Raw genomic sequence first — 121,896 nt, 5'->3', positions numbered from 1 at the left:
AACGAGCAGCAGCTACGTTTGGCTACATACAGTGGCAAGAAAAAGTATGTGAACCTTTTGCAATTACCTGGATTTCTGCATAAATTGGTCATAACATTTCATCTGATCTTCATCTAAGTCACAACAATAGATAAACACAGTGTGCTTAAACTAATAAACGCACCAACAATTAACACGTTTTCATGTCTTTAATGAACTCACTGTGTAAACATTCACAGTGCAGGCTGGGAAAAGTATGTGAACCCTTGGATTTATAACTGGTTGACCCTCCTTTTGGCAGCAATAACCTCAACCAAACATTTTCTGTAGTTGCGGATCAGAGCTGCACAACGGTCAGGTGGAATTTTGGACAATTCCTCTCTACAAAACTGTTTCAGTTCAGCACTATTCTTGGGATGTCTGATGTGAACCGCTCTCAAGGTCATGCCACAGCATCTCAAATCAGGTTTAGGTCAGGACACTACCTGGGTCACTCCAGAAGGCGTATTTTCTTCTGTTGAAACCATTATTTTGTTGATTTACTTCTGTGATTTGGGTCGTTGTCCTGTTGCATCACCCAACTTCTGTTGAGCTTAAATTGGCGGACAGAGAGCCTTACATTCTCCTGCAAAATGCCTTGATAAACTTGGGAATTCATTTTTAGCAAGCTGTTCATAGCAAGCTGTCCAGGCCCTGAGTTAGCAAAGCAGCCCCAAACCATGATGCTCCCTCCACCATACTTTACAGCTGGGATGAGGTTTTGATGTTGGTGTGATGTGCCTTTCTTTCTCCACATATAGTGTTGTGTGTTCCTTCCAAACAACTCAACTTTAGTTTAATCTGCCGACAGAATATTTTGCCTGTAGCGCTGTGAAACATCCAGGTGCTCTTTTGCGAATCTCAGACTGGCAGCAATGTTTTTTTTTGGACAGCAGTGGCTTCTTCCGTGGTGTCCTCCCATGAACACCATTCTTGTTTAGTGTTTTACCTATCATAGACTCACCAACAGAGATGTTAGCATGTTCCAGAGATTTCTGGAAGTCTTTAGTTGACAATCTAGGATTCTTCTTAACCTCATTGAGCATTCTGCGCTGTGCTCTTGCAGTCATCTTTGCAGGACGGCCACTTCTAGGGAGAGTAGCAACCGTGCTGAAATTTCTTCATTTACAGACAATTTGTCTTACCATGGACTGATGAACATCAAGGCTTTTAGAGATACTTTTGTAACCCTTTCCAGCTTTGCACAAGTCAACAATTCTTCTGAGATCTCTTTTTGTTCGATGCATGGTTCACATCAGGCAATGATTTTTGTGAATAGCAAACTCACTTTTTGTGAGTGTTTTTTATAGGGCAGGGCAGCTCTAATGAACATCTCAAATCTCGTCTCATTGATTGGACTCCAGGTTAGCAATCTCCTGACTCCAATTAGCTTTTGGAGAAATCATTAGCCTAGGGGTTCACATACTTTTCCCAACCTACACTGTGAATGTTTAAATGATGTATTCAATATAGACAAGAAAAATACAATAACTTGTGTGTTATTAGGCAGTTTGGAACTCGGTACACAGTAAATTTACAGTGGGGCAAAAAAATATATACTTATTTTCCACCATAATTTGCAAATAAATTCATTAAAAATCCTACAATGTGATTTTCTGGATTTTTTTCCCTCATTTTGTCTGTCATAGTTGAAGTGTACCTATGATGAAAATTACAGGCCTCTTATCTTTTTAAGTGGGAGAACTTGCACAATTGGTGGCTGACTAAATACTTTTTTTGCCCCACTGTATGTAATGAGGATATGACATAATCCCATGTTCACTTGTCATTTGTGCAACCAATATCTTGACCATATCGCATCTTCTGCTATCTGTTAGGCTTTTTGGCCAAGCATACTCATTCATGATCCTCTCTCCTCAAGGTTTGTTCTTCAGAATGTCTTCAATCATCTAAGTCGGAGTAATTTAAAAAAGGAACACACTAACACTTTTAAAACAGCAATGAAATAGCAAGTGTAATGTTTGTTTAAGCTGGAAATGTTCAGTACTTACATGAGATGGACGATTATCCCCAGCTGTCTTTCTTGTAGCAGGAATCTGCTGCAATTTAATGGTGTCCTCGGAGTCCCCCTCATTGTCTCCACTGTATTTTGATAAGGAGCTGCTTGCAGAGGAACTCAACGAATCTAGCAATCATGTTTATATTTAACTGGTGTGAATAACATTGTAATTATAACACAATTTAGGTGGAAACATCCATTATTATGATTAGAGGACTTTTGCTAATGACAGGCGGAATGCAAAAATGTACCATTTGGAATTGATTAGACCCACTACTGTTCTAAAAGGGGGGTGAGAGGTCAGCACAGAAACAAAGACCATTTTAAAAATGTCAAAATGAGAAAAGAAATCAGCAGATATATCTGCTTGTCTTACATTTCAGAACATGTGTTAGGCTAGCCAGGACTGTATGGATGAATGTGAAGCTCTAAGCTAATAAGCAACTCACCATCAGGATTTGGGTCTTGGGGTAAACAAATCTCCAGCACACCAAGGTCTTGTTGGAATGTCAAATGTATTGGCAAATGTGAAGACAAAATAAGATTGCACATCCTTATTGATTAAATATGCTGTGTATATTTTTTGTTGAGAAAAAACAGAATAGAAGACACTAATCGAAGAGGTCATCTTTACGTGAACATCGTATCCCCAAAACTGACTTAGTGCTTCTTTCCACATCAATTCCAATTATGTGCAGTCTACAGCCTGTCTACTACAGCCACGCACTGAATTATTATAACAGCAGTCTGAGTATTATAGCAATACACCATAGATAGCTATCAACACTGAGATTGTATCGGCATACAAATGTTAGTATCACTTATTCTTTAAAACCATTAATGACTGGCAAAGACAATGAGCACAGCTACAGATGAGCATAATCAGACAACTCCCAAAACATAAACCAATCTTTGACTGATCTGTGATCTGGGGAGGCACAAGTTCGCTTTGTACTCATTACCAGCAAGGAAATTTGACAGTTTGATCAATTTGACAGTAAATATAAAGTAAGTATATTTAAAGTGTGTCAGTATAAGTGTGTTGTTCCATAGGATATTGTGTGAAATGTGAAACTTTTCACTCACCACAATCCAAAAAGGATTTGAAGGTCAGTTGCGTACGGCCTGCATCCTTGATGACAAGAAAAAGTTCATTTAAATTGCATTAACACAAATAACGTTATGCACAAATGACAAGAGAGCAGCGCTCTATTTAGAGTAAAACACATGTGTTGCATCGACCTGCCTGCCGCTAAGTCCTGTCTACCAACAGTTCTCTTTTCACAGTAAAACGCACCTGTCTTACCGACCAAACAGCAGCTAAAAACGGTCTAATAGCTCTAAACTTGAGTGAAACACACATGTAGCACAGACCAACTGCCGCTAATGGTCTGCTAACAGCTCGCTTTTCAGAGTAAAACACATGTTGCACTGACTAACCTGCTGGCAGTAGTCAGTAAAGTCTGCTAGCTACTGATAATAGCTAATAACGCTCTGTTGAAAATGTACAACAGGTGATGCACCGATCCACCGGGCAAACTATTGTTTGTTTTGGCAAGTCGGTTACTTTGTGCATGACACAAGGAATTTTTCCAACAATTGTTTACAGACCGATTATTTCACTTATAATTCACTGTATCACAATTCCAGTGGGTCAGAAGTTTACATAAACTAAGTTGACTGTGCCTTTATACAGCTTGGAAAATTCTGAAAATCATGTCATTGTTTTAGAAGCTTCTGATAGGCTAAATGACACCATTTGAGTCAATTGGAGGTGTACCTGTGGATGTATTTCAAGGCCTAACTTCAGTGCCTCTTTGCTTGACATCATGTGAAAACCAAAAGAAATCAGCCAAGACCTCAAAAAAACAATTGTAGACCTCCCCAAATCTGGTTCATCCTTGGGAGGAATTTCCAAACGCCTGAAGTTACCACGTTCATCTGTACAAACAATAGTACGCAAGTATAAACACCATGGGACCACGCAGCCGTCATACCGCTCAGGAAGGAGACACGTTCTGTTTCCTAGAGATTAATGTACTTTGGTGCGAAAAGTGTAAATCAATCCCAGAACAACAGCAAAATACCTTGTGAAGATGCTGGAGGAAACAGGTACAAAAGTACCACAGTAAAACAAATCCTATATCAACGTAACCTGAATGGCCGCTCAGCAAGGAAGAAGCCACTGCTCCAAAACCACCATATAAAAGCCAGACTACGGTTTGCAACTGCACATGGGGACAAAGATTGTGCTTTTTGGAGAAATGTCCTCTGGTCTGATGAAACAAAAATAGAACTGTTTGACCATAATGAGCATTGTTATGTTTGGAGGGAAAAGGAGGAGGCTTGCAAACCAAAGAACACCATCCCAACCGTGAAGCACGGGGGTGGCAGCATCATGTTGTGGGGGTGCTTTGCTGCAGGAGGGACTGGTGCACTTCACAAAATTGATGGCATCATGAGGCTGGAAAAACCTGACACCAGCTTTGTCAGGAGGAATGGGCCAAAATTCACCCAACTTCTTTGTGGGAAGCTTGTGGAAGGCTACCTGAAGCGTTTGACCCAAGTTAAACAATTTGGAGGCAATGCTACCAAAAACTAATTGAGTGTATTTAAACTTCTGATCCACTGGGAATGTGATGAAGGAAATAAAAGCTGAAATAAATCATTCTCTCTACTATTATTCTGACATTTCATTCTTAAAATAAAGTGGTGATCCTAACTGGTTTTTACTCTGATTAAATGTTAAGAATTGTGAAACTGAGTTTAAATGTATTTGGCTAAGGTATATGTAAACTTCTGAATTCAACTGTATATACTGTATGTTTATATATATACTTTTTTCAAACAAAGCATAAGGGAAGTATATTCCAGTTTAGTAGGTAATGCAACATTTATTGGATTCCAACCACAGTTAAACCTCATTGAAGAAGAAGCCACAGGACAGAGTTTTGAAAAAGGATGGTTTGCACAGGAGCTCGGTGTAACTCAATGACTATGTCAAATTATATTTGCCCTGTACACCTGTGTGGCTAACCAAGTCGTCATTACATTTAGGCTGATGGTCTTTCACATCCACTTAATTATGCAAAGTGTCGGTCACTTTAGCCACACTTTCATTTTGGGACTTAAAAAAAAATGTGCATAAGGCATTCATAGAATGAAGATACACCAAACACAACATGAGAATACTCAAAAGTATTTTATTATTAATTCACAATTATATCCCTTCTCTGAGGATAGATACACATCAAGCACCACTCTCAATGGTTCTAGACAGTGCTACTTCACATGCATTCAAACTGAAAAAATTAACAAAACAAACAAAATAATATTATAAAATCCTACAGAATTAAACATTATCTGATGATAGCTCAAACCAGCCTGTTCATTAAGAGTATGATGATATGTTTTCTCAAAATGGAAGAAAAGGATCACTAGTAAGGTTAAAACTGCTGTCTGAACACTATTTCTCTCACCATGATAGTTTGCAGCCGCTTGCAAGTCATGACCAAAACTCAATGTTGATATGGTACTATTACAATACACATCCAACCGAATGCCATCATTTAACAACGGCCTCTGAAAAGAATATCTGATATTATGGCAGAGCAAGGCTCTCCTAAGGGCTTTATTGGTTTAAAACAAGCTACATATATCGCACAACCAGTGGCACATTAGGACAACCCTAAAATGAATAAAAAATACTACAAAATAAGACACAACAATCTGTAAACGTACAAGGTATTTACAGAAGTCAACATACAGTATAGTTTAAATGCGCATCAGTTACCGTATGTGGACAAATTACATTTGTAACATGTCTTAGTCGTTGAAATGATGGCTCAAAACATAAAATCCTGTGTCAGACACCGTGCGAGACCTTTTGAATGGAGAAGAGCAAGCAACACAGAGGGGTATCTGCGAAGAATCAGTGTTGGGCATTGTGTAGGGTCACTATCCCAGGCCCTACCATACAATCAGGGTTGAGTTTGAGCTTCACAAGGTTTAGGTCTCAACTGTATGTGGAAACATATAACTAATATTATGGCATATGTTGTCTGTTGCCTTGGAGGGAAAAGGAGGACCCTCCGACAGTCGAAATTACAGTATTCAGTTCTAAGAATGTGAAAATGTCATTTCTGATGTCCTTGTGCTTGGCCAATTTCAGATATCAACAGAATGGTATGGTTCCATCTTTTGATTTGAATAATTAATATATTGTGGCTGGTTCCTCCAGATAGTTCAGCAGTCCACATCAAGTCTTTGAAGAGGTCAGGTAGAGAATGTCTTTTAGCAAGAGAGGAATAGTCACAAGCAGTCATAGACTTACAGTATATATACTGTAATTACAGAAAATCTGTTTTGGAGAATAGGGAGTGGTTAAAGGCCCAAAAACATGCTTCAATTCTTAAAATATGTTTTATAAGACGTTTCACTTCAAAATAGATGTATACAAATCATTCGTTCCTGAACAATTTAGATCATTATTAAAGTAATTTATTGTAAAAGTTGCTTTTGTCTCATCGGAGTGAATGAATCAAGCTAGTGTTTTTAAAATATATCATTGTTACAAATAGAATGAATAGAATCATATAATAGAATAAGGGCTGGAGTCACGGTGACTGAGACATACACATTATGCTCTGGGGTTTGGGATGGGACAACTGTGTGTGTGACACCTTTCCTCATATCAGGCCTTGGTCCATTCCAGTGAGTTGGACGAGGATAGGGTCCGTGCAGCAGCCACAGAGTCACACACTGCTGGAGTAGTTGTTTTTGTGTGTGTGCGCGTGTTCGCCTGTTTGATGACCCCTCTCGGAGATGGCAGAAGTGAAAGAGAAGAAAGATCGAGGGAGGAGCAGCTCTATGCCTGGAAATCATTCCCAAAGTGTCTGATCTGGTCCTCAGTCATGGACAGGTAAGTAGCCCTCATGCTGGGGGAGTACTGTAGGGGAAAACATAATATCACAGGACACACAATTAGAGACAACACCAGGTGACTTATAGTGAATGAAATGCACAACAGTATAGAATAACATAGTACTCTTTCAGAACAGTATCTAACCAGCGAGACAGGAAGGAAGGGTAGGTAGCTAGGGGAGACAATACTGTGTCTATGCCAAACATTAATTGGACTATCAGTCAGACAACACTGTAGGTCCCTTCTTATGGATCAAGCCTTCTCAGGCAGTAGGTGAGACAAGGGGCATACCAATACTCTAGAATTCTATAGCACCAGACCAAGCATAACGACAAGCCTGACGCTCGGCACCTTATGGCGGTAACAGCTATAGAATTACACAGAGGGAAGGTTTGCGGCATGCACACATAGGGCTGCCGATGTGTCTCTGAAAACATGTCCCAACCCAGGGAGGAGATGTGAGGATAGGGTACACCACCACACTCCCAACAGCACGGGGAAACAGACCTGACTGGGTCAAACATACAACTGGAATGATGACGATGATGATGTCATGAACAGTAAGGTTTGCAGTTCAAAGCCATGCCAGAGGTGAAATAGAAAATGCAGTTCCAAAATGAAAATGGAGGTAAATAAGAAAGAGATGATTTTAAACGAAGGCAGGGGGAAAAGCAATTGGGAGTCTATCTTGTCCTTCAGACAGTAGAGAGGTCCAAAGAGGAGCAGAAAACAACTTACTCTGTTTCTAAATTGCTGAGTGTATACCTCCAAAAGTTGATAAAAAAAATAAGGAAGTAAGAAACGAAATACAAACAAACATATAAACAACAAACAAACAAAAAATATCAAAGAAGCTGTTAGCTGAAAAGGTAGAGTGCACGCTTTGCAGAAAGGTAGATATGGGTCCAGAAAGACACCACATGACATAATCCTCACAGCCAAATGGTAGTAGAGTGAGAGGGTAGGGGAAAGCACAGAGGTTGATACGGTTTAACACTTTAGAGTTCGTCCCAGATGGCACCCTATTCCCTATACAATCCACTGCTTTTAAAATAAAATAAATAAGATGTTGTGTAGGTGCCATTTGGGACTCAGCATTAGTCTCAGGTAATAAACCTTATTTTCAGTCAAATATAAAAACGTCATCCCGTGGGAAGGATGGCAGGCAGCTACAGTAGATACCCATAATATATGAGATGCATGATATCTGTCTCTTTATCAAATGTAATTAGGCACAGCAAGCATTTTGAATGGTTAAGCTTGATGTATTCATCCTAAAAATGTGGCCTGTCTCCTCGACAGGAAATGAGAATAGATCTAAAGAGCTGCCACTACGAGGCCAAAGAGGGAGGTGAAAGAGAGAAGGGGAGAGAGACACTTTAAGAGAGAAGGAAAGTGACCAAATAAGGACTAACACCTGTGACATCCTCCCCTGGGCATTGGTCTAAGTAGCATGCTATGTCCATGTTAAACTTCTCTTTCACTGTCCTACTACTTGGGTAATGAGTCAGCAATCTACAGTTATGGTAGATAGACAGGTTAAAGGCACAAAGTCAGCAGTGTGCTCTCTGATATGTCATCAAAATTATGACCATGATCAAAAGACTTACTGATGGATTTCAGTATTGGAAATGTATTATCATATGGATGTCATGTCATGAGAAAAACACTCTCGTCACAACTCGTGAGAAACAAACTACAAGACCAACTTCAAGTCTAAGTAACACTGACTTGAGCAATTTAAAGAATGCATCAAGCAGAGAGAGCATCATTAGGGGAAAAGCCTCAAGCTAGAGTTAAAGAGCAGTCTGAGCCCCAGCTGTCAGGTCTTTACCAGAGTTGACATTGCAAACAGAAAGTAAACACAGGAACAAGTCCTACCAGGTCACTGAATAAATGAAATAACAGAACAGAAATCCTGGTGATGAGAGAGAGATCAGTATTACAATGCTGATTGACTTGAGAGTATGTGGGACAGTGGCATCATGGTTGGGATCAATTTCAATTCAGTCAATTCAGAAAGCAAACTGAAATTTCAAATTGAAATTCCAATTTTCCTCATTGGAATTGACCCCAACCCTGAGTGACATCGCAAGAAAGACATGGCCTCTGGGACCCAACGCACCGAGGGGGGCGGTGAGCCTCTCCCGATCAGAGGAACGTTCTCGTACCGCTGGTTCCCCCCGAACAGCGCCGACTGGTTCCTGAGAAGGGAGAGCGAAGGAGTGAGTTAAACAAACATTCCCTATCACCAAAAAAGTGTCATCTTAGCAATCATGATGACTACATGTCACAGTTAGCTTTACTTTAGCTTCAGTACGTATAGCACACTAGACTGCATTACCATACACTCCACACCAGGCCAGGGCTGGACTCTGACTCACATGTACTCTGAAACGGGTGCATTGGACCCAGCCTGTGCGGCAGGCGGGTGGAGGCTGCTCTGGCTACCCATACTGCTGCTGTAGCTGCAGAAGCTGTGCACGTTGGTGGCATGGTTGGGGTTGTGGGTCGTCATGCGTCTGGCCTGAGGGTTAAATGGGTCCTCCTCGTCTATATCGTCATAATCACGCTCCCTGAGAGAAGAGGAAGGCTGGAGGTCAGGGGCATAGATTTTCAGGATGATTTAATGACTTGGTAAGGTGTATGTACAGTATAAACACAATGGATGTTTATACTCTTGTTCTATAAAAGGGCGATAGAGAGAGAGAGAAAGATAGTGACTGTGATTCTTACTAGCTCTGGTTTTGCTATTCTCGTGATCATGATATGTGGTTGTCTTATCTACTTTAGTTGAATGCATTGATTGCAAAATGCTCTGGATAAGAGTGTCTGCTAAAAGACTAAAATGTAATGTAAATGTAATGAAAGAGACTCAGTGGGAGGGCACCTCCTGACCTGCTGGCGATATGTGTCCATGCCCGGGGGATGGCACACAGCATGGCACAGAAGGCACAAATTGCCAGGATAGAGAAGAGGCATAGGTATAGCAGGCCCTCCACCCCGTCATAACACACACCGATCAGCGCATCCAGGTAGTCCTACAGTGTGGAGGGAGGAAACAAACAAACACATTTGCAGATAGCAGAAAATATCTCTCTGAGACATGTTGTGAAGTGAATAGATGTACACAGCAGAGCCACTGTCACAAGGAACTAGATCCATGCCGTGGGATTCAGTGGTGGTGTCCTGTACCTTGTTGAGTCCTCTACAGTCCAGCAGGGCAGTCAACTGGTGGAGGCTAGCCTCTGAGGAGTTGAGCAGGTGCTGGATGCCTAATAGGTCTCTCTGTGGAGAAGACAAGTGTAGGATTCAGTACTCAAAAAATGCAATGCTTACACAGACGGGACGCATTATGCCACAGGTAAATTCATCACTGACCTCAGCGGTGGGGAAGAGAGGCACAGCGAACTGCAGCAGGCCCTGTATTTGGATCTGCATGGTGGTCAGAGATCTTTGGAAGATGGTCAGAGACTGCAAACACACACACACACACACACACACACACGCACACACGCACACACGCACACAAAACAACATTCCAAATTCTGGGTAGTGTACATTTAAAGGGATAATCCACCCACAGAAAAAACAATCATGAAACTCCTGTCAGGTTGGTAAAAGCCAATGTTTTGTCAATGGGTAAAAATGATTTAACTTCTCAGTGGCCCATCTGTGAAATCGGGAAATCGTGTAGAACGCGTCATAGCTACATGGTTCTCCTCACTAGAGATAGGGGATGACACACTATCACATTTCATAACGCTTTTAAGACAATTACCTGCACTCCAAGTCACCAAATCAGCCAATAGATGGTATGGGCATAATTGTATAGAGCACATCCATCTGTTTATATCGTCATGACAAAGTTTATATTTCGCTTGGGGATATTAACTTAATGTGTGTATTTACGTTGGCTAGCTAGCTACGTAGCCATTTGCAACAGATTTCCACAACTATTTTTCACATGTTGCCACCAACCTTACTATAAAAACAAAATTAAAAATGTGTTAACAAAAAATATTGTTTTCACATATTAGTGTTATTTAACACTGTTAATCATAGGAATTCGTGGTTTGGGATGGATTATAACTTTAATACACTAGTGGGCTTGTCAGTTCAGCTTTTGTCCAGCATAGGGAGACAAAAGCCAATCATTAACAGCAAGTTAGTCTCATCCAACAGAATCTGCATGCTCTGACCTGTGCACTCCACCAAAGAACAGCAAGTAGACTGTAATTTACCCCTTAGAAACTGATCTGGGAGCGTAGTATGAACCCTATGACTCCAACCCTACACAGCAAATTCTCCAGTGTTCAAAAACAAACAAAAAAATGAACACAGAGCGTTAAATCAACACCGAAAGTCATGAGTCTGTGGTCTCATATAGACACCAGAACAGTGTTAAATTAACACACTGTGAGTGCCTTGTCTACCGAGTAAATTGTAGAGTTACCACCCATGACTTTATTGGTTAGTGACAGAGACATGGTTGTTGCATTCATCCATTTTCGTCCTATTGACTATCCCCAAGCGAGATCCTAAGCGAATATGTCATAAAAACACTCAATTCTTTAACACAATACCATATGTATTTCATAAAGCCTTATTTAGAGGGCCTAGTTTTACCTGGAAACAGGGGCCTGAAACTCATACACAATCACATTGAACCAAAACCACAACCATCATTATCATATTTCCCAGCATGCTCTAATGCAGGTTGATTTTGAGAATTGCTTGTTTAAATATATAGGTTTTCACATTTCCACAAACTTCAAAGTGTTTCCTTTCAAATGGTATCAAGAATATGCATAATCTCGCTTCACATCCTGAGCTACAGGCAGTTAGATTTGGGTATGTCACTTTAGGCGAAAAAAGAAAAGGAAAAAAGGGGCGGATCCTTATTAACAATGGAGGATCATATGATTTCCAGTTTTTAAGTCAACTTTTTTTCTCAAAATGATTGACAAGAAAAGTATAGTCTAACCCATTGGGTATCTAACCATACCCTCATATGCAGCGTCTTGAAATGTACAGATGGACGGATTAATCATAAAACTTCTGACATCCAATTTACTAACTCTGCCCATAACTTTTGGACTTTATAGCACTCCCAGAAGGCATGAATTATTTAGTCATTGTTAGTTTTACACTTAAGACATGTCTCTGCTGTTGTGCTGTTGTGCTGTAGAATTTGTGAATTTTGTCTCTTGTATTAAACATGACTTTATACTGGATTAAGCGTACATTTTCATTAACTGTAATTTTGTTAGTTATGTTTCAACACTCCATCTTGTGCCAATGTCAGTTAGTTTATATATATTTTCTGCGAGATTGTCAGCTCTCTGCATGGTTTTGTACATCTTACCGTTCATATGACTATCCTTTTCTGACTCAAATAGAACTCCCTCAACATTGCTCTGATGTCAAAAAGATTTCAGAATGAAATTTCATGATATAAAACTTTTAAGTTGCATTTATAAAATAAATTAAACATTGGTCAGCCCACAATTGCTTTTTAATTCCGTCAAGGAAATAATTGTATTTCCTATTAACAAGTCATTTACAGTTTCTATGCCTTTAGTTTTCCATGTGGGCCAATTTATTGGTGGATTCTGAAAAGGATTGTTTCATAGGGGTGTGTTTTTAGGGAGTGATATTGGTTGTTGTAGAATCCATTTAATTTGATTCTATATTGTTTATGTTCTTAATTATGAAGTTGTTAATGTTCTTAGCTTAATCCTTTCAAAATAGACACGTGAAAATATATTTTTATATATTTGTTGTTTGTTGTCACTTATTAAGCATAATAATTATTTCATATTTTTTGTGGTCCACTTAAAGGATTGCTGTAGATCATGAGTTATTATTTTTTATTTTTTTCTATTGGCATTTTTTTTCTTCATGTTAGCTTTATATCCTGAGATTTTAGAATATTCAGAAAATATTTTTAACAAAGAGAGAATTTAGTTTTCAATATTACTCAGGTATATCAGGAGATTGTTAGCAAATAAGTTTTGTTTATATTCAAGTTTACCAATACTGATACCGTATACGTTTGGGTCCTGTCTAATTCTTTCTGCAAGCGGTTCAATTGCCAGTGCAAACAGGAGCAGGGAGAGAGGACATCCCTGTCTTGTGCCCCCTTCTAAAGAAAATGTAGCAGAAAATATATGATTTGAGTATATTTTTGCTTCAGGATATTTATAAAATATTTTCATAAAATGAATTATTTAATTTGAAAAGGGCATTCAAGATGGTCAAATGCCTTTTTGGAATCAACAGCTATAATTGATAAATCAACATCTTTATTTGCCATTAAAGAGTATGCTTTATTTGAGTTTAAACTGTAGTTGTTGGTTGTTGTCTCTCTTCAAAAGTAAAAGATCATATTCCTGCTTAAGTTAAGAAATTGTATTTTCTTCTTTACCTTGTAAAGATTTCTTATGGGCTTTTCCTAAAATAGTGATTTATTTTTCTTTCATTTTAATTTCTAATTCAGATTTAACTTTTGCTGAGTATGAGAAAAGCATACAGAATTGTGTAGTGTTGACTTTTCTCTGTCCTCTATGTTTACATTTGTAATGGTATTTTTTACATTTGTAAAGGTTAAAAACGTTTTTTTCCGGGTCTTGAAGAAGTGCTCTGTTCGTTCTCCATATTCTTCCGCTAAATGTATTTTCTGTTGTTGTAATTAAGCATGATACAGGAAATTATCCAATATCACTGTCATGGATTTTTGAACCTACTATATTTTTGAGTGCATTTTTGGAAAGAAAAAAGAAAAAAAGGAGTACTCTTTTGTCATTGGGAATAGTAATCTCCAGCTGTCCTGTAAATTATTTGTAGAGATGAAAATGTGCAGCCTCTTTGGAGGCTCCTTGAATTTGCCTTTTTTATTGCTGTGTCGGTCTAACTTGCTGAATGTGTGATTTTGGTCACTTGCTAAAATAATAGTTCCCATCTGGATTTGATCTAATATTGCTTGAACTATATCTGAAAACATCAGATTTGCCCCTGGGAGGATATACAACAAAATCAATGTGTATTTTCACCATGTAAGGTATAATTCAAAATTAGAAAACAGCCTTTTTGGCCTGTGTGCTGGGATATAAGGGAAATGGGTGTATTCTTGTTTACCAGTATGCCTACACCTCTGCTGTTACTACAGTGGGTGGCAGCATAAGCCTCTCCAACCCATCACCTCTTTAAAGATCCCGAACAGTCATTCTGATTCCAATGCAAAATAGTCTTTTGAGAGACTAAGATTTTACCCAGAATATTTTTTGGGATGGAAATGCTAAAAATTTTAGAAAACATACCTTTTCTCTCATGGCTAACTACCAGGAACTTGGATGCAGTGTTGCAGTACAATCATCTCAAGCTAATTTGGTGATATACAAAGAAACTCAAACAATATTGAAATTGCATCAATTTCAACAAAACATTTTTTTATGCATCTCCCAATTTGGCATGTCTCTTGTGATGCAGTTCACAGCAGCACTGATGGATGTGTTGACATGACAACAATGTCAAAGTTTTGAACGACCCTTCTCCTCTTTTGTTCCATGCTGGCTGCTAGCTAACACCAGACACAGATGAAAGGGGAAACATATAAGTATCTTTGCCATAGATGAATAGTGTAAACCTTTCATTATAATTGCTAACATCCTACAGGGTACACCCTTGTGTACGGGTTCGAGGCCCCTGTGTTAGAGTAAAACTAGGCCCTCAAAATAAGGCCTCATGAAATACTGTATGTAAGGTAGTTTGTCAAATAATAACAAAAAAGGATGATAACATATAGGATCTCACTTGGTAATGTCCATAGGACCGAAATGGATGAATGCAACCATGTCTCTGTCACTAACAAATAGTCATGAGTGGTAACTCTACAATTTTCTCGAAAGACAAGGCACTCTGTAAATATTTTAATAAGGCCTTACACCAACCAGTGTGCTAATTTAACACTGTTCTGGTGTCTATATGTGTCCACAGACCAGTGTTCCCTCTGCGTTCATTTGGTAGAATCATTGCTGCCACACCAAAATAAACATTAGATTTCTACCAAACATATGTTCAATAAAGTTCTGTAAAGCATATTCGCATTTCTTGGTAAATAAATATCTGTCTGGGTTCAATACAGTTCTGAAGGCTATTTAGTTCTGTGAGCTGTGACAGGCAGCAAGCAACTCAAGAAACACGGCGCACCAGTTACCAGTGTGCAATACAGACGCTCTGCGCAAGAAACACAATTCACTTGAATCACTTCAGAATGCACCTGCGCGCAATACAGAAGCTCTGTGGCGCGAAACACAATTAACTTGAATCACCTCAGAGTGCACCTGTGTGAGAAACTGAAAGAAAGGTACATTAGCTAGCCAACTAGTTAACTACATAAGCTAGCTATAGCCTAAACACTCTACTAAACTTAATTTAGATCTATAATATTGCTGCCACAAATGTAACGGCAATTAGCTATCCAATATTCACAAGGATGTTGATGATAGAAACATGGTTAACTAACGTTACTAGTTTAGCAAGTTAGCTAGCTAGCTAGATTCATCGGCTGGACAGTCCAGCCTGGACTATATTAACCGGCAACCAGGGACAGAGCATTGAATGGAAAGTGTCAGGGCTCATGCAATGATGGCAAAAGGTAAAGATTGTTATATTGGATAGTTCCATTTCTCAAAATGCCTTTTAATGTAAAATATCTCAGATTGTGCACTAACCATGGCTCAATAATAACGCATTATGTCTGCTGCTGTTCACAGGCTCCTCAGTCATGGTTGCATTCGAGCCAACCACAGTGCTTGAGCATGAGGCCATCATTGGGGGTTTTAAATATCTGTACCATCTAACAAAGCGGGAGCAGGCCCATCACACAAACTTCCCAGAACTGCTGGACCTTGCTGAATTGCTGGGTTTGGTACTATTTCACAAAGCTCAAGGTGAATGAGTGCTCCACAATTCTGTGTTTTTGTTCATATTTTTTTCACTTGATATTTAAATGTCACCAGACTTACTTCACATTGTTCTCATTTACATGAAGATTGGCAAGAACACAAACTACAGGTCACACATAATAGTGAAAGAAATGTTGAAGATTCTGGCTCAAGTTGTGGAGGAGCCTATCCTACATGCCATTCAGACATCTGTAGCCATTGGCCTGGAGGCTGATGAAACTACAGATGTGGCAACTAATAAGCATCTGGATTTACATGTCAGGTTTATATTTCAATAAGAGTTACAACATTATTTTGAATAGTGATATTCTACAGTCGCACTGCATCCATGAGTAATAATGAAATGGTTTATGGATTTGTGTATGTTTTCTAGATACATGGACAAAGAGGGATACCTTTAAAACTAGTTCCTGGACCTGGTGTCAGTCCCTGATGGCCAGGCAGACACCATCGTTGCCACCATCAAGGAGGTGCTGCACATCAAAAAGATACCAACAGAGAGATTGTACGACCTGGGCACTGATGGGGCTGTGGTGATGACTGGTATGGACACAACACTAAGTCTTATGTAATACCCGTGGTAGAACCAAGTATTGAGTTGATTTGTTATAATTAATTGGTCATTTACAAGTGAATAGGTTTGTTTAGTTTTAAGTTTTGACCAATAAGGTTGCTTGTTAGGCTGTGGCCAATGGGAGAGTTGCCCTGGTTAACGGAAGGCCTGGGAAAAAAGAGAAAGACGTTGAGAAAAAGGATGGACATTACATTATGACCGTTGGCGAAGAAAAATGACAAAAGATGACAATAAAAATAGAACAAAACCCATACCTACCCAGTTTAGAAGGGAAATACCGATTTTATTTTATAAGAGAGTTATCGTTTTGTTAAGAAAGACTTAGTAAAGACTGAAGCTACCATTTACACTATGTCTTGTGATACAAATCATTTTTCTCATCTTCAAACAGGACAACATAGTGGTGTGTCAAAACAGCTAAAGGATGCCTTCCCGTGGATGGTGTCTGTGGCTTGTCCTGCCCACCATCTTGCTCTGGCCTGATTTGCTGATGTCCCCTACATGAGATTATGTATCACACTCCTTCGCTTGGCTACTCTGGTCTCATCTTGTTTACCTACTGCATCTACACTCAAAATAACTCTATTTTGCAGGAAGTAAAGGATGTTCGCTGGCTGTCCCAGAACCTGGCCGTGGCTGATCTCAGCGAAACGAAGAGGTAGGTGACAAGCCTGGAGACGGAGATGAGAAGGTGATGAAGCATACTTCATGAGCTGTAACCGAAAAATAACTGGCATTTGGAAAGTTTGAGGTGAGGAAGCAAGTGTGGTGGAACAAGAATTGTTAGAATTGTTAAGTATCTTTCTACAGTAGCTGGATCGAATTCTCCGTTAGCTAGCCAGAGAAATGTTGAGCAACATTAGCTGATCAAATAATTGAGTTTACGGTGTGAAAATTTGCTGAATTAACATTTTAACATTAGATGAGGTAACGTTAGCAGAGCTCGAGGAACCAATTAGCTATAGTATTAACTGGTATACGTCTCCTTGCCGTTCCTCAAGCTATAACATTAGTTTCTCACTGGACCCTGGCAATCTGTGTGAAATGTTAAATAGTTAGCTAGCTAATGAACTAACTACTATCTATGAAGAAATGTATTCCCTCTATGTGGTTAATTTTCAGAATGAGAGAATTAGGTGAACATTAGGCATTGCTAAGGGGATTCAGGGATCAAGTGTAGCTGGAGCTGGGCCTAGCTTAAGCTGGATGCCAATGGAGGTGAAAAGGAACACCACACACTTTCCTTCTTTTTCAATAAGGTGGATAAAAAGGGGTATGCCAGATGCACTCTCTGCCTGAAAGATCAATTATGCCAACAAAGAGTCTCATGCTCTGCTGCTAGCACATTGTAGTACAGGCAGAAAGTGTACAATGTAATAACACGCAGTGTAGCCCAAAGATATTGCTTTTATGTTGAACTTGACATCATACTGTAACACTTTTGTGTGAGTGAGGGGGGATTACTTTATCTTTTACTCAGTGAACGTTATTTTTGCACACATGGAGCCTTGTGCCCTTAAATCAATGTCTACTATAGTGGCCACAATAATAGAGCAAAAATAGAATGCCTTTTTATTTACTTCTATTTCTACTTTAAGATGTTTTTTCCCCAAGTGCTATATTAACATGTATGTGGTCACAAGCGTTCTATTATAAAGGCTGTCATGGCTAACTGCAATATTAGTGTATTGTTTTTTCTCTGGACTTGCGTGTCTTTCACAGTAAAGTCTAGGCAAGAAATAACATTGGATTGCTTTCCTTATTTTTTTGCTATGAGTTTGGTTCACATTATCCACTTTTTATTTTATATACAGACACTGATCATGTAGATCATATTCTTTGTTGTTTAATTAGTACAGTTAAAACCTGAATTTCAAGATGGGATCCAGCCTAAAAGTCACTAGAAATTAGCGTTTTAAAGCATATTGTCACGCTCTGACCTTAGAGATAATTTATTCTCTATTTTGGGGTTAGGTCGGGGTGTGACTAGGGTGGGCATTCTAGTTTTGTTATATCTACGTTGGCCTGGTATGGTTCCCAATCAGAGGCAGCTGTCTATCGTTGTCTCTGATTGGGGATCCTATTTAGGCAGCCTTTTCCCACCTGTTTGTTGTGGGACCTTGTTTTTGTGTAGTGCCTTTGAACACTGCATTGACGGCACTTTTCGTTTGTTCTGTATTGTTTTGCTCAGTTTCACTTATTAAACATGTGGAACTCTACGTTAGCTGCGCCTTGGTCTGTTAATTCTACAGACGATCGTGACACACACATATATATATATTTAACTCTTTGCGTGTTTCAGTGTCCCAAAAATGTGTCACCTTTAGGGCCCTCACCAGTTTGCATCCCTGCTCTACGCTTTCTGTGCCACGTACAGGTAGGCCTAGATGTATTGTAGATTATAGTGGACTCCAAATTAAATAATGTACTATGTTGCTATTACTGCCTTCCGTGTCTCAAAACTCTATTTGAGTGGTCCACGATATGGCTTTTAAAACCTGTTTTGTATTGTCAATTGATGTATCATTGTTGAGTGACAAACTTTTCTAACTCTACAGATTTGTGGCAGCACTTTACCTGCTGGCGGATGTGCTGCCTCACCTGACGTGGCTTTCAAATTATATTCCAATTAGAGGATGTAAACTTCCTGCCCATAAAAGAGCAGGTACATTCTTTTCTATCTTCATGTTCAAACAAGGGCAAATGTCTCAGTTTAACAGAGTCAAAGGACAGCACTACTCACTGAAATATTTAAGAACTTCTGACACTTCATTATAATTACTTCAAGCAAAACAACTCTTTTGCTGTAGGTCCCTGTGACAATGGCATCACTCCTCGTCATAAAACATTCTGGTGATTCCCAGGGGTCATTTCTGAGCTAACTCCACCAGGACATCCATGTCCCAATGGGTCTGGGCGCATTCAACATCAAGGAGGAGGCGAGGGAGAGGCCAGGTGGAGACCAAGACCAGGAAGCAGTTCTGAGCTGGGTTTAGAGAGGAGGTAAAAACATTTATTTTCAAATGTTGTGATGAAACCAATGTTACATTGTGTTTGATAAACTAAAACAAACAGCTCTTAATCACTTATTTTCTGCTTTGTGCTGTAATTAGGTCATGGATCCATATATTGTTGGCCTCCAGGACAGCCTAGACCAGTGGTTCCAACACCGGGAGATTCTGGGGGCCTCCAGGACAGCCGAATCCAGAGGTTCCAACACCTGGAGATTCTGGGGGCCTCCAGGACAGCCGAGACCAGAGGTTCCAACACCTGGAGATTCTGGGGGCCTCCAGGACAGCCTAGACCAGAGGTTCCAACACCTGGAGATTCTGGGGGCCTCCAGGACAGCCTAGACCAGAGGTTCCAACACCGGGAGATTCAGGGGGCCTCCAGGACAGCCTAGAACAGAGGTTCCAACACCGGGAGATTCTGGGGGCCTCCAGGACAGCCTAGAACAGAGGTTCCAACACCTGGAGATTCTGGGGGCCTCCAGTGTGTTGGGAACTCAGTCTGCGTTCTCCAGTGAGAGGATAAACACCGTTAACCTGATCCTCCTCACCAGGCAGTTTGTGCAAGCGCCAGAGGATGCTGTGCTCCAAGAGTGGCCCTCTTACAAGCAACATGTGCTAGTTGGAGCATTCACAGTATCGAATGAGTGTGACAATCTTTTGAAGAGAACATTTTAGGCCAGTTTTGACCAACCCTTTTTCCTGTTGAACTACCACTCTGTTTGCTCTTCTTTAATGCTGTACATCTTTTAGTTTTTCATGTATTTCAGGGGTTGAATCAGCTGACGGCAATGACAAAGCTGGCCTCGCAATTTGAGTGGGGGCAGCTCTACCCCTGCCTTAGCCAGTTGGCAGAAATTCCACTGACTATAACAGTGTCTTCCGTTAATTGTAAGAGGGACTTCTCTGCAATGAAACGAGTAAGAACATTTAAATGTGAAAGTAGATCCTCTTTGTCCCTCTCCCTTCTCTTATTGTTCTTTCTGTTATTGCAGGTCAAAACAGACTTGAGGAACAGACTGCAGGGAGAGCATCTAGCCGCCTGCATGCGTGCAGGCGGCTAGATGCATGCTCCATCAACGAAACACAACCCAACCAAGCCGCACGGCTTCTTAACACAGCGCGCATCCAACCCGGAAGCCAGCGGCACCAATGTGTCGGAGGAAACACCATGCACCTGGCGACCTGGTTAGCGTGCACTGCACCCGGCCCGCCACAGGAGTCGCAAACACTCCCTAACCCGGACTACGCTAGGCCAATTGTGCGTCGCCCCATGGACCTCCCGGTCGCGGCCGGCTGCGACAGAGACCGGGCTCGAACCCAGAGTCTCTGGTGGCACAGCTGCGATGCAGTGCCCTAGACCACTGCGCCATGCTAACACATTTTCCAGAAGAGACCCTGCCACAGTCGCAACACTTTCAGTGTCGTTTTAACACTGTGTTCATTTTGCTATGATTTTTAACACTGGAGAATTTGTGGTGTAGATTTAAACCATCAAACAACATCTAACATCATTAATGGGTTAACCTGTCATATCACAGTAAATCAAAACAACAGTTTGAGTGTCCCCAACCATTACAAAATAGACTGGGACAATGAGTGCCCAATGGCACAGACAGTCCTTAATGGAAGCGAGACAGTCAATTACCCCAAACTAGCAACCATAGCAGCAGCCATAATTGATCTCCTTTGATCTAAACATTTTCAGAATTTGTCTCAGTGGCATGTCTACGATCCAATAACTGTGAGTGTATGTGTGTCTCAGTGAGCGATCTCTGCTTCCATACTCAGGTGAATGTGTGCTGACTGAGCAGGCTGGGTAACGCTTCCCTGCACTCTGTTGCTGCATTCTCTTGAACCTTCGGGGCATGTCTACAAGCCCAGCATAATAGGATCTGAACTCTACTGGGTTATGGAGCTAGTTGAGGCTGGAGAGAGAATGACTACTTCTCACTGCCCTGACCTAAAAACCACCTTGCCTTCTTGGAGACCTTACTGAACACCATAAGGGAGGGATGGAGGGATGGAGGAGGAGGAGGGGGGAGCGACAGAGAGAGTGTGAGTACAAGACAGAAGGGGATAAAGGTAGAGAGAAAGAGACAGAAAGAGGTCAGATAGAAACAGGGAGACAGAAAGGTCAAAGCAGGTATCATTGACCTGGTGCTGCTGGTGATGAGTATTACCTGCTGGAATGGGTTGGGGAGGGTCTGGCTGCAGTACAGGTAGTAATGCACTATATCTGTAGAGAACAGGGAGACACCAACAAGTCAGAAAGACTTAGCAATTACATTGATCTCTTTAAGTATAATGTGATTACAGCCCGGGGTGGGTATAAACACCTTGTAAGGTTCATTAAAGTGACATCAAAAGCATAGCTTGTCTGTAACTCACCAGAACTGATCAGGTCCTTGGTCTGGTTCATGATGAACTTGTCTGGGATCACACAGAAGTCACTGGTGCCCTGAACACAAGAAGAAAGGACATTTTTAAAAACCACAAAACTAATAGGAATACGTACAGGTCTCTCAGGGTTCAACTAATGAGCCTCTATATACCACAGATGAAAAGCTGCCTATTTTGCCTCTTCTCCAAATCCAACTGTTTGTGAGTATATTGTTCCATAAAGCCTATAGAGAGAGAGTGTGTGTGTGTGTGTGCTTCATACCGGCCGCTCTGCTCCGTCTATAATTATTCTTGTGAAGGAATTCATTATGCATTAATGTATTATGTGCCCCGGTGTTCTTTTACTCCAGATGACAGGAGTTTCCCTCCCTTCATTAGTGTCACAACATCACAACAACTGCAGCATCAGCAACAACACATACACACACAGTCGTGTACAGCTAACCTTGTGGGGACACACAATTCAGTCCCATTCAAAATCCTATTTTCTCTAACCCCTAACCTGTACTCCTACCCTAACCTAAACCAAAAACCTAACCCTAACCCTAGCTCCTAACCCTTAAACTAACCCTAGCTCCTAACAGTGACCCTTAACGTCATTCTAACCCTAACACTAATTCTAACCTTAATCCTAAACCACCTAGAAATAGCATTTGACCTTGTGGTGACTTTTTGTTTGTTTACTATTCTTGTGGGGACTTCTGGTCCCCACAAGAATAGTTAAACACATCCACACACACACACACACACATCCACACACACACACACACACACACACACACACACACACACACACACACACACACACACACACACACACACACACACACACACACACACACACACACACACACACACACACACACACACACACACACACACACACACACACACACACACACACACACACACACACACACACTTTTTTTGGGCCTATAAACACAAGCCTGGGTTGCTTAGAGGCAAACTGAGGTCAGGATGCTTATGTTTGGAACAAATCACAGGGGTGCTCTATGGTGTGCCACTTCCTGATTCTACACCATTCTCTTCACATTGTTTGTTCCAAGATGATCAGATAGATTCATTCCATTCTTCCATTCCAAGGGAGGGGGTATCAATGATTACATGGTCAAGGGGGGCCTGATCCTAGATTTGTGAATGATATAGTATCTACTATATAATCCTTCTCTGTGCCTGGGAGCGTGTGCGCATGCGTGTGTATCACAACCGGCCGTAATCAAATCAAACTTTATTTGTCACATGTGCCGAATACAACAAGTGTAGACTTTACCGTGAAATACTTACTTACAAGCCCTTAACCTCTCTGCACCGAACCCGGGATGAAATTCGACAACATACGGTGATCGCTACATAAATAGTCATATTAAACATTCATGAAAATACAAGTGTCACATGTTTCGAAAGCCTAGAATTTTGCTAATCCAACTGCGTTGTCAGATTGAAAAAAGGATTTACTGCGAAAGAATACGATGCGATTATCTGAGGATAGAGACCCATAAAAAACAACTATTTCAACCAGCACAGGTTCAACAAAATCACAAACTACAATAAAATAAATAGTTTACCTTTGACGATCTTCCTCTGTTTGCAATCCCAATGCTCATTGTTACACAATGAATGGTCTTTTGTTTGATAAAATCAATTTTTATAGCCAAACACGAAACATTTTGTGAACCGCTTGTGTCGTGAATTCCGTCTCATTCCATTTTCGACGACGCATTCAATGTAAATACACACACTAAACGTGACTTTTCCAGTCATGTTTGGTTTCATTGCAATCAACTGGTTTGTTTGTAACACAACCAAACCTGATGGGTCATTTGACTGAAAGAAACCAATTTGAAGACAACAAGTAATGACATCATTGTGCACCAATGATATGACCGCTGTTTCGTTGATTGACTATTTTAACCCAATGACCACTGATCATCTAGAAATCTAGCTGGGTAGATAGCCAATGAGCTGAGGTAAACGGCAATATGTAATGTGTATGTGTTGGAAGACCAACCCATGTAGTAAACTCCGGTGTAAAGAGGGTCATTTGCCATTGAAGTTTCATACCGGAAGGAGCAACGCATGTTACATATATATATATATATATATATATATATATACAGTGCCTTGCGAAAGTATTCGGCCCCCTTGAACTTTGCGACCTTTTGCCACATTTCAGGCTTCAAACATAAAGATATAAAACTGTATTTTTTTGTGAAGAATCAACAACAAGTGGGACACAATCATGAAGTGGAACGACATTTATTGGATATTTCAAACTTTTTTAACAAATCAAAAACTGAAAAATTGGGCGTGCAAAATTATTCAGCCCCCTTAAGTTAATACTTTGTAGCGCCACCTTTTGCTGCGATTACAGCTGTAAGTCGCTTGGGGTATGTCTCTATCAGTTTTGCACATCGAGAGACTGACATTTTTTCCCATTCCTCCTTGCAAAACAGCTCGAGCTCAGTGAGGTTGGATGGAGAGCATTTGTGAACAGCAGTTTTCAGTTTTTTCCACAGATTCTCGATTGGATTCAGGTCTGGACTTTGACTTGGCCATTCTAACACCTGGATATGTTTATTTTTGAACCATTCCATTGTAGATTTTGCTTTATGTTTTGGATCATTGTCTTGTTGGAAGACAAATCTCCATCCCAGTCTCAGGTCTTTTGCAGACTCCATCAGGTTTTCTTCCAGAATGGTCCTGTATTTGGCTCCATCCATCTTCCCATCAATTTTAACCATCTTCCCTGTCCCTGCTGAAGAAAAGCAGGCCCAAACCATGATGCTGCCACCACCATGTTTGACAGTGGGGATGGTGTGTTCAGCTGTGTTGCTTTTACGCCAAACATAACGTCTTGCATTGTTGCCAAAAAGTTCAATTTTGGTTTCATCTGACCAGAGCACCTTCTTCCACATGTGTGGTGTGTCTGGGAGACACACCAAACATGTGGCAAACTTTAAACAACACTTTTTATGGATATCTTTAATAAATGGCTTTCTTCTTGCCACTCTTCCATAAAGGCCAGATTTGTGCAATATACGACTGATTGTTGTCCTATGGACAGAGTCTTCCACCTCAGCTGTAGATCTCTGCAGTTCATCCAGAGTGATCATGGGCCTCTTGGCTGCATCTCTGATCAGTCTTCTCCTTGTATGAGCTGAAAGTTTAGAGGGACGGCCAGGTCTTGGTAGATTTGCAGTGGTCTGATACTCCTTCCATTTCAATATTATCGCTTGCACAGTGCTCCTTGGGATGTTTAAAGCTTGGGAAATCTTTTTGTATCCAAATCCGGCTTTAAACTTCTTCACAACAGTATCTCGGACCTGCCTGGTGTGATCCTTGTTCTTCATGATGCTCTCTGCACTTTTAACGGACCTCTGAGACTATCATAGTGCAGGTGCATTTATACGGAGACTTGATTACACACAGGTGGATTGTATTTATCATCATTAGTCATTTAGGTCAACATTGGATCATTCAGAGATCCTCACTGAACTTCTGGAGAGAGTTTTCTGCACTGAAAGTAAAGGGGCTGAATAATTTTGCACGCCCAATTTTTCAGTTTTTGATTTGTTAAAAAAGTTTGAAATATCCAATAAATGTCGTTCCACTTCATGATTGTGTCCCACTTGTTGTTGATTCTTCACAAAAAAATACAGTTTTATATCTTTATGTTTGAAGCCTGAAATGTGGCAAAAGGTCGCAAAGTTCAAGGGGGCCGAATACTTTCGCAAGGCACTGTATATCAATCATTATGGCGACTAAGTCAGGGAAAGCTAAATCTAAGTCTAGATATACAGATGTACACACAATTTTAGAAGAAATTGATCAGGAAAGTGAGACAGAGATTGTTGGAGGACGATTCATTTAGCGATTCCCAAATGGAGGAATATTTTTTGAACGGAGAGGACATCGTTTTGGACAGGTAAGTTCTTCTCATGCTAATGCCGTTGTTTGAAATTAATAATATAAAATATTATTTGTGATTTTTAAAAATGTATTATATTAACACCTCATTGAGAGGAAGCAGAGTAGGCACTGTAGATCTCATAGAAAGCTATGAGCTGCTGTATCCAGGCCTGGCTGCATGGTGTGGCCCAGTTAAATGAGATGTGTGTGTGCGTGTGCGTATGTGTGCGTACGTGCATGTATGATCAAACCCAGCCTTGAAGTCTCAACCTAAACTACAGCCTAAAATAAAACATGCAATATTGACTTGGAATCTTTCAGTTCGATTGTAGCCTGCGTTCAGCAACTAGCCCTTTGCCTTATGCACTATGCATTTTCCATGATCCACAGCCCCAAGTCAAATGTGGGGGGGAACAACAACAAACAAACTAAAGAGAAAGGGAACACGACGAGCCTTAGGCATGTGGTGACTCAAACACAGCAGCATCTATTCATCTTCCTGTATTCAAACCAGAAATTCACATGCATTCAGATTCTCCAGGATATAAACAGAGATACAGTCATATGAGTAATCGCTCTCATTTGAAATGTGATGGAATTTCAAGACTTGAATAGGACCATCATTCATCACATAATCCCTGACATAACATCATTGACCAGTTGGTTTTATAAATGATGACTCATGATCTGGTTTACTGGTTACTGTAACAGCTGTTTAGTAGTAGTTATGGGGTTGAGTTATATTAAGTTAATTCACAGCTGATAGGTAGTGATGATCAAAACCTTCAGGAGAGAGAGGGACTAGTTCCCAGGAGAATGAAGGATGAAACAAGGGTAGGCACCAATAACCTTCAGATTTCAAACCTCTGGTAACTAAATGTAACCTGGTTTCTCCTCCTTTTCCTGCTGCCCTTTTCTCTCTCTAACTCTTTCTCCTCAATATCTTTTCATACCTGGTTTAATCTGATCCAAGACACAGGATTCCAATGACACTTTTTTAGACAGCAGTAGTACTTGTCTATGTAAATGCATTATGGCTTCATGTGAACACGTTGTGGTTATGTATTCAGAGCATATATGAAGGCATATCCCTAAGGATTTCTGACGGAAAGCTATTTAATGTGATTTCTCTCAGACTCGCACAGGCACACAAAGACAGACACACTTTCAAAGTGAGTGTGAACAATCATGGCCCCAAAGCAATTCGTCTTAGCTGTCAGCCATGGTAAGAATTGATTAGCACAGTAGCAGTAACAGTTGGATATGGACATAGACATGGTCCTGAGTTGTTTCAGAAATTGCACGCTATTCCCTACATAGTGCACAACTTTTGATCAGGGCCCATAGGGGCAAAAAATGGTCCTCTATACATAGATGTTTTTCAATGACTGTTAACAAGCTGGACAGAGTGAAGACTATTGTATATGTAGGCCCATTATCATATCATAACTGCCAAAATAATGAAACCACTTGAGTAAATGAGGGAGACAAAGTATATTGAAAGCAGGTGCTTCCATACAGGTGTGGTTCCTGCTTAGAGTCATGTTTAAAAATGCTGTGCAGGCCATTATTTTGGCTACCATGGCTATGCCCCCATAGGATGAAAATGACCTCATCCACAAGGCATGAATGCTCTCTGAATGGTTTGATGAGCATGAAAACGATGTGAACCATATGCCATGCTTCTCCCAACCATCCAGGAACAGTTTGGTGATGAACAATGCCTTTTCCAGCATGATGGAGCACCTTGTCATAAGGCAAAAGTGATAACTAAGTGGCTCGGGGAACAAAACATTGATATTTTGAGTCCATGGCCAGGAAACTCCCCAGACCTTAATCCCATTGAGAACAGTGGGCAATCCTCAAGAGGTGGGTGGACAAACAAAAACCCACAGATTCTGACAAACTCCAAGCATTGATTATGCAAGAACGGGCTGCCATCATTCAGAATGTGGCCCAGAAGTTAATTGACAGCATGACAGGGCAGATAGCAGAGGTCTTGAAAAAAAAACATTGCAAATATGCTTTGTTGTCTGAACGCTGTACTCAGATTATTGCATGGTTTGCTTTTTTTTTAAAGTGTTTTTGAAATCTGACACAGCGGTTGCATTAAGGAGAAGTATATCTCTAATTCCATGTATAACACTTGTTTTTTCATCAACATTTATGAGTATTTCTGTAAATTGATGTGGCTCTCTGCAAAATCACTGCATGTTTTAGAACTACTGAACGTAACGCGCCAATGTAAAATTAGATTTTTAATATAAATATTTACTTTATCGAACAAAACATACATGTATTGTGTAACATGAAGTTCTATGAGTGTCATCTGATGAAGATCATCAAAGGTTAGTGATTAATTTTATCTCCATTTGTGCTTTTTGTGACTCCTCTCTTTGGCTGGAAAAATGGCTGTGTTTTTCTGTGACTTGGTGGTGATCTAACATAATCTTTTGTGGTGTAAAGCCTTTTTGAAATCAGACACTGTGGCTGGATTAACAAGAGTTTTATCTTTAAAATGGTGTAAATACTTGAATGCTTGAGGAATTTTAATTATGAGATTTTTGATGTTTTGAATTTGGCCCCCTGCACTTTCACTGGCTGTTGGCGAGGTGGGACACTACCATCCCACATATCCCAGAGAGGTTAAAAGTTCCTTCAAGTGCAGTCACAAAAAACAAAAACCACCCCAGGAAAGGAAGAACCAGAGTTACCTTTGCTGCAGAGGATAAGTTCATTAGAGTTAACTGCCCCTCAGATTGTAGCCCAAATACATACTTCACAGAGTTCAAGTAACAGACACATCTCAACATCAACTGTTCAGAGGAGACTGAGTGAATCAGGCCTTCATGGTCAAATTCCTGCAAAGAAACCACTACTAAAGGACACCAATAATAAGAAGAGACTTGCTAGGGCCAAGAAACACAAGCAATAGACATTAGACCGGTGGAAATCTGTCCGTGTAAGGGCAATTTGACCAAGCAGTGTAATGGAGTGCTGCATCAGATGACCTGGCCTGCACAATCACCTGACCTCAACCCAACTGAGATGGTTTGGGATGAGTTGGACCACAGAGTGAAGGAAAAGTAGCCAACAAGTGCTCAGCATATATGGGAACTCCTTCAAGACAGTTGTAAAAGCAATTCCTCATGAAGCTGGTTGAGAGAATGCCTAGAGTGTGCAAAGCTGTCATCAAGGCAAAGGGTGGCTACTTTGAAGAATCTAAAATCTAAAATATATTTTGATTTGTTTAACACTATTTTGGTTACTACATGATTCCATATGTGTTACAGTAAAAATAAAGAAACTCTTGAATGAGTAGTTGTATCCAAACTTTTGACTGGTACTGTATATACATATATATATATATATATATATATATATATATATATATATATACACACACACAGTAAAACAAAGTAAAGTATTTAGTCCCCTTGACCTTATCCACTTTTTGTTTCGTTACAGCCTTATTCTAAAATGGATTAAATAGAAAAATGTCCTAATCAATCTACACACAATACCCCATAATGACAAAGCAACAATAGGTTTTTAGACATTTTTGAAAACAGAAATACCTTATTTACATAAGTATTCAGACCCTTTGCTATGAGACTCGAAATTGAGCTCAAGTGCATCCTGTTTCCATTGATCTTCCTTGAGATGTTTCTACAACTTGATTGGAGTCCACCTGTGTTAAATTCAATTAATTGGAAACCTGTCCCATATTTGACAGTGTACATGTATGTCAGAGGAAAAACCATGTCATGAGGTTGAAGGAACTGTCCGTAGAGTTCCGAGACAGGATTGTGTCGAGGCACAGATCTGGGGGAAGGGTACCAAAAAATGTCTGCAGCATTGAAGGTCCCCAAGAACACAGCGGCCTCCATCATTCTTAAATGGAAGAAGTTTGGAACCACCAAGTTTATTCCTAGAGCAGGCCACTCAACCATGGGGTAGATCTTCTTGGGCTATACTCAGCCTTGTCTCAGGGTAGTACGTTGGTGGTTGAAGATATCCCTCTTGTGGTGTGGGGCTGTGCTTTGGCAAAGTTATGTTCTTCCTGGTTGGCCCTGTCCGGGGGTACCGTCGGACAGGGCCACAGTGTCTCCCGACCCCTCCTGTCTCAGCCTCCAGTATTTATGCTGCAATAGTTTGTGTTGAGGGGCTAGGGTACAGTCTATTATATCTGGAGTATTTCTCCTGTCTTATCCGGTGTCCTGTGTGAATTTAAGTATGCTCCCTCTAATTCTCTCTCTCTCTCTCCCTCCCCTCCCGGAGGACCTGAGCCCTGGGACCATGCCTCAGTACTACCTGGCCTGATGACTACTTGCTGTCCCCAGTCCACCTGGTCGTGCTGCTGCTCCAGTTTCAACTGTTCTGCCTCCGGCTATGAAATCCTGACCTTGTCCCGGACCTGCTGTTTTCCACTCTCTCTCTCTCTCTACAGCACCTGCTGTTTCTAACTCTGAATGCTCGGCTATGAAAAGCCAACCAACATTTACTCATGAGGTGCTGACCTGTTGCACAGTCTACAACCACTGTGATTATTATTATTATTTGACCCTGCTGGTCATCTATGAACGTTTGAACATTTTGGCCATGTACTGTTATTATCTCAACCCGGCACAGCCAGAAGAGGACTGGCCACCCCTCAGAGCCTGGTTCCTCTCTAGGTTTCTTCCTTGGTTCCTGCATTTCTAGGGAGGTGTTCCTAGTCAACTTTCTTCTACATCTGCATTGTTTGGGGTTTTAGGCTGGGTTTCTGTACAGCACTTTGTGACATCAGCTAATGTAAAAAGGGCTTCATAAATACATTTGATGACAAAATGTGGAAAAAGTGAAGGGGTCTGAATACTTTCCGAATGCACTGTATACGGTTCCATTTGGTACACAGGCCTTGGAGTCACAGTCACTCACCACAGCTGTGGCAAGGTCAACTCCCAGAGACGCCCAGCTCAGGATCAACGTCAGCACCCCAAACACCATCATCCTGCAGGGACACACAGAGAGACAGAATTGTGGGTATTATAACACTGTTAATAACACACTAGAATAACTATAACACTGGCCACAAAACATTAGAAATCTGTGGTCATCAAGGATGTGATAATAAAAGATGATGTCATTATCTGATTGGGCTGTCACTCTGCCTAGTCAGTCATACAACAAAAAGGTCAAAGGTCAAAGGCCTCTCTCTGGAGACTGAGAATGCTCTGTAGTGAACAGTGTATGAACAGGAGGAGAGATGTCAGCGTGCGTCATCTCTGTTGTCCTCCAGTCGATAACAGCCTCTTTACGAGTACACGATGCAGGCAATGGAACATTCATCCTCCCTGCTCTCTTCTAACCATCCCCCCCATGGACAGACATGCATTGCTTTCGAGCGAGTAACATCACCAATTGAACACTGCTAGCATGCACCGCTAGCTAGCTAGCTAGCTATTTCACATCATCTACATATGCATGCAAGGGGATCAATACTCATTGGGTCCAATCATAAATTACCACAATATTTCCAAGAAAATGAAATGGACTAGTGTTGAGTTGTCCAGCCACCTCTCTCATCACATGCAATATGAATGTGTGCAGTAAGTGGTTAGGAATACAATGAGCCTATTTGTCTCTCTGAGCCGTGTGTGTGAGTGTGTGTCTGTGTATGTGTGTATGTATGTGTCTGTGTACGTGTGTGTCTGTGTGTGTCTGTGTGTGTCTGTGTGTGTGTGTGTGTGTGTGTGTGTGGTGTGCATCATTCAGGTCATAACACATCACAGCTCTCCTACTAATCCAATCCACAACTGGCAGCATTATTGGCATTGTGAGTTCCCACAGCTGTACGACCCTTCTCTCTCTCACACACCCGTCCTCTCGCTTCCTGTGTTTGCATTGACGTGTGAGAAGAGAAGCCAGGGTCGTTGTCTATCAGGACAGTTTGTGAGCACAGTCAGAATGATAAAGAAGTTCATTATTAACAGTAGTAGTCTTATTTGTGAGTTGAGAATATGCAGCTTTGACAGCCATTTACTGTATAGCCCATGAGAAAAGTTGAACATATGTGCAATAAAATCCATAATCAAGGGTCTTCCTCAAGAGCATAACAGCGGTGTGTGTTCTCTGATTTGTGTGTGTGTGTGTGTTTGCACACGTGTGGGCTCTGGGGGGCTACACAGGCTGTGTGTGCGTATGACCTCTGGGAACTACGGTGGGTGGTTGAAGTCAGTGGTGTGGAAGGATAGGTGCCCGCTCTGCCCTACTGTACTGTAAGTGCTTAATGAGTGGTTATGTGGGTCCACTGGGCCATGGAGGCCTCAATTAAAGTGAGCAAGAGACAGAGTGTGTGTGTGTGTGCTCTGGGTGACCCAGTCGGCAGGAATAATAACCCAGCGTGCCTTTATTGAACACACAACACTACACCACGTAAGGCCAGGCCACACAACCCCGGGCCGCCAAAGTCAGCTTCAAATCAAGCAAGCTACCATTGGCTTTTGTGCTCAGGCAGGCAGATCACTGATCTATGAGAAGGAGCAGGGACTGGGGCAGTGGCAGATGAAGCCTGGGTGGTTCATTACATGCATAGACAGATACATAAACAACAAGACATAAACATAAAGCCTGATGCACACACACACCAACACAGAGAGAGGGCAGCTCTGGGTTGTGTCCTAATGGTACCCTATTCTCTATATAGTGCATAGGGATGGGCAGGCACGGTTATTTGAATATTCAAATATCTGAACGGACGTCAGTATTAGAATACTTGCAAGAGTACACATTTTTTTTAAAGGAAATCATAGGCCCATTTTAACAATCAAATGGATTTGTCTCAATTAAATCAAATTACATATGTGACATTGCTACACACAAGGATATACCATGACATTTGAAATTCTTAATGTACTACAACAACAAACTTTTGAATCTAGTTTTTATGACGTGTGCCCCACTTAATCCCCAAAATTCTTAATCTCCTTAATCCCCCAAGTTATTTTGCTGCTTTGACACAGTCATTTCTGAAGATTATTATTTATGTCATGTGATTAATTTACATCTGTCCCTCATTTTAAGGTAAACCCCGTTACGTGAACTGAACTCTCATTTTAACATGGTTAAACTATTTTAAAAACATCTAATAGTCAAATCATTGAGAAAAGCAGGTGAGCTGGTTCTACACAGCAAATTCCCCCGTGTTAAATTAACACTGAAAGTGTGGACCTGTATAGATACTGAATATTGTTAAATTAACACACTGCTAAGTGTAAAGCTTTAGTTGCAATTTGAATATTTCCCAGAATGCCTTTTCTTTCGAGTGATTTGTAGAGTTACCATGAATGAATTTGTTAGTGACTGAGACATGCTCGTTGCATACATCCAGTTTCAGTCCAAAGACTTCAAGTGAATATGTTATCATTAAAATTTGAATATTTAAAGGGCTTGAACAGTCATTCTGATTCCCATGTAAAATTGCCAGAAACATCACAATAATATTTCTGGGGATTGATATGATCAAAAACTATGAAAAGGTACAAACAGGCTGAGTGGGAGGGGAGCCTATATTCATGAGCTCGCCTTGACAGACAACTCTTTGAAACTCCTATGTTAAGAAACTTGGATGTAATGAGCAGTGTTGCAGTAAAATCATCTCAAGAAAATGTGTCGTGATACGGTTTATACCGGAGCATGCATCAAAACCGCTAAGCAGTTTACTTTCGAAGCAATGTGCAGATGCTTGTATCACTTTATCAGACGCAAGTGATCAATAACATCCAAAGTTTTGCTTTGTTGAACAACCACCTGATTGGTTTGCTATTGGTTTCAGTAGAAGACAAAAAGGCACGCGCTACGGTGTGTGCGACGTTATCTATAATAACCCTAACCCTAAATTATTTTGACCAGCAGGTGCCACTGGTGTACAATGTGTTGATCAAAGCCTCATGTAAATAACCTATTATTGACAAATTTGTCTGGGAATGCTCAATGCTTCAGGAAGCTTAATTTTCCCATCACTACAAAATTGGTGATACACAAAGCAACTCAAACATTGAAATTGCATTAATGATATATATATTTTTATACATCTCCTGTTTGGCATGTCTCTTGTGATGCGGTTCAAAGCCCGGGTATCCTGGAAGGATATTGACCTCATCCCGTCAGTAGAGGATGCCTGGTTGTTCTTTAAAAGTGCTTTCCTCACCATCTTAAATAAGCATGCCCCATTCAAAAAATGTTGAACTAAGAACAGATATAGCCCTTGGTTCACTCCAGACTTGACTGCCCTTGACCAGCACAAAAACATCCTGTGGTGTACTGCACTAGCATCGAATAGTCCCTGCGATATGCAACTTTTCAGGGAAGTTAGGAACCAATATACACAGTCAGATTCAAACTGAAATTTGCATCCTGCAGCACTCATTCCACGGTCATCCCCTCTTCAAAGGGGAGGCACTCTAGACCCAAACTGTTACAGACCTAAATCCTTCCTGTTATGCCTTTCTAAAGTCTTCGAAAGCCAAGTGAACAAACAGATCATCGACAATTTAGAGTCCCACCGTACCTTCTCCACTATGCAATCCGGTTTCCGAGCTGGTCTCAAGGTCCTAAACGATATCATAACTGCCATCGATAAAAGACAGTACTGTGCAGCCGTCTTCATCAACCTGGCCAAGGCTTTCGACTCTGTCAATCACTATATTCTTATCGGCAGACTCAACAGCCTTGGTTTCTCTAATGACTGCCTCGCCTGGTTCACTAACTACTTCTCAGTGAGAGTTCAGTGTGTCAAATTGGAGGGCCTGTTGTCCGGACCTGACAGTCTCTATGGGGGTGCCAAAGGGTTCACTTCTCGGGCCGACTCTTTTTTCTGTTTATATCAATGATGTCGCGCTTGCTGCGGGTGATTCCTTGATCCACCTCTACGCAGCCGACCACTCTGTATACATCTGGCCCTTCTTTGGACACTGTGTTAACAAACCTCCAAACAAGCTTCAATGCCATACAACACTCCTTCATTGGCCTCCAACTGCTCATAAATGCTAATAAAACAAAATGCATGCTCTTAAACCAATCGCTGCCTGCACCCGCCCGCCCGACTGGCATCACTACTCTGGACGGTTCTGACTTAGAATATGTCGACAACTATAAATACCTAGGTATCTGGCTAGACTGTAAACTCTCCTTTCAGACTCATATTAAGCATCTCCAATAGCCTCCAACACTCTACTCAGCAAATTAGATGCAGTCTATCACAGTGCCATCCGTTTTGTCACCAAAGCCCCATATACTCCCCACCACTGCGATCTGTATGCTCTCGTTGTCTGGTCCTCGCTACATATTTGTCGCCAAACCCACTGGCTCCAGGTCATCTACAAGACTTTACTAGGTAAAGCTCCGCCTTATCTCAGCTCACTGGTCACCATAGCAAAACCCACCCGTAGCACGAGCTCCAGCAGGTATATTTCACTGGTCATCCCCAAAGCCAACACCCACTTCGGCCGCCTTTCCTTCCAGTTCTCTGCTGCCAATGACTGGAACGAATTGCAAAAATCACTGAAGTTGGAGACTTATATCTCCCTCACTAACTTTAAGCATCAGCTGTCAGAGCAGCTTACCGACTGCTGCAGCTGTACACAGCCCATCTGTAAATAGCCCATCCAACCAACTACCTCACCCTATAATTGTTTTTGTTTTTCTACCCTTTTGCACACCAGTATTTCTACTTGCACATCCTCATCTGCACATATATCACTCCAGTGTTAATTGCTAAATTGTAATTACTTTGCCACTATGGCCTATTTATTGCCTTACCTCCTTACTTATTAATTTGCACACGCTGTATACAGATTTTTCTATTGTGTTATTGACTGTACGTTTGTTTATCCCATGTGTAACTCTGTGTTGTTGTTTTTGTCACACTGCTTTGCTTTATCTTGGCCAGGTAGCAGTTGTAAATGACAACTTGTTCTCAACTGGCCTACCTGGTTAAATAAAGGTGAAATGTAAAAATGAAAAACCACCAGCCCTGCAGCATTGTGTACCGTCTGTTCTGTTTGTGTATCGTCTGTTCCCATTATTGCACTACGTATATAGGAAATAGGGTGCCATTTGGGATATTCTGCACAGCTAGGCCCCACAAACGTAGGTGCTGTGTGCTACCTAAAGTTCTCCTCTCTCTATCCCCGGGTACCAAGAATGGGGTTGACGCCCACAAGAACCTCCGTTCACACATCATAAACCCCACAAGCAGGCCTTCACAACTGTAATTAATCTCAAATGTGTAAAATGCCTAGTGGAATGGAATGGATCGAAACTCCCCTGGGAGGCCTGACTCACTGACTCATTGAAGTGTGTGTGTTAAGGGGGTGTTGGTTGAGGATATAATACAAGCCTGGTTCTCAGCCCAAATGACTGATGGAAAGAGACAGGAAGCTATGCGCCTGGGTGAGCACGGAGCACAGAGGGACTGGATGAGTACATGCTTACTATATGCTGTGTGTGTGTGTGTGTGTGTGTGTGTGTGTGTGTGTGTGTGTGTGTGTGTTTGTTTGTGTGTGCACAGAGTGATGCATTACATGCCCTGTGGAATCCCTCTCACAGTACAGCAGGAGCTGGAGTACTTATAGTGGAAATCATTATTGATGACTATAGATACTGAGATGAGATGGGAGGTTGTATGTGTGTGAAGATGTACATTTAGTAATTATTTTATATTTCATAGAAATTCTCTCGCTTCAACATATCCCTTCAAAAAGTTGGTTGCTCTCCTGCTTCCCTAACCCTGCTTGAAACAGCTTCACACAACAAACGAAGAACTAAATAATTCAAGCTATTCCAGACCGGGCTGTGAGGAAGAAAAAAGGCTTCCCTTTTCCATTTTAGTCAAGTGCATTTGTAATTCATGTAAGTTATGTAAGACACATAAAACAGGTCAAGTAACACTCTTGAAATTCTGTGGGGGGGTTCTTGAAATGGCAGTTATGGCACGTCTCCAAGTCAATTCAATCAACCACAAACGTATATTTCTTGGAAATGGGCATGGCAAATCTCCAAGCAGCCAATTCAATCAAGTGCATCGACAGACCAAACAATATAGTAAAGAATTGAACCGAACAGAAATAGCAGCAGTAGGCTACTCACGTGGTCAGCAGCCAGCGAGACTGCTTGGCCAGGCCCAGGCAAGCTGCCAGACAGATGACCAGATCTAGGATCAGTAGCAGCAGGTAGGTGAGCCACCTAGAGGACAGAGGGAGAATGACAGAGAGTCAGAGAAACAGCGTAACAGATCTAGGATCAGTAGCAGCAGGTACAGTGCCTTGCGAAAGTATTCGGCTCCCTTGAACTTTGCGACCTTTTGCCACATTTCAGGCTTCAAACATAAAGATATAAAACTGTATTTTTTTGTGAAGAATCAACAACAAGTGGGACACAATCATGAAGTGGAACGACATTTATTGGATATTTCAAACTTTTTTAACAAATCAAAAACTGAAAAATTGGGCGTGCAAAATTATTCAGCCACCTTTACTTTCAGTGCAGCAAACTCTGAATGATCCAATGTTGACCTAAATGACTAATGATGATAAATACAATCCACCTTTGTGTAATCAAGTCTCCGTATAAATGCACCTGCACTGTGATAGTCTCAGAGGTCCGTTAAAAGCACAGAGAGCATCATGAAGAACAAGGAACACACCAGGCAGGTCCGAGATACTGTTGTGAAGAAGTTTAAAGCCGGATTTGGATACAAAAATATTTCCCAAGATTTAAACATCCCAATGTGCACTGTGCAAGCGATAATATTGAAATGGAAGGAGTATCAGACCACTGCAAATCTACCAAGACCTGGCCGTCCCTCTAAACTTTCAGCTCATACAAGGAGAAGACTGATCAGGGATGCAGCCAAGAGGCCCATGATCACTCTGGATGAACTGCAGAGATCTACAGCTGAGGTGGGAGACTCTGTCCATAGGACAACAATCAGTCGTATATTGCACAAATCTGGCCTTTATGGAAGAGTGGCAAGAAGAAAGCCATTTCTTAAAGATATCCATAAAAAGTGTCGTTTAAAGTTTGCCACAAGCCACCTGGGAGACACACCAAACATGTGGAAGAAGGTGCTCTGGTCAGATGAAACCAAAATTGAACTTTTTGGCAACAATGCAAAACGTTATGTTTGGCGTAAAAGCAACACAGCTCATCACCCAGAACACACCATCCCCACTGTCAAACATGGTGGTGGCAGCATCATGGTTTGGGCCTGCTTTTCTTCAGCAGGGACAGGGAAGATGGTTAAAATTGATGGGAAGATGGATGGAGCCAAATACAGGACCATTCTGGAAGAAAACCTGATGGAGTCTGCAAAAGACCTGAGACTGGGACGGAGATTTGTCTTCCAACAAGACAATGATCCAAAACATAAAGCAAAATCTGCAATGGAATGGTTCAAAAATAAACATAGCCAGGTGTTAGAATGGCCAAGTCAAAGTCCAGACCTGAATCCAATCGAGAATCTGTGGAAAGAACTGAAAACTGCTGTTCACAAATGCTCTCCATCCAACCTCACTGAGCCCGAACTGTTTTGCAAGGAGGAATGGGAAAAAATTTCAGTCTCTCGATGTGCAAAACTGATAGAGACATACCCAAGCGACTTACAGCTGTAATCGCAGCAAAAGGTGGCACTACAAAGTATTAACTTAAGGGGGCTGAATAATTTTGCACACACAATGTTTCAGTTTTTGATTTGTTAAAAAAGTTTGAAATATCCAATAAATGTTGTTCCACTTCATGATTGTGTCCCACTTGTTGTTGATTCGTTCACAAAAAAATACAGTTTTATATCTTTATGTTTGAAGCCTGAAATGTGGCAAAAGGTCGCAAAGTTCAAGGGGGGCGAATACTTTCGCAAGGCACTGTAGGTGAGGCACCTAGGTCCTAGACGACAGAGAGAATGTCAGTCACAGTCACAGAAATATAACTTCCTTATCTTATCTTCATTGCCTATTCCTATGGGTACATTCAATATGGCCGCCGTTCCACCCACCAGATAACATTGACTTGAATGAAAATACTGTTATAGTAATTCTATTTCTATGGTTACAGCAATGTGCAGAGCTAGTACTTCTATTTCTATGGTTACAGTAATGTGCAGATTCAGCTGAGGAAGCAGCCAACCAAGTTGCAACCCAAATGAGAGTCAGCTGGCTGGCTCATGTCCCTAGCTTACACACGACTGGCTGACACTTAGGACCCTTTGGTTAACCCAATAGGACGCATACCGTCAGACATCACACTGGATGTCTCTGTGTATGTCAGTGGAGGATTGGTTGGACATGTGGACATATTTGTGTGAGTGTATGTCAGTGTCAGACCTCGGATATAAATATGCTTCATAGAAAGTCACTATTTTTGGTGGAACAAACAGTTCCGTTGGAGATAACTATTTGACTACAGATCTGAGAAAGCAACTACTTTTTAAAATATTTGAATACAGATCTGAGAAAGCGACTACTTTTCAGAAACTATTGGATTTGCTACCTTCAACTAATGGTGGGGATGCATCTGGAACTGCATGTTGCAGATAGGAATATAATGAATAGCGCACACACAACGTCATATAATATTTCAATCTGTCTGACAGTAGATCATATTTGATCTACACAATACATTTCTATTCTCCTGAACAGGCGCCCAGTTTTCCAGTGTTAAAACACAAACAAATGAACACTGACAGTGTGAAATCAACACCGAAAGTGTTGAGTCTGTGGACCCATATAGACACCAGAATAGTGTTAAATTAACACTGCTTAGTGTAAAGCATTATTCATTATTTGAGTAAATTGTAGAGGTACCACCCATGACTGTATTTGTTAAGGACAGAGACATGGTTGTTGCATTCATCCCTTTTTGTGTCCTATAGACTTCACCAAGTGAGATCCTAAGTGAATAATAAAAATATATATATTTAACACAATACCATATGTATTTCATAAGACTTCATTTTGAGGGCCTCGTATTATTACCCTAATACACAGGCCTGAAACTCATACACATCAATTTGAACCAAAACCACATCCATCATTATCATATTTCCCAGCATGCTCTATGGCAGGTTGATTTTTTTAGAATCGTTTGTTTCTATAGCTATGTTTGTGCATGTATATTGATAGATTTATGAATTAATTAATCTTATGCAACACAAAGATAAATAACATACAATAAAATACATTTTCTAAACTAATCCAATCAGTTAGTTAGATTTTTTGTTTTCAAATAACTTACGTTCGGTGGTAAATAAAATTGATTGGACATGGTTTGGAAAAGCACACATCTGTCTATATAAGGTCCCACAGTTGACAGTGCATGTTAGAGCAAACACCAAGCCATGAGATCAAAGGACTTGTCTGTAGAATGCAGAGACATAATTGTGTCAAGGTACAGATCTGGGAAAGGGTACCAAAACATCTCTGCAGCATTGAAGGTCCCCAAGAACACAGTAGCCTCCATCATTCTTAAACGGAAGAAGTTTGGAACGACCAAGACTCGTCCTAGAGCTGACTGCCTGAGCAATCGGGGCCTTGGTCGATGGTCATTCTGACAGAGCTCCAGAGTTCCTCTGTGGAGATGGGAAAACCTTCCAGAAGGACAACCATCTCTGCAGCACTCCACCAATCACCCCTTTATGGTAGTGGCCAGATGGAAGCCGCTCCTCCGGAAAAGGCACATGACAGCCTGCTTTGAGTTTGCCAAAAGACACCTAAAGACTCTCAGACCATGAGAAACAAGATTATCTGGTCAGATTAAACCAAAATTGAGCTATTTGGCCTGAATGCCAAGCGTCAAGTCTGGAGGAAACCTGGCACCATCCCTACGGTGAAGAATGGTGGTGGCAGCATCATGCTGTGGGGATGTTTTTCAGCAGTAGGAACTGGGAGACTAGTCAGGATCGAAGGAAAGATTAATGGAGCAAAGTACAGAGAGATCCTTGATTGAAACCTGCTCCAGAACGCTCAAGACCTCCGACTGGGGCGAAGGTTCACCTTCCAACAGAACAACAACCCTAAGCACACAGCCAAGATAACGAAGGAGTGGCTTTGGGACAAGTCTCTGAATGCCCTTGAGTGGCCCAGCCAGAGACGGGACATGAACCCGATTTCTGGAGAGACATGAAAATAGATGTGCAGCGACACTCCCCATCCAACCTGACAGAGCTTGAGAGGATCTGCAGAGAAGAATGGGAGAAATTCCCCAAATACAGGTGTGTCAAGCTTGTTGCGTCATAGCCAAGAAGACTCGATGCTGTAATTGTTGCCAAAGGTGCTTCAACAAAGTACTGAGTAAAGGGTCTGAATACTTATTTACATAAGGTATTTCTGTTTTCTGTTTTTAATAAATGTCTAAAAAGTTATATGAACCCGTTTTTGGCTTTTCATTATAGGGTCTTGTGTGTAAATTGATGAGAGAAAAAAACAATTGAATCCATTTCAGAATAAGGCTGTAACGTAACAAAATGTAGAAAAAGTCAAGGGGTCTGAATACTTTCCAATGCACGGTATATTCAAATACCTTCAAATATTATAGTTTTTCTGAGACCTGTATTTGAATATCAAAGGAAATAGTTGCCTTTAGTTTATTCTCTTTATTCTACTACCTTGAGCAGTCGAAAAGTTGGTATTTTCAAATAAACTACAAAATACAACTATTTTCTGCTGAGGTCTGGTCAGTTTAGGAATGGACATGGTGTAGGCTGTATGTGTGTGACTGTGTGTGTGTGTGTGTGTGTCAGTGTATGAATAGACATGGAGTAGGCTATTTGTGTGCTTGATGTCTTTACTTTTTTCTGACGATGTGTGTTCTGTGCCCTCATCTGAAGGCATCTGCTCCAGTCAGAACAGAATAGAAGCAGTGCTGTAACTGTGGTCAGTGGTCTCTGGCTTTAGCCCATGTAGGAACAGATCCAGTCCAGATGATTTAATAATGGATGAGCTCAAATCTATTCGCATTAATATTTCATCCTCTGAAAGCTATGGCTATGTCCCCCCAAACCCTACCCCATCTTATGTCCATTACTCACTCTCTCTCTCTCTCTCTCTCTCTCTCTCTCTCTCTCTCTCTCTCTCTCTCTCTCTCTCTCTCTCTCTCTCTCTCTCTCTCTCTCTCTCTCTCTCTCTCTCTCTCTCTCTCTCTCTCTCTCTCTCTCTCTCTCTCTCTCTCTCTCTCTCTCTCCCTCCCTCCCTCCCTCCCTCCCTCCCTCCCTCCCTCCCCATCACTCCTCTTTCGCTCTCTGTCTGTCTCTCATATCAGTCTCCCTCTCTCCTCAATCTCTTCCCCCCTCTCTTCTCTTGGCATTCAAGAGGGTACAGTATAAGCAGGATGTAGGACCATGTGCCTGGTGCCTGTTGTCTCCTCAGTGATCACTCTTACTGTGTGCATCTCAGCCAAATTTAGAGTCAAGCTGAACACCATCACAGGGAATTGGATACATGAGTAATAACTCACTGAATGTGAAGGCTCTCAGCTGGTCTATGTTTTCATCTGAACTCAATACTCAATAAGGTCGTATTATTGTTGTGCAAACGTTGTAAAAACTATCTGAACATGCAGAGCACAGGGTGAGATGGGTTACCGATAAGAGGTAGCCATTCATTAACTCACACACACGGACACAAACACTTACACACGCCCACAAGCACGAACGCACGCACACAAACATGCACGCACACACACACGGTCTATATGTGGTTTTGTCTGGTCTATACCTGTAGTACTCTACGTATGCAGTTTGGTCTGCGATAGCGGCCAGGTCTACTTTAGCCATGTCCCAGTCAGGCAGGCCCAACAGCTGTTTGATGACGTTGTCAGCCATCTGCTGCATGAAGCGTAGGGTCTGTACGTAGTCTCCCCGCGTAGCGAAGATCTCATCCAGCCTCGCCAGGTGCTGCTTCAGACCACTCTCCATGCTACCCATGGTGTTAGTCACCTAGAGGAGATGAGGAGAGAGGGAGAGGAGGAGAGGCAAGGAGGAGAGGAGAAGGAGAAGAGGAGGAGAAGGAGAAGAAGAAGAAGGAGGTTAAGTGTGAGTACACACAGAATACTCCATTAAGTTCCATATGAATAACAATAGTTAGATTGCATTCTAAATGACACTGTATTCTCTATTTGGTGCACTACTTTTGCACGCGGCCCATAGCGGATTTAGCTGAGTATTACAGGGCAGGCTTGACAATGGGCCTTAGTGGTCTTCAGTGCAAGAACTTCGTAAAAGATATCTAGCAGATCCACGAACACTAATATAATTTCAGATATATCTTAAATGACCACGTTTTCACAAATTTGATGATATAATTGCCAAGCCCATTCAAAAGATTAGGGGACAGGACCCGAAACTATGGCGTGGGAGAATGTCACTTGCACAGGGTATTCAGTAGACGTTGGTTCTCCAGGGATGACTTTGTTCTGTTATTCTGGGGTCACCATGGTGGTATATGTTCTCATTTAATTCTAGGCTAATGTAGAAATAAACTCTACACGGTTTTCTACATAATTAAACAGCATAATCATACTGCTGCAAATTAGGCTTAGCAACCAGGACAACAGCCTCCTTGAAACAAACAACTAAACAAACAAGCAAGAGAATTATAAACTTCCTCCTACTCACATTTTTCTGTGACACTCTTTGCCAAATACACATAACATGAAAGGAGTACCAATACTGCATCCAAAATGGCACCCTATTCCCTATATAGACCACTATTACTGACCAGGGCACATAGGTTCTGGTCAAAAGTAATGCACATACAGTGCCATTTAATTGGGACACAACCCCAATGTGGAGCAGGATTACACTATCACTTCGCTTCCCACTTAATTACAACATAGTTCCAGGGAGAGGGTTGTTGACTGGGAAATGTTTTTCAGAGTCAGTGACATCTTGGTATTTGATAATTAAAAGGGGCAATAAATGCTTCCATTTAGCCCTAGGTACTTGGCATTCAGCAGGCGTACAGACCGCTCATATTGTTTATGTGTTTGTAGAGGTGGGGACAGCGATGTGCTTTGGTTCTGGGAGGCTGCTGGGTGGAAGTTATGAGGTAGTTTGGTATTCAATATACGTGGACTCCTCACTCACTAGATTGCCTTTGGCTATAGGGAGAGCGGGAGGGGGGGGGGGGTGTGGTAGAGAGAAAGAGTGAGAGTAATTAAGAAATAAAGGGAATTAAGATTGAGAGAGAGAGACAGAAAGGGAGAGTCAGAAAGAATGAGAGTATCTGAGAGGGCGAAAGAAAGAAAGTGAGGGGGAGAGTAAGAAAGAAAGTGAAAGAGAGAAAGAAAGAAAGTGAAAGAGAGAGAAAGAAAGAAAGAAAGTGAAAGGAAGAGAAAGGGAAAGAGAAAGAAAGAAAGAAAGTGAAAGAGATGAGGAACCAAGGGAAGAAGATAAAGCTAGTCAGAGGGTTGGTTTAGGGAGTTGAGGTGACATGCAAAGGTTTTTGGATGGAATTGGCAAATACGGAACAAACACATTACGCTACAATGATTGTGACAGGGCCACCAAGGCCTAATGTACCACAGTCACTTGTACTAGCCAGCCTGGCTGGCTGTCTTCGTGCCCTACAGAAACAGAATATGCAAACCAAATGGCACCCTATTCCCTATTTAGTGCACTACTTTTGACCAGGACCCATATGGCTAGGGTATAGGGTGTCATTTGGGAGGCAGACCGAAAGACAGAGTTTATCAACAACATACGTCTGGTGTGCTACTGTTATCTGATCCACTACCTAATTTCCACGGCTTTATTTCAACTCCTCAAACCCGGGAGATGAAATCATTGCTGGGAAAGCATGTATCTGAGCTCTGTGGGACTGCATGGGAATGTTATCTGTAGAGCCTAGGGAGTCACTAGATCCAGTTGGTTGCCTGTATCGATTCGTCTGATCCTCATCATCACATTGCTTCAAATGATCATGTAGATACGTATGGCTGTGGCTCTGCTGTTATCATCCATCCACTACGGGTATGTCACAAAAGTAGTGCACTATGTACGGAATAGGGTGGTATTTGGAATGTACCCTATGTTTTCATTGCCTGTTGGACAGTGTATAGTGAATCCATCCAATCACACACGCATTTGAGTTTCTCTCAATAGACAATTTCTCACAAAATATTGGGTGTTATGGCAAAACTTGTAGACCTGCAATGCAACTCCATATGATTCAAAGTTGCTGCATTCACATCAGGGGAACATAGCAGGGGTGAAACTTAGGTGCAACTCGATACCATATATGCGGCTCTGTTCACGCCAGGAGAACTGAGCAGGAGTTAACGACTTCGGGAAAAATCCACATGATTATTACATTTCCGTTTTCATGTGTAGCACTTGCATTCCGCAGCATATATTAATCACATGATCATGCATAGTACTGATGTCAAACGGAATAAACCAAGGACACAGATGGTTCCTGATGTTGTGAGATTCTCTCTGGTGTTTACAGAACAACTGGTGCTGTGAGATTGGGATATCAGGACTCAAGGATGCTGTGTGAATAGAATACCGTGTTCCTGCTCAAACGAACTCTCTGCTCGATGGAGAAAAGGAGGAAAGGAAGGGAGGAGAAGAGGAGGAAAGGGAGGGAGGAGGAGAGGAGAAGAGGAGGGTTCCTTCAATTAAATTTGAATGGATGAGCTCAGGCGTAAAATGGATCATGGCTCTAAAGTGCTGCAGCCGTCTTGCCACCCAAAGATGGATTTCTCCTCCATTGGTTAAATTGGGTTCATAAAATCTTGAAAAAACCCAGCGATGTGATGGTGACCACAGCTGACGTTTTATATCTCAAAATAGATAGTCTGTCCTGATGGAGGGGTTAAGAGCCATTTTGGTTTGTAGGTTCTAAAGAAGAAAGAATATGAAAGTGACAAAATCTTTCATCAGAAGAAAAGATGATTGACATTGAATGATTCACACACATAGAGGGGAGGTTATGAGAATATCCACAGAATGGTTGTCTATGGTGGATATTGTGGGGAACGATTTGAAAGCTATTGTAGGTCTAAATTCCACAAAGAGACCAGAATTGACTTTTTATGGCATAAGACATTGAGAGTATAAGTGGAGGAGAGGAAGGAAAGAGAAAGTGGCTTCGCAAAAAGAAACAACCTTTTGCATGATGCTAGAAGTTTCACTTCACTTAAAACATACGTCAAGGCACATGTCTGAATAGGGACGTCAGTGTTGCTGACTTTATTTAACCAGGTAGGCTAGTTGTAAACAAGTTCTCATTTACAATTGCGACCTGGCCAAGATAAAGCACACCAGTTTGACACATACAACAACACAGAGTTGCACATGGAATAAACAAACATACAGTAAACATACAGTCAATGATACAGTAGAAAAAAATAAAAATATACAGTGAGTGCAAATGAGGTAAGATAAGGGAGGTAAGGCAATAAATAGGCCATGGTGACAAAGTAATTACAATATAGCAATTAGACACTAGAATGGTAGATGTGCAGAAAATTAATGTGCAAGTAGAGATACTGGGGTGCAAAGGAGCAAGATAAATAAATAAATACAGTATGGGGATGAGGTAGTTGGATGGGCTGTTTACAGATGGGCTATGTACCGGTGCAGTAATCTGTGAGCTGCTCTGACAGCTGGTGCTTAAAGCTAGTGAGGGAGATATGGGTCTCCAGCTTCAATGATTTTTTCAGTTCATTCCAGTCATTGGCAGCAGAGAACTGGAAGGAAAGGCGGCCAAAGGAGGAATTGGCTTTGGGGGTGACCAGTGAGATATACCTGCTGGAGTGCGTGCTATGAGGGGGTGCTGCTATGGTGACCAGTGAGCTGAGATAAGGTGGATTTGGCGACGAGTATGAAGCGATGGCCAGCCAACGAGAGCGTACAGGTCGCAGTGGTGGGTAATATATGGGGCTTTGGTGACAAAACGGATGGGACTGTGATAGACTGCATCCAATTTGTTGAGTAGAGGGTTGGAGGCTATTTTATAGATGACATCGCCAAAGTTGAGGATCGGTAGGATGGTCAGTTTACGAGGGTATGTTTGGCAGCATGAGTGAAGGATGTTTTGTTGCGAAATAGGAAGCCAATTCTAGTTGTAATTTTGGATTGGAGATGCTTAATGTGAGTCTGGAAGGAGAGTTTACAGTCTAGCCAGACACCTAGGTATTTGTAGTTGTTCACATAATCTAAGTCAGAGTAGTGATGCTGATTAGACATATTACAGCTGTATTTCTACAAGACTAACAGTACACAACAACTATGCTCTTACATAACCAGACCTTTACCCTAGACTTAACCAATTCCTATCTCTTTACCCGAAGATAACCCTTAACCTTACTGTAAAATGTGCTGAGGGGAATAGAATATATACTTCTTAAATGATCTGATGCTCTCTAGTATCATCCAAATCAATTTTAATCAAATAACATTTTATTGGTCTCGTATACATATTTTGCCAATGTTATTACAGGTGCAGTGAAATGCTTATGTTTCTAGCTACAACAGTGCAGTAATACCTAACAATACAAAACAAATCCCAAAATTAAAAAAATGAGAGCAAGCAATGTCAGAGAACAGAATATATATATATATATATATATACACACGTATTGGTGTATAGACAGTATGGACAGTACATTAAAAGAAAAGATGTGTACAGCAGCAGTTATATAGGATGAGCCTTGACTAGAGTACAGTATATACATACGAAGTCGGTAAAACGGTCTGTAAACATTATTAAAGTGACCAGTGTTCAATGACTATATGTACAGTGAAATCGGAAAGTATTCAGATCCACCATAGGGATGGTGCCAAGTTTCCTCCAGGGGTGATGCTTGGCATTCAGGCCAAAGAGCTAAATCATCGTTTCATCAGACCAGAGATTCTTGTTTTTCATGGTCTGAGTCCTTTAGGTGCCTTTTGGCAAACTCCAAGCGGGCTGTCATGTGCTTTTTACTGAGAAGTGGCTTCCGTCTGGCCACAACCAAAAAGGCCTGATTGGTGGGGTGCTGCAGAGATGGTTGTCCTTCTGGAAGGTTCTCCCATCTCCACAGAGGAAGTTTGGAGCTCTGTCAGAGCGACCATCGGGTTCTTGGTTACCTCCCTGACCAAGGCCCTTCTCCCCCGATTGCTCAGTTTGGCAGGGCGGCCAGCTCTAGGAAGAGTCTTGGTCGATCCAAACTTCTTCCATTTAAACTTCTTAAGAATCGGCGTTCCGTCAACCGGACAGTTGTAAATTATGCAGCACATTATATCAAGATCGCAGATTTTAGAGAAACAACAAATGTCGGTACATATATAAGTGTCTTATATCGGCTGAAATATTAAATTATTGTTAATATAAATGCACTATCCAATTTACACTAGCTATTACTGCGAAAAAAATGCCATGCTATTGTTTGAGGAGAGCTCCTAACAACAAAACACTTTTTTCATTTCGATAGGTTTGAGAAATTCATCTCTGAAGGTGAAATGTGTACTTACATTCTGAAATCTTGCTCTGATTTATCATCCAAAGGGTCCCAGAGATAACATGAAGTGTTGTTTTGTTAGATAAAATCCTTTTTCATATCCTAAAAAGGTCCATATAGCATGCACGATCAATTTTGTATTTCCACTCGTTCTATTTGCAAAGAAAGGAATCTGTGGAAATCTCACCCTAAACGTTGTTTCAATGAGTCAAATCGCATTCGTATGTATTACGCAGAGATCCTAGAAGGTAACAAGCTTTTACTTTATCATTAAGGGTGTAGAATATCCTATTGGACATCATATTTGGTCAGAGAGCGACGCCTTCATGGCACACCGATGACACGGGCGGCCATCACTTGAACGACTATCTTTGTCAAATAAGCACCAATCGGGGTCAAACAAAGTTAGCTAGATAGCCAATGAACCATGTATATGTTGTAAAATGTAGCTAGTAACCTTGTACGACAGCATGCCTTTTCATTTTGGAAAAAATATATACTGATATTCAGAGTTATGAAGTTATGAAAACTGTTTGTTTTGCAAATGTTGAATTTATAATATGGCTAGTAATACTTGGAAAGCTAAATCAAAGTCCAAGTATCCAGATTTGATGATATTCTTGCAGAAAAATGTAAAATGAATGTGAATGTCTCCTTCACGATTTGCCCAACTGTACCTGGGGACTTCACAGTAAAAGTCTTGTAGTTCACTCATACATCAAGTTATCCATCTGAAACGTTGCACATACACTGCTGACATATTGTGGACACTATCGGAATTGCAAACAGAGTGATGGCTCTGTGACATTTCTCTTGCATTTCGAAGATGGTGGTAGAAAAATACTGGTTGTTTTTTTCATTGTATTTTCTTCTACCAGATCTATTAAGTTAAATTCTCCTACATTCAATTCACATTTCCACAAACTTCAAAGTGTTTTCTTTCAAATGGTACCATGACTATTAAAGGCTGCAGAATTGTTTTGGTACCCTTCCCCAGAGCTGTGCCTCAACACAATCCTGTCTCGGAGCTCTACGGACAATTCCTTTGACCTCATGGCTTGATTTTTGCTCTGACATGCACTGTCATATGTGGGACCTTATATAGACAGGTGTGTGCCTTTCCAAATCATGTACAATCGATTTAATTTACCACAGTTGGACTCCAATCAAGTTGAAGACACATCTCAAGTGTCACGTTCTGACCTTAGTTCTTTTATTATGTCTTTGTTTTAGTATGGTCAGGGCGTGAGTTGGGTGGGTTGTCTATGTTCGTTTTTCTATGTTGTTTTTTGAGTTTGGCCTAGTATGGTTCTCAATCAGAGGCAGGTGTCGTTAGTTGTCTCTGATTGAGAATCATACTTAGGTAGCCTTTTTCTACCTGTGTTTGGAGGGTGTTTATTTTCTGTTCTGTGTTTTTTGTATTTACAGGACTGTTTCGGTTTCATTTCGTTCTCTTTGTTGTTTTATTATTTAGTGTTCTGAGTTATAAATAAATATAATGAACACTTACCACGCTACGCATTGGTCCTCTGATCCTTCTTACAACTCCTCCTCAGAAGAGGAGGACGAGAATCGTTACATCAAGGATGATCAATGGAAACAGGATTAACCTGAGCTCAATTTCGAGTCTCATAGCAAAGCGTCTGAATACTTACGGTATTTCAGTTTATATATATATATATATATATATATATATATATAAATTAGCAAACATTTCTAAAAAAAACTGTTTTTGCTTTGTCATTATGTAGTATTGTGTGTAGATTGATGAAGACAACTTTTTATTTAATACATTTTAGAACAAGGCTGTAACATAACAAAATGTGGAAAACGTCAAGGGGTCTGAATACTTTCCGAATGCACTGTACATAGAGTAGCAGTCTCTAACTTGCAGTGTAGAGTCCATCGTGGTAGCCGGCTAGTAACAGTGACTAAGTTCAAGGCAGGGTACTGGGAGGAGGCTGGCTAATGGTGACTATTTAACAGTCTGATGGGCTGGTGCAACTGTACTGTCTCAGCCTTCTAGATGGTAGCATGGTGAACAGGCCGTGGCTCAGGTGGCTGAGGTCCTTGATCTTCTTGGCCTTCCTGTGACACTGGGTGCTGTAGATGTCCTGGAGGGCAAGCTGTGTGCCCCCTGTGATGCTTTGGACTGACCACAATTGCAGACAGTGCAATTGTCATAACAGGCAACACAGCCCAACTGGATGCTCTTAATGGTCAACTGTAGACATTTGTGAGGGTCTTAGGGACAAAGCAAATTTCTTCAGCCTCCTGAGGTTGAAGAGGCGCTGATGCCGAGGAACTCGAAGCTTATCACCTTCTTCACTGTGGCCCTGTCGATGTGGATGTGCTCTCTCTGCTGTCTCCTGAAGTCCACGATCAGCTCCTTTGTTTTGTTGAAGTTGAGGGATAGGTTATTTTCTTGGCACCACTCCGCCAGGGCCCTCCTCCCTGTAGACTGTCTGGTGATTGCGTCATCCGTAGATCTGTTGGGGTGGTATGCAAATTGTAGTGGGTCTAGGGTAACAGGTAAGGTGGAGGTGATAATGATCCTTACCTAGCCTCTCAAAGCACTTCAAGATGACAGCAGTGAGTGCTATGGGGAGATTAGATTAGATTTAGATTAGAGTGCTATGGGGAGATTAGATCATTTAGTTCAGTTACCTTTGCTTTCTTCGGTACAGGAAAAATGGTTGAGATCTTGAAGCAAGTGGGGATCACACACTGGGATAGGGCGAGATTGAATATCTCCATAAACATTGCAGCCAGCTGGTCTACACTTGCTCTGAGGACGCGGCTAGGAATGCAGTATGGGCCGGCAGCCCTGTGAGGGTTAACACGCTTAAATGTCTTACTTATCTCGGCCCTTGAGAACAAGAGCTCACAACCCTAGCGAGTGGCGGTGGCCTGCATCGGCAGCACGTGGCTGGTTAAATACCGCAAAGTTGGCCTGGAGCTAGAAATAGGGTGACTGTGTACACTACCGGTCAAAAGTTTTAGAACACCTTCAAGGGTCATTCAAGGGTTTTTCTTTATTTTTACTATTTATACATTGTAGAAAAATAGTGAAGACACCAAAACGCATTTGGAATCATGTAATAACCAAAAAAGTGTTAAACAAATGAATTCTCAAAGTTGCCACCCTTTGCCTTGATGACAACTTTTCACAATTTTGGCATTCTCTCAACCAGCTTCATGAGGTAGTCACCTGGAACGCATTTCAATTAACAGGTGTGCCTTCTTAAAAGTTAATATGTGGAATTTCTTTCCTTCTTAATGCGTTTGATTAACCATGGTCGAATTTCTGCAAAGAAACCACTACTAAAGTACACCATAAGAAGAAGAGACTTGCTTATGCCAAGAAATATGAGCAATGGACATTAGACCAGTGAAAATGTGTCCTTTGGTCTGGAGTCCAAATTGGAGATTTTTGGTTCCAACTGCCTGTCTTTGTGAGATGCGTTGTGGGTGAACGGATGATCTCCGTATGTGAATTTCCCACCGTAAAGCATGGAGGAGGAGGTGTTATGGTGTGGGAGTGCTTTGCTGGTGACACTATCTGTCATTTATTTAGAATTCTAGCCACACTTAACCGGCATGGCTACCACAGCATTCTGCAGCGATACGCCATCCCACCTGGTTTGGGATTAGTGGGACTATCATTTGTTTTTCAACAGAACAATGACCCAACACACCTCCAGGCTGTGTAATCGGTATTTTACCAAGAAGGAGAGTGATGGAGTGCTGCATCAGATGTCCTGGCATCCACAATCCCCTGACCTCAACCCAATTGAGATGGTTTGAGATGATTCAGACCGCAGAGTGAAGGAAAAGTATCCAACAAGTGCTTAGCATATGTGGGAACTCCTTCAAGACTGTTGGAAAAGCATTCCAGGTGAAGCTGGTTGAGAGAATGCCAAGAGTGTGCAAAGCTGTCATCAAGGCAAAGGGTGGCTATTTGAAGAATCTCAAATATAAAATATATTTTGATTTGTTTTAACACTTTTTTGGTTACTGCATGAATCCATAAGCACTTTTTAATGTCTTCACTATTATTCTACAATGTAGACAATAATAAAAATAAAGAAAAACCCTTGAATGAGTAGGTGTTCTAAAACCTTTGTCTGTATGTTGACACCATCCTGTGACAAAGGCATGCTGACCTTCATGTTCCTGTTCTAGCTGCAGCACAGTATGTGTAAGGATGCCAAGGCTGCAACAGCCAGCAGGTTAATGACCTGAGGGATGCCCTTCTGAAATCCCTGATCTGGGACAGGAATAAAACCTAGGAGTCTATAGGCTCAGATCCAGACCCAGGCCCAGGTCCAACTCTCAGTCAGTCACCAGCCATTACACACAGAGTCTGCATGCATCCAAAATGGCACCCTATTCCCTACAGAGTGCACTACTTTTGACCAGAGTGCTATGGTGCAGTATTATGTTTGCACTATTTTACCAGGAAAGTTGACTGAGAACACATTCTAATTTACAGCAACAACCTGGGGAATAGTTACAGGGGAGAAGAGGGGGGATGAATGAGCCAATTGTAAACTGGGGATGATTAGATGACCATGATGGTATGAGGGCCAGATTAGGAATTTAGCCAGGACAACCACCCCTACTTCTACAATAAGTGCCATGGTATCTTTAGTGACCACAGAGAGTCAGGACACTCATTTAACATCCCATCTGAAAGACAGCACCCTACACAGGGCAATGTCCCCAATCACTGCCATGGGGCATTGGGATATTACTATTTATTTTTTTGACCTGAGGAAAGAGTACCTCCTACTGGCCCTCCAACACCACTTCCAGCAGCATCTGGTCTCCCATCTAGGAACCAACCAGGACCAACCCTGTTTAGCTTCAGAAGCAAGCCAGCAGTGGGATGCATGGTAGCATGTTTCTACTATGCAGGGGTTAGGGTGCCATTTGGGACTCAGAGACCTCCAACCAGGCAGGCTTGTCAACTCAATGCCATACATAACCCTGCTTCCTTCCCCTCAACAATTTTCAAACATTCTCTCTCCAAGATTCTTTGAACTTGGTTGCTTACGTAAATACTTCTTTAGTCACATACAGTGTAAAATAACTAATCTTTAATGTCTATTGTTTCCAGACAAAGCCTATTACGATGAGAGCATGTTTGGTTGAGGGAAATATATTTACAGTTATGTCAATGGCCAGGTCCCAACCACAGCGAGATGTAACCTTGCTCTCTGACTGACTAATACAAGCAACACTGATAGCCTGGTCTGACATCTGTTTGTGCTGTCTTGCCAACTTTTATGGTCATTGGCAGGAGTTGGCAAGACAACACAAACAGATCTGGGACCAGGCTAGAGTTCTGACAGTTGGCTGTCAAAACTTCTCTCTTCATTCACCATCTCTTTCCTCCAAGCCTCAGCAAAGAATATAACAATTTATTTATAGAATGTCTGCAGAGTTCCTAGTTCATATGGGATATCACTTAAAGATTACACAATAGACCAAGCATTCCAAATTCCCGTTTTTCTGGCTTCTTCTTCAGAAAAGAATGTCTTCTAACTGTGTGTCTGATTGTTCATTCAGATTCCCAGTCGGGGTTTTCTGTGTGGGGGGCTGATAGAAATCTACACAACCATATGGTCCAGAACTAATTAACTAACTCAACCAAAGCTGGGAAAATTGATGGCGACTGTGAAGTTAAAAAGCAGCCAACTTCCATTGACGGTGACTGTTAAGTGTTTCATTTCCATCCCCTCCTAGTCAGAGATCTGCTCTTTGGATGTGAACCGACTTCTGAAGAGTGTGTGGAGAGGGGGAGGAGGAGGCATCTGAGTGGCGGGGGCAAAAGCCAAAGCAGCCATTGTTGTCAGAAAGGAGACTTGAACACTGAAGCAGCCTATCAGGACGCCCGGCCATTGGTCCTCTTCAAAGGTCTTTGCTTCCTGGGTTCACGGCTGATTATGTGAAGGGAGACTGTGGAGTGTGTGTGTTTGTGTGTGAGTGTGTGTGTTTGGAGTCTGATTGTGAAGGGAGACTGTGGAGTCTGTCTATAAGACACAGTAAAGCCTTTGTACCACTGGAAGACCAGGACTAACAGCTCAGATAGGAATCAGGCTAATTGGTTCTATACGCTGTGGGCCAGTTTCCCGGCCAAGCTCAGTTGAGAATCTCCATTAAAAGGGCATCTTAGTCTTGGACAAGCTTAATCTGTGCCCGGTAAACCGGCTATGTGTGTTTTCGGGCTCAGCAGTGTGAGTCACAGCCATGAGAGAGACAGCCAGCTACGGAAACATTAATTTACTCCTTTAACACAGATGGGGAGTTAATCCATGCTCTGACAGCGTTCATAGAAGTCATCTGGAGTCCTTCTCTCTCTCGCTCTCACGATGATCCACTTCCTACTATATTGCTGAGGGAGGTGATAAGGAAGGAGGATAGTGGGTGACGTAATGGTGATGTCATAATTAACCAGAGAGGCTGTATAATCATCCCAGTCACCAGGGGAGTGTGACATATTGATCAGAGACTTGGTGATTCCCATGGCTCAATCTATTCTTGGTTGAAGCAGGGTTTGATTCCTGCATAGGCCATTTAGGCTACACTGAATATACAGTATATAGCGCTATAAGTGTTAAATACAAGTGTCTTTGGATAATGGCATCTGCTGATGGCATTTTAAATTGGACCATATTTAATCAAATTCAGAATTAAAGAAATCTGATTCCTATGTTCAACCATTAAGGTCTATACATCACAACATTTCTGTGCATTTCTGCCTATAAATGGCTGGGATCAAACAGAGCTTGCTCCTTTTTAGCACTGAGAGAAAATAGAACTGAAATCCCACTGACAAAACTTCCTGTAGAGTTCTGAGCCTTATTATCTGAGTGATAAAACGCCCCAGAACGTGTGAAATTTACGTATAAAGCTGGATTTGGGTGCCTCTTTACGTGTCATCATCAGCGCTTCTTAGCACAAATTGAAAAAATGAGACAGATATAAATAACCAGGAAGGGCCTCACAGTGTAAAGTAGGGGTCACACCAAGGAGGACAGAGGAGGAGGATGGTTCTTTGTTCATGGGGAGTCTGTCCCCGCGGCATAGGGAGTAGGATTGGGGTGGGTGGGTAGAGAATAGTGAGCAATTGTCAGCAGTATAATTGGGGGGGTTCGGAGGAGTAGTCATTCTACTGTACCCACCAGGCTGTCGACGGCTCCCAGCTTGTGATTGGTGTTGTACAGAGAGTCGTCAGCTGTGTGGTTATGTAGCGTATGGTAATGTAGTGGTAATGTAGCGAAGTGATAATGTACAGCAAACTTAGAGGTTATGTATTGAGTCTGCAGTGCTACCCACCAGATTGTCGACCCCTCCCAGGGTGTGATTGGCATTGTACAAGGAGTATGTCAGCTGGTAAACCCCGTCGTTGGTCTCGCTGTTGCCATAGAAACCCACTCCCACCGCAGCACTGCACAGAGCGAGAGAGACAGGAAGGAAGATGCAGGTTAGCGTTTCTGATAAATTAATCAGTATAAGACAACATATACAACATACAGTACTTAGTACCAACGACTGATCCAATAAATAATTGATCTTCGTTTAAAGGAGGTTGTTTTGCCACAATTATAAACTGTTATATACTATTCCGTCATTGCCTTTTGCAGCTCCCAGGGTGAGAGTTGTCAAAAGTTATGGTGCGCTGTCATGACTACAACCCCTAAAATGGCAACATGAAAGCTTGAGCTTCGTTGCACATCCCCACCTTGAGGGTATCGTGCAAGCTAGAAGAATACTGTATGTTAGTTTGGTTGATGATTGTGAAAAGGTTTGTGTGCGAACCACCATTCTTCGGTTTATTCAGTCTAAAATGTTTAGTAGATCAAATAGATAAGTGCACATTAACTAAAATGTGACAAAGACATAAAACCTCACAGCAAATTAAGAAACACAAAGCACAGTTAAGAGATTCACGTGAGTCATATTGGTTGTGTCCCAAATGACACCCTATTCCCTATGTAGTGAGATACTTTTCACCAGGGCCCATAGGATTCTGGTCAAATGTAGTGCACTATGCAAGGGATTGGGTGCCATTTGGGATCGCAGACACTGTTATGGAGGCTGAGGTTAATGTTGCTTCCCTGGATTTATTCCTCTATTTCTTAAAAAAAATAAAATGACCCCCTTTTCTCCCCAATTTCGTGGTATCCAATTGTTAGTAGTTACTATCTTGTCTCATCGCTAAAACTCCCGCACGGGCTCGAGAAAGACGAAGGTCGAAAGCCATGCGTCCTCCGAAACACAACCCAACCAAGCCGCACTGCTTCTTTAACACAGCGCGCATCCAACCCGGAAGCCAGCCGCACCAATGTGTCAGAGGAAACACTGTGCACCTGGCGACCTGGTTAGCGTGCACTGCGCCCGGCCCGCCACAGGAGTCGCTGGTGCGCGATGAGACAAGGATATCCCTACCGGCCAAACCCTCCCTAACCCGGATGACGCTAGGCCAATTGTGCATCGCCCCACAGACCTCCCGGTCGCGGCCGGCTGCGACAGAGCCTGGGCGCAAACCCAGAGTCTCTGGTGGCACAGCTAGCACTGCAATGCAGTGCACTAGACCACTGCGCCACCCGGGAGGCCCTTATTCCTCTATTTCAACAGTGTGCGGGTCTCCATCTCTTCCCTGGTCAGTAATAATAGGAACGTGCTGAACATAGACAGAAAAACAACTGGACAGTCACACAACATTCATCCAGTCACTGATAATTTTCCTGTAGTCCACTGTCATACAGAAAAACAGAACTATGCACTATCATAATAAATGGTTCTGTATTACTCCAGGCAACCTTAGATTACTAAGCATTACTAACATGCACACAGGCAAGCATATACACATATTTTAGCAGTAGGCTGAAATTCAGTTCTCTCCGAAAAATGTCCTTTTTCTCATCCCCTCTTTGAGTTTGTGTGTTATGGACATCAGAATCAAATCAAATTGTATTTTTATTTATTTTGTGACAGTACTCTGACAGTACTCAGTACTCTCAGTAACACAAGCAGTGGTCCCCCTATCATAGTATCTCTACTAATACTTTATCTTCACACTACTGTGCCTATCCCTCCCCTTCCCACTCTACCACATTAGCACAACTACTGTGGAGATAATCCTCTCTCAGTATCTCTTGAGTATTGGAACCTCACACTTTATACAGCCTACCCTTGCAGTATATTAAAACACCCACTTCCTCCTGTTATGTCTGGTCCAGTAAAGTGATGCCAGATGAGGACCACAGGTCAGTCCCAGTGGGCATAACTTAGTATAGGCTCTGAGGGAAACCTCCACATTCATAACAGTGTCTATCACTGGACGTGTCCCAAATGGGGCCCTATATACACTGAGCGTACAAACATTAGGAATACCTGCTCATTCCATGACATAGACTGACCAGGTGAATCCAGGTGAAAGCTATGATCCCTTATTGATGTCACTTGTTAAGTCCACTTCAATCAGTGTAGATGAAGGGGAGGAGACAGGTTAAAGAAGGATTTTTAAGACTTGAGACAATCGAGACATGGATTGTGTCGGTATTGCCATTCAGAGGGTGAATGGGCAAGACCAAATATTTAAGTGCCTTTGAACGGGGTATGGTAGTAGGTGCCAGGCTCACTGGTTTGAGTGTGTCAAGAACTGCAACGCTGCTGGGTATTTCAAACTCAACAGTTTCCTGTGTGTATCAAGAATGGTCAACCACCCAAAGGACATCTAGTCAACAGGAGGCCAGTGGGCGAAAACGGGTAACTGATGAAAAAGGACAAAGGAAGCTGACACGAATTATGGAGAGCAACAGACGGGCTACAGTTAGTCAACTGACAGTCCAGTACAACATTGGTACCCAAAGACCCATAAAAGAATACACAACTCGACGTACCTTGATACGAATGGGGTGTGGCAGCCAACAAACTTACAGAGTTCCACTTCTTTCAGCAAAATACTAGAAACTGCGGTTGCAGTGGGCTAAGGAACGAAAACACTGGACACTAGAGAATTGGAAAAACATTGCCTGGTCTGATGAATCCCAGTTCCTGCCGTTTCACACTGATGGCAGGACTAGGGTATGGAGAACGCCACATGAGTACATGGATCCATCATGCCACATGGCAACATTGTAGGCTGGTGATGGTGGGGTGATGGTGTGGGTGTATTTTCATTGCACACATTGGGCCCCTTGATAAAATGGAGCAACTTTGAATGCCACAGGATATCTGAACATCATTGCCAATCAGGTGCATCCCTTCGTGGCAGCAGTGTATCCATCTGCAAATGTATGGAACGAGCAATTCGGAGTAGAGATCCACTACCAGTCAACTTGACACAACTGTGGGAAGCATTGGAGTCAATATCGGCCAATATCTCGAAAAAAAATCCCAGACATTCCCCGACGAATTGAGGCTGTTTTAAGGGCAAAAGGGGGTGCAACTCAATATTAGGAATGTGTTCCTAATGTTTTGTACACTCAGTGTACGTAGTGCACGACATAGCGAATAGGTTGCCATTTGGGACACATTCTGTGACTCTAAGGAGAAGCTTCCTCTGTCTCCCATTGCGTTGAGAAATGGTTTATGAACTGATATGCAAAACGACGCCGGATTCAAACTTATTATACAAAATTCTTGCAACCAATAGAATGTTATTTTTTTGGGGGGATACAACCTTCCCAGCTCTGCAGATTTAGCTGCGAAGAGATAGAATCATTAGATAATTTGTTTTGGTACTGTCCATATGTAGCTTGTTTTTGGTCACAGGTCCAGGAATGGCTGAAAAATTGCAATATTTACCTGGAGCTAAACCTGCAGATAGCACTACTGGGTAATCTGAAAAGTCATAGTCAATCAATCAATAACATAATAATACTTTTGGCCCCAAAAATATTTTCAAAAACAATGAAACAAGTTAAGAACTCCAGTCAAACATCACAGCACAGTTGAAGATGATATGGCAAATAGAAATCCAATTAGGATGGTGTTAAGAGATAGATGGGAGGGGTTGAATGGAGCTGAAGTTGGGACTAATAACAACAAGATAACTAATGTAAAACATACTGTGTCCGTAAAACGTATATAGGTTCAGAACATTTGTGAAAGAGCACAGTTTGAAGGATATGGCTAATAGCAATCAAACCGGATGCACATCAGAAATAGATGGGAGAGGTTGAGGTGGGACAGGAGTAAAAACAAACAAAATATAACTATTGTAAAATAAAATGTGTCCATAAAATGTACATAGTATGTATAAGCTGGAAGTAGAAGTTGTGTGTTGTTCACTAGCTAGTTTACTCCAAGTAGGGTTAGAAAGTAACAAAGGAAAATGTATAAATAAAAAAGGTATGTATATATATGTATTTATATGTGTAGATGTATGTCTTTATATGTGTATGTATGTATGTGTATGTATGTATGTGTATGTACTGTATATACACTGCTCAAAAAAATTAAGGGAACACTTAAACAACACAATGTAACTCCAAGTCAATCACACTTCTGTGAAATCAAACTGTCCACTTAGGAAGCAACACTGATTGACAATACACTTCACATGCTGTTGTGCAAATGGAATAGACAACAGGTGGAAATTATAGGCAATTAGCAAGACACCCCCAATAAAGGAGTGGTTCTGCAGGTGGTGACCACAGACCACTTCTCAGTTCCTATGCTTCCTGGCTGATGTTTTGGTCACTTTTGAATGCTGGCGGTGCTTTCACTCTAGTGGTAGCATGAGATGGAGTCTACAACCCACACAAGTGGCTCAGGTAGTGCAGCTCATCCAGGATGGCACATCAATGCGAGCTGTGGCAAGAAGGTTTGCTGTGTCTGTCAGCGTAGTGTCCAGAGTATGGAGGCGCTACCGGGAGACAGGCCAGTACATCAGGAGACGTGGAGGAGGCCGTAGGAGGGCAACAACCTAGCAGCAGGACTGCTACCTCTGCCTTTGTGCAAGGAGGAGCAGGAGGAGCACTGCCTCGCCCTGCCCTGGGCTCGAACCAGGGCAGGGCACACACCGACAACTGACACCCACGAAGCATCGTTACCCATCGCGCCACAAAAGCCACGGCCCTTGCAGAGCAAGGGGAACAACTACTTCAAGGCCTCAGAGTGAGTGACGTCACCGATTGAAATGCTATTAGCGCGCACCACCGCTAACTAGCTAGCCATTTCACATCGGTTACACACTTCACAAAATAGATGGCATTTTGTGGATATATTGAAGAAACATCTCAAGACATCAGTCAGGAAGTTAAAGCCTGGTTGCAAATGGATCTTCCAAATGAAAATTTGTGGGCAGAACTGAAAAAGCGTCTGCGAGCAAGCAGGCCTACAAACCTGACTCAGTTACACCAGCTCTGTCAGAAAGAATGGGCCAAAATTCACCCAACTTATTGTGGGAAGCTTGTGGAAGGCTACCTGAAACATTTGACCCAAGTTAAACAATTAATGCTATGCTACCAATACTAATTGAGTGTATGTAAACGTCTGACCCACTGGGAATGTGATGAAAGAAAAAAAAGCTGAAATAAATTATTCTCTCAACTATTATTCTTACATTTCTTATTATTAAAATAAAGAGGTGATCCTAACTGACCTAAGACAGGGAATTTTTACTAGGATTAAATGTCAGGAATTGTGAAAAACTGAATTTAACATATTTGGCCAAGGTGTTTGTAAACTTCCGACTTCAACTGTATATGCAAAATATAAATAATTACATTGGTGGTAGCTACAATTTATCTGTAATATTAAAGCTGATCCCCCCCCCCCCCCCAAAAAAAAGAAAAAAAAAGGAGATAGAGAGAATATGCATTTCTCACTATGAATAAAGTACTGATGTTAACGCATTACATCATGTCTGTGCGATGTCTTTACTTTTTCCACACCAAAACATTAGCCCGGTGTCAAAAACATACTGTCGGGAATCTGCCTCTTTCATGTTCCTGTGTTTGAACAAGCTGTATGATACTAGAGACACACAGATATGAGTACCAAATGACGCCCTATTCCCTTTATAGTGCACTACTTTGTTTACTGTAAAGTTGTAAAGATGTTCACTATATAAAGAATAGGGTGCCATTTGGGACACACCCACAGAGAAACCTCAAAACATCCAGGAAAGAAAAAAGCAAAGCCTAGCAAATAATAGCAGCCTGGGGAAAAATGTTTCTCTGAAATACCTGAATCATTCTCATTAAGGGGATTAGAGATAAAGAAGAGAGATGGAGGGAGAGAGTTAGAATAACTCCTTAACGTAGATAAATATCTGGTGACCATCAGACAGACTGAGTAGTAGATGGCTCAGGGACCATAGGTGCTGACCTATGATCAAGTCCCTTCTGTCCTTATTCATTGTGATCTAAAAGGCAAAACTGATTCTAAATCAGCACGCCTTCTCTGAGACTCTTGATATGGCCCCTGGTATACGCATAGCAAACATCTGTGGTACTGTCATGTCCATGACACACAAACTGGAACAGATGATGAGAGAAAGCAAATTCGCAGAGAGAGAACTGAAATGTAGCCTCTGGCTAAAGAACTCCAACTCCAACTTCTGCACACACATTCATCTTTGCGATGATGCATTTACAGTGCATTCGGAAAGTATTCAGACCCCTTGAATTTTCCACATTTTGTTACATTACAGACTTATCCTAAAATGGATAAAAAAAATATATCCTCATCAATCTACACACAATACCCCATAATGACAAAGCAAAATCAGTTTTTTTTTAATGTTTGCTAATTTATTGAAAATAAACCCTTTGCTATGACACTTGAAAAAAAAGTGATTTATTTAACCCTTATTTTACCAGGTAAGTTGACTGAGAACACATTCTCATTTACAACAACGACCTGGGGAATAGTTACAGGTGAAGAAGGGGGGATGAATGAGCAAATTGTAAGCTGGGGCTGATTAGGTGACCATGATGGTATGAGGGCCAGATTGGGAAATTGAGCTCAGCTGAATCCTGTTTCCATTGATCATCCTTGAGATATTTCTACAAATTGATTGGAGTCCACCTGTGGTAAATTCAATTGATTGGACATGATTTGGAAAGACACACACCTGTCTATATAAGGTCCCACAGTTGACAGTTCATGTCAGAGCAAAAACCAAGCTATGAGGTTGAAGGAATTGTCTGTAGAGCTCAGATATAGGATTGTGTCGAGGCACAAATCTGGGGAAGGGTACCAAAAAAATGTATGCAGCGTTGAATGTCCCCAAGAACACAGTGGCCTCCATTCTTAAATGGAAGAAGTTTGGAAACAACAATATTCTCCCTAGAGCTGGTCGCCCGCCCAAACTGAGGAATTGGGGTAGAAGGGCCTTGATCAGGGAGGTGACCAAGAACCCGATGGTCACTCTGACAGAGCTCCAGAGTTCCTCTGTGGAGATAGGAGGACCTTCCAGAAAGACAACCATCTCTGCAGCAATCCACCAATCAGTCATTTATGGTAGAGTGGCCAGACGGAAGCCACTCATCAGAAAAAGGCACATGACAGCCCGCTTGGAGTTTTCCCAAAGGCACCTAAAGGACACAGACCAGAGAAACAAGATTTCCTGGTCTTATGAAACCAAGACTTTGGCCTGAATGCGAAGCGTCATGTCTGAAGGAAATCTGGCACCATCTCGACGGAGAAGCGTAGTGGCAGCAACATGCTCTGGTGATGATTTTCACCGGCAGGTACTGGGAGAATAGAGAGATCCTTGATGAAAACCTGCTCCAGAGCGCTACAGGACAACGTAGGAGTGGCTTCGGGACAAGTCTCTGAATGTCCTTGAGTGGCCCAGCCAGAGCCTGGACTTGAACCGGATCAAACATCTCTTGAGAGACCTGAAAATAGCTGTGCAGCGATGCTCCCCATCCAATCTGACAGAGTTTATAGAGGATCTGCAGAGAAAAATGGGAGAAGCTCCCCAAATACAGGTGCCAAGCTTGTAGCGTCATACCCAAGAAGACTTGAGGCTGTAATCTCTTCAACAAAGTACTGAACAAAGGTGCCTCAGCAAAGATCTGAATACTTACGTAAATGTGATATTTCCGGTTTTGATTTTTAATACATTCGCAAAAAATTTAAAAATCGTTTTTTCCTTTGTCATTATGGGGTATAGTGTGTAGATTGATGAGGGGAAGAAACAATTTAATCCATTCTAAAATAAGGCTGTAACGTCACACAATGTGGAAAAGGTCAAGGGGACTGAATACTTTCTGAATGCACTGTATTAGAAGTCGACCGATTCACCGGAATGGCCGATTAATTAGGGGCGATTTCAAGTTTTCATAACAATCGGAAATCTGTATTTTTGGGCGGCGATTTGCCGATTTTTAAAAATGATATATATATTTTTTTACACCTTTATTTAATCTTTATTTAACTAGGCAAGTCAGTTAAGAACACATTCTTATTTTCAATGACGGCCTAGGAACGGTGGGTTAACTGCCTCGTTCAGTGGCAGAAAGACAGATTTTCACCTTGTCAGCTCGGGGGACCCAATCTTGCAACATTAAAGTTAACTAGTCCAACACATTAACGACCTGCCTCTCTCTCGTTGCACTCCACAAGGAGACTGCCTGTTACGCAAATGCAGTAAGCCAAGGTAAGTTGCTATCTAGCATTAAACTTATCTTATAAAAAACAATAAATCATAATCACTAGTTAACTACACATGGTTGATGATATTACTAGATATTATCTAGGGTGTCCTGTGTTGCATATAATCTGACTGAGCATACAAGCATACAAGTATCTGACTGAGCGGTGGTAGACAGAAGCAGGCGCGTAAACATTCATTCAAACAGCACTTTCGTGCCTTTTGCTTTCACTCGCTCTGAGCCTTGGGGTGGTTGTTTCCCTTGCTCTGCATGGGTAACGCTGCTTCGATGTGGTGGCTGTTGTCGTTGTGTTGCTGGTTCGAGCCCAGGGAGGAGCGAGGAGAGGGACGGAAGCTATACTGATACACTGGTAATACTAAAGTGCCTATAAGAACATCCAATAGTCAAAGGTTAATGAAATAGACATTGGGATTCTGTTCAGGCACCACAAATACTACCCCTGGGGTCCTAACACAACTCACTCCAACCAAATGAAATAAAGCTATTTTGTGCATCTAATAACCTCAATTATGGGCACTATACTACAAAACTCAGTTGAAGTACAACATCCAATGTCTGCCCATGTACAAGCTTATCCAAAAATAATAACTGCCCATTCATTTTCAATACATTTGCTAAAATGTCTAAAAAACATGTTTTCACTTTGTCATTATGGAGTATTGTGTGTAGATGGGTGAATTCAGGCTGTAACACAACAAAATGTGGAATAAGTCAAGGGGTATGAATACTTTCTGAAGGCACTGTAGATCCCCTAAAATTGACTGAACACCACATAAAGGCTATTGATTTTACTATTTTATCTCTGACAGAGGGACATAAAGAGGGAAAGAATTGGCTAGTTTTGAATCAGCATCCTTCCATGGTGGTAAAGCTGAACTGTAATAGAACTCTCTCTAAGAGCTCATAAAAGAGCACTATCCTTTGTCTCTCTCTTAAATGCCCCATTATGTCACTGTAAATGTATGGGAGAATCAAAGTGAGTATTTATTTATTGTAATTGTTAGATAAATGGCGTTGTTTGTAACTTATTTTGTACATAATGTTTCCGTCACAGTCTCTTAGGACCGAAAAGATATCAGAACAGCGATTACTCACCTCAAACAGGATGAAGATGTTTCCTTCAATGAGTTGGACGCAAAGGATTTACTGCTGATACAGGACCAGGGTCAAATCCCCATCATTTGCATGAAGAAGCGACAACAATACAGGGGATGCTGGTCCGGTGTGCCTTGTGAGAATTCGTCGACGAGTGGGTAACCCCCCTCTACCATCCGTCCTATTGGCCAACGTGCAATCACTGGAGAATAAACTGGATGACATGTGTTCGAGACTATCCTACCAATTACAAACTGTAATATCTTATGTTTCACCACATGGTCCGTGTCTGTTTGCCAATAACAGCTGGTGCGCGAAATCTAATATTAAGGAAGTCTCAAGGTTTTGCTTGTCTGAGGTAGAGTATCTCACGATAAGCTGTAGACCACACTATTTACCGAGAGTTTTCATCTATATTTTTCAAAGCTGTCTATTTACCTCTACAAACAGATGCTGACACTAAAACCACACTCAACGAGCTGTATAAGGCCATAAGCAAACAAGAACATGCTCATCCATAGGCGGCGCTCCTAGTGGCCGGGGACTTTAATGCAGGGAAATTTAAATCAGTTACCTCTTTCTACCAGCTTGTTACATGTGTAACATGAGGAAAGAAAACTAGACCACCTTTACTCCACACACAGAAACGCGTACAAATCTCTCCCTCGCCCTCCATTTGGTAAATCTGATCATAATTCTATCCTCCTGAGTCCTGCTTACAAGCAACAGCAGGAAGTACCACTGACTCCCTCGATACAGAAGTGGGCAGATGATGCAGATGCTAAGCTACAGGACTGTTTTGCTAGCACAGACTGGAATATGTTCCGGGATTCATCCGATGACATTGAGGAGTATACCACATCAGTCACCAGCTTCATCAATAAGTGCATTGATGACATCGTCCCCACAGTGACCGTACATATGTACATACCCGAACCAGAAGTCACGGATTACAGGCAACATCCGCACTGAGCTAAAGGGTAGAGCTGCCGCTTTCAAGGAACGGGACTCTAACCCGGACGCTTAAAATAAATCCCGCTATGCCCTCCAACCAACCATCAAAAAGGCAAAGCGTCAATACAGGACTAATATAGAATCCTACTACACCGCCTCTGACGCTCGTCGGATGTGACAGGGCTTGCAAACTATTATGGACTACAAAGGGAAGCGTTGATCTAATTGACTTCTATGCGCGCTTCGAGGCAAGCAACAATGAAGCATGCATGAGAGCACCAGCTGTTCTTGTGTGATCACGCTCTCCGTAGCCGCTGTGAGTAAGATCTTTAAACAGGTCAATATTCACAAGGCTGATGGGCTAGACTGATTACCAGGACGTGTACTCAGAGTATGCGCTGACCAACTGGCAAGTGTCTTCACTGACATTTTCAACCTGTCCCTGACCGAGTCTGTAATACCAACATGTTTCAAGCAGACCACCATAGTCCTTGTGCCTAAGAACACCAAGGTGACCTGCCTAAATGACTACCGACCCGTAGCACTCACGTCTGTAGCCACGAAGTGCTTTGAAAGGCTGGTCATGGCTCACATCATCCCAGAAACCCTAGACCCACTCCAATTTGCATACCGCCCCAACTGATCCACTGATGACGCTGATGACTCTATTACACTCCATACTGCCCTTTCCCACCTGGACAAAAGGAACACCTATGTGAGAATACTGTTCATTGATGACAGCTCAGCGTTCATCAACATAGTGCTCTCAAAGCTCATCACTAAGGTAAGAACCCTGGGACTAAACACCTCCCTCTGCAACTAGATCCTGCATGACTCCAACACCATCATTAGGTTTGCCGACAACACAATGGTTGTAGTGTAGGCCTGATCCCCGACAACGATGAGACCTGGCTGTGTGGTGCCAGGACAACAACCTCCCCCTCAACGTGATCAAGACAAATTAGATGATCATGGACTACAGGAAAAGAGGGCCGAGCACACCCCCAGTCACATCGACGGGCTGTAGTGGAACAGGTTGAGAGCTTCAAGTTCCTTGGCATCCACATCACCAACAAACTATCATGGTCCAAAGACAGTTGTAAAGAAGGCATGACAACACCTATTCCCACTCAGGAGTCTGAAAATATTTGGCATGGGTCCTCAGATCCTCAAAAAGTTCTACAGCGTCACCATCAAGAGCATCCTTACTGGTTGCATCACCGCCAAGTATGGCAACTGCTCAGCCTCCAACCACATGGTGTTACAGAGGGTAGTGCATACAGCCCAGTACATCACTGAGGCCAAGCTTCCTGCCATCCAGGACCTCTATAACAGGCAGTGTCAGAGGAAGGCCCTAAAAATTGTCAAAGACTCCAGCCACCCTAGTCATAGACTGTTTTCTCTGCTACCGCACAGCAAGCGGTACCGGAGCGCCAAGTCTAGGTCCAAAAGGCTTCTTAACCTGTCTAGGACTGGGGAACGGAAACCCGTTCCGCTAGCGGAACCCCTCGCCAACAGCCAATAAAATTGCAGGGCACCAAATACAAATCAACAGAAATCTCATAAATCAAATTTCTCAAACAGAGAAGTATTAGGCACCATTTTAAAGATAAAATTCTCGTTAATCCAGCCACAGTGTCTGATTTAAAAAATGCTTTACAGGGAAACGATTATGTTAGGTCACCACCAAGCCACAGAAAAACCCAGCAATTTTTCCAGCCAAAGAGAGGAGTCACAAAAAGCACAGAGATCAAATGAATCACTAACCTTTGATGATCTTCATCAGATGACAGTCATAGGACTTCATGTTACACAATACATGTATGTTTTGTATGATAAAGTGCATATTTATATATATAAAAAAAAAATGTACATTGGCGCATTACGTCCAGTAGTTCTAAAACATGCGGTGATTGTACAGAGAGCCACATGAATTCACAGAAATACTAATTATAAATGTTGATGAAAATTCAAGTGTTATGCATGGAACTTTAGATACACTTCTCCTTGATGCAACCGCTGTGTCAGATTTCAAAAAAACTTTACGGAAAAAGCATAATCTGAGTACGGCGCTCAGAGCCCAAACCAGCCAAAATAAATATCCGCCATGTTGCGCAGTCAACATTAGTGAAAAATAGCATTATAAATATTAACTTACCTTTGATGATCTTCATCAGAATGCACTCCCAGGAATCGCAGTTCCACAATAAATGTATGTTTTGCTCGATAATGTCCATAATTTATGTCCAAATAGCTTCTTTTGTTAGGGCGTTTGGTAAACAAATCCAAATGCGCACTTAGGAAGTGCAAAATAACCCATATCCCACTGTGTATTCGATAGGGGCTGAGTTCAAAAACTACAAACCTCAGATTTCCCACTTCCTGTTTGGATTGTTTCTCAGGTTTTTGCCTGCCCCCCCCCCCCCCCCCCGCTACTTGGTGAATATTATCTATGAATAGTCACTTTACCCCTACCAACATGTCAGTGGAGGCTGCTGGGGGGTGGACGGCTCATACTAATGGCTGGAATGGAGTAAATGGAATGGCATCGAACACATGGAAAACATGCGTTTGATGTATTTGATACCGTTCAACTCATTCCGCTCCAGCCATTACCATGAGTCCGTTCTTACCAATTAAGGTGCCACCAAGCTCCTGTGCTACATGTACATATTATCTAATTGACCTTGACTAAGTTGTACCCCCCCCCAAATTGACTCGGTACTGTTACTCCCTGTTTATAGCCCCACTACTGTATTTTTTACAGTAAGTAAGAATTTCACGGTAAGGTTGCCTGTTGTATCCGGCGCATGTGACAAAAAACATTTGATTTGATTTGTTGTAACGGCTCTGGTGTTATTGGTCTAAGACCAGATCAGACATAGGTTCAAGTAGTATTTGTTTGGCAGTCCATCTGACACTCCAGCCAGGCTCAATGTAACACTCCGTAATTCAAAGAAAACAAACACTATTTGAACCCAGGTCTGGTCCAGATGTCCACAGCGTCACCCACAGCCTCCACATAGGGCCAGCTATGTGGGGCTAATTGGGCAGCGTTTGTGTGCTAATGATGGGAGGCAGAGCCAGGCAGGACAGGACAGGACCCAGTACTACACAGAGCCAGCATTATACACATACCCACAACTCCCAGCCAGCTGCTACATGTGGCGTCACAGACAACAATTGCAGTACGTCACAACAGATCAGCTGCTAGCATGTGCCAAACATAATCAGATACTGTAGTAAGGAGAGGAGGGATGGAGGAAGGAAAGGAGAGGGGGAGGGAGAGTGGAAGAGAGAGAGAGGGAGAGAGAGACATCAGTGCCACAGGTAACTTCCACAAAGCTGTGAATGATCTGAGAGACAAGGCAAGATGGGCGTTCTATGCCATTAAAAGGAACATAAAATTCGACATACCAATTAGGATCTGGCAAAAATACTTGAATCTTTTATAGAACCCATTGCATGCAGAATTATTCTAAAATATCCCCAGTGTACAACATAAAATACCAAATAATGCATGCAGAGCAGAATTAGGCCGATACCCGCTGATGATCAAAATCCAGAAAAGAGACGTTAAATTCTACAACCATCTAAAACTAAGCGATTCCCAAATCTTCCATAACAACCTACAGAGAGATGAAGAACCTGGAGAAGAGACCCCTAAGCAAGCTGGTCCGGGGGCTCTGTTCACAAACAGACCCCACAAAGCCCCAGGACAGCAACACAATTAGACCCAACCAAATCATGAGAAAACAAAAATATAACTACTTGACACATTGGAAATAATTAACAAAAAAACAGAGCAAACTAGAATGCTATTTGCCCCTAACCAGAGAGTACACGGTGGAAGAATACCTGACCATAGTGACCGACCCAAAATGTAAGGAAAGCTTTGACTATGTACAGACTCAGTGAGCATAGCCTTGCTATTGAGAAAGGTCGCCGTAGGCAGACCTGGCACTCGAGAGAAGACAGGCTATGTGCACACTGCCCACAAAATGAGCTGGAAACTGAGCTGCACTTCCTAACCTCCTGCCAAATGTATGACCCTATTAGAGACACATACTTCCCTCAGATTACACAGACCCACAAAGAATTCAAAAACAAATCCAATTTTGATAAACTCCCATATCTATTGGGTGAAATTCCACAGTATGCCATCACAGCAGCAAGATTTGTGACCTGTTACCACAAGAAAAGGGCAACCAGTGAAGAACAAACATCATTGTAAATATAATCCATATTTATGTTTATTTATTTTTCCTTTGGTACTTTAACTATTTTCACGTCGTTACAACACTGTACATAGTCATAATATGACATATGAAATGTCTTTATTTCCTTTGGAACTTTTGAGTGTAATGTTTACTGTTTATTTCACTTGCTTTGACTATGGAAACATATGTTTCCCATGCTAATAAAGCCCCTTAAATTGAAATTGAAATTGAGAGAGTGAGTGGGGGACACCTTGACTAATGCTCTGCTGCTCTTCAACTACAACACCAGTCTTACACTAGTGTATACACACTTATGTTATTGTGGGGGAATTGTTTTTCCGTAGCTAGGGTTGACAGTGAAGAGCAGAACCAACAAACTCTGCATAATCAAAACAGTTGGTTTGTGAGAAGGTGTTAACCATCGAAGGTGTAAAACCGTGTTCACAGTTAGCCATTGTTATGTAAATGCTGCCTGAAAAGCCCCAGCGGCCTTGCCTTGGCCTCTGGTCAAGGCCCAGTGAGTCCCAGGAGCCGGACCGTGGAGCTGGAAACAGAAAAGTCTGAGGCTATCTGGGTAAAACACCAGGGTAAATCTTCATTGGAAATGCACCATGATACTCTTTCTCTGTTGTCTAGTTAGCAGTGACAGTAAATCAAATCAAATGTTATTTGTCACATGTGCCGAATACAACAAGTAGACCTTACAGTGACATGCTTACTTACAAGCCCTTAACCAACAATGCAGTTAAGAAAATACCTAAAAAAAAGTAAAAGATAAAAATAACAAATAATTATAGGGCAGCAGTAAAATGACAATAAGTGGGGCTATATACAGGGGGTAACGGTACAGAGTCAATGTCTCTGTGGCACCGGTGTCGAGGTAATTGAGGTAATATGTACATGTAGGTAGAGTTATTAAAGTGACAATGCATAGATAATAACAGGGAGTAGCAGCAGCGTAGAAGGGGGGGGGGGATGCAAATAGTCTGGGTAGACATTTGATTAGATGTTCAGGAGTCTTATTTCTTGGGGGTATAAGCTTTTTAGTAGCCTCTTGGACCTAGACTTGGTGCTCCAGTACCACTTGCCGTGCGGTAGCAGAGAGAACAGTTTATGACTAGGGTGGCTGGAGTCTTTGACAATTTTTAGGGCCTTCTCTGACACCGCCTGGTATAGAGGTCATGGATGGCAGGAAGCTTGGATGGCCCCGGTGATGTACTGGGCCCTACGCACTACCCTCTGTAGTGCCTTGCGGTCAGAGGCCGAACAGTTGCCATACCAGGCAGTGATGCAACCGATTAGGGTGGGGGGCATCAGGAAGTTCAGGATCCAGTTGCAGAGGGAAGTGTTTAGTCCCAGGGTTCTTAGCTTATTGATGAGCTTTGAGGGCACTATGGTGTTGAACGCTGAGCTGTAGTCAATGAATAGCATTCTCACACAGGTGTTCCTTTTGTCCAGGTGGGGCGGTATGCAAATTGGAGTGGGTCTATGGTAGAGGTCGACCGATTATGATTTTTCAACGCCGATACCGATACCGATTATTGGAGGACCAAAAAAGCCGATACCGATACCGATTATTGGAGGACCAAAAAAAGCCGATACGGATACCGATTATTGGAGGACCAAAAAAGCCGCTACCGATACCGATTATTGGAGGACCAAAAAAGCCGCTACCGATTATTGGAGGACCAAAAAAGCCGCTACCGATACCGATTATTGGAGGACCAAAAAAGCCGCTACCGATTATTGGAGGACCAAAAAAGCCGCTACCGATACCGATTATTGGAGGACCAAAAAAGCCGATACCGATACCGATTATTGGAGGACCAAAAAAGCCGATACCGATTATTGGAGGACCAAAAAAGCCGCTACCGATACCGATTATTGGAGGACCAAAAAAGCTGATACCGATTATTGGAGGACCAAAAAAGCCGCTACCGATACCGATTATTGGAGGACCAAAAAAGCCGCTACCGATACCGATTATTGGAGGACCAAAAAAGCCGATACCGATTATTGGAGGACCAAAAAAGCCGATACCGATTATTGGAGGACCAAAAAAGCCGATACCGATACCGATTATTGGAGGACCAAAAAAGCCGATACCGATACCGATTATTGGGGGACAAAAAAAAGCCGATACCGATTATTGGAGGACCAAAAAAGCCGATACCGATTATTGGAGGACCAAAAAAGCCGATACCGATACCGATTATTGGAGGACCAAAAAAGCCGATACCGATTATTGGGGGACCAAAAAAAGCCGATACCGATACCGATTATTGGAGGACCAAAAAAGCCGATACCGATACCGATTATTGGAGGACCAAAAAAGCCGATACCGATTATTGGAGGACCAAAAAAGCCGATACCGATTATTGGAGGACCAAAAAAGCCGATACCGATACCGATTATTGGAGGACCAAAAAAGCCGATACCGATTATTGGAGGACCAAAAAAGCCGATACCGATACCGATTATTGGAGGACCAAAAAAGCCGATACCGATTAAATGGCTGAATTTTTTATTTCTAATAATGACAATTACAACAATACTGAATTAACACTTATTTTAACTTAATATAAAACATCAATAAAATCAATTTAGCCTCAAATAAAAAATGAAACATATTCAATTTGGTTTAAATAATGCAAAAGAAAGTACTATGTGCCATGTAAAAATGTGTGCCATGTAAAAAAGCTCATGTTTAAGTTCCTTGCTCAGAACATGAGAACATATGAAAGTTGGTGGTTCCTTTTAACATGAGACTTCAATATTCCAAGGTAAGAGGTTTTAGGTTGTAGTTAATTTAGTATTTATAGGACTATTTCTCTCTATACCATTTGTATTTCATATACCTTTGACTATTGGATGTTCTTATAGGCACTATAGTATTGCCAGTGTAACAGTATAGCTTCCGTCCCCCTCCTTGCCCCTACCTGGGCTCGAACACATCGACAACAGCCACACTCGAAGCATCGTTACCCATCGCTCCACAAAAGCCGCGGCCCTTGCAGCGCAAGGGGAATAACTACTCCAAATCTAAAAGCGAGTGACGTTTGAAACAGTATTAGCGCACACCCAGCTAACTAGCTAGCCATTTCACATTGGTTACACCAGCCATTAGGCTGATAGGCTTGAAGTCATAAACAGTGCTGTGCTTGCGAAGAGCTGCTGGCAAAACGCACTAAAGTGCTTTTTGAATGAATGATTACGGGCCTGCTGCAGCTCAGTCAGACTGCTCTATCAAATCAGACTTAATTATAACATAATAACACACAGAAATACGAGCCTTTGGTCATTAATATGATCGAATCCGGAAACAAAACGTTTATTATTTCAGTGAAATACGGAACCGTTCGGTATTTTATCTAACGGGTGGAATCCCTAAGTCTAAATATTCTTGTTACATTGCACAACCTTCAATGTATGTCATAATTACGTAAAATTCTGGCAAATTAGTTCGCAATGAGCCAGGCGGCCCAAACTGTTGCATATACCCTGACTCTGCGTGCAATAAACGCAAGAGAAATGACACAATTTCACCTGGTTAATATTGCCTGCTAACCTGGATTAGTAGTTATAACTAGTGATTGTGATTGATTGTTTTTTATAAGATAAGTTTAATGCTAGCTAGCAATTTACCTTGGCTTCTACTGCATTCGCGTAACAGGCAGGCTACTCGTGGAGTGCAATAAAAACGGCTGCTAGAATCCTGACTAGAACCCAAAAAAATGTATCATATTACTCCAGTGCTAGCCTCCCTACACTGGCTTCCTGTCAAGGCAAGGGCTGATTTCAAGGTTTTACTGCTAACCTACAAAGCATTACATGGGCTTGCTCTTACCTATCTCTCTGATTTGGTCCTGCCGTACATACCTACACGTACGCTATGGTCACAAGACGCAGGCCTCCTAATTGTCCCTAGAATGTCTAAGCAAACAGCTGGAGGCAGGGCTTTCTCCGATAGAGCTCCATTTTTATGGAACGGTCTGCCTACCCATGTGAGAGACGCAAACTCGGTCTCAACCTTTAAGTCTTTATTGAAGACTCATCTCTTCAGTGGGTCATATGATTGAGTGTAGTCTGGCCCAGGAGTGTGAAGGTGAACGGAAAGGCTCTGGAGCAACGAACCGCCCTTGCTGTCTCTGCCTGGCCGGTTCCCCTCTTTCCACTGGGATTCTCTGCTTCTAACCCTATTACAGGGGCTGAGTCACTGGCTTACTAGGGCTCTTTCATACCGTCCCTAGGAGGGGTGCGTCACTTGAGTGGGTTGAGTCACTGATGTGATCTTCCTGTCTGGGTTGCCCCCCCCCCTTGGGTTGTGCCGTGGCGGAGATCTTTGTGGGCTATACTCGGCCTTGTCTCAGGATGGTAAGTTGGTGGTTGAAGATATCCCTCTAGTGGTGTGGGGCTTGTGCTTTGGCAAAGTGGGTGGGGTTATATCCTTCCTGTTTGGCCCTGTCAGGGGGTGTCATCGGATGGGGCCACAGTGTCTCCTGACCCCTCCTGTCTCAGCCTCCAGTATTTATGCTGCAGTAGTTTATGTGTCGGGGGGCTAGGGTCAGTTTGTTATATCTGGAGTACTTCTCCTGTCCTATCTGGTGTCCTGTGTGAATTTAAGTATGCTCTCTCTAATTCTCTCTTTCTCTCTTTCTTTCTTTCTCTCTCTCTCTCGGAGGACCTGAGCCCTAGGACCATGCCTCAGGACTACCTGACATGATGACTCCTTGCTGTCCCCAGTCCACCTGGCCGTGCTGCTGCTCCAGTTTCAACTGTTCTGCCTGTGATTATTATTATTTGACCATGCTGGTCAGTTATGAACATTTGAACATCTTGGCCATGTTCTGTTATAATCTCCACCCGGCACAGCCAGAAGAGGACTGGCCACCTCACATAGCCTGGTTCCTCTCTAGGTTTCTTCCTAGGTTTTGGCCTTTCTAGGGAGTTTTTCCTAGCCACCGTGCTTCTACACCTGCATTGCTTGCTGTTTGGGGTTTTAGGCTGGGTTTCTGTACAGCACTTTGAGATATCAGCTGATGTACGAAGGGCTATATAAATACATTTGATTTGATTTGATTTAGAGCGTTGGACTAGTTAACTGTGCGGTTGCAAGATTGGAACCCCTGAGCTGACAAGGTGAAAATCTGTTGTTCTGCCCCTGAACAAGGCAGTTAACCCACAGTTCCTAGGCAGTCACTGAAAATAAGAATGTGTTCTTAACTGACTTGCCTAGTTAAATAAAATGTCTAAAAAATGTACATTTTAATTTTAAAAAAATAATCGGAAATCGGCGCCCAAAAATACAGATTTCCGATTGTTATGAAAACTTGAAATCGGCCCTAATTAATCGGCCATTCCGATTAATCGATCGACCTCTAGTCTATGGTATCTGGGATAATGCTGTTGATGTGAGCCATGACCAGCCTTTCAAAGCACTTCATGGCTACAGATGTGAGTGCTAGTGGTCGGAAGTCATTTAGGCAGGTTACCTTAGTGTTCTTGGGCACAGGGACTATGGTGGTCTGCTTGAAACATGTTGATATTACAGACTCAGACAGGGAGAGGTTCAAAATGTCAGTGAAGAGACTTGCCAGTTGGTCAGCGCATGCTCGGAGTACACATCCTGGTAATCCGTCTGGCCCTGCGGCGTTGTGAATGTTGACCTGTTTAAAGGTCTTACTCACATCGGTTGCGGAGAGCGTGATCACACAGTCTTCCGGAACAGCTGATGCTCTCATGCATGTTTCAGCGTTACTTGCCTCGAAGAAAGCATAGAAGTAGTTTAGCTCGTCTGGTATGCGCGTGTCACTGGGCAGCTCTTGGCTGTTCTTCCCTTTGTAGTCTGTAATAGTTTGCAAGCCCTGCCAGATCCGATGAGCATCGGAGCTGGTGTAGATTGATTCAATCCTAGTACTGTATTGACGCTTTGCCTGTTTGATGGTTCGTCGGAGGGCATAGCGGGATTTCTTATAAGCTTCCGGGTTAGACTCCCGCTCCTTCAAAGCGGCAGCTCTACCCTTGAGCTCAGCGCGAATGTTTCCTGTAATCTATGGCTTTCTGGTTGGGGTATGTACGTATAGTCACTGTGGGGACGACGTCATTGATGTACTTATTGATGAAACCAGTGACTGATGTGGTGTTCTCCTCAATGCTATCGGAAGAATCCCGGAATATATTCCAGTCTGTGCTAGCAAAACAGTCCTGTAGTTCATCATCTGCTTCATCTGACAACTTTATAGACCGAGTCACTGGTGCTTCCTGCTTTAATTTTCGCATGGAATTATGAGGATAGAATTAGGTCAAACGGATTTCCCTGCATTAAATGCAGTTTCCCTGCATTAAAGTCCCCGGCCACTAGGAACACAGCCTCTGGATGAGTGTTTTCCTGTTTGCTTATAGCAGTATAGAGCGCATTGAGTGCGGTTTTAGTGCCAGCGTTGGTCTGTGGTGGTATGTAGACAGCTACGAAAAACACAGATGAAAACTCTCTAGGTAGATAGTGTGGTCTACAACTTATCATGAGATCAAATCAAATGTTATTTGTCACATACACATGGTTAGCAGATGTTAATGCGAGTGTAGCGAAATGCTTGTGCTTCTAGTTCCGACAATGCAGTAATAACCAACGAGTAATCTAACCTAGCAATTTCACAACAACTACCTTATACACACAAGTGTAAAGGGATGAAGAATATGTACATAAAAATATATGAATGAGTGATGGTACAGAAAGGCATAGGCAAGATGCAGTAGATGGTAACGTGTACAGTATATACATATGAGATGAGTAATGTAGGGTATGTAACATATAAAAGTGGCATTGTTTAAAGTGGCTAGTGATACATTTTTACATACATTTTTCCATTATTAAAGTGACTGGAGTTGAGTCAGTATGTTAGTGGTGGCTGTTTAACAGTGTCACGCCCTGGCCATAGAGAGGCTTTTTATTCTCTATTTTGGTTAGGCCAGGGTGTGACTAGGGTGGGCATTCTATGTCCTTTTTTCTATGTTTTGTATTTCTATATCTTGGCCTGGTATGGTTCTCAATTAGGGACAGCTGTCTATCGTTGTCTCTGATTGAGAACCATACTTTGGTACCTTTTTCCCCCACCTGTTTTGTGGGAAGTTAACTTTGACTTTGTTCAGGGTACATAGCCCAAAGCTTCACGGTTTGGTTTTGTTCTTTGTTTTGTCGGTGTCATTTTTAATAAAGAGAAAATGTACGCTTGCCATGCTGCACCTTGGTCCAGTCCTTCAGCCAGCCGTGACAAACAGTCTGATGGCCTTGAGATATAAGCTGTTTTTCAGTCTCTCTGTCCCTGTTGTGATGCACCTGTACTGACCTCGCCTTCTGGATGATAGCGGGGTGAACAGGCAGTGGCTCAGGTGCTTGTTGTCCTTGATGATCTTTATGGCCTTCCTGTGACATCGGGTGGTGTAGGTGTCCTGGAGGGCAGGTAGTTTGCCCTCTGTGATGCGTTGTGCAGACCTCATTACCCTCTGGAGAGCTTTACGGTTGTGGGCGGAGCAGTTGCTGTACCAGGCGGTGATATAGCCCGACAGGATGCTCTCGATTGTGAATGTGTAAAAGTTTGTGAGTGCTTTTGGTGACAAGCCAAATTTCTTCAGCCTCTTGAGGTTGAAGAGGCACTGCTGCGCCTTCTTCACCACGCTGTCTGTGTGGGTGGACCAATTCAGTTTGTCCGTTATGTGTACGCCGAGGAACTTAAAACTTACTACCCTCTCCATTACTGTCCCGTCGATGTGGATAGGGGGGTGCTCCCTCTGCTGTTTCCTAAAGTCCACGATCATCTCCTTTGTTTTGTTGATGTTGAGTGTGAGGTTATTTTCCTGACACCACACTCCGAGGGCCCTCACCTCCTCCCTGTAGGCCGTCTCGTCGTTGTTGGTAATCAAGCCTACCACTGTAGTGTCGTCTGCAAACTTGATGATTGAGTTGAGTCGTGCATGGCCACGCAGTCGTAGGTGAACAGGGAGTACAGGAGAGGGCTCAGAACGCACACTGGGGCCCCAGTGATGAGGATCAGCGGGGTGGAGATGTTGTTACCTACCTTCACCACCTGGGGGCTGCCCGTCAGGAAGTCCAGTACCCAGTTGCACAGGGCGGGGTCGAGACCCAGGGTGGACCTATTGGGTCGGTTAGCAAATTGGAGTGGGTCTAGGGTGTCAGGTAGGGTGGAAGTGATATGGTCCTTGACTAGTCTCTCAAAGCACTTCATGATGACGGAAGTGAGTGCTACGGCGCGGTAGTCGTTTAGTTCAGTTACCTTAGCTTTCTTGGGAACAGGAACAATGCTGGCCCTCTTGAAGCATGTGGGAACAGCAGACTGGGATAAGGATTGATTGAATATGTCCGTAAACACACCAGCCAGCTGGTCTGCGCATGCTCTGAGGACGCGGCTGGGGATGCCGTCTGGGCCTGCAGCCTTGCGAGGGTTAACACATTTAAATGTTTTACTCACGTCGGCTGCAGTGAAGGAGAGTCCGCAGGTTTTGGTAGCGGGCCATGTCAGTGGCACTGTATTGTCCACAAAGCGAGCAAAGAAGTTGTTTAGTCTGTCTGGGAGCAAGACATCCTGGTCAGATACTCTACTTCAGGCGAGCAAAACCTTGAGACTTCCTTAGATATCGTGCACCAGCTGTTGTTTACAAATATAGATAGGCCACCGCCCCATGTCTTACCAGAGGCTGCTGTTCTATCCTGCCGATAGTGTATAACCCGCCACATGTATGTTATTAATGTCGTCATTCAGCCATAACTCTGTAAAACATAACATCTTACAGTTTTTAATGTCCGGTTGGAAGGATATACATGCTTTCAGTTTGTCCCATTTATTTTCCAGCGATTGAACGTTGGCTAACAATATGGATGGCAAAGGCAGATTAGCGACTCGTCGCCAGATTCTCACAAGGCAACCCGGTCTCTTTCCGCTAAATTTCTGTTTCTTTCTTCTGCGAATGACAGGGATAAGGGCTTGTCGGGTGTTTGGAGTATATCCTTCGTGTCCGACTCATTAATTTTTTTTTTTTTTGTCCAATTCGAGGTGAGTAATCACTTTTCTGATGTCCAGAAGCTCTTTTCGGTCATAAGAGACGGCAGCAGCAACATTATGTACAAAATAAGTTACAAACAATGCAACAAAAAAAAGCACGGTTGGTTAAGAGCCAATAAGAGCAAATAAAATGGCAGCCATCCTCTCCGGCACCATCACGCTTTTTTTTATGTCACTACCATCAGACTATCACTACCAATACGTCATCATAAAAGTGTAATGCAATCACAGTCACACAATTCATGTGAAAATAGAGAACTAGTCTGTCTACACGTATTAAGTATATTCACATAAGCTCTTTAAATCTCCCCCAGACACAAAGGGTCAATGTAACGGGATTAGTATCTGTCCGCTACACCAGTTTCAAAACAAAAGGAGCCCCAATGTGTAACGTCTGCTTCTAACTCACACTCTCAAACACGTAGATCCCCTGAACACAGCTCACTCTCCTGATCTCAATCACCTGAATTCTGATCACCTGTTCACACACCTGTATGACACTATTTAGTTCAGTTCTTTGAACCCCATCATTGTGAGGTATTGTTTGTTTTGTGACACACTTCTAGTTGGAGCGCTGGGTTTCCCATCATGTTCATTACACAATAACTCTCTCTAGAGTCATCTATCTCATTTCACACAGGCATTGAAGGAGACAACTAACCAGGATCTGGCCACTGTAATAATATTACAAAAGACTCCATCTATAGACAGCCCAGTGCCGAAGTCAGTCCACAACCTGGAGAACCCACAATAAGTATCAAATTTGCTGCTAGGAGACTTTATTTACTACGAGAATAGATGGCTCAATTGCTGTTTGTTTGGATGTATCTCAAATATTACCCTATTCCCTATACAGTGCACTACTTCTGACCAGAGCCATATGGGCCCAGGTCAAAAGTAGTGCACTACATAGGGAATAGGGTGCCATTTGGGACACAACCTATTATCACATTTGGAAAAGACACTTCAGAGAGGATGATACAGACAACTCAAAGCAGTGTCATCAGAGGAAAAAACACCCTCGTGTTTGACATTGAAGTAAGTGATATTATAAAAAAGACTAACTGAAGCAACATTTCCATTCATGGAGGTCTGAAAAGGTTGCCTTTCATGTCTTCATTGATATCTGTTGCGACAGTCTTTTTTATGTTGAAAAGTCTTCTTATGAGTGAAGCTAACATGTTCAGCCTTTTGTGTAAAAAATATATTCCTTTGGGACATCCCTTGTTTAACATGTTGGTACTCAAGAGCTTAAAGACACTTATCCTACCTTTGTCCAGGCCAGGGCTGATGGCTTGCATGCACCATGACAAAATAATAATAACTTAATTCATTGTTAAAAAGAGAGGGAGTGATACAGATGACCCACTCTCCATTTTAGGCAACAGGCTTAAATAATGCAGTCACACGTAATGAAAATGTAAGTGTCTTTTAACTCAGTGTCTTCTGACTGCAGTACAGTTGATGAGGCAAAGCAGGATATCTGAGTAGAGAGAATTTAGAGTAAATGTGTCAGACAACACACTTAACCGTGAACAACTAGGGTATAACTGTTCAGCCTTAAAGGGATAATCCACTCCCAGAAATAAAAATCAGAAATCAATTTGGTGAAAGAACACGTTCCATCAGTGGGTAAAATTTAAAAAAATCCCCATAATTTATCTTCTAATTGGTCCGTATGTGTAAATCAGATAATCGTGTAGGAATGCATCATTGTGACAATTCTCATCACTGGAGATAGGGGATAACACACTGTCATGTTTCATAACGCTTTAAAAACAATGACCTCCATTCCAGATCACCAAATCAGCCAATAGATAGTATGGGCCTACTTGTGTAGAACACATCCATCCGTTTATATCCTCATGACAAAGTATATATTTCGCTTAGATGTGCTCAATCTAAGTGTACCAAATGATTCAACTCCGTTTCTCCTTCAAGTACCATGTAGCAATGGGCCCTGTGTCTGTAGGAAACAGAGATAATACAGAAAGGAGGAGATAGGTATCATATTGAGAAATGCCCCACCCAACTGGCTGTCGACCCATCGCATTCACGTTGTCATGCTGCGTCACGCAGTTGCTAAGCTAATCGTCACGCAATCCCTTTTCAAAGTCAGGGTATGAGTCTAGAAACCTGCCTATTTTCCTCGAAAGTACGTAATGTCATGATTCCAAAGCTATGCGATATTACAGAGAACAAGTTAATTATCTCACATCTTGGAAAAGATTTGCAATGTTGTACTTCTTGTTCATGAAATGCATGCTAATGTTCGGTTTTTGAGCTAGTGCTCAATAGTTTCCCATTCACTCATTGAAAGAGAGCTCTCGTCTCAGAATCTTCCAGAATGCACCGCGCGGCCCAATGACAACGCATGGGCCACATACACAATGGGATTAATACGATTCTAATGGAGATTCCCATCTCCTCAAAGTATCTCTGTGGGAAAGAAACATACTCTGCCCTCACTCTGGGCAGAGACTAACTGCAAGCATTGTGGGATTTAACACTATTTCACACTTTTAATCAAAGGAATTAGTGGTTTGGGGTGGATTATCCCTTAAAGGGGTGTCAGTGTGGTTTAACAATATACCCTAGCCTAGAGACAATGAGGTTCATTATTGTGCCTCTGTTTGTGTCTTTATCAACAGCAGTGAACTGAACGAGTTAAATAAGGTATCTGTTAACATTGATCACCCTACTGCACTTAATGTGTGTGTGGGTGTGTGTGTTTGTGTATATTTATGTACAGTGCATTCGGAAAGTATTCAGACCCCGTGACTTATTCCACATTTTTCTACGTTACAGAAGTATTCTCAAACTGATTAAATACAAATCCTAATCAATCTACACACAATACCCCATAATGACAAAGTAAAAATAGGTTTTTAGAAATTTTGCAATTCAAAATAAAAAACAGAAATACCTTGTTTACATAAGTATTCAGACCCTTTACATTGCTCATCCTTGAGATGTTTCTATAACTTGATTTGAGTCCACCTGTGGTAAATGCAATTAATTGGACATGATTTGGAAAGGCACACACCTGTCTATATAAAGGTCCCACAGTTGACAGTGCATGTCAGAGCAAAAACCAAGCCATGAGGTTGAAGGAAAGTGCCGAGACAGGAATGTATCGAGGCACAGATCTGGGGAAGGGTACCAGAAAATGTCTTCAGCATTGAAAGTCCCTAAAAAAACAGTGGCCTCTATCATTCTTAAATGGAAGAAGTTTGGAACCACCAAGACTCTTCCTAGAGCTGGTCGCCCGGCCAAACTGAGCAATGCACCTCAGCCACGCTCAAGGTCCTAAACGATATCTTAACCGCCATCGATAAGAAACATTACTGTGCAGCCGTATTCATTGATCTGGCCAAGGCTTTCGACTCTGTCAATCACCACATCCTCATCGGCAGACTCAACAGCCTTGGTTTCTCAAATGATTGCCTCGCCTGGTTCACCAACTACTTCTCTGATAGAGTTCAGTGTGTCAAATCGGAGGGTCTGTTGTCCGGACCTCTGTCAGTCTCTATGGGGGTGCCACAGGGTTCAATTCTTGGACCGACTCTCTTCTCTGTATACATCAATGAGGTCGCTCTTGCTGCTGGTGAGTCTCTGATCCACCTCTACGCATACGACACCATTCTGTATACTTCCGGCCCTTCTTTGGACACTGTGTTAACAACCCTCCAGGCAAGCTTCAATGTCATACAACTCTCCTTCCGTGGCCTCCAATTGCTCTTAAATACAAGTAAAACTAAATGCATGCTCTTCAACCGATCGCTACCTGCACCTACCCGCCTGTCCAACATCACTACTCTGGACGGCTCTGACTTAGAATACGTGGACAACTACAAATACTTAGGTGTCTGGTTAGACTGTAAACTCTCCTTCCAGACCCATATCAAACATCTCCAATCCAAAGTTAAATCTAGAATTGGCTTCCTATTTGGCAACAAAGCATCCTTCACTCATGCTGCCAAACATGCCTTTGTAAAACTGACCATCCTACCAATCCTCGACTTTGGCGATGTCATTTACAAAATAGCCTCCAATACCCTACTCAACAAATTGGATGCAGTCTATCACAGTGCAATCCGTTTTGTCACCAAAGCCCCATATACTACCCACCATTGCGACCTGTACGCTCTCGTTGGCTGGCCCTCGCTTCATACTCGTCGCCAAACAAGCATTTCGCTACACTCGCATTAACATCTGCTAACCATGTGTATGTGACAAATAAAATTTGATTTGATTTGAAACCCACTGGCTCCATGTCATCTACAAGACCCTGCTAGGTAAAGTCCCCCCTTATCTCAGCTCGCTGGTCACCATAGCATCTCCCACCTGTAGCACACGCTCCAGCAGGTATATCTCTCTAGTCACCCCCAAAACCAATTGTTGGGCACCTGTACATAGCCCACCTATAATTTAGCCCAAACAACTACCTCTTTCCCAACTGTATTTAATTTATTTATTTATTTTGCTCCTTTGCACCCCATTATTTGTATTTCTACTTTGCACATTCTTCCATTGCAAAACTACCATTCCAGTGTTTTACTTGCTATATTGTATTTACCTTGCCACCATGGCCTTTTTTGCCTTTACCTCCCTTCTCACCTCATTTGCTCACATTGTATATAGACTTGTTTATACTGTATTATTGACTGTATGTTTGTTTTACTCCATGTGTAACTCTGTGTCGTTGCATCTGTCGAACTGCTTTGCTTTATCTTGGCCAGGTCGCAATTGTAAATGAGAACTTGTTCTCAACTTGCCTACCTGGTTAAATAAAGGTAAAATGAAATAAATAAAATAAAATAAAAAATAAAAAGGGCCTTGGTCAGAGGAGGTGACCAAGAACTCAATGGTCACTCTGACAGAGCTCCAGAGTTCCTCTGTGGAGATGGGAGTACCTTCCAGAAGGACAACCCTCTCTGCAGCACTCCACCAATCAGGCCTTTATGGTAGAGTGGCCAGACGGAATCCATTCCTCAGTAAAAAGAACATGACAGCCCACTTGGAGTTTGCCAAAAGGCATCCAAAGATTCTTTGGTCTGATGAAACCAAGATTGAACTCTTTGGACTGAATGCCAAACGTCACGTCTTGGGGAAACCTGGCACCATTCCTACAGTAAAGTATGGTGGTGGCAACATCATGCTGTGGGGATGTTTTTCAGCGGCAGGGACTGGGAGACTAGTCAGGTTCGAGGGAAAAATGAACGGAGTAAAGTACAGAGAGATCCTTGATGAAAACCTGCTCCAGAGTGCTCAGGACCTCAGACTGGGGCGAAGGTTCACCTTCCAACAGGACAACGACCCAAAGCACACAGCCAAGAAAACGCAGGAGTGGCTTCCGGACAAGTCTCTGAATGTCCTTGAGTGGCCCAGCCAGGGACTTGAACCCGATTGAACATCTCTGGAGAGACCTGAAAATAGCTGTGAAGTGACACTCCCCATCAAACCTGACTGAGCTTGAAGTGATCTGCATAGAAGAATGGGAGAAACTCCCCAAATACAGGTGTGCCAAGCTTGTAGCGTCATACCCAAGAAGACACGAGGCTGTAATCACTGCCAAAAGTGCTTCAACAAAGTCCTGAGTAAAGGGTCTGAATACTTATGTAAATTTGATATTTCAGTTTTACATTTTTAGAATTTTGTAAAAATGATGGGGTATTGTGTATAGATTGCTGAGGAAAAAAATATATTTAATACGTTTTATAATAAAGCTGTAACGTAACAAAAAGGGGTCTGAATACTTTCTGAATGCACTGTGTTTTAGATGAACGGGACGTCGGGTTTGATATGAAAGGTTCTTTTAGTAATAATACTTGTTCACGTTACATTTAACAACTTTAGATACTACAGAGCAATGCAGGTAAGATGCTATCGGAAAGTCAGCTTAATCAACTTGCACCTGCACATAATTGGCGCGTTATCTCTCTCGTTCCTGTCGCAAGGCATTCTGGAACTTGCAGTCAAAAAGCGTAATTCAATACAAACCAATACAATTACATATGTAAATAACTGTAAAGAAATATCTTTAGATACAGCTCCATGAATTAACTTAAACATTAACTCTGTAACACATTAAAGTTACAACATCCTCTCCCCCCGATGAACAACTGTTCATCTAGATCTCTAGGCAGTATATCAACTGAATAGGTCTCCTCAACAAAGTCCCTGAAGCAGTACGAACTGAACATGATATAACTAGGCCATCTCGGCCTGGAAACAGTTCTTCAATCTTTCCTAGTTTCCAGGTTTGTCTGGGTGTGTTATCTTCTCCAATGAGTACAACGTCACCCGCTTTCAGTGGGGTGGGCTGTGGTGTGTCACAGCGGTGTGCTGACTTTAGATCCAGCAAGTAGTCTCTTTGCCAACAGTTCCAGAAACTGGTCACAAGTCTCTGCCTGTACTTCCATCTGCGTGTCAATTCCTCCTTGTTTAGTGTTGGGTGCTGAGTGTCACTTGCTCCAGAATGCATCACCTTCTCATGGTGGTACTGTAACAGCATTTCTGAGTATCTGTACTTATTGGGCAGAACCCATGGGTGCTGCTCTCTGAATGTGAAGTTGGACTGTTGCAGTCTTCCTCCTACACTGAGCAGTTCGTGTTCGTCCAGGAAAGGTTTCAGTTCTCTGATTTTACAGTCATTGTTTAGGCTTTTTCCTGCCTTCGGTAGTTTGATCTCCTGTCCAAAACTCTGTTGTTGTGTTACCTTAATCCAGTACTTTTCTGCATCGAACAGTTCGTCAGCAGTCAGTTCACCTTGCATCTTTATGGTTGTACGAGCATTGGCTATGAATCTCTTTATCCAGGCGGTGACTCTGAACACTCTTTTCAGTTTGCTGTACCTTTCAAGCTCCAACACAGGTTCAGTAATGTATGTGCTGTTTGCTGCGAGTTGTACAGTAACCTGGCAACTGGACTTGAGTTCTATATTCACCTCTTCCGGAACCTTGTTATCAAGGTTTATATCTTCGGACTGATTGGGTGATGTCAGAATTCTGGGTCCATTCCACCATAGCTCGCTCTGTGTCAAGTTTCGAACAGTTTGTCCTCTTGTAGGGAGGTCAGCTGGATTAGTTTTCCCTTCAATATGTGACCATGACTCTGGATTGGTCAAGGACTGGATCTCCGTCACTCTGTTCGCAACAAACTGTTTACATTTCTGAGCTGAGCTGCAAATCCAATGCAGCACGATCATCGAGTCTGTCCACATTTTAATCTGTTTTTCTTCCATTTTCAGTGTGGTCATCATGTTGTTTGCTAGTCTCGCTCCAATCACAGCTCCCATGAGCTCCAGGTGTGAAGGCGTCATTTTCTTAAGTGGGGCTACCCTGGACTTGGATGCGACTAGACTTGTTGTTTCCCTGTCTTGTGACTCACCTTGCAAGTAAGCTACTATACTGTAAGCCCTTTCACTTGCATCACAGAACACGTGTAGTTTCAGGGTGTGGTTATTCTGTGGCCGCATGTCTGTTCGGTACCACCTTGGTATGGTGAGCTGGTGTAACTGGGGTAGTTCTGAACACCACTGTTGCCATTCTTGTGTCAGATCAGGTGGTAATTCTTCGTCCCAGCTGAGTCCCCTCTCCCACATTTCCTGGAACATGGTGAAGGGAGTTAAGAAACAAAGAGGGTCGAAGATAGGTGCAGACGACTGCAGAACACTTCTCTTTGTGTTTTCCTTTTGCTTTAGAATGCTCAGTAGCGGCCTGAGGTCAAACACAAAGTCATCCGTTTCCGGCCTGCATACTAAACCTAAAACCTTCAGCACTAATCCTTGTGTTTGTAACGTCAACGGGTGGTCAGTTGTCGTACTCTCCTCCCATTTTGTTTTCAATTCAGGAGAATTGGTCATCCATTTGCAGAGGTCCATGCCTGCAATCAACAGCATTTGCTTTGCAGTTGTTGTCACAAGGTAAGCCTCTTCAACATTGCGTGAACTTGCAATGAAGTCATCTACGTAGAGTGACTCTCTCAGTATCTCTACAACTTCTGGTTGTTCTGTTTCATATTGTTTCAGGTGCTTCCTGATTGTAGCTGCCAGCAAAATTGGACTTGGGGAAGCTCCAAATACCACTCTTTTCATCCTCAGCACACGCAGCTCCTCTTCATTTTCTCCCCTTGGTGGGCCAGTGAGCAATAGAAATCTCACGGCGTCTCTGTCTCTCTCTGCTAGGGATATCTGCAGGAAAGCTTTCTTGATGTCTGCCATGAATGCCATCTCATGTAGTCTGAACTTTATCAGAACGCTGAGCAGATCCGGATTCAGGTTCGGTCCTGTGAGTAGACAGTCATTGAGGGATGGACAGCCATCTTCATGGGACGAGGCATCAAACACCACTCTCAGGTTTGTTGTCACCTTATCTTCTCGGAGTACTGCATGGTGAGGTAAGTAGTATTTTACGTTGTCTGCACTTGATGCGTTGTCCTTGGGCACATCCTCTGCCATATCTTGTTGTAAGTAGTCTTCTACAACTTCATTGTATCTGCTGTACAACGTCACATCCTTCTTCAGCCTTTTCTTCAGACCTTCAAACCGTTTCTTGGCGATTCTATAGTTGTCTTGGAGTTCTGGCATTTCTCGTTTCCATGGCAACTCCACATGGTATTGCCCATCTTTGAAGGTGGTTGTTTCCTCGAACCTTTGTAGAGCCTCGTTTTCCTCTGGGTTCTGTGTTTTCTCGCTTAGAATACCCAGCGACTCAAGCTCCCAGAATGCATGCAGTTGCTTGGAGACTAATGTGTCTTCATCAAGTGGGATGAACATGCAGGTTGCCTCGGCGACACTTGACATGGACACGGGTCCGTGCACCGACCATCCAAAGGTGCTCTCTAAAGCAACTAGCGTCTCCGTCAGTCGCTCCACTCTGCCTGATACTATCTGCCAGTAGTAGTCGGCTCCTATCAGGACAGAGAGTTCAGGATCATTGTCATCTCCTGGAAAGTCTGCGAGCTGCAGTCCCCTTTTACTGAGCTCATGCTGAATCCGTTCACCAGGAACCTTCATCACAGCTGTGCACACTTGTGGGTTTTCAATTGCCTCTATCTCTATTCTCTGCTGTTTGTCCCAGACATTCTCTAAGATGACTTTCACTGTTTTGCGTTGGGATGTTGCTGGGGCAGAGGAGCCAAACGTGTGAAGAGTGAGTGCCTCTTGTCTGATTACTGGTAGCTTCAAGCCCTTCACAAGGTTTTCATGTATGAAGCTTCTCTGACTGCCTCCATCTAGTAAGCAACGAGCTATCTTCCTGCCCGATTGGCCTTCTACCCATGCCTTTGCCGTTTGTAGCAACACAGTGTTCTGTCCATCTGGTTTCATCTTCACTGAATGAGGAATAACTGAGGAAACAACAGCATCTACAGAAACAGTAGGGGGTTGCACCTCACTCCTCTTACTGGTACGCACCGGAATGTGATGTCTGCTTCCACATGTTGCACATGACACATCTTTGACTTTACAGAATTTTGCTATGTGTCTCTGTCCTAAACATACAAAGCATCTTCCCATTTTCTTTAGTTTCTCTTTGCGGGTAGCAATATTGTGGTCAGGGCAGTTTTCTGATTTGTGGTCTGCACTGTCACAGAATAGACACGTTTGTTGTTCCTTCTGGCTGGCTGTATGCAGTGCTGCAGCAGATGGGTCTTTTTGTTTTCATTTCATTGGAGAAGCATGACTTGTTCCATGGTTTGCTCTCTTTCTGTTGGTTGTATGATCTTGTCACTTGTAGCGCTCTCTCCCTGCTCTGAACCTCTTTCTGTAGGAAACTGATAATCTCAGACACTTTCCATTCATCATCTGCTCCCCTATGACGATTATAGTCAAGAGCTATGTCCTCTGGAATCATCTGCAGTAAGATTGGGCATAGTAGGCTTCCATAGGTTTCTGACACTACACCCAGTGATTCCAGGCTCCTAATCTGAATTTCACATTCATCATATAGCTGCCTCAATGCATTTAGATCAGAGGATTTCTTCACAGGTGTGAGATTCAGTAGCTTTGACATGTGAGCACTAATCACAAGATCTTTAATTCTAAATCTGGTCTTGAGTAGAGCGATTGCATTATCATAGTTACTGTCTGTTAACATCAGTCCTGCTACTGCCTTTGCAGCTGGTCCAGTGAGATGCGTTTTCAGATAGGTAAACTTCTCTTTATTACACAGTGAATCATTGTTGTGAATAGCAGTCTCATACTGGCTCCAAAACTCCTGCCACATACTGACATCTCCATAGAATTTCTCAATAATCAACTTTGGTAGCCTTACTGATTGTCTCTGTGATATGTTTGAGTTAGCGTCACTCACCCGTGCTGGTAGTGGATTGACGTCCTGTTTCTTCATTATCACTCTGTGCACGACTCTTCAGCATGATAATCCGTCCAATGGCATTAACTTTTCAATTCCACGATCGAGTTCAAACAAACTGTCCTCCTTAGCTGATAGCAATTCCAACAATGTACTCAAGTGATCGGTATCCGGATTTGACTGGGATATTTCCACGTCAATCTGATTCAAAATCCGCGTTGTGGTGCCTCGAATGGTACCCCGCTTTCGTCTCATTCTTTCTGCTTCATGCCGACGTTCCTCCTCAGCCATTTCAGCCACTTCTTCGTCGCAGCTCATATTCCGTGTTTCGGCACAAATATTTTACTAACTTCAAAGTAATGACTCGGGACGTCGGGTTTGATATGAAAGGTTCTTTTAGTAATAATACTTGTTCACGTTACATTTAACAACTTTAGATACTACAGAGCAATGCAGGTAAGATGCTATCGGAAAGTCAGCTTAATCAACTTGCACCTGCACATACAGTGCCTTGCGAAAGTATTCGGCCCCCTTGAACTTTGCGACCTTTTGCCACATTTCAGGCTTCAAACATAAAGATATAAAACTGTATTTTTTTGTGAAGAATCAACAACAAGTGGGACACAATCATGAAGTGGAACGACATTTATTGGATATTTCAAACTTTTTTAACAAATCAAAAACTGAAAAATTGGGCGTGCATTCTGGAACTTGCAGTCAAAAAGCGTAATTCAATACAAACCAATACAATTACATATGTAAATAACTGTAAAGAAATATCTTTAGATACAGCTCCATAAATTAACTTAAACATTAACTCTGTAACACATTAAAGTTACAACACTGTGAGTCTGTATGTTCGTTTGCGCGTGTGTGTTTGTTTGCGTGTGTGTGTGTGTGTGTGCGTGTGTGCGTGCGCGCGCGTGTGTGTGTGTGTGTGTCTGTCTGCAACATGGCTGACGAGAGGAAATGCCAGTGACCAGCATAACTCAATAAGAACAGAGCACTGGACTGAGATGATGACTGTCACGAGATGGAGGACACAAGTGCCCACTGCTCCAAACAGATTCAATTAGGGCACATTGTGCGGACGACCATCTCGGATGAATCCCTAATGACACCCTATTCCCTACATAGTGCACTACTTTTGACCAAAGCCCTATAAACCCCGTCAAAATTATTTTACTAAATAGGGAATAGGGTGCCATTTGGGACACTTTCCAGGAGATGACAATGATCCTGAACCTTATCAATACAGATCAGATGATGTAACCCACATGCCAAGGGGTTCCCCGCAGACCCTATTGGCAGACAGATTCTATTAGATAATTCAAGCCTTTGTAAAGTTTTACCACAAAGAGAGTGAGGTAGTGAAAAGTTCTTTGAAGTACATTTTTGTTTGTCTCCTTGTCTTTGATCAAAGGGAATTCTTTCAGCTAATGTCATTCTAAGTACTTCCCTTGATATATAACAACATTGATGAGGGGAAACAACCCACTGGGTACAGACGTCAGTTGAACTTCTAGTTTTGATTTACATTTGGTTGAGTTGTCAATTGGATTGAGGTTCAAAGTTGGGTGAAAAAAGAGGAAATTCCCTTACATGGATGACTTTTATTAATGAAACATTTGGAGTGCTGTGGCCGCCTACCTACCCTATTGTCTGTGGACATTTTCTATTTTCTCAGGACTGTGAGCCCACCACTAGTCCCATAACAGACTACCATGACAGACAGTAGGTGGGTTAGTAATTGTAATAGTGTCTTTCTCACCAGCTGATGAGTCCAGCGACGACGGCGGACCAGGTGACACAGCAGGAGTTGGGCCTCTTGCTCTCCTCCTCCTCGTCTTTCCGACAGCAGCACAGACAGCTCAGGTAGATAGCCAGACAGAGCAGATTCAGGCCCAGGCCCGCAGCCGCCACACAGCCCAGGAAGATTAACGACTATTGGGAGAGATGGAGAGAGAGCAAGAGAGACGGGGGGGGGGGGGGGGGGGTGATAGAGGATAGAGATAGAAAAAGAGAGTGTATATATATATATATATATATATATGAGAGAGAGAGAGAGAGAGAGAGAGAGAGAGAGAGAGAGAGAGAGTTAAATAACTGGATATCAATGTCAATGTCAAAAACAGAACACACAGTAGAAGGTATCCTCAACCTCGGGACTCACTCTGCATGGCAACTCATTCACTACAGCAATTTTAGATGTAATTTCTTTGAGCATTTGTTCAGTTTGCATACTGATGCATAGGTACATCAAACACACAGCATCAGCATTGACACTCATCACTCTCTGATCCTTTGAGGATCCAGATAAAGATTGAATGAAGCTTGAGTGATGACAGTCAGAGAACACAGATACACAAAGAATTTGAACAAACCCAATTTTGATAAACTCCCATATCTATTGGGTGAAATACCACAGTGTGCCATCACAGCAGCAAGATTTGTGAAAAGGGCAACCAGTTAAGAACAAACACCATTGTAAATACAACCCATATTTATGTTTATTTTTTTCCCTTTTGTACTTTAACTATTTGCACATAATATGACATTTGTAATGTATTTATTCTTGTGGAACTTTTGTGAGTATAATATTTACTGTCCATTTGTATTGTTTATTTCCCTTTTCTTTATTATCTAGTTCACTTGCTCTGGCAATGTTAACATATGTTTCCCATGCCAATAAAGCCATTAAATTGGATTGAAATGTAATTGAATGAGGAGAGCAAAGTATTCTGCATAAATGGCACATCATTTGAATGTGTGATTTATGCATGTGTGTGGATAAGAGCCAGAGGACGAGAAATGTAGTCATGAACCTGTGAGAGGAGATGAGAGGAGAGGAGATGAGAGGAGTGGAGAGGTGGGGAGAGGAAATGAGAAGAGATGAGAGAAGTGGAGAGGAGAGGAGAGGAGAGGAGAGGAGAGGAGATGAGAGGAAGGGAAAGGAGATGAGAGGAGGTGAGAAGAGGGGAGAGGAGGGGAGAGAGGATAAGAGAGGAGGGGAGAGGAGATGAGAGGTGGGGAGAGGAGATGAGGGGAGAGGTGAGTAGAAAGGAGGGGAGAGGAGGGGAGAGGTGAGTAGAGAGGAGAAGAGAGGAGGGGAGAGAAGGGGAGAGGAGGGTAGAGGAGATGAGAGGAGGGGAAAGGTGAGTAGAGAGGAGAAGAGAGTAGGAGAGAGAAGAGAGGAGGGGAGAGGTGAAGAGAGCAGGGGAGAGGAGGGGAGAGGAGATGAAAGGAGGGGGGAGTAGATGAGGAGAGGAGATGAGAGGAGGGGAGAGGTGAGTAGAGAGGAGGGGATGGAAGGGGAGAGGAGAGAAGAGGAGGGGAGAGGTGAGTAGAGAGGAGAAGAGAGGAGGGGAGAGGAGAAGAGAGGAGGGGAGAAGTGAGTAGAGAGGAGAAGAGAGCAGGGGAGAGGAGCGGAGAGGAGATGAGAGGCGGGGAGAGGAGATGAGAGGAGGGGAGAGGTGTGTGGAGAGGAGGAGAGAGGTGTGTAGAGGAGGGGAGAGGTGAGTAGAGAGGAGAAGAGAGGAGGGGAGGGGAGAGGAGAGGAGGAGGGGAGAGGTGAGTAGAGAGGAGAAAAGAGGAGAGGTGTGTAGAGAGGAGGGGAGAGGAGATGAGAGGAGGGGAGGAGCAGAGAGGTGAGGTGAGAAGAGAGGAGAAGAGAGGAGGGGAGAGGAGGGGAGAGGAAGGGAGAGTAGAGAGGAAAAGAGAGGAGATGAGAGGAGGGGAGAGGTGAGTAGAGAGGAGAAGAGGATCCCTTCTTCCTTCAGTTTCATCTGGGGAGCAGGTGCTTTCTCATACCCCTCTCTTATTCTTTCCCCATCCCTCCTCACTCCCTCACACCATCCCTCCCTCCTCCAGAGAGAGGTGAAGGGGATGGGACAAGAATAGCTACCCAGACAGCAACTTAAGACAGCAATAGTATTATTTGTTGTTACCTATTATTATGCCTCTTTCTCTGTCTCACCCTTTTTGTCAATCTTACATTTGTCTATCTGTCTGTCCGTATGGCTGTATGTCTGCCAGCCTGCCTGCCTGCCTGTATGTCTGTTTGCCTTTCTGCTTGTCTTCCTGTCTGTCCATAGCCATCTGTCTGTTTACGTGCTGTGATGATGTCACCTGTTCTGTAATACTATTGAGGGCATTATAGTTAGAGCTGTTCTGAATGTAAGCTCATAACCATAATACCTCAATGCGTTCAGTATGCATACATACCAGGCTAGTTATCTTAATTCCTCACGCCTCTTTGCATCCTGATTAATCCCCATTATGCCCCGTCTTCCTAATCCTCCAACCTCACCTCCATCTGTTGAGGAGTGAGGGAGGGATGCCTGATGCCTCATGTCCCATTTTCATGGCTACATGCCTCTCCTGCAGAGAGGGGGAGGTAAGGGGAGAAAGGGCTCATCTGGTGAAATCAATACCCAGCTATAAAACATAGGCTGTATTCCAAATGGCACCCCATTCTGCATGTAGTCCACTATTTTTGATCAGAGCCCTGTAGTCCACTATATAGGGGTACCATTTGGGATGCTACCATAGAGGAAGTGTCCAGAGGGGGCCAGTTCAATCAAAAGACCATAAGACCCTCATCACCATCCCCCCTTTTCTTACCCTTCTGTCATACTGCCCACCCATCCCCTGTAGAACAGGGATGGGCAACTTTTGATGGGGGTGGGGACCACAAAATCTGAACTCTTCATGAGGGGCCGCAGATGCCCATCCCTACCGTAGAACATGTTTGATGATAGAGGTGTGAGCATGTGTGTAGAGAGAAACAGTCTGTTCGCTGTAGCACAGATGTTTATTGGTGTCTCTGTGTGTGTGTGGTCAAAAAAAGGCACCCACTTAGCTTAAATGGGTTAAAAGGTGCTCTTGGTAAAACAAATCAAAGCGGACCCTGGTTAGGTTAAGGGGTGGGGGTTGGATGGGGGTGATGACCCTGAGTGCGGGAGTGACTTGGAGGTGGAGGGTTAACCACCCTGGAGTGAGAAGTACTCAAAAGGGGGATGAGAGAAGATGGAGGGGGTCCTACAGTGCATTTTAGGTGAGGATATTAGATGAGATGGGGGCTACAGGGGGGCTGTTGGGGTGAGATTATGGGGAGGGGTCGGAATGAAACCACTTGGCTGGGAGATGGGAGTTGGGAAGGGGCAAATGAGCTCCACTAACCTTCCCCCCGCCCCCCTTCACATCGCCATGGCAACGGCCAGGTTTGGTGGTTGCCCTTGGTCTCTGTCGAGGGAGCACTGAGGATGAGTGAAAAGGGGAATTATCACTCCCAGCCTATTTGAATTAAGCAGCATGTGACAGGCAGCCCTGCTGAAGCTACACACACTGCATCTTGTGATTCCTCTTGAGCAAACAGGGAGGTACGGAGGTAAGGAATGAATAGGCCTATGTGGTGGATGACAGAAAAGAAAAATGCAGAGAGAGAGAATATGGAATGTGGTGAGGATAGGGCTAAGAGCTATAAGGCATTCAATTAATAAACTAGGATATTATGAAGAGTTGGAGAGTTGATTCAGTGTCTGCACTCACGGTTTTAACAAAATCACTCCCCACTCTCTCTCTGTCTCCCTTTCTCCTGTCATTTCTCTCATGTAAAAGAGTGGGGGTGGAAAAATACATACATTTTTTTAAATTATAATGGGATCAACTGTATTCTGCACTGAGGCAAGTCAGTGAGCTGGGAAATACACACACACACACACTGCATATGTTTTACTATCCCTGTAGGGACCTAAATTCAAAATCCTATTTTCCCTAACCCCTAACCCTAAACCTCACTCTAAACCTAACACACACACACACACACACTGAGAGAAGAGACCATCACTAACCTCCACAGAGGCATCCGAGTAAAATGTAATTTTATAGTAGATAGCTTGATCATTCTCCCTGAAGACACAATTTATCACTCTCAGGCCAGAGACACACACCATTATTCATACAGAATATTTTAGACTGATGCAATCATTTTACTCCAATGTGCTACGTTTCATCCATCATTTGTACCTTGTTTTACTACAGAAATAAACGCAGAGGTGAGCATCGGTGGGTTTGCTTTGCAGAGCTCAGAGCTGCCCCAGTTTCTACTGGGCTTGGACTAAGCAGGCAACACCCTCCTTCCTCCACTCACCCACCACCACCACATCCCCACTTTTTGTTTCTACCTCATCCCTTGATGGGGGGAGGGGGGGACTTGGAGGCAGTGATGGAGGAGAGGAAGATAGGAAGATGTAGCTCAGCAGAAATTAATTCCCAGGGAGAGAGGGAAGGAAGGGAGGAGAGGGGGTGGAGGAGGGAGTAAAACATAATATTGGATGATGAGTATAGAAAAACAACATGGTGTGTGGAGAGATGAGAAAGAGAGAATGGGGTAGAGGAGAAAGATAGCGGAAGAGAGATGGGGGCGGGGGGGGGGGGGGGGGCAGGAGTCGGCCATGATAAGGACATGGGAGAACAAAAGAGGTGCTTCAGCCACAGCAACGACTAGCCTAACTAACTAATAGCCGATTGCAGTTTCTCAGCATCGTGACCGACAATTTGGATAATGCAGTCTGGTTTCGTCCATTCATTCCTGTCAGGTTAACTGACTTGACGTCGAGAGTAGTCTTGCTATAAGTACCACTCCCAGTCCCAGCTGAGACAGACAGACAGCCTTTTCAGCCGTCTATCACACCTTCTTGAATAGCCTCAACCATTTACAGGCTGAGGCTGGACGGGAACAGGTTGTAGCTTACAAGCACTGGTTCTCACACTGCTGCACCAAGGGAGCATGGGACTGTTGGGACAAAAGAGGCAGCATCATGTGCTGCCAAAAGGCAGGGAAAATAAATCTCCAAGGAGGCAACGAGGGAGTGGTTTACATTACAACCACAGAGTTTTTAAACTCAGATGTGCAAAATTGCGAGACTTCCGGGAACAGATCAAGTAGACCAGCCCAGGGTTTGGGGTTTGAGAAGTCAAATCAAATCAAACCTTGTCACATGCGCCGAATACAACAAGTGTACACTTTACCGTGAAATGCTTACTTACAAGCCCTTAACCAACAGTGCAGTTCAAGAAGAAGAAAATATTTACCAAGTAGACTAAAATAAAAAGTAATAATACAAAGTAACACAATAAGAATAACGAGGCTATATACAGGGGGCACCGGTACCGAGTCAGTGTGCAGGGGTACAGGCTAGTTGAGGTAATCTGTACACGTAGGTCGGGGCGAAGCGACCATGCACAGGCAACAAACAAACAGCGAGTAGCAACAGTGTACAAAAGGGAGGGGGGTGGGTCACTGTAAATTGTCCAGTGGTGTCACGACAGATTTCCTCCTCTTCCTCTGAAGAGGAGGTGTAGCAAGGATCGGACCAATATGCGGCGTGGTAAGTGTCCATGGTATTTAATAAGAAAACTCAACATGAACACAAATAGAAAATAACAAAGTGAACTGGCACCGAAACAGTCCCATGTGGCACAGACACAGGAAACAATCACCCACAAAATACCCAAAGAACATGGCTGCCTAAATACGGTTCCCAATCAGAGACAACGATAAACACCTGCCTCTAATTGAGAACCAATCTAGGCAACCATAGACTTACATAAACACCTAGACTAGATAACACCCCATAAACATACAAAACCCCTAGACCAGTCAAAACACATAAATCCCCCATGTCACACCCTGACCTAACCAAAATAATAAAGAAAACAAAGATAACTAAGGCCAGGGCGTGACAGGTGGCAATTTTATGAATTGTTCAGCAGTCTTATGGCTTGGGGGTAGAAGCTGTTTTGGTCCTAGACTTGACGCTCCGGTACTGCTTGCCGTGCGGTAGCAGAGAAAACAGTTCATAACTTGGGTGACTGGAGTCTCTGACAATTTTATGGGCTTTCCTATTATATTATATAGATCCTGGATGGCAGGAAGCCTGGCCCCAGCGATGTACCGGGCCCGCACTACCCTCCGCAGCGCCCCACGGTCAGATACCGAGCAGTTGCCACACCAGGCGGCGATGCAACCGGTCAGGATGCTCTCGATGGTGCAGCCGCAGTTCCTCTTGAGGATCTGGGGAGCCATGCCAAATCCCTACAGTCTCCTGAGGGGGAAAAGGTTTTGTCGTGCCCTCTTCACGGCTGTCTTGGTATATTTGGACGATGATATTTTGTTGGTGATGTGGACACCAAGGAACTTAAAACTCTCGACTCGCTCCACTACAGCCCCGTCGATGTTAATGGGGGACTGTTCGGCCCGCCTTTTCCTGTAGTCCACTATCAACTCCTTAGTCTTGCTCACATTGAGGGAGATGTTGTTGTCCTGGCACCACACTGCCAGGTCTCTAACCTCCTCCCTATAGGCTGTCTCATCGTTGTCGGTCATCAGGCCTACCAAATTTTGCCTACATTTGGTGTATAATTTTAATGCAATAAATGCTTAATTCTGCAGGAGTAATTATTAAGGCTATAGCCCTATTCGCACGGGACGAGTATTACAAGAGAAGGGTTATCTATTTATTACCCCAGAATGTCCGTTACGCCAGAGGTGCAATATTTTTTGTTGATGCTTTTGGCGATGTTCAATTCATTTGCACAAAACGTATAAACAAAAGCATTCACTGTGAAAGCTGATACATGTAGGCCCTTCATCTATAGGCTATGGGCAGCAAGCACTTCATTACATTTATCAAATAAGTTATTGTTTTCTTGCTCAAACCGCGAGCAACACCTGTGAGAGGTCTTTGGAGTTTGCCAAAAAACTGTAGGCTATTCTGGTTAGTCAATGTCCAGATTTCAGTTTCCATTTAACCCATCTAAACAGTAGGCTACAGTTCCCTTGACATGCCATAGGCCTATTTGAAGTCCAGTCTCGTGACTGTAAAATATGTATAGAGCCTCACAATCTTTTACTACCGCTTGAAGTGATAAAAAGCTCAATGCTTGAAGCACAGCTAAGAGTGCTGTTTGAATGAATGCTTACGAGCCTGCTGCCTCCTACCATCGCTCATCAAATATCAAATTATAGACTTAATTATAACATAATAACACACAGAAATAACAGCCTTTGGTCATTGATTTGGTCGAATCCGGAAACGATCATTTCGAAAACAGAACGTTTATTCTTTCAGTGAAATACGGAACCGTTCCGTATTTTATCTAACTGGTGGCATCCCTAAGTCTAAATATTGCTGTTACATTGTACAACCTTCAATGTTATGTCATAATTATGTACAATTCTGGCAAATTTTGATTGTTTTTTATAAGATAAGTTTAATGCTAGCTAGGAACTTACCTTGGCTTCTTGCTACCCTCGTGTAACAGGTAGTCAGCCTGCCATGCAGGCTCCTCGTGGAGTGCAAAGTAAGGCAGGTGGTTAGAGCGTTGGTCTAGTAACCGGAAGGTTGCAAAAACGAATCCCCGAGCTGACAAGGTAAAAATCTGTCATTCTGCCCCTGAACAGGGCAGTTAACCCACCGTTCCTAGGCCGTCATTGAAAATAAGAATGTGTTCTTAACTGACTTGCTTAGTTAAATAAAGGTGTAAAAAATAATTGGCCAAATCGGTGTCCAAAAATACCGATTTCCGATTGTTATGAAAACTTGAAATCGGCCCTTCCGGTTAATCGGTTGACCTTTACTTGAAACCGTCCACCCCGCATCACTAACCTACACACACTGCCTTGAGAACTTGCTCTGGGAGTTTGGATACAGTTGAGGCAGTAAAGACAGAATAATTACAAGGCAGGTGAGGGGCAACACCCCCTCTCTAAATGCCAATGAAGCAGTCTGCCCCAGTGTCTTCCTTAATTCTCCCAGTCTCTGACTGTTCCACTCTGACACGTGGAGGGTGTTTCCAGAAGAGTGCACTCAGCTGGGCCTGCCTATCAGGGCTCTACAGTGCGACCATTTTAGGGGGAAGGGGAAAGAGGGATATGTTGTCAGTTGTACAACTGAATGCCTTCAACTGAAATGTGTCTTCCGCATTTAACCCAACCCTTCTGAATCAGAGAGGTGTGGGGGGGCTGACATAATCAATATGCAAGTCTTCAGCACCCAGGGAACAGTGGGTTAACTCCCTTTCTCAGGCACAGAATGACAGATTTTTACCTTGTCAGCTCAGGGATTTGATCTAAGCAACCTTTCAGTTACTGGCCCAACGGTCTAACCCGTAGGCTACGTGCTGCACACTGGTGTTACTAAAGTAAAATTCCAGGTCGCGCAGCAAAATAAGGAGTATAAGGATTTATTACCTCAAATATATTTTAATTTTAATTGTGCTCCTAAATTTGTTTGTGTGCGCCTACTTTGTTCAATTTAGGCGGAGATGTGCATAGAGCCCTGCCCATGTACAGCTAGGACACCATACAGTCCCTGCAGAGCAGAGCAGAGGACAGGGAGAGGAGGGCAGGGAAGAGGAAAGCTGGAGAAGTGGAAAGCGGAGGAGTCATGGGTTATGGATGAGACGGGAAAAGGGGGATGGGAAAGTTCTTCTGTCTCCTCCTCTACAATTCTGCATCACTACTACAACCCAATACTAAAGGCCTCTGAGAATCTGTCATGCTAGCCTGCACTGTGCTATTCAACACAGGCCATCTCTGGGGGCAAATGAGGTGGTGTGTGAGGGTGTGCGTGTGTCTGTGGTTGTGTGGGCGCATCCGCACAAGCGTGTGTGAGGAGAATAACTTCAGTATTGTCACCAACCTTAGGCAACCCACTGGGTACAGATGTCAATTCAATGTCTATTCCATTTCATTAAAATGACATGGAAACCACATGGATTCAACCAATGTGGGCCCAGTGGGTATATTCTTAGTTAGTAAAGCAAGAGTTAATTTGACCATCCCAGCAGAGTCAGGTAGGTATCTCCACCAGGGCAACATTTAAGGAGGAAACTAACAAGACCGATCGTCAGTCTACTGTTCATTCGCGTGGTTCGTTATTATAGGGACCACCCGGCGTTGGCGACAGCCGCTGTCATTTTCTCCCGTTTCTACACGTAGAATCAGTTTGCAATTACGGTCGAGACTCTATTCAGACGTGCTAAGTACTCTCCCCCAGCAGACGCTCAACAATCCTAGCGATCTGTTCATGCCTTTATGCTGTGTACAATCAAGGTTGGAGTATTTACCCATTCCCTTAACCCTCCTCCCAGACCCTGAACCTCAACCCTCACCCCAGGGGCCTTGGAGAGGTCAGTGTGTGATACTCCTACCACACAACAAAGAGGAGACCCATCCCCCATCCATCGCAGACCCCCACACAGCCACCCCTGTCCAACCCGGTTACTATAGCAGGCATCCACTATGTTCTGCTGGAGGGAATTTCACTGGCCTGCTGCATGAATACACTTGTCCTGTCGTCCTAGTTCACAAAACATTGGTGGAGCCATGCTTGGCAAACAAACACTCTCTCACACACACCTTATAAGGCCTTGATAACAAAAGAACAACCGTGTTTGTGCTTTGTTATAAAATGCATAGACAGTAAGAAAATGAGAAATACCAATACACACAAGGGAGTCTGTAAAAGGATCCCATTGCTGGTCGCATTCACTTTGCTTTGGTCAAAGGCCTGTTTATGGACATTAGACAAGAATAAACCTTGATGCCTACATTACATAATACAGTATAGTGACTTGTCTTGTAAGATCAGTACCAGGGGTGGACAGAAGGACAGACAGCCCATGTGAACACAACAACAGTACATTTGCAGTCCCAGCTCCATAGATGGCAATAAGGAGCGATGCTAATCAACAGAACCCTATCTGGATGGAGACAGATTGAGGTTAATGACCTTCTGCTGGGCCAGAGGGGGCCTGCTTGCCTGTGGCACTGTTTGTGTGTGTGTGTGTGTGTGTGTGTGTGTGTGTGTGTGTGTGTGTGTGTGTGTGTGTGTGTGTGTGTGTGTGTGTGTGTGTGTGTGTGTGTGTGTGTGTATGTGACCACCGCTCACAACGGATTACGTATGAGGCATAGGATGAGGATGACTACATGGAATAGACATCTCAACTAGTCAACACAGGAGCTAAGTAGTCTAAAGTGAATCACTGTGAGCTATGACAATTAGGTTACACACTGCTGTTTGGGGGAGAGACAGGGGGGAGAGAGAGTAAAGGAGGGAAATGGGGGAGGAGATGAGGAGAGGAGGGAGAGAACAAGAGAGAGAGAGAGAGAGAGAGAGAGAGAGAGAGAGAAAGAAAGAAAGAAAGGGAGAGAGAGGAGGAGAGAAAACGAGACAGCAAATCTGCAAAGCCGTAAGCCGTGTGAAAAGATCGATATGCTTGCGGATAAAGCCATAAAATATCCATCAAATGAGAAGGGTCTTGGTTTTCCATTACAACTGGACTAACAGTGTTTGTTCATTTTGTAACCGCATTACACATATGGCAAGTGGACTTGTGGGAAGTTATTTTCCTGATCTAAAAATGTATTTAATTTAACGATCCTATCATCCATCTGCGGACCCTTATAGCTAACCTAGCCACAGTTTGAAACCTCAGGGAGAGACAGAGCCCACAGAAACAAGTAACATTAACAATCTAAACTCATACCCAGAGGCAGAATCCACTTTATCGACAGCGAAACAAACAAACAAACAAACAGACAGACAAGCCAACAAAAGTAACTTGAGAGAATACAATGGTCATACTTAAGACAAACCATGCTTAGACCTAAACTGCCAGGCCAAAACTAGCAGCGGTCAGTTTCTCTTTTTCCCATGAGGATAGACAGGTCAAATGTAGTTCCACAACAGTAGAGCCATAGTTTTAAACCCTGACCACTGTCCCATTTCCCGGCCCAACCCCGTCACACGAGCCAGAGAAAATCTCAGCAATTGAGTGAAAATGTTTCAAATGACATAATCACAAGTCAAAGGACAAAAGCTTAGCTCAGTGTAGACTTTAATAAACATAAAGACATCAAATGAAAGGACTTTCAGTGCATTCCGAAAGTATTCACACCCCTTGACTTTTTACACCTTTTGTTACGTTACAGCCTTATTCTAAAATGTATTAAATATATTTTTTTTAACTCATCAATCTACACAAAATACCCATAATGACAAAGCAAAAACAGGTTTCTAGATCTTTTTGAAAACGTATTTAAAAAAAACCTGAAATATCATATTTACACAAGTATTCAGCCCCTTTACTCAGTACTTTGTTGAAGCACCGTTGGCAGGGATTACAGCCTCTAGTCTTCTTGGCTATGACGCTACAAGCTTGGCACATCTGTACTTAGGGAGCTTCTCCAATTCTTATCTGCAGATCCTCTCAAGCTCTGTCAGGTGGGATGGGGAGCATCGCTGCACAGCCATTTTCAGGTCTCTCCAGAGATGTTCGATCGGGTTAACTCAAGGACATTTAGAGACTTGTCCCGAAGCCACTCCTGCATTGTCTTGGCTGTGTGCTTAGGGTCATTGTCCTGTTGGAAGGTGAACCATTGCCCCAGTCTGAGGTCCTGAGCACTCTGGAGCGGGTTTTTATCAAGGATCTCTCTGTACTTTTCTCTGTTCATCTTTGCCTCGATCCTGACTAGTCTCCCAGTCCCTGCCTCTGAAAAACATACCCACAGTATGATGCTGCCACCACCATGCTTCACCGTAGGGATGGTGCCAGATTCATGTGATGAATGGCAATAAGGAAAAAATAGTTCACTCTTGATTTCATCAAAGCAGAGAATCTTGTTTCTCATGGTATGAGGCTACTTTAGCTGCCTTTTGGCAAACTCCAAGCGGGCTGTCATGTGTCTTATACTGAGGAGTGGCTTCCGTCTGGCCACTCTATCATAAAGGCCTGATTGGTGGAGTGCTGCAAAGATGGTTGTCCTGCTGGAAGGTTCTCCCATCTCTACAGAGGAACTCTGTGGCTCTGTCAGAGTGACCATCGGGTTCTTGGTCACCTTCCTGACCAAGGCCTTGCTCAGTTTAACATAACAAAATGTGGAAAAAGGTAAGGGGTCTGAATACTTTCCAAATGCACTGTAGATATTCAATGTCATCTCTACATTGGATGGGAAAGAAGGAGAAACACCCCACATGCTTTTTCCTCATAACTCCAGCCACGAGAATACTCATGTCCCATATCGTAGGACGTCTGCTGTTGAATCAACACCATGTTGTTTATTTCAATGGCTCACACACAATGGTTCTTTCATCTATATAAGATGGGGGGAGAGGCAGAGATGAGAGAACCACTGATAAACAGATGAAGGAGGTAGCAAAGGAGGGAGGAAGGAAGGAGGAATGAAGACAACAGAAAGGAGGAGGTCTGGAGGAAGGGATTGTTTGTAGGCACTGAAGCGGAACATTATTCCCAAGGAGTCTCTGTAGGCAAAGCCATAAGGCAGAAAGATCGGTGTATGTGTGTGTGCACTAGTAGTGTGTAAGTACATAACTGAACGTCTGTTCATTCGGCCTATATCACTCCACGCAGCCATGGCACACTTATAGAACGTGTGAGCGGCCTCTTAAAGTGCTTTTTATAGAAACACGTGTTTGTGGCGTACAATTGAGATTGGACGGCTAGACGTGGTTGGCAGACATCTTTTGTCCCGATGCAAACAATTCTTCTTTCAGCCTGGCTGTCAGGTGCGTGAATGAGGACCCAAAAGCGAATTAACAAACAGAGTTTCTTTAATGATGAACACACGTGGGCTCAGATGGACAGGTAGATTCCGACAGGACAGGACAAGGTTGCAGCAAACACGATGATAGTCTGGTTCAGGCATGAGACACACAAACAAGAATCCGACAAAGACAGGAGCAGAAACAGAGAGAGATATAGGGACCTAATCAGAGGGAAAAAGGGAACAGGTGGGAAAAGGGGTGAATGAGGTAGTCAGAGAAGACAAGGAACAGCTGGGGGAAAGAGGGACAGAAACGGTAACCTAGTACGACCAGCAGAGGGAGACAGGGTGAAAGGAAAGGACAGAAAGACACAACATGACAATACATGACACTGGCTGGCTATCTGAGAATCTACACCAAGCCCCGGTGTCAAATTAAACCAAGTTCTCTACAATTAGGATATATGGAAGTGGTTATAGAAAACAGTCAGCACACATATTCTAGCCTGGTTAAACCAGATTAGAGGCTGTGGTCATTCCACATGTATTGTAGCCTGGTTAAACCAGATTAGAGGCTGCGGTCATTCCACATGTATTCTAACCTGGTTAAACCAGATTAGAGGCTGCGGTCATTCCACATGTATTCTAGCCTGGTTAAACCAGATTAGAGGCTGCGGTCATTCCACATGTATTGTAGCCTGGTTAAACCAGATTAGAGGCTGCGGTCATTCCACATGTATTCTAGCCTGGTTAAACCAGATTAGAGGCTGTGTTAATTCCATTACTCTGGAATCCGCATAAAGAAAATACCGTAAAACTTAAATTAAACATAAGAGTCTCAAATAGCCGATTGTCACTTTCATTAGCCGGACAACGGCACACATTTCAGAAAATTAACACCTGTTTCAAATAAACGCTGGGTCTAAATGAATTGTTTACAAGGTTTAATGTTGGATTTGTTACATTACTTAATTCAGTAATGACTCCGTTTTTATAGCCAGTAAAACCGTAGACTGGTCATCAGACTGTTACTTAACCATCACTAGCACATAGACTTTAAATCACTGGGCACATTAATAATGGAACACTAGTCACTTTAATAACGTTTACATATTTTGCATTACTCATCTCATGTGTACAGTGGGGCAAAAAAGTATTTAGTCAGCCACCAATTGTGCAAGTTCTCCCACTTAAAAAGATGAGAGAGGCCTGTAATTTTCATCATAGGTACACTTCAACTATATTTATACATTCTTAATTCCATTCCTTTACTTAGATTTGTGTGTATTGTTGTGAAATTGTTAGATATTACTTGTTAGATATTACTGCACTGTTGGAGCTAGAAACACAAGCATTTCGCTACACCCGCAATAACATCTGCTGAACACGTGTATGTGACCAATGAATTGGATTTGATTTTGATTTGATTTATTTTAGACGACTTTTGTTGGACACACACCAGAGGCAGCCCCATTCCTTGTCTCCTTCCCCCTTTTCAGATTGCGAACATACCGGTTCCAAATCTTTTTCCATGTTTCTTTCATGTCAGTATCGATGTTCAAATTTCGTGATATCCGTGGTATCTCCCTTCAGCTGTTTTCTTTTGCGTGCTTCTCTGAATACAACCGCTTCGAAGGGTTGTAAAAGTTCTCGTACAGTATGGCTCACCAGTTTGGACAGACGCTCCTCAAAACTGGACAGAGACATAGACATAATTGTTATTGGCAAATCTCGAAATAAAAGCACAAAAAGGGAAGCTTGCAAGCAGTAGAAACTAAGTAGCAGAACTTCTTCTTCTTCGATGGGGTTTAACGGCGGTTGGCATCCAATGTTAATGGTGCATTACCGCCACCAGCTGGACTGGATATTGAATAAGAAACAAAAAAAACATTGCGGGAAAGGGGGAAAATTACATCATACAAACAAAAACATGTCAACTAAGAAAATCCATCCCACTTCTTCAATCAAAGTCCACTCCAAAATACATCCATCCCTACACAGGCTCAGGGGCCTGTGATGGCGGTACATTCACCGACAGGATTTCTTGCACGGCCTCGGCGGTGAAATCACGAAGACCCAAAAAACGTTCAGCGGCATTCACAATGACTCACATTTTCTTAGACTTCTTCTCCGATTGTGTACAGTTTATGACGATTGCAATAAAAAATACAAAGTCCACATTTTTTACATTTAGCATTCCACTGTCCCTCAATTGATGAAAACCCTTCACTAGTCATGGTGGCTCTACTACTGTTGTTTCTTCTCCGCCACTCGTTCCTTCCAATCTCCTCACCGCCTCCAGATAGGAGACACGCTGGACACTCCTAACCCCTGCCACCTCATTCTCCTTCACCCTAACAGGGCACTCCAGGAATTCAGACGCATGTTCACCTCCATAGCGGCGTTTCACTTAATCTGGCATACGATACTCTTCCCACTTGACACATGACCAAATCTTTTACGTGTATGACACTGAAGGGGCTTGTGCACAAAAGCTCTTACAGGGTATCTCATGAATCCTAACTTTTTATGAGAAGGGAGAGACTCTTCATCAAAGAACAGTAACAAACGAGTCTAGCAGTTTCCACCACAGCTTTACTTTTCTTGTATCCCTTTGTCTTTGCCACTGAAACCCACTCATTCTCACTTTCTGTACTGTTAGCTTCATCCACCTCAGTTTCCTCTTCCATCCAATCGTGTTTCTCGCCCTAGCGAAGAAGCAGAACGTCCATCTCTTACGTATTCTGTGTAGACCTCTTAATACACAGCGTGCTTTGTAATGGTTCCTTTTTGCATTTACATGAACATTTAGTTCATTTAGCAGTAGCTCTCATCACACTGTAGTGCCATCGGACTTTGGATCCCAATGTAGGGTAAAAGGGGGCCACAAAATTGTGAACAGCTATAAAGAAACGTATTTCAAATACATGTCACAGAGATGCTGCCCATCTATGGCTATAGGTCACTCTGATCTACAGTGGGCCATCGACCGAGAGCAGGCCTGTATGGCAGGAGGAGGGGTTTTGAGGTGAACTGAGTGGAGTTGAAAAGCCAGTGAGTGTCTGATCCTCTCCTAGTCATCCCTGGGTTATTAACAATGTTGGATAAGGTTGAAACCAACATGTTGAAACCAACAGGTGACTAATGTTTCCATTTGAACATGGGATATTTTTGCATAATGACCACCATGTACAGTCTGTAGTAGTACTACTGTGGGCCATGCCCTGTGCCATCTGCGCGCCTCTCTAACCGGCTGTGCATAAAACAACCACGTAGTGAGAGTCCAATCGAGCTAAATGATAACTTGAGATGGCCCATATTGAGTAGGGCTGGGAATGGCTAGAGACCTCATGATATTATCACGATACTTAGGTGCCAATAGGATTTTACTGTCTGGTGTGAGTCCTCCCATCTAATATTAAATACATCAAAAACAAAAGACATGGTGATGACTTTGGAAGGAACACTACCATGCACACACCATCACTGCTAAAAGGTGAGCCTGTTGAAATAGTGGAGGAGTACAAATACCTTGGGCTAGTTATTGACAACAAACTGTCCTGGGAACAATGTACTGACCCTATATTTAAGAAAGGCCAACAGAGACTGTATTTTCTACAGAAACTGAACTTTTTTTTAAGGTTGATCTAACCACCATGGTTCTCTTTTATAAATCGTTCATTGAGAGCATTCTGTCCTACTGCTTGACCTGCTGGTTTGGGAATATCAAGGTTGCACAGAAAAATAGGTTGGGCAAGATAGTCAGGACTATCGTTGGGCAGCAACAGCAAGGGCTGTCATCTCTCTACCTGGGCAGAGCCCTTCATAAGGTGAATAAAACAGTGGTTGACTCTTCCCATCCACTCCACCCTGAATTCCAGCTCCTCCCCTCTGGACCTACATACAGACTACCTAAGGTTAAAAAAAAAATAACATGCAATTCTGCAACTTAACAAATGTTGGACTAATTGCACTTAGCACTTGCACTCTGAAACTGCCCTTACCCTGTCTATTTGTTTGTAAATATCCTTTGCTCTTTATTTGACATTTTTAGATGTTATATGTTTTATGGCTGCTGCAAGAGGATTCGCCTCTGAGGACATTAAAGCTTTCTGAATCTGAATATGGATATGTATTGCGTATCTTACGATTCTATATGTATTGCGATTCTATATGTTATTTTATTGCGATTCTATATGTTATTTTATTGCGATTTGATGTTCCAAATATATTGCTCACTATACAGTATGTCTGCTCCAGAGAGACAAGAGCGAGCATAAGCCAACTAGTTTTCATCAGTCATGGAAATAAAAGTGCTGAAAATGAATTGGCTCCCCTATTTCAAAAGAACATGGAAAACAAGCTATGAAGGAAAAATACTGGTGTTTTGGTGCAGATACAGCAACCTAGGGCAAAAATAATATTGCGATATTGTCAACTGTATATTTTAATATTGAGTCAGTGGGACAAATCTTTGGATAGTCTAATCTACATACAGTAGTGTTGGCCACCTGACAGGATATGACATCAAAGTCAACTAGCAGGAAGGAAGAACCCCAATGTGGCCAGCCCTGCAGGGTCCTGGTGTGTTTGTGCGTGCCCTGTACCACAGCTGCCCAACCCTGGCCTGTGTTATCACAGTCTCCCAAGAGGTTCTCAACAGTACAACTCCTAAAGAACCTCTCCATGGGCTGGTAGGTTACGACTCAAATGTCACGTCATAGGGCTTGGGTCAAAATTTGTATACTATATAGGGAATAGGGTGCCATTTGGGATGCAGATATAAACATACAGCTGTAGGTTTATACAGCTGACTCAACGTTTTGCCTATGAGATGAAGCCTAAGTCTTTCCATACAGTACATTAGCAGCTATTTAGCACCAATGACATGATTTATTTACGAGTTAGGCCGATTACCTGTTGTTTCTGACCATTTGCCAAAAGACTAAGATACTCAACAAATAAATGACGTAACGGTGGTAACAACTTGCTTGCCTTGCCTCAGTTGTGGGCCTCTAGTGAAGACTCTGATCCAATTGAATTGCATAATACAAACATAAACCACACCACATCCCTATTCCCTCTCATGAACAGCTTTGGGTCACAGAGCAGAGAAGGAAGTGGATGAATCATATGGATAGGGACCCTTTGACCTATCCACTCCTCTGTAATGAGACATTTCTTCCTCTCTGACGAACACACACAGACAGACACACACACACACACACACACACACACACACACACACACACACACACACACACACACACACACACACACTGAGGCTGGCAGTGCGATATGAGGAGAAATAGGGCGCTGACCTATTTTTGTGAGAACTCTTTTTGGGCTGTGTCCTCCTTTCTTGTTCTGGTGAGTGAGATGAGGAAAAGTACAGATCTTACTGCAGGGAACGCAATGCATGCTGAGGCCAAAATGACTAACACGTGACTAAAGACATAGACAAATGAATTGTAGCTATCTAAAATTCATTGGCTTCTACACAGACATCCAACAAAAGTCCAAAGACACATACCAAACAGAAGACATGATGCTAAAACATTAAAACATTATTTTTGTCCGAAGAGCATTAGGCTAAATTAGCATTGAGGAACATTCTGCAGTTCATTAATTTCTCAGGTCAGGTGATTCACATGATCAGCAGTGTTCTTTCTGTCCAATGGAGGGTGAGAATCAACAGGCCAGGCATACTTGAGAATCAGCAATCCTTTCTATAATACACACACATACTAAACCCAACAGAAAGAAAGCAGCCCTTACTAAGACCGTGACCCTTGAATTCCACTTCATTCTTCTGTGGACCACAGCCAACCAGCCAACCGGAGGAATTCACAAACATTGGCTCTGCTCAAACTGGCCAATTACAGCTCATTCTGACATGCAGTCTGAGCCATGCATGGGGAGCCACTCAATAACCTCCCTCTACAGACTGACTGTGTGGAGAGATCGATGACAGCAATATCTGCTCAAACTGAGTAGAGAGAATTGGATACCGTCTTGTTTCCTAATTTGAATTCTTTATCGTCTAACACTAAGCTTTCTACATTGAATAGGCTAAAAGTTTGTTCGGTCACCATAGCACTGTCTGTAGAAAGGAATCATATCCTCAACCAACCAGCAGTTCTACTGTATTCAATACAGTACAATACAGTACAGAGAGGCCTGTACGTGGATACATTTAGACACATTATTGACTTACTCCGGCTTTTGGTGCCAGATAGAGTAGCGCATAGCCGGTTCCACAATGCATTGGTGGGCGAGTAGGCTGATTGGAGTCAATTCTCTTTCAATATGGTCACTGACCTGCCATTAAGGGATAATAAAGAGGGACTAGGGATCTTCAGTGTCCATCAGTTCCACTGATTATCACCAATAATAGCATGGTCAAAGCAGCTGTAGTGATCAATAATCACCGTGAGAGCCATAACTTATGGAATGTTATGGTCTGACTACTGTGTCAATTTATTGCCTTCAAATTGCAGCATTAATGCAAGAAGCCTAGTACAGGGACAGATTGAGAAAGCAGCGTGTGACCAGCTAGTATACTGTCTGTGTGTCTATACGTGTGTGTATGTTCGCGCGTGTGTGGAAGGCTAGTGTAGCGTAGTGCTCTAAAGTTCCACCCCTCGCTATGGGCTATCAGGCTGCATGGTGGTGGTTGATCGTCGTACCAGCAGGATTCAGTGGTCTCCCATGGAGATCCTTCATCCTCTCTCCTCCCACCCCTAACAGCCCAGACTTTCCCCTCTCCCCACGCTGTCACAGCTAATGGAAACAGACAGCTACAGAGACCAGCACACTCTCCCCCCCTCTCGCTCTCACTCATACCACAGTCAGTTCGGAGCGCTGAGTAGGGGTTTCTCTCCCTATCCCCATCTCTCTCCCCCTCTCTCTCTCTTTATCTCTCTCTCATACCACAGCCATTTCCTTCCTAGTGTTAAGTGCTCTGTGGATTCACTGACAGTGTGAGGGTGGGAGTTGGAAGAGAAGGGTTGGTGGGCCTATCTGGTCTCAGGAGAAATTAATAGGGATAAATGTATACTACATGAACAAAAGTATGTGGACACCTGCTTATCAAACATCTCATTCCAAAATCATGGGCATTAATATGGAGTTGGTCCAAGCTTTGCTACTATAACAGCCTCCACTCTTCTGTGAAGGCTTTCAACTAGATGTTGGAACATTTCTGCAGGGACTTGCTTCCATTCAGCCACAAGAGCATTTGTCAGGTCGGGCACAGATGTTGGGCTATTAGGCCTGGCTCGCAATCGCCGTTCCAATTCATCCCAAAGGTGTTTGATGGGGTTGAGGTCAGGACTCTGTGTAGGCCAGTCAAGTTCTAACACACCGATCTCGACAAGCCATTTCTGTATGGACCTCGCTTTGTGCACAGGGACATTCTGAAACAGGAAAGGGCCTTCCCCAAACTGTTGCCACAAAGTTGGAAGCACAGAATTGTCCAGAATGTCATTGTATGCTATAGCGTTAAGATTTCCCTTCACTAAGGGGCTGAGCACGAACCATGAAAAACAGCCCCGTACCATTATTCCTCCTCCACCAAACTTTACAGATGGCACTATGCATTGGGGCAGGTAGCGTTCTTCCGGCATCTGCCAAACCCAGATTCGTCCGTCGGACTGCCAGATGGTGAGGGGTGATTAATCTCTCCAGAGAACACATTCCTACTGCTCCAGAGTGTCACGTTCTGACCTTAGTTATTTTGTTATATGTCTTTGTTTTAGAATGGTCAGGGCGTGAGTTGGGTGGGTTGTCTATGTTAGTTTTTCTATGATTTGCTATTTCTGTGTTTGTCCTGGTATGGTTCTCAATCAGAGGCAGCTGTCAATCGTTGTCCCTGATTGAGAACCATATTTAGGTAGCCTGCTTTCTGTTGTGTTTCGTGGGTGATTATTTTCTGTCTTTGTGTATGTTACCAGACAGGACTGTTTCGTTGTTTCATTTATTCACGTTGTTATTTTGTACTTGTCAGTGTTCTATTGAAAGTAAGCAATATGAACACGTACCACGCTGCGCATTGGTCCTCCGATCCTTCCTGCTACTCCTCCTCAGAAGAGGAAGAGGAAAACCCTTACACAGAGTCCAAAACGGCGAGTTTTACACCACTACAGCTGACGCTTGGCATTGCACATGGTGATCTTAGGCTTGTGTGCGGCTAATCGGCCATGGAAACCCATTTCATGAAGCTCCCGACGGACGTTGCTTCCAGAGGCAGTTTGGAACTCGGTAGGGAGTGTCTCAACACTCAGCTGTCCTGATCTGTGAGCTTGTGTGGCCTACCACTTTGTGGCTGAGCTGTTGTTCCTCCTAGACGTTTCCACTTAACAATAACAGGGCCAGCTCTAGCAGGGCAAAACAATTTACGAACTGACTTGTTGGATTGGTGGCATCTTATGACAGTGCTACGTTGAAAGTCACTGAGCTCTTCAGTAAGGTCAGTCTACTGCCAATGTTTGTCTATTTTTTTCCTCATCAATCTACACACAATACCCCATAATGACGAAGTGAAAGTTTAATTTTTTATTTTTCTAAATCTATTACAAATGAAAAACAGAAATACTTTATTTACATAAGTATTCAGACCCTTTGCTATGAGACTCGAAATTGAACTCAGGTGCATCCTGTTTCCTTTGATCAGCCTTGAGATGTTTCTACAACTTGATTGGAGTCCAAAGATCGTACTTTTTGGAGAAATGTCCTCTGGTCTGATGAAACAAAAAAAGAAGTGTTTGGCCATAATAACATTATGTTTGGAGGAAAAAGGGGGAGGCTTGCAAGCCGAAGGACACCATCCTAACCGTGAAGCACGAGGGTGGCAGCATCATGTTGTGGGGGTGCTTCGCTGCAGGTGGGACTGGTGCACTTCACAAAATAGATGGCATCATGAGGAACGAAAATTACGTGGATGTATTGAAGCAACATCTCAAGACATCAAGCTTGGTTGCAAATGGGTCTTCCAAATGGACAATGACCCCAAGCATATTTCCAAAGTTGTGGCAAAATGGCTTAAGGACAACAAAGTCAAGGTATTGGAATGGCCATCACAAAACTCTGACCTCAATCCGATAGAGAATGTGCGAGCAAGGAGGCCGACAAACCTGACTCAGTTACACCAGCTCTGTCAGGAGGAATGGGCCAAAATTCCCCCAACTTATTGTGGGAAGCTTGTGGAAGGCTACCCGAAACGTTTGACCCAAGTTAAACAATTTTCGGCAATGCTACCAAATAAACTCAGCAAAAAAATAAACGTCCCTTTTTCAGGACCCTGTCTTTCAAAGATAATTAGTAAAAATGCAAATAACTTCAAAGATCTTCATTGTAAAGGGTTTAAACACTGTTTCCCATGCTTGTTCAATGAACCATAAACAATTAATGAACATGCACCTGTGGAACAGTCATTAAAACACTAACAGCTTACAGACGGTAGGCAATTAAGGTCACAGTTTGGAAAACTTAGGACACTAAGGAGGCCTTTCTACTGACTCCGAAAAATACCAAAAGAAAGATGCCCAGGGTCCCTGCTCATCTGCGTGAACATGCCTTAGGCAGGCTGCAAGGAGGCCTGATGACAGCAGATGTGGCCAGGACAATAAATGTCAATGTCCGTACTGTGAGACGCCTAAGTCACCTATGGGCACAAACCCACCGTCGCTGGACCAGACAGGACTGGCAAAAAGTGCTCTTCTCTGGCGAGTTGCGGTTTTGTCTCAGCAGGGGTGATGGTCAGATTCGCATTTATCGTCGAAGGAATAAGCTTTACACTGAGGCCTGTACTCTGGAGCGGGATAGATTTGGAGGTGGAGGGTCCGTCATGGTCTGGGGCGGTGTGTCATTGCAGGCAATCTCAATGCTGTGCGTTACAGGGAAGACATCCTCCTTCCTCATGTGGCACCCTTCCTGCAGGCTCATCCTGACATGACCCTCCAGCATGATAATGCCACCAGCCATACTGCTCGTTCTGTGCGTGATTTCCTGCAAGACAGGTATGTCAGTGTTCTGCCATGGCCAGCAAAGAACCCAAATCTCAATCCCATTGAGCACGTCTTGGACCTGTTGGATCGGAGGGTGAGGGCTAGGGCCATTTCCCCCAGAAATGTCCGGGAACTTGCAGTTGCCTTGGTGGAAGATTAGGGTAACATCTCACAGCAAGAACTGGCAAATCTGGTGCAGTCCATGAGAAGGAGATGCACTGCAGTACTTAATGCAGCTGGTGGCCACACTAGATACTGACTGTTACTTTTGATTTTGACCCCCACTTTGTTCAGGGACACATTATTACATTTCTGTTAGTCACATGTCTGTGGAACTTGTTCAATTTATGTCTCAGTTGTTGAATCTTGTTATGTTCATACAAATATTTACACATGTTAAGTTTGCTGAAAATAAACACAGTTGACAGTGAGAGGACGTTTCTTTTTTTGCTGAGTTGACTAATTGAGTGTATGTAAACTTCTAACCCACTGGGAATGTGATGATAGAAATAAAAGCTGAAATAAATTATTCTCTCTACTATTATTCTGACATGTCACATTCTTAAAATAAAGTGGTGATCCTAACTGACCTAAAACAGGGAATTTTGAAAAACAGAGTTGGAATGTAATTGGCTAAGGTGTAGGTAAACTTCTGATTTCAACTGTGGGTATTTTAGCAGACGACCTTATCCAAAGCAACTTACAGTAGTGAGTGTATACGATTCCATATTTGTTCATACTGGTGCCCGGTAGGAATCAAACCCACAACCCTGACATTGCAAATGCTACGCGCTACCAACTGAGCCACACTGGACCTACATAGCTCCTCTCCCACTTTCTCTCCCCATCTCTCTATTCCCTCTCTGCTCGTTCACTATCCCTTTCTCTCTTCCTAACGCTTTCCCATTAAACTTGTTCACCCCCACAGCAAAGGTTCCACAATAACGACTTAATTACAACCAGCAGACATAGAGTGAGTGTCTCACTATAGCTGCTTTGAAAAAGTACTGCATGGTGTCTGCCCCTATTTTAGACTGTCTACTCTACACTGACTCTACACTATAGAAAATAACAGAATCCTTGAAATAAACCCAGTCTTTGTGGAAAGTAACAGCTGAAACATTACTCATCCCAAGGCTTGATTAGCCATTTAGAGGTTTGAGGAAACAATGTGCACGGTCTCTGTAGTTCAACCCAAGCCAAAAGCTAAACAGATTTCTGCTATTGTAAAAACTACAAGCATATACTGAGTCTGATGTTCACACAGGATTACTTTCATTAAGTAGTGCCCTATATAAGGAATAGTAGAGTGGCATTTGGGATTAAGCCATAGAAACATGCTGGGGGTTCCCAAATTTTTCAGCAAGATACTTAAGCAATAAGGCCCGAGGGGGTGTGGTATATGCCCAATTTACCACGGCTAAGGGCTGTTCCTTACCACGACACAACACGGAGTGCCTGGACACAGCTCTTAGCCCTGGTATATTGGCCATATATAAAAAAAACAGAGTTGCCTTATTACTATAATAAACTGGTTACCAATGTAATTAGAGCAGTTAAAATAAATGTTTTGTCATATTTGGTCTGATATACCACTGCTGTCAGCCAATCAGCATTCAGGGCTCATTCCACCCAGTTTATAATGGACATTTGAGAATAGTCAGCTGAGAGATATAGAGTAGCCCAGAAATGACATTATATTATTTGTAATAACACAGATTAAATGTAATGTTCCAAATAAACATTGCATTGCAGACTGTCCTATAGGCCTATTAAACTTCTGCTGTTGGCAGAAATGATCAAATTCAGCAATTGGTTAATTTGATCATCCTGATGGAAGGGGATCTTTTTGGGGTTTAGACCATATCCAATAACACACCACATATATTTATTTAAACCCTTGTTTTGACCAGAGCTCTATGGGTCCTGGTGAAAAGTAGTGCACTAATAAATAAGGTTCCATTTGGGATACAGTTTATGAGACCCGGCGTCGGTCAAATCTGAGTCTGCACAACTAACCTGCTGGTAGTTCTGATCCTGGGGGGTGAAGGTGTTATCGATGGGCTGGAAGTTCAGGTTGACATGAGGAAAATTGTGTAGCCAATAAGTCCACCAAGGTGCAATATAATCATCCCGTATCGAAGACATCCCGGCACTAGTTTTGTTATCCAAGATCTACAGTTCGTTTATTGTCTTTTGTAAACAGACAGCTCATCTGCTGTTGGAAGTATCCTCATCAGTTCCGTCTTCTGTAACAAAGCAATAATAAGCTATTATTATGGAAAAGCATGCTGGATAGTGTAGACCCGTTGAAACGCACAGTAGACAAAAAATGCAGAGAAGTCGTTAAAGGAAAGCATCCCAAGATTATCTGGGAAAAATACAATTAACACGTCGTTTCAGCCACGGCCATCCTGTCCGCTGGTCCAGTCTTTCACATTTGAGCGATCCCACCACAGAAAAGAAATGTCCCTATACGGGAGCGCGCATGAATAAGGGCACGGGACACGAGGCGAAGGCGCGCAGAACCTGCAGGGAGCATAGACATATCCCAGGAACCTGAATGGTAGTCTAAGGAAAATAAGTAGAATGGGAAAAACTATGGCATGGAAAGATGCAATTTATAGGCTAAAGATAGACATATTTTAATATGATGTTATTTTTTTCCTGAATGTCAAAGCAATGTATAAGCAACAAATCAAATCAAAGTTTATTGGTCATGTACACAGATTTGCAGATGTTAACTCAGGTGCAGCGAAATGCTTGTGCTTCTAGCTCCAAAAATGAATGCAGTAATACCTAGCACATTTTTTTTATTGCAAAAAACACACAGAATCCGCAAAAAAAAGATACATTAAGAAGTATCAGAATGAGTAATGTCAGAAACCAGAATATATATATATACACTGAGTGGACAAAACATTTGGAACAACTGCGCTTTCCATGACATAGACTGACCAGGTAAATCCAGGTGAAAGCGCTGATCTCTTATTGATGTCACCTGTTAAATCCATTTTAATCAGTGTAGATGAAGGGGAGGAGACAGGTTAACAAATAATTTTTAAGACTTGAGACATTGATTGTGTATGTGTGCCATTCAGAGGATGAATCTGCAACCCTTTCAGAGATGGCGTTCAGGAAGTATGCCAGGAGACTCCAGGACCCCCTTGACACAGCCCACACTTTCGCCAATGACCAGCTTATGAGCGCAGGTGTGAGGCAGAAAATAAACAATAATGTGCACACCTGGGGGAGGCACTCTGAGTCTGGTGAGCTGGTCTGGGTTTACAGCCCCCTGAGAAAGAAAGGTCGTTGGTAAAAGCTGGACAGTCACTGGGTGTGGTTCTGCAGGGACAAATGTCCTTGAGTGGCCCAGCCGGAGCCCAGACTTGACCCACATCAAAAATCTCTGGAGACCTGAAAATAGCTGTACAGCGACGCTCCCTATACAACCTGACAGAGCTTGAGGATCTGCAGAGAAGAATGGGAGAAACTCCCCAAATGCAGGTGTGCCAAACTTGTAGTGTCATATCCAAGAAGTCTTGAGACTGTAATCGCTGCCAAAGGTGCTTCAACAAAGTACTTAGTAAAGGGTCTGAATACTTACGTAGATTTTATATTTCCTGTTTTTTTTAAATATTTTTTATAAATGAGCAAACATGCTTTGTCATTATGGGGTATTGTGTGTAGATTGATGCAGGGAAAAAATATTGAATCAATTTTAGAATAGGACTGTAAAGTAACAACATTTGGAAAGTCAAGAGGTCTGAATATTTTCCGAAAGCACTGTACCTCAGAAAATTGCTTCTGTATAAGATTTGCATTTTCAATATTTGGCCAAGTCTTCAGTCTGCAATCAGCTTCTGTACATTGCCCCAGTGTTGACAGCATCCATTGTGGGTTCTCCAAAACCAGAAGAGCCAATTCCCCTATTGCGAACACCCTATATAGTATGGAGAATAGGATTCTGGTAAAATGGCTTCATATTTGGAATAGGGTGCCATTTGGGATGCAAAACTTTTTATCCAAGCAGATCACAGTGGTGAGGCGGTCTGTCTAGTCTACTTTGTTGTAGACAGTAGCCAATGCTATGGTCATTCCAACAGTGTCCGATAAACTAAAACACTGTACAATATTAATGAGCCTGCTGTAACAAACAACGTGAACGTTCTATGAAGTGGATGAGTCTTATGAGACCGATTATGATCACTATGCACTGGTCTGACAGCTGGTATAGAAATCCAGCATTTTACCCATACACGTGCATGTCTATTGTGCCATACACTGCCTGTTCTTTAGTTAATCATGCTTAAGGAATTTAGCCTGCCAAACTTAAGACTTTCAATAATGGCCACAATTAGCATGTGGACATTCACTTTCCTTACCACTCTAGCCATCAGAAGAGTTCTACAATAGCCTACATCTATTATAACATTCTTGTCCCTAAGGTATGAAATGCCATTGGGTAAACTAGTGGCGGAAAAAGTAAGATGCATGTTTACTCATACACCCAAATTCCATTGCTATCGGAAACCAGGCCCAGGTCAATTCCAGGATCAGCATGACTGTGTGAATACTTTTTTTTCTCTTCTCTTTTTGGGGGGGGGGGTGCTTCAGCTCATGCTTTTTACTATACTGAACAAAAACATAGTGTTGGTCCCATGTTTCATGAACAGAAATAAAAGATGCCAGAATTGTTCCATAAGCAAAAGCTTATTTCTCTAATTTGTTTACATCCTCATTAGTGAGCATTTGTCCTTTACCATGATAATCCATCCACCTGACAAGTGCAGCATATCAAGAAGCTGATTAAATACACTGGCGCACCTTGTGTTGGGACAATATAGGGCCACTAAAATGTGCCCAACATAATGCCACGTCTCTGGTTTAAAGAGCACATGCAATTGGCATGCTGACTGCAAGAATGCGTACTAGAGCCGTTAGTGAATTGAATGTTCGGGCCTCCCAGGTGGCGCAGCAGTGTTAAGAAGCAGTGCATCTTGGCATGGTTGTTTCGGAGGATGCATGGCTTCTCAACGGTCACCTCTCCTGAGTCCGTAGGGGAGGTACAGCGATGGGACATGACAACTACAAATTGGAGAGGAAAAAGTGGCAAAGAAATAATTTTTCATTTCTCTACCATAAGCCACCTCAGTCATTTTAGAGAATTTGTCAGTATGTTTAACCGGCATCACAACCGCAGGTAACCACACCAGCCCAGGACCTCCACACCCAGCTTCACTTGTGGGATTGTCTGAGACCAGCCACTCGGACAGCTGATGAAACTAGGTTCTCTATTAAAGCCCTTTTGTAGAAAAAAAATCTCACTTTGATTGGCTGGACCTGGATCCCAAGTGCGTGGGCCTATGCTCCCCCAGCCCGGTTGTGTGAAATGCATAGATTAGCACCTAATGAATTTCGTGCAATTGACTGATTTCCTTATTTGAACTGTAACTCAGGTCGACAAGAGATTGGATAGGTGTACGCAGTCACCACGCTAGTAGCCACCAATTGCGATCTGATTACATAATTTCTAGAATATTGGGCCCATCTGTAGTCAGTAACTTTGATTTGACAACTCCACAGATCCATGCCATTTCTTATTTTTAGGGCCAGTTTTCCAGACAACGAGTAAGCCTAGTCCTAGACTAAAGAGTATTTTCCATTTGAGAATCTTAATTGAAAGCACTCCAAAATCCAGGAGTAGGCTTCATCTGTCTGGGAAACCAGCCCTTTAAATGAATCCATAGTAACTTAATTGGGCATACATTCACTAATGCCTTGTTCCAATTACGAGCCACAAAGCATTTACATATGTACTGTAGTGGCACAACATAACCAAGACAAAATGGTTTTCCTCTTTTTATTACAATTCACTGTACACAAAGATGGTCCTCTACTTGAGCTCCTTCACAGCCAGACCTGAAGAGAGAAATGAGAGAGATGGTTAAAAACTACATGTGCATTGTGTCCATCCTCACTGCATACTTTCAGTAGTAAAGTTACAAATGAACTATTTACATGATTAGAAACACTAGTGTTCAGGCAAGAGTAGAATGCTTAATCTCTAGATTTGGTATTGATATTTGACAACTTGAGGCAAGCAGTGTTTCTATCAGAACCCATCCCCCCCTAAAAATCAATTTTTCAATTTTGTCCAGATTGACAGCTCAAAACATTTAGGCATACACATGTCAGTGAACCGGTGGAACTCAATTTCTGATAGTCGAAATCAAGCACTAGGCCCATCCTTATTCTAGCAAGCGTGTAAATGCACCACTAGCACCAAGCAGCATGTAGTGTTTGGACAACTTGCACAACAACCAAAAGGATTACTTCATAACCACATTCAATTTGTAACCACTATGCATTGACAAGATACACATCTTTAGACCGGACATTGTCACTACTCTTCGGGACCAAGGTCTTTCTAGACGTACCTATGAAACGCAAGATGCATCTGTTTTCCTATCCCAACACAATTAACCACATTCCATGTGATGAAAGATGAGAATCTCACCTGGGGGCAGGGACTGCTTCAGCTTCTCGGCCTTCTCCTTGTCCGTGATGACGAGGGTGTACAGGTACCTGCTGCAACGCACCTTGAACTTGACATTTTCCTTGTTCTTCTTGATCTTTACGGCTGTGGGACAACAGATGAATCTGAACATTCAACACCATGGTTTGCAGTTGGAATTTCAATGCAAAATACTATGTGGGTGTAGAAATCAAATTAGTCACATGCTTCGTAAACAGTGAAATGCTTACTTAAATTACTATAAATACCATCAGCTTTAGTCCGTCAGAAAAGTCAGAAGAGCAGAGTAGTGGGCAACAACGCAATACTTACACTTGGCATCCTTCCTTCTTGCTGTAAGCAGGAAATCTTTTATTTCTTCAATTTTGCGTGGCTAAAATAAAAAACAGGGAAGAATAAGTACACAGCAGCTATACCATTTTCTGCAACAACTAATCACCCAACCAGAGGTAACCTCAAGGTAAGGACCTTAACACGGCATGATAACTAGCTATGTTAGCAATGTGGTTAACTAGCCATGGGGAGAATACCTAAGTAAAAGTAATATGAAGATTGTCAGTGGACCGGTGGAACTAAAGATTCTGGTTAAATCGAAAATTAGCACTAGGTCCATCCTTATTCTGGCAAGCGTGTAAATGCATCACATGCACGAGACAGCCTGTGATGTTTGGACAACTTGCGAAGACATGCTCTACTAACTAGAACATGGCTGACAGATATGCCTTTCAATGCAAATTATTACCGCTGGATTTGTTGACATTTCAGTTCGCGTTAACGAAAGACACATTACACCACCTCAGTTTGTTAGTTAACAATGTACTAACGTTGGCTACCGTTAAGGCCGCACCAGCTGTGGCCCGTACAAGCGATTAGCCTACTCGGCTAGCTACCATAACTAGCTGTGCCAACACGGCAAAGATATATTAGCGGTAACGTTATGCCCATTTTCGTTAATCCACACTAGGTTAACGAAATGCTGTTTATCGTGCAATTATAGATATATAAATGTAGCGAAAACGGTCCTCACCATCTTGCCGTGTTTGCGGACTGAAGCCTGGAACACGGAAGAAATACAAGGGTTAGTATACATATATTTAAAGTCAAATAATCAATGGAAACCAAATAACTGCGGAATTATGTGGACT

The 121,896-nt window shown here is 42.7% G+C and overlaps 2 protein-coding genes across 4 annotated transcripts in view; both read right to left on the bottom strand.

Moving 5' to 3' along the window:
* Window positions 1–5,221: 5,221 nt before the first annotated feature.
* On the bottom strand, window positions 5,222–116,733 carry LOC149974317 (protein tweety homolog 2-like). Of its 3 annotated transcripts, XM_090212050.1 has the most exons (15): window positions 116,233–116,733; window positions 91,406–91,578; window positions 55,670–55,781; window positions 42,595–42,815; window positions 36,977–37,072; window positions 30,767–30,839; window positions 21,905–21,974; window positions 21,697–21,752; window positions 10,344–10,436; window positions 10,158–10,250; window positions 9,861–10,003; window positions 9,347–9,538; window positions 9,088–9,166; window positions 7,701–7,727; window positions 5,222–6,986 (listed from the first exon to the last, which is right to left on the bottom strand). In XM_090212050.1, exons 1-15 carry the CDS (start codon window positions 116,359–116,361, stop codon window positions 6,906–6,908), a joined length of 1,638 nt encoding a protein of 545 aa, XP_090068176.1. In that variant the 5' UTR covers window positions 116,362–116,733; the 3' UTR covers window positions 5,222–6,905. The 3 variants fall into 3 exon arrangements, with proteins under 3 accessions (XP_090068176.1, XP_090068177.1, XP_090068178.1); XM_090212051.1 differs by lacking the exon at window positions 7,701–7,727; XM_090212052.1 differs by lacking the exons at window positions 5,222–6,986; window positions 7,701–7,727; window positions 9,088–9,166; ... (2 more) ...; window positions 10,158–10,250; window positions 10,344–10,436 and adding an exon at window positions 16,768–17,176.
* A 3,329-nt stretch (window positions 116,734–120,062) lies between these two features.
* The window catches only part of rpl38 (ribosomal protein L38), a 2,403-nt gene continuing 569 nt past the window's right edge, over window positions 120,063–121,896 (bottom strand). The window contains exons 2-5 of the mRNA XM_021576245.3: window positions 121,779–121,805; window positions 121,064–121,124; window positions 120,734–120,856; window positions 120,063–120,135 (exon numbers count right to left, since the gene is read on the bottom strand). Of these exons, the coding sequence (XP_021431920.1) occupies window positions 120,110–120,135; window positions 120,734–120,856; window positions 121,064–121,124; window positions 121,779–121,781 (213 nt within the window). The 5' untranslated portion in view covers window positions 121,782–121,805 and the 3' untranslated portion in view covers window positions 120,063–120,109. The remainder of the gene's footprint in view (window positions 120,136–120,733; window positions 120,857–121,063; window positions 121,125–121,778; window positions 121,806–121,896) is intronic.

Source organism: Oncorhynchus mykiss, chromosome 20, assembly GCF_057628025.1.
Source record: "Oncorhynchus mykiss isolate SJ-2025 chromosome 20, ASM5762802v1, whole genome shotgun sequence".
Taxonomy (NCBI): Eukaryota; Metazoa; Chordata; class Actinopteri; order Salmoniformes; family Salmonidae; genus Oncorhynchus; species Oncorhynchus mykiss.
The sequence above is the reverse complement of the archived record's forward strand: the minus strand, read 5'-3'. Positions and strand labels throughout refer to the sequence as shown.

What these genes read in the sequence shown, in the direction of transcription:
- LOC149974317 (XM_090212050.1), bottom strand. Translation starts at nt 116,361, where the DNA reads ATGTCTTCGATACGGGATGATTATATTGCACCTTGGTGGACTTATTGG. An exon ending in GTCGCTGGACTCATCAGCTG is followed by an intron (nt 55,782 to 91,405) that starts GTGAGAAAGACA and finishes CGCTCTGTGCAG; the next exon opens with TGCTGCGGTGGGAGTGGGTT. An exon ending in GCATACGTAGAGTACTACAG is followed by an intron (nt 37,073 to 42,594) that starts GTATAGACCAGA and finishes TCTGTCCTCTAG; the next exon opens with GTGGCTCACCTACCTGCTGC.